This window comes from Pelodiscus sinensis, chromosome 3, assembly GCF_049634645.1.
Source record: "Pelodiscus sinensis isolate JC-2024 chromosome 3, ASM4963464v1, whole genome shotgun sequence".
Classification (NCBI taxonomy): domain Eukaryota; kingdom Metazoa; phylum Chordata; order Testudines; family Trionychidae; genus Pelodiscus; species Pelodiscus sinensis.
The window spans coordinates 83,139,376-83,259,850 of NC_134713.1; the positions used below are offsets into that span (position 1 = coordinate 83,139,376).

The window sequence follows — 120,475 nt, forward strand, 5'->3', positions numbered from 1 at the left end:
TTCATCTGCCTGGGCAGTACCTTACTATGTGACAGAGACTTCAAGAATAAAGTGACATTGTGGATAGGAAAGTAGGAAGCCACAGTGTGACACATAGAATCACAAAGATCCCCTTGGGGCTGTCCCCTGGCATGCCGATCGTACCATGGAGCCTGACTACCTGCCCTCTGGTGCTCCCACCACTATGTCCGGCCAGTCCAGAAGCTCTGAATTCCCCCAGCAAAGGCAAAGAGCTGGGCTTAACAGTGTCACCAATAGAGCAACAAAGAAACAGACCAAGTTAGCTCTGGGAGGGCTCAGCTAAAGGGCCTTGACATTATTCAGGTGCACAGCCCGCAAAAGGGACCAAAACCCCAAATAAATCTGTCTTCTTTGGTATAAAATCTTACACGGATAAATCTCACAAGTCTTTTTATCAATGAGAGAGAGAGAGAGAGACAGCCACAGCTGTGCCACCTCCTCCCCACTTAACAATTATTTATTCTGGCCTTGATGATAAACAAAGGTGTTATTATAAGTATAAAAAGTAAAAGTTAAGTGATGTCAAGTGAAAATGGACAGACCAAAAAGAGTTGCTAAACTGGAGTAAACAAAACATGCTAATTAAGCATAACACACTAAGAAACTTGCTACATGCAAATTCTTATCCCAACAAGAGTTCTACTCATCTTTTTCACAAACCAGGCAGTCTCCTAGCTTGAGCCCAATCCTTCCCGCTGTGCACCAATGATGGCCTGGAAAGGTTGGATATAAATAAAATAAAAAATAAATTGGATTGATAAACTAAATCTAGAAAACCAAAACCATTGTGCTACTCTTGTGTTCATTGTCAAACTTGATTCAATAAAATTCTCCCATCTTGTGGAAGTTGCTGAAGGAAACTGGTTTCCCACATGGGAATTCTGAAGAAGCCATAAAGATACTCACTGTGATATTTACAGCAGGTTGCCACAAATTACATGGGAATTTGGATGCTGCTAGCTCATGGGCGATCATGTCAGAAGCTGATACACGCACATAGATAACTTCACTATTCTCTTCCTTATCTCTAGGGGTATGTCTACACTGTCACCCCAGTTCGAACTAGGGTGGCTAATGTAGTCATTCGAACTTGCAAATGAAGCCCGGGATTAAAATATCCCGGGCTTTATTTGCATGTTCCCGGGTGCCGCCATTTTTAAATACCCGGTAGTTCGGACTCCCTGCCCGCGGCTACACACAGCATGGGCTAGGTAGTTTGAATTAAAGCTCCTAATTCGAACTACCGTTACTCCTCCTACAATGAGGAGTAACGGTAGTTCGAATTAGGAGCTTTAATTCGAACTACCTATCCCATGTCACGTGTAGCACGGCAGGGAGTCCGAACTACCGGGCATTTAAAAATGTTGGCACCCAGGAACATGCAAATAAAGCCCGGGATATCTTAATCCCAGGCTTCATTTGCAAGTTCAAATGACTACATTAGCCACCCTAGTTCGAACTGGGGTGACAGTGTAGACATACCCTAGGAGATGCAGGTGAGGCCAGCTCTTCTGCCTTTTGACACCTTACCAACTCATGCTGAGGTGTCAACACAGGCATTTGTCCTGTTGAGCTTCTACTTTGTTTTAACATTTGAACAGAGAGGCTACGTCTACACTGGCCCCTTTTCCGGAAGGGGCATGTAAATTTCATGAGTCGTAGTAGGGAAATGCGCGGGGGATTTAAATATCCCCCGCGGCATTTAAATAAAAATGTCCGCCGCTTTTTTCCGGCTTTTAAAAAAGCCGGAAAAGAGCGTCTACACTGGCCCCGATCCTCCGGAAAAAGTGCCCTTTTCTGGAGGATCTTATTCCTACTTCGAAGTAGGAATAAGATCCTCCGGAAAAGGTCACTTTTTCCGGAGGATCGGGGCCAGTGTAGACGCTCTTTTCCTGCTTTTTTAAAAGCCGGAAAAAAGCGGCGGACATTTTTATTTAAATGCCGCGGGGGATATTTAAATCCCCCGCGCATTTCCCTACTACGACTCATGAAATTTACATGCCCCTTCCGGAAAAGGGGCCAGTGTAGACGTAGCCATAGAGTATCTAAGAGCAGTTCTTGGGTAAACATGAAAAGAAGCAGAAACAGAGTCTCCAGAGATATTGGGCGAGCAGAAGCAAGTTGAGAAGAACACCATCAAGGCTGATAAATACAGTTCCTGTTGCTAAAATGTAGCCCTAAGACAGACAGATCCCTTAATCAAAGTATCTGCCCTGTGCAGAATGCCAGAAAACTGTGTTTGAAATGCTAATGGAAATGTCCCCACTCACAGAAATGCTCTTTGGTCTGCCAGGTGGAAGGGGAACTAAAAGGGTTTGGAATGGCTTTCCCCAGCTGCTCAGATGGACAATAATGGGTATATTATCTCTAGTATGGATGTAAACTCTCATTTAATTGGTTAACTGATTGAAGGATGGTGAGGAGAGGGCTGCATCCCCTTGACTTGCCTGGAGCACCCCCCACCCTTCACTTACTGCGGCCTACTCTCAGGACTTGGAGTGTGTTTCGGTCAGTGTGTACGAGATAAGAGGGTGACCAAGACTTGAATGGGGCTCTTGTGTTAGCTGGAGTCAGAGTGCTGACATAGGACAGCGTAGCACACAGATATTCAGGACTCTACATGTCTTTCTGCAGGTTGTTGGTATCCAGGCTGTCAGCCACAGCCTCAGGGCAGATCAGGGGCTGAGGTTTGCAGGACAGCTGGGACAGAACAGGGCACCTTTCCTTAGAACTGGGTTATCACTATGATGTGCAAATACATATGAGAGGTACAAAATTTTGCAGGTTTCAAATCTTTAATTGCGCAGAACAATGGATTTTTATGAACACCCATGACAAAGAGATGTTTTCATTCCCTGTGGCATACTGTCACCTGTCTCCAACTGGAGCCCACACTAGAGATCTTCATTAATATCCCAGATGAACTTGAAAGGCAGCTCTTTCATTTTTTCCTTAAAAACGCTGTCAAATCTTTCACTCTGCGCCACAGTCATTGTGTTCTTCCAGTCTCCAATGGTCCCTGGGGCAGGAGACACAGACTTTGAATTGGGAATTAGAGGCCACTTGCAGATTTTATTATAATCTGATATCGTTTGTGCAGGTTAGAGGCTGTGACTGCTGCTGGTTGGGTTCAATCCCTTTTCTCCCCAGATAGGTCCTTCCTCTCTCATCTCCCCAGAACGTAGCTCCCTGGGGTTTTGGAGGTACATTTCCAAACCTGGAGGGCTGGATAAATACAGTAAAAACACCCCCTAGAGTATTTTTTCAAGTGGAGTCATACTTCTATCTTTCATGGCATTAAAAATATACCAGTTAGTGTCCATTTGATGTGCTGGGCATGCCTAGTATGTTACAGGTGTCAGCAGCCTTATCAGAGAATGCTTCCCCTCTGATGAAACACATGACTCTGGCAAAAACTGTGACTCTGTTCTTTGTGAAATCCAGCAGTGCTCATGGAGAAATCTATAATGGGCCAAATTCATTCTTGGTTTAACCTTGACTGCAGTGTAACTACAGGCAGTCCCCGGGTTACGTACAAGATAGGGACTATAGGTTTGTTCTTAAGTTGAATCTGTATGTAAGTCGGAACTGGCGTCCAGATTCAGCCGCTGCTGAAACTGACCGCCAGTTCTGACTTACATACAGATTCAACTTAAGAACCCCAAGCTTCCCCAAGCCAGCTGCTGCTGAAACTGATCAGCGGCTGATTCCAGGAAGCCTGGGGCAGAGCAACTCTGCCTCCGGCTTCCTGTAGTCAGCGCTGGTCAGTTTCAGCCGCGGCTGACTTGGGGACGCCTGGGGCAGAGCAGCTGGGGTGCTGCTGGGTTGCTCCAGTAGCGTGGCCGCTCCTCGGCGCTACTGGACCAACCCAGCAGCACCCCAGCTGCTCTGCCCCAGGCGTCCTGATTCAGCCACTGCTGAAACTGACCAGCAGCGGCTGAATCAGGACCTGGGGCAGAGCAGCTGGGGTGCTGCCGGGTTGGTCCAGTAGTGCCCAGAGCGGTGCTGCAGGACCAATCGGCAGCGCCCCAGCTGCTCTGCTCCAGGGTCCAAAACAAAAGCCTGGTATGCGGGGGGGGGGGGCACACTAGCCGCGCCCCCGCCCCCAGCAGACCAGGGACACGGAGAGCAGAGCCGCAGCGGCAGCGGGGTGCCGCGCCTCTGAGGCTTTGCTCTAGCAAAGCCTCAGAAGCGCGGGAACCCGCCCGCTGCTGCCGCTTCAGTCGCGGTGCCTGTGGTCTGCTGGGGACCGTCCCCAGCAGACCACAGGTACCGCGACTGAAGCGGCAGCAGCGGGCGGGTTCCCGCGCTTCTGAGGCTTTGCTCTGGCAAAGCCTCAGAAGCGCGGGAACCCGCCCGGTGCCCCTGGTCTGCTGGAGACGGTCTCCAACAGACCAGGGGCACCGGAGCAGCTTACGAACGGGGCTTTCTTGCCCCGGAGCTCGCAGGTAGAAATCCGCTACCTCAACCTCCGGGGCGAGAAAGCCCCGTTCGTAAGTGCGGATCCGCGTAAGTCGGGGACTGCCTGTAGTTTGACCTGCTCTTTCTAGATAAATTCACTAATTCTGCTTTATGCGCCAGTAGTTTTATACATTTTAGTTCCTATCTCCTTGTACTGATTTATGTCACTGCAAATTTTAGAAGAAAAATTGAAACAGGAAGTCATTATTTGTTAAAGGAAATATGAGCGTCCCTGAACGTCCTTTTAATGAGTATTAGGTGGCAGGCAGTAGTTCTCTACCATTTCCAAACCACTGTGCCCACTCCTATTTAGCTGCATCCCCCTCTTGTTCAGCAGTATCAGAAGAGAGGGGGGACCACAAACTCCGGACTCCATTCATGCCTCTCCCATATAAGGGGCACAGCATACAAATACCCATCCCCAAGGGTATATCTACACAGCATGTCTCTTTTTGGGATACTGAAGATATCCCAAAATAACTACCCTGTGTCTTAACAAGCCACTCATTATTCCAAAATATTTTAGAAATAATGGACATGCTACTTTGGCATCCGGGTAACCCTCTTTGCACAAGTGTTAAGGGATGTATTGGAATAGCACGTTATTTCAAAATTTGGCGCTGTGTAGATTCACCAAATTTCAAAATAAACTGTTTCAAAATAGATTCAAAATAAGAGATGCAATTGTGTATCTTATTTTGAGATCAGGGTGCTGTGTAGATGCGCCCTTAGATTTTCTCTGTGTGGTTAATTCTGTGCTCTAAATTATTACTAGAAACTGCAGAGTCAACTCAGTTCCAATACCCCGTATCTGAAGTTTCACAGACGCACTACACAGAACTGCTTTCCATTTTCTTCTAATGTTCACATATTATTAATATCTTGAAGAAGACCTTTCCCTTTTACATGTGGCACAAAATGAATTTTACCTTCCAAAAGAGCTTATTGACAATTTTCATTTATTGAAATACTGACACTTTTCTCATTAAACCTTTTCACCAGTTTTTGTCCAGCTCTTTCTCAGCAAACACTTAGACTGTGTCCAGACTCAGGGGTTTTTTCAAAAAAAGTAGCCTTTTTTCGAAAAAACCTCACCTGCGTCTAGACTGCAGCCACGTTCTTTCGAAATTAAATCGAAAGAACGCGGCTTTTCTTTCGATGGCGGTAAACCTCATTTCACGAGGAAGAACGCCTTCTTTTGAAAGTTCCTCTTTCAAAAGAAGGCGTTCTTCAATGTAAATAGGGCTTCTTCAAAAGAGAGCATCGAGACTCACTGGATGCTTTCTTTCGAAAAAGCAAGCCGCTTTTTCGAAAGTTCAACGTGCAGTCTAGACTCTCTCTTTTGAAAGAGGCTCTTTCGAAAGTATCTTTCGAAAGAGCCTCTTTCGAAAGACGCTTGCAGTCTAGACATAGCCTTAGGAAATAACATTCTTAGTGCCTTAAAGCCAGTTATTTCCCAAGTACAGAAAGTTGTGTTTGAAAGTCCTCGGTGGCTAGCCTCAACACGACCTAACCAGGATTAGGAAGATTAAATAATGATTAGGCTTGGCTGCGCATGCTTTACCTTTGCGAAGAAAATGTCCTTTGCCTCGTTCCAGGAGACTTTCTGGCATGTTTTCATAATTTGCCCTGGCATCCCGTTTCATGTTATCAAATGAAGCCTTTTCCACAACTGTGTCCAGCTCTTTTTCTGTTAGCTGCTTTCCTAAGAATTTGCAGATTTTCAGCACAGCGCCTCTGAGATCCTGAAATGAACATTATTTTAAAGCAAGTTTCCTAACTTGGGTAAATAAAAGAACTAACTAAATAAAATGATTGAGTAAAGGCTAGTGGGATACTTAAATAAACTATGTGAAATAAAGCATAAGGCTAGAGCACTGAAGAATAAAGCTGACTTCTTTGTTGGTACTTTCAGTCTTACCACACAATTTCATAAGTAAGATTTTAATTCACTACGCCGGAAAATATGGTAATTCACTACGGGCATGTCTGCACTACACAGGAGATCGAAGCTGCTGCTGTTGATCTTCCAGTGTTCTAATTAGGGGGTCTAGAGAAGACCCGCTAATTTGAACTGAGAGGGGCACTCCCATCCATGCCGGTAGTCCTGCTTGCACAAGGAGCAACGGAAGACAAAAGGAGAGTATTCTCTCTTCGGTTTCTGCAGTGTGGACAACACCAAAAGCTGAGTTAAAGTACTTCAACTTCAGCCATGCAATTAAAGTAGCTGAAGTTGTGTATCTTAATTTGACCTCATCCCGTAGTGCAGACATAAGTGTCTAAAGCAGCATTAAAAATTTGATAGGTGAATAGCAAGGCAAACCATAGTAAATTGGAAGTAGGTGAGACCTGTTATGATACAGTGAACAGCACATTTATGTGCTATTGAATGTCAAACTGAGTTAAACATCTCACCCAATTATTCTGATTCTTCCCCCCCTTGCACTGAGACATACTTTTACAATGACACTCAATGAAATCACTGAGATCAACGTACCTTCCTCTGTGAAATCAATGAAACGCCTCACAGAGGAAAGTGCAAATCAGCACATGTAAAGGTGGTAAAATCAGAGGGAACAATGGAGGCATTTCTTCACTGTTTATCTGAGCTCTAAAGTGATTGACTGGTTGTCACGTTACTGGATTTTAAGGGGTTCAGACAGGTTACTGCTGCACCTATGGCGGGTGGGGAGTTTGCCCCAAAGTCTGTACAAAGGGGATCATGTGAGGTGTCAAATGAAAGTTTACGATCTACTGATTCTGCATATGCTATTCATGTACTTGTATGATATATATAAGAGTTATAAATATGTACCTGTGCTTATGCTGGAAGATTCTCTGTCTGAGGCAGAGCAATGGGCAAGTAATGTTCAGTCAGTGACTATGCTAATTAGCAAGGTTCCAGGGACAAGACTCTCAGAGAAATAAATACACACCTAAGGAATGTGTCTGGGACCTGCAAACCAGTCAGTATCTGATGACTGCTGACTTGGGACACAGGGATAGGTCACTGGGCCATGTGACCTGCTCCAGCATGGAAGATATCAGGGATGGATTTAAAATGCCATGAGGCGGACTCGATCTTGCCTTCAATTCTGCTACTGATTCCAGATGCAGCCTTGCAAGGAACAGTGAACCGGGAAGAATCGTTGGCCCATCCTGACATAGGATGTACACCAGAGACTTTTAAGGTAGCAGTTTGTAACATCTCTGCTCAGAGCCTGCATCAGGAACTTGGTGATTCGATGCATGTAGTGTATTCTCCTTAACAACCTTACTCTCCACATTTTCTTTCTTTTATTAATAAACCTTTAGATTTTAGATTCTAAAGGATTGGCTCAGCGTGACCTTGTGAGTAAGATCCAGAGTGTAAATTGATTGGGAACTGTGGCTGGTTTTTTGGGAAAGACCCATTTGGGGTAGATGAGACTGGGTTCTAAAACTTCTCAGCTGTGTGCAGGACCTGTGCTATTGTGGCACAGGGAGAGCTGGGATGTCAGAGGGGTTTTTCTTGGTATGGCTGGTTTGTGACCTGTTTGGGAAGGTCTCTCGTCAGGGGCTGTAAGGATCCCTGAGTTTGAGCAATTCATCCTGAGAGGATGACCTCAGCAGTGCCCAGACCCAGTCTGGTCCATCACATGGTCTCACCTTCTTCATCTCCTCAAAGGTAAAGAAGAGAATGTTGAAGTCATCCCTGTGGGTGAACCAGCCTCCGATGTGATCCAACCATGAGCCAGAAACCACTTAGGAAGGAGAATATGTATAGAAATAAATGTTAATGATCTCAAAGAGAAAAGCCATTCAATTATTGGCATGTTTGCATCCCAGAATGCTCATCAGCAGAGCTGACCATGCAGAATCTAGGGAGCATAGGTCCTTCTTTCAGATTTTTTCCCCTTCTGCTGCTGCGGGGATATTTGGGCTCATTGAGATATTATTCCCGGTCTGTTATTATTCACAACCTTTTCCTAGTTTACATTCACCTTAAACATGAGATACAGACCATGCCACATCCATCTTCTAATCTGGGTGTATAAGAGCAGCTTTTATTTTTTTCAAACTGACAGTTACATGTTAACCAATAGAGGTTGCACTTTTACCTCTAGAACCCACTGGCACAACAGAATTGTACTGTCACCTGGCACAACATATTTGCATGTTCATGTTCTGAATAATTACTTATAGATTTTATTGGTCATCGCTTTTGATGGATGAATGATCCCAAGCCCAGAACCAAATTGATAGAATTTATTAATCTGTGAACATAGGACCAGCAGGGACCATTGTGGTCATATAGCCTGATGACCTCTATAATGCAGGCCATCGAATTTCCCCCAACTAATTCCTAAACACATCTTTTAGAATAACATCCATTCTTGATTTAAACATTGTCAATGATGGAGAATCCATCACGAGTCTTGGGAAATTGTTCTAGTAGTTAATTACACTCTCATTTAATAGTTTTGCCTTATTTTCAGTCTAAATTAGTCAAGCTTCAACGTCCAGTCACTGAGGGCATGTCTACACGAGCTTGTTAATTCAAGCTAGGTAGGCAAATCAGGCAACCGGAGTTGCAAATGAAGCCCAGGATTTAAATATCCCAGGCTTTATTTGCATGTTCCCGTCTGGCCGCCGTTTTTAAATCCCCTTAGTTCGAACGAACTGCCCGCGGCGACACGCGACAGTTTAAAGTTAATCCGAACTAAGTCCTTAGTTCGGATTAACTGTTACTCCTTGTGGAATGAGGACAAAAGGGTAGAGGCTGTCCATCATCCCAATGAGGGTGGTGAAGTGTGACGGGAGTGTCGGGGGCCTAGGAGAGGAATCCCGCACTGCACTGATGCAGCACTCTGCCTGAATGCTCGAGTGGCCGAGCCGGGAGTGTTCGGCAGCCACTGCACACGCTTGCACAGTAGCACCCTGCACCACCAAGCCGAACGGCGGGACAGCACCTGCACCAGCATCCCAGGCAGAGGGCGCCGGCCTTGAAAAGCGGACCTCCCCATCAGGCTGGGGATGAACAAGGGAAAGGAGGGAGCGGCCCTGGCAAAGGGGCATGGGCGAGGCAGCCCCAGAAACAGACCCCACCGGAACAGGTCAGCATGAGGCCCTGAAGGAGGGCAGCGCATCGGAGCACACCAGGAGGGGAGGAAGGAGCCCAGGACGGGGCGGAGAAGTTGCCTGCGGATAGGTGAATTATGGCACTCTCCCACTGACTGAACAGGAGGCTGTTGTCCTTGTTCTCAGGTTACTGGGCTGAGACCTGGAGAGAGGGTGGGCCCACGTCTCCCTTCCATCCCTGCTCATGGCAGGCATGGGGCCCCCGTGGGGGGTGGAGAAGGGCTGGCAGGTACAGCTCAATTGCTGATAAGACTAACAGAGATGGGACCTCTAGCTGACCCCGAGGCCTACCTAGTGATATTCGAGAGGGTGGCCATGGCAGGACGGTGTCCTGAGGAGCATTGGGCCACCCTCCTCGCACCCTATTTAACAGGACTGGCCCAGCTAGCCTACCACAGCTTGACTGCCCGAGATACGCTGAATTATTATAAAGTTAAGGAGGCTATACTGAACCAGGCAGGGGTAAACCCGGAGACATATAGACAAAAATATAGGCAAGAATGATACCCCCAGGGGCCGGCCTCTGATGGTGGCCCAGAAACTACATGAGGGTATGTCTACACTACCACCCTAGTTCGAACTAGGGTGGTTAATGTAGTCAATCGAAGTAGGTAGTTCGAATTAGTGGAACGAGGTGTAATGGTAGTTCGAATTAGAAAGCCTAATTCTAGCTACCTACTCCGTGCCGCGTGTAGCCGCAGGCACGGAGTCCGAACTACCGGGGATTTAAAAATGGCGGCGCCCAGCAAGATGCAAATAAAGCCTGGGATATTTAAATCGCATATTTAAATCATATTTAAATCCCGGGCTTCATTTGCAACTTCAATTGACTACATTAACCACCCTAGTTAGAACTAGGGTGGTAGTGTAGACATACTCTGAATGAGGCTGGAGGTGGCTAGAGCCTGAACGGCAGGATAGTTCACAGCTGGTGGATACGTTAATTTTGGAGCAGTTCCTCCAATCCTACCAGCGGGAGCGCAGCAATAGGTGCAAGCACAGGGAGAGGTTGAACCCACTCAGCAGAAAGGCCAAAGACCTTATTTTGGGATACTAGGGGATCGCTTGTATAGAGTAACCCAGGAAATGGAGGGGCGGGGCTGTATAAGCCAACTGTTAGTGCCTACATGCTATCGGAGCAGAATCCTGACGCTAGAGCACACTAACCCCTGGGCTGGCCATTTGGGGAGGGAAAAAACCTTCCAGCGCCTTACTCAGCGGGTTTTTTTGGCCTGGGATATATAAGGCTGTGATGTAGTGGGGCATCATGCTGGTTGCTAGGCTTTGGCTGTCCCCTACTGGCCCTCTCTGTGAGCACGGCCCAGCAGGAGGGCAGGACACTGACCTGACCGGTTCTGACTTGGGAGAGGGAAAAAGGTTGGAACAAAGGAAATACGTGGGGGGAAGAAGAGTTAGTCTGGGGCTGAAAACTTGATGGAGACAGCTGAAGGACCAGGGAACCAACGTCTCCTCCCGATTAATGAGGGAGTTATATAAACTGTTAAACATCAAAGCATTACGAACATCCGTGTATCATCTGCAAACAGACGGATTAGTAGAACGGTTCAACCGAACCCTTAAGAACATGCTCCGACGGTTTATGGAGGTTTGTGGTTAGGGAAGTGCCTCAATCCTCAACAGGGTTCTCCCCGTTTGAGCTCCTGTATGGTAGGTAGACTCGGCAGATCTTAGTCAAGGAAACATGGGAAGACCAAGAGACGCGGGTACAGGGATCGGTAGCCTATGTCCTACACTTGCAGGAGAAGTTGCAGAGGTTAAGGGAGCTCGCAAAAGCAAATGTATTGCAAGCCCAGGATCGACAGGCTCATTACTACAATAGGGAAGCTAAATTGAGGGAATTCAAACCAGGAGATAAAGTACTCCTGTTGTTACCCATAAGGAAGTCAAAGTTATTAACGAAGTGGCAGGGCCCCTTCGAAATAATCCGGAGAGTGGGGAACGTAGATTACGAGGTACGTCTGGCAGGCAAAAGGAAGGGATTGCAGATTTATCATGTAAATTTATTTTAAAATGGAAACGCCGGGAAACCCTTATGATAGCACCAGCATTAGAGGAAACAGAACAGAGGAAGCATTAGTGGGGCCCCGGGCAGGGGATATAGGTAAAGACACACCGATACAGTTGGGAGAGGAGCTGATACCAGTTCAATGTGAAGATATTGCAAGGGTCGCCAGAGCATACACCACAGTCCTGGATATGGACCAGGACCACGAGTCACCACATCGCCACCACCCCAGGATGCAAGGTATGTGATCCAATGCATCACTTGCCCTGCAAAATGTGGGAGACAGTTAGGATGGAGGTACAAGACATGTTGCAGTTACATGTGATCGAAGAATCCTGCAGTGACTGGAGAAGCTCAATAGTACAGATGCCTAAGTTGGATGGGTCAGTCCAGTTCTGTGTGGGCTTTAGAAAAGTTAACACAATCTCCCGTTTTGATGCCGACCCTATGCCCTGGGTGGATGAGTTATTGGAGAGACTTGGGTGGGCCCAATATATATCAACCTTGGACTTAAAAAAGGGGTACTGGAAAATCCCCTCGATGCTGGCCTCCAAAGAAAAGACAGCGTTTTCCACCCCCTTTGGATTGTTTCAATTTAAGACCATGTCCCTTGGGTTACATGGGGCAGCAGCAACCTTCCAGAGGTTAATGGATCAGGTGCTCTGTGAACATTGTTGCTATGCAGCAGCCTATATCGATGATATTGCAGTATATAGTGGCAGCTGGAAAGAGCATTTACAGCATCTGAAGGTGGTATCGCAGTAATTAAAAGAGGCCAGCCTAATAGCAAAACCCTCAAAATGCCATATAGGACAGTGGGAAGTTACGTATTTTGGGTTTTCTGTGGGAAGGGGGAAGTTGAGACCCTTGGTTAGCAAGGTACAGGCCCTAGCACAATCCAAAGCTCCTATGACCAAAAAAACAGGTTCGGTAGTTTTTAGGACTAGCCAAACCTCTGTCATACCAGCTCCAAATAAGAAAGGTCACAGAACAGGCTGCCAGTAGGCAGCTGGAAAGCAACAAGCTCAAGGAGATTAAATCACAGCAGAAATGCTAAAGGAACTGGACCCCGTGACCCTCATAAAACTGACAGACCTGTTCCAAGGTGTGTGGAAAAGAGACCTCTCTGAGAGGTCAAAACCTGGACTCATTGGCAGGGTGCTGAAGAAGGGTGATCTCACTGACTGTAACAGCTGGAGAGGAGTCACACTGCTCTCTCCTGCCTGGCAAATTGTCCGTAGTAAGGTGCTACGCTGGACAAAAGAGACAGAGGGTTCAAAGCTTAGGGAGAAACAGGCTGGATTCTGGTCTGAAAGATCCTGTTCAGAGCAAATAGTCGCACTAAGGAACATCACAGAAAAATGTGTAACATTTATTTTACTATGAACTTAATTTTTCAGTGTGGCACGAACAGCACTGGTGAGAACTCTGCATTGTCAGCGACATCATGAGAGAACTCAGCAGCTAGATGGGCAACAGCTGAGTCTTTCAACTCTTTGGAAGTATAAGTACGGGTTGTACCTCCAACATCTGGCACTCTCTAGTCCAGCAACATCTCTGGTCCAGTAGTCTGGGAGACTGAGGGCAGGAGGACCAGCCGGCAGGGCATCAGAGGTGGGGGCAACCCAGGGGCAGTGCGGGACTGGGACTGGAGCCCCAGACCAGCATCCAGCAAGCCACAGCAGCATGGGGCTGAGGCCAGAGCACCTACAACAACCACCAGGAGCACAGGGTAGGAGCTTCTTGGCTGTATGGTGCTGGGGTTCGAGCCCAGTGGTTTCCCACGGCTACATGAGGTTGGGGCCGGGACTGCATGTGGCCAGGATTGAAGCCTCAGGCCCCTGCAGCAGGAGCCTGTAGTGCCCAGAGAGCCAGCAGTAGCTGAGGAAGCAGCCCAGACAAGTTGCAGGGCGAGTGCGAGGCAGGGTTGGCTGCTGAGATGGACTTGGGGGTTGGTGGTAGGGGACCTCCCCTGGTTTGCAGATTTTCTCATTTGGGACTGGTCAGGTCCCAGTGATGCTGGACCACAGAAGTCCAACCTGCAGTGGTTTGGGATTGAGGAGTAGGCAAAATAGATATGGAAATCTATGAAACTAGAAAGAGAATGGTAGGAAAACACTTCTGTGTGGTTCAGACTGAACTCTCAATTGAAATACATGATGTGACTTGACTTAATTGATGCAGTGCACATGACTATGCTGTTTCCCTGCCATTCTTAACACATAAAACCTTTATTGTGAACTGTGGGTGTCATTGCATTCACTGCAGCCTTTGACCCCCAGCTGTGAGTGGGCACCAGGACTTTGACAAGCTCCACCTTCTATGTAATTTATCCACAGAGATAGCTTATATGGGCTGTGGTTGAGGAGGAGGTCATGGCTCTTTAGCTATAAATGATGCCTTACCTTTCCCAGCTAAAAACCTCTCCAGTAAAATGTTAAAATCTGATATTGTCTCGAGGTTGAGAGAAAGCTTGGAAAAATGAAAATAGGAAACCACGACATCCTTAGGGTTTCTGGCAACATAAATAACCTGCAAGGTAAAAAGAGTGACAATCTCAGATGTATTACATGGACACAATGAACCTAAAAATCTGTATGTTTTATACAATTGCTATTTCTGCAAAGAACCCTTAAAATCCCTGCATTTGAAGAGGATTAAAATGCTAAAATGCATTGTTGCCCACCTTAACTAATTTTACCAACAATTTGGATCTGAGAATATCTGAGAGCTAAGCAGAGGGCAATGCTGTCACGTTACTGGATTTTAAGGGGAGCAATCAAGATCACTGCTGCACCCATGGGGTGGGTGTCCCAATCAGCTGAACCCGTGGGGGGGGGCACCGAAAGTGTACAAAGGGGGCCATGTGAGGTGTCAAACAAAAGCTTTCCTTCTACTGATTCTGTATATGCTGTTCATGTAAATGTATAATGTCTGTATGTGGAGTTATATACATGTTCTCTGTATGGATGCTGGAAACCTCTCTGTCTGTGGTTGAGCAATGGGCGAGGAACGCTCAGCAGTTCCAGTAAAAATGGGATCTCCACGGAAACTGGGCACTGGTGTCCTGAGGTCTAGCTTGTACTTAATTCCCCCTTCCCCTTTTGCAGGCTCTCAGGACATAGAATAAGGCTTTGGAGGAATGTGAACCCCAACCGTATCCAGGGGAGATATGCTTCTGCAAGGGTTGTTGTAGGAATAGCAGACAGTCTGGCCCTGAGAATTCAGGCTGTTTTACTGTGGAAAGCCAAAAGTTTTCCTGGATAATCTTAATTAAATTGTGAAAATAGGATCACCTACTTTTCCTCTTCTGTTCCTGAGATCTCTTGGAACTAAATTGTGAGGCAGGTGAGTAGCAAAGAGACGAGGTGATGGACAATTGACATAATCAATGTTATATATGTTATACTCCAGCCATGGAACTCTGTCTATTACATTTATATTTTCTGTTCCATCCCGATGGCCTTCATGATAAATCAGGCTCAAAATATTCTGACTCCACACAGTTCCTGGGAAAGGAAATAACCTTATTTAAAAGAGTTCTCATGCTAATTTTGTTTTAATGTCATGTAATAATCTGTCATGATCATGATCTCATCAAAACTGTGTTTCGTCTTGCATTATAAAAGAAATATAAAATGTGTATGAAAGGGACATTAGTGCTGCCGGGATGGGAATCCAAACAGAATTATAGCTTGTTTCTAACACTAAAAAGTACAAAAGTTATCAATCTATTGATCAATCTAGCTTCTAGTCAATAACCAAATTTTCAAATATATTTTACCTAGGGTATTTGCGTTCCCCATTGAAAGAGCAATTATTACAGATTTTTTTTCTCCCTCCTATAGTGCCTAAATGATGCAACAGTGTAGCTCAGATGTATTAAAGCCACTTATGTAGAATAAGAAATAATGAAAAATGATGAATTAGAATTATAATATTAAGTTCAGTTTAGTGGTGATAGTATCATTGTATTTCCTGTGTTTTACCCTGTAGGCGCCCTTCATAATTAACTGTTGCAAAATATGCATCCAGGGAGCTTTCAGTGCGTACCCCAATGCTGTGGCAGGAAAAGGCCAGAGAAATCTCTGAGGGTATGTCTACACTACCCCCCTAGTTCGAACTGGGGGGGGGGGGTAATGTAGTCATATGGAGTTGCAAATGAAGCCCGGGATTTGAATTTCCCGAGATTCATTTGCATGAAGCCGGCCAGTGCCATTTTTAAATGCTGGCTAGGTTGGACCCCGTGCTGCGCAGCTACACGCGGCACGGACTAGCTAGTTCGGATTAGAAATGGCGCCGTCCGGCTTCATGCAAATGAAGCCCAGGAAATTCAAATCCCGGGCTTCATTTGCAACTCCGTATGACTACATTACCCGCCCTAGTTCGAACTAGGGGGGTAGTGTAGACATACCCTCACATATTAAGGTCACTATGGCTACATCTAGACTGTACGCCTTTTACGACAGAGGCTTTGTTGACAGTATCTGTCAACAAAGCCTCTGTCGAAAAAGAGCAACTAGATTTCATTGTGTGGATCGAAAAATCGATCAGCTTTTTCGAAAAAGAGCATCCAGCTGCCGGACGCTTTGTTGACAAAAGAAGGCACTGGAAGTGCTTCTGGCAGTGCATGGGGGCAGCCTTTATTTCCAGGTGCTGCTACCTGCCCTTTGCAGAGACGCGTGCTTAAAGGGATCGCCCTGGACAGCCGTTGCTCTGCTCATGCTTCTGGCTTGTCTACCTCCTAGAGGGAAAGCAAAGCTGCTGCAGTGCTTGCTCTGGTTGCCCTGCTTCCTTGGAGACCACAGCAGTTTATTTTCTGCGGGGGGGGTTCTGCTTTTTACCTTTTATTTGGCCATGGAGCCTGAGATGCCCCATGGCAGGCAATGGCCCTACGCTGCCATACTACAGCTTCTGCTGCATCTGCATGATTCTGTCATGAATCTCCTGCCCCATATGGACCCAGACTGCACCGAGGAGACCCTCCTCTGGGATACAGGAGCTCTGTCCTTGCCCCCAAACTTTTTTGGGGACAGGCAGATTTGGAGACACAAGACAAGTTTGGACTGGTGGGACTGGCTGGTCATGAAGCTCTGGGACGATGACCACAGCTCTGCAATTTCCGGATGTGGAAGGCCACATTCCTGGATCTGTGTGCCTGGCTCGGCCCTGCTCTGGAACACCAGCACACCCACCTGTGGCCCGCCATCCCTCTGCAGAAGCAGGTCACAATTACCCTGTGGAAGCTGGCCACCCCCGACAACTACAGCTCTGGGGGACACCAGTTTGGTGTGTGGATGTCTTCCATCATGGCCGTCTTGATGGCGGTAAATCACTGTCAGGGGACAGGCCCTGCTGAGTGGGAGGGTTGAGAAAGGGGGACTGCCAGGCAAGGGCAAGAAGGTGTGGGGGATGGAGTGGCACTTGGAGGCCGCTTCTCGGCCACCCCTGCACTGATGCAGGGGAGGAGGGCGTCCTGACAAAGGAAGGGGTGAGTTGGTGGGGGAGGATTCTCCTCCCAAGCGCTTAGGTAACCTGTCTAACTCCCTGGTTTCTGTCTGTCTATTTGTCTCGTGCTGCACGTGGTGAGGGCCATCAATGCGGAACTGCTGAGGAGACTCATCTGTCTCGGGGACCTGGACAACATCCTTGCTGGGTTTGCCCCCCTTGGATTCCTGAACTGAGGAGGAGCCTTCAATGAGACACACATCGCAATCCATGCACCTCCCCATCGAGTAGCACAATTTATAAACCGGAAAGGCTACGATTCCATGGTGCTGCAGGCCCTGCTTGACCACCAGGGACACTTTAAGGACATTTGTGTCAGGTGGTCGGGGCGGGCACATGATGCTCACATATTCCGGAACTCCTACCTGCACTGCAGGTTTCAGGCAGGAACATTTTTCCCCCAGCGGCACCTTGCGCTCGGGGACGTGCAGCTGCCGGTGTGTATAGTGAGTGATTGGGCAACAAAATGGCAAATGAAATTTAATGTGGATAAGTGTAAAGTAATGCACATCGGGAAAAATAACCCCAACTATACGTACAGTATGATGGGGGCTAATTTGGCTACGACAAATCAGGAAAGAGATCTTGGAGTTATCGTGGACAGTTCTCTGAAAACGTCCACGCAGTGTGCAGTGGCGGTTAAAAAGGCAAATAGGATGCTGGGAATTATTAAGAAAGGGATAGAAAATAAGACCCAGAATATCTTACTGCCCCTGTATAAAACTATGGTACGCCCACATCTTGAATACTGTGTACAGATGTGGTCTCCTCACCTCAAAAAAGATATTTTGGCCTTGGAAAGGGTTCAGAAAAAGGCAACGAAAATGATTAGGGGTTTGGAACGGGTCCCATATGAGGAGAGGTTAAAGCGACTGGGACTTTTCAGTTTAGAAAAGAGGAGACTGAGGGGGGATATGATAGAGGTCTATAAAATCATGAGTGGTGTGGAAAGGGCCGATAAAGAAAAGTTATTTATTAGTTCCCTAAATAGAAGAACTAGAGGACACCAAATGAAATTAATGGGTAGCAGGTTTAAAACTAATAAAAGAAAGTTCTTCTTCACACAGCGTGTAGTCAACCTGTGGAACTCCTTGCCAGAGGAGGCTGTGAAGGCTAGGACTATAGTAGAGTTCAAAGAGAAACTAGATAATTTCATGGAGGTTAGTCCATAAAAGGCTATTAGCCAGGGGATAAAATGGTGTCCTTGGCCTCTGTTTGTCAGAGACTGGAGAGGGATGGCAGGAGACAAATCGCTTGATCATTGTCTTCGGTCCACCTTCTCTGGGGCACCTGGTGTTCGCCACTGTCGGTAGACAGGATACTGGGCTAGATGGACCTTTGGTCTGATCCAGTATGGCCGTTCTTTTGTTCTTATGTTCTTATGCTTAATTATAACTCTAAAGCTCTAAATAGTTCTCATTTCTTATAGACTGGCATTGGTATTATTCGTATTTTAAGAAAATATATCACTGTAATATCTGAGAATAAAAATTGGATAACTGGAGTAAACATAGTTGGTAGTTCATCTTGAATAATGTATGACAGGATGGGGATCAAATTTGAATGGTTGGGAGACTGTGTTTAATTAATTTCAAGTCGATATGGGTCTCCCGGTTGAATCTGAATTTTTGTGTTCATATGCAAATTCATTAGTATAAGCAGTCACACCATCCTCCCTTTCCATCAGCTTATTGTTCCCAAAATATTGCTGACATAAATGGTTACACAAAGGAGAATAAAAATAGTTGTCTATTACAAAAACAAATAGACATGCTGAATTATAATACAAAGTTGTAAATAGCTTTTAACAATATTTGCCAAGTTCTAATACACTTTGCAAATTATCTCTGAAGTGTTCAACTTTTGCCACTGCTTAAACATGGGGATGAACTCAGACAATGTATCTAATAAATTGGTGGCAGTTAAAAGATTTTACACTTCTACCACCAAACATGGACCATAATGGTGATCCATAAGGAGAAGGGCCCAATAAAGGATTAAGACAAAAGTGAGATATGAGTTTCCTACAGAGAAACAAGCAATCAGGCTCACCTGATTTTGGATAAGAAACCACAAATACATCACTGTCTCTGATTTCAAAATCCTCCAGTGAATCTATGTATTCAGCTGTGGTAACGTCTTCTGCAAAATAAGTTCCTTTATGTTTGAACATATATTTATTTGATGGCTCCATTGTTCGTTCAGTTTCTCTCGTGTCAAGAATCTGCAAAGTAGGTAACATAATTTTATATCATTTTTACTTTGGTGTTATCTATCCTTCAGGACAAAATTTTTTATCCAATATACAAAACCAGATCCCATTAGCAAATTGAACAATAGTATATAAATGGCATTTTTAGGGACTGACATGAGAATTAAATATCTCTTGCAAGTAAAAGTGCGGTGTAACGTGTTGTCTTTGAATTATTTGCTTGTAAGAATTGTTAGGCACCACTATTGCGTTAATGAATTAGGGACACTTGAAATCAGAGCTATACAAGGAACACTCTACAAATTCCAATGCTTTCTTTGAGCTATGACTTACTCCTTAAATACAACCAGAATAATGAATCATTTTGTAGCTGGAATTTTGTTTACACCATCTTATTTCTGTTTTCCTATCACTTCCAGGGAATGTCTAGACTGCAGGCTTCTTTCAGAAGAAGCTTTTCCAGAAGAGATTTCTGAAAAAACTTCTTCCGAAAGAGAATGTCCTCCCAGCTCAACCTGTCGGTGGAAACCCCATTAACCCTTCCCCTGTACCTAGACCTTCTGATGCAGCATCAGGGGTTTCTCAGGCACCCAGAACTGCGCTCCCTCCATCTAACAAAATGGAAGCTGGATGGCTCAATTAATTAAAGCTTCAGTGCTCAATCCAGGTACAGGTCTTACTGGGCAGTAGAAAGCCATCTGCCAGAGTGTCATATTTAGCAAAATGGAAAAGGTTTTCTAACTGGTGCAATGGGTGGGATATGTCCCCATGGGTATGTCTACACTACCACCCTAGTTCAAACTAGGGTGGTTAATATAGTCAATCGAAGTTGCAAATGAAGCCCGGGATTTAAATATTTCTCGAACCTTTCTCAAACCTAATTCGAACTACCTACTCCGTGCCGTGTGTAGTCGTGGGCACGGAGTCCGAACTACCGGGGATTTAAAAATGGCGGCGCCCGGCAAGATGCAAATGAAGCCCTGGATATTTAAATCCCGGGCTTCATTTGCAACTTCAATTGACTACATTAACCACCCTAGTTCGAACTAGGGTGGTAGTGTAGACATACCCCAAGACAGGCACCCATCCCAGTGTTGGAATACTTGTTGGAATACACCTAGGCTGTGTCTACACTGGCATGAATTTCTGGAAATGCTTAAAATGGAATACTATTCCGTTTTCAGTTTTTCCGGAAAAGGAGCATCTACATTGGCAGGCTGCTATTCCGGAAAAGCTCTTTTTCCGGAAAAGCGTCTTTGGCCAATGTAGACACTCTTTTACACTGTCTACACTGGCCCTTTTCCGGAACAGTGTTCCGGAATAAGGACTTATGCCCGAGCGGGAGCAGAATAGTTTTTCCGAAATAGCGGCTGATTTTGTACAGTAGAGCATCGTTGATTTCCGGAAATTCAAGGGCCAGTGTAGACAGCTTGCAGCTTATTCCAGAAAATTGGCTGATTTTCTGGAATAAGTGGCCCTACAATCTCAGGGGCTGGCAACCTCCTCAGTCAAGGTACACTTGGCAGCACTATCCACTTTCTACCCAGGTTGCTCCCAGCACTCCCTATTTAGCGACCTCATGGTGACCCAAATCAGGAAAGGGTTGGACAGGTTGTATCCATACTGTTGTCCACCTGTACCTGCTTGGGACTTGAATCTGGTTCTCAATAAACATTTGGGTCTGTCTTTTGAACCAATGGCTCAGTGTTCTTTGCTACATCTGTCTATGAAGGTAGCTCTCCTGGTGGTGGTCATGTCAGCAAGATGGGTGTCTGAGCTAAGGGCCCTTTCCTCAGACCCACCATACACAGTCTTCCACAAAGACAAAGTGCAGCTTAAGCTGCACCCAGCTTTTCTGCCAAAAGTAGGCTCTCACTTCCATCTGTCGCAAGAGGTCTTCCTCCCAGTCTTCCACCCTAAGCCTCACATTAGTGATAGGCAGAGGGTTTTGCATACACTGGATGCAAGGAGGGCTTTAGCCTTCTACATAGGCCCTGTAGGAAATCCACACAGCTGTCCATGGTTATAACAGAACTGATGAGGGGTGATCTGGTTTCTGCTTAGTGCATCTCATCATGGATAGTGCGTTGCATAAGCATCTGCTATGACCTAGCTGGGGTCCCACCCTCTCCAGTCACAGGCTACTCAACCAGGCCCCAAGTTTCGTCTGTGGCTTTTCTAGCGCAGGTCCCCTTGCAGGAAATATGTAGGGCAGCTACATGGTCTTCCATTCACACATTCATGGCCCATTACGCAATCACTAAGTCCTCCAGAGAGGATGCAGTAGTTGTCAGAGTGGTCCAGCTGTCTGTGATTCCACCACCAGGGGGGTAACAGCTTGGAAGTCATCTGAACTGGAATCAACGTGAAGAAGCACTCAAAGAAGAAAAGACAGTTACCTGTTCTGGTAACTAGTATTCTTTGAGATGTATCGTTCACATCCATTCCAATACCCACCCTCCTTCCCCTCTGATGGAGTAGCTGGCAAGAAGGAATTGAGGGAGCACAGCTCTTTAATGAGCCCCACCCAGAGGCTCAGAGCTCCTGTGGAAGGGGGGGTCAGCTGATCGGAATCAGGGAGGGACCCTCTTGTTGAGCAGCAGGAGCAGCAGCTACCTACTACAAATGGAGGAGCTCAGAGCGCAGGTAGAGAGGGGAGATAAGGAGGGTGAAGGAGGAAGTAATTGACCAGAGGGAACTGATTTGGAAACAACAAAAGGAAAAGTATTTCAAAATTCTCACACTGCACATTGGTAGCATGGTATTTGATATTAAGAGTCAGATTCTACTCTTATTTATACCTTTATAAAACAGGAGCCTACAGATGTAACTGAGAATTTGACCCTAGTCAGGTGTTTTCTTCCAGTTGCATGTGTGTGCATAAGGAACTAGAGGAGTAGAGCACTACAAAAAACATAACCATATTTTTTCGGTATGTTTAGCTGCATTTTTAATCCCCTATGTATAGGGAAACATGAATTAATTTTAAATCAATGGGCCAAATTGACTCCATTATACTGTAGTAATTTGGTTTTTCAAGAGTGTAAATTAGTCAAAGTTAAACTCAAATTTTTGTTAGGCCAAATAATTCCTTGATTGGCACATACTTCATATTTATCTTGTGGAATAAGAGTTAATCACAGACTGAAAAACAGACATACAAATTCTGGAGGAGCATGTGGACAGGTATCATTGTTATGGAAACATGTAGTTTTGAAGTCAATTACAGATGAGTACACAGGACATGGTGTGGCTTCAGCAACACTATATCTCTCAATTGACACTGTATATGAATACTGGAAGAATTGTAAAGGCAGATGAGAAAGGGTTCATCATGTTGACCAGCAGCAAGTAACTGCCCCATCGTCTAGTCTGGCAGGGTCAACTAGTGTCTATGGGTATGTCTAGCCTACATGCCTCTGCCGACAGAAGCATGTAAAATAGGCTACCGGAAATAGTCAATGAAGTGGGGATTTAAATATCCAGGGCGTCATTAAAATAAAAATGGCCACCGCGTTGTGCCAGCTCAGCTGATCATCGGCGCAGTGCATCAGTCGAGACGTGGATTGGTCAACAAGGGAGCCTTTGTCGACTGCTTCCTTATGCTAATGAAACAAGGTGAACAAGACAAAACTTGTTCCACTCACAAATGGAAAATCTTAGGGTATGTTTACACTAGCTCATTAATTCGAGCAAGGTAGGCAAATGAGGTGACCGGAATTGCAAATGTAGCTGCATGGCAGTGAGTTCGGGTTAGTGAAATTTCAAAATGGCATAACATTTAAGGGCAGCTGAAACTGGTTCCAGCAGGGCATCAGGTCAGTAGGTACTTTGTATGGCTGCTGCCTGAGGCTATCTGAGGCTTGTGCTTAAAGGGACCCCCCTGGACAGCCGGTTCTCAGCTTTCCCTGCTTGCTTGCCTACCTCACTGAAGGACAGCAAAGCATTTTTGTCTCTGTCTGTTTTGGTTGCCATTACTTGGGACACCACAGCACTCGGCACCATGGAGCCAGAGCTGCCACTGGGCACTCTGGTGCTCATTTTGGATGTCTTGCTGCAAGCCTGGCAGCAATTGCTGGAGGCTGCCTCCCAGCATCTGCTGCAGCCCGACCCCCAGACCCTTTTATGGACCCTCCTGGGGGATGAGAAGGAACAGCAGCGGCGCCTGGATGCCGGCACACCCCGCTGCATCTGGCATCTGGACACCAGCAGTGACTGGTAGGACCACATCATCCTGGAGCACTGGGGAGACCAATAGTGGACCCGGAACTTCAGGATGAAGACGGACACCTTCCTTGAGCTCTGTGAGTGGCTCATCCCTGCTCTGCAGTGATAGGACACGCACATGAGGCCCATCATCCCCCTCCAGAACGTGTGGCCATTGCTCTCTGGAAGCTCTCCACACCGGATAGCTACCGATCCGTGGGGAACCAGTTCGGCGTGGAGAGATCCACCATTGGAACAGTGCTCATGGAGGTATGGCAGTCTCCAGACACTGTGCCTGTTTGGGGGGGGGGGGCAAGGAGGGGATGGGCTGCCCCAGGGAAAAGCAGGGGAGGTGGTGCAAGTCCCCTCCCCAGGAGGGTTTGTTCTGTTCCAGTTGCACTACAGACTGCCCGTGGTGGCCAGGATTGCAGGGGGGTTGCTCCTGGGGAGGGGGTGTGGGGCAGTGGTGGGGAAGGAGCACTGTCAGCCACCCTGGCACCCCAGTGACTCTTGGTTTTGTGTGTCCCTCTGCAGGTGGTCAAGGCCATCAATAGAGTGCTGATCCACAGAGTCATCCACCTCCCTGATGTGGATGCGGTCATCGAGGGGTTTGGCACCCTGGGCTTCCCCAACTCTGGGGGGAAGGGGACAATTTTCGGGACGCACATCCCCATCCGTGCCCCGGACCACCAGGCCTCTCTCTACATCAACCAGAAGGGATACTTCTTGGTCATCCAGCAGACGGTGTCTGACCACCAGGGCCACTTCCTGGACATTAACGTGGGCTGGTCTGACAAAGCACACGACACGCAAGGTTACTGCAACTCCTCCATGTGCCAGAGGCTGCATGCTGGGACTTTCTTCCTTGACCACCACATCAGGGTTGGGGACGTGGACATGCCTGTGTGCCTGGTGGGGGATGTGGCCTACCCACTACAGGCCTGGCTCATGAAGCCCTGCACCGGACACTTCAACCCCTCCTGGCAGGCCTTTAATGCCAGGCTCAGCAGGGCCCGCATCGTGGTCGAGGGGGCCTTCAGCTGGCCGAATTAGATGCCTCCTCACCCGCCTGGACCGCTCTGAGAGGAATATTCCGCACGGGGTGGCAGCTTGCTGTGTGCTGCATATCTTGTGCAAAAGAAAGGGGGGGGAGAGGAATGAGGGAGGGACAGGGGAGGCGAGAGGGTGGGAGAAGGGAGGGGGAAACCTAGGAGGAGGGAGCTGGAAGGGGAAGGAGAAGCTCAGGGTTGGGGGTCTTGCTGGTCCACCTGTCTCCTAGCACTGTGGGTGCGAGGGCCTCAGCGTCCCGGGGGGGAGTGGGTATGGAGGGTAGAGCGGGTGGAGAGGGGGGGGAGGAAGAGGTGGGAGGGGGAGCAGGAGTGGGAGGAGGAGCAATAGATGGGGCGGCAGCAGGAGCTGGAGCAGCAGGAAGCACCAATCTCTGCACCAGGGTCTGCAGGTGGTAGCAGATGGCATGGCCCTGAGCAAGCAGCTCCCCTGCCACAACTGTAGGTCTTCATGCACCCAGTGCTCCAGGATGCAGACCAGCCTTCACAGGAGCCCCAGGTGCTGCTGCTGATACTCCTCCTGGTTCTGGGTGAGCCTGCTGAGTGCCTGGGGGCAGTGGTGGGGTAGTGCGCCCTGCACACGCAGCTGCTGTGGCTGTGCAGAAACAAAGATAAGTGGTCAGTTATCCCTGGGGACACAGTGGGTGAAGCCAAGCTCCTCGCTGCAAGGTGAGGACGGCAGGTCTCCACACCATCAGAGCCAATGTGCTTGCACACAGGCCATGTTTGACATGCCCTGCTATCCCCGGGAGTGTGAGCTGGCACGGGACTGCTCCCATGCCCCTGTGCAGTACAGGCAGTCCCCGGGTTACGTACAAGATAGGGACTGTAGGTTTGTTCTTAAGTTGAATTTGTATGCAAGTCGGAACTGGTACATATTGTAGGGGAAACTCTAGGCAAACATTTCTCCAGAGCTCAGTTTTATTCTCCCACACCTCACTTCCCTCAGTTCTTTATTCTCAAGCTGAGGAGTCTGCTGAGAAAAGGCGCTCCGCGTCTCTCTGGTCCGCTGGGGGGGGAGGGCGCTAGCTTCGCGTCTCCCTGGTCTGCTGGGGGGAAGCAGCTAGTGCGGGGTTGCCTCACCCCGTTTGTAAGTAGGGATCCGATGTAAGTCGGATCCATGTAACCCGGGGACTGCCTGTATATATAGTGTGAGGGTGGAGGGGGAGGGGAGATGTGCCCTGCCTCTGCGTAGAGGGGGCTTGTGGAGGGAGGGCATCGTGCAGGGTCCCTCTCCGGGGTCAGGAGCATGTCATGTGCCTTCATACATACACATGTGTGGGTAACAGGCCAGGGCCCCTGTGTGGTAGCAAGCTGGGGCCACGTGCCCAGGGTGGCAAGGCACATGCACAGGTTGCTGCGTGCTTCATGGTCAGCAAGGCCCACAGGCGCATTCCTTGGTCTTCCTCTCCCCCCCTCCTCGCCCTGCATAAGGGTATAGTGATGGCACTCACATGTTGAGACCTCCCTGGCCTCGGACGACACCGGTGACATGGCTGCTGTGACGCCTTGGGGATCCTGGGTGAGTGCTACGCTTCCTCCAGGCTCCTGCGACTCCTGGCCATTGTCCTCCTCCTCCTCCTCTTCCTCCACCATGCCCTGGTCAGGACCCTCTGCCCCCGGGGTTGATGACCACCTGGGAGGCACGGACCGTTTGACCCCCCCCCCCCAGGATTTGGTCCAGGGCATCATAATAGGGGCAGGGGTCTGGGTCAGCCCCTGTTTGGGAGCTGCCCCCTGTGGCCCTGGCATAGGCCTGCCTCAGCTCCTTTATCTTCATGTGCACCTGGTCCTGGGTGCGCATGTGGACTTTGGTGAGCAGGCTGGCAGCCATCTGCCTGGAGACGGCTAGGTTCCTGTGTCCAGTGCAGAGATCATGGACATTGGAGGTCTCCCCCCAAACCTCATTCAGGTCCATGATCTCCACACTGAACCAGGAAGGCGCCTGTCTTTTGCAGCCCCTGGCTGGCTCCTGGGAGTTACCAGCCTGCTCCTGGGGTGGGTGGGTGGGGTCTCGGTGCCAGTGGGTTGCTGGATCATGCTGGGCCAGGGGCAGTGACTGCTGGCTCTGTGCTGGCAGGCTTGCAGCTGGTAAAGGCACTGTGGCCAGAGTCTACCCCTTTAAGGGCTCCGGGGCTGGGGAGGAGCAGAAGAGTTTTCCTGGTTTGGCTCAGAGTAGCCAACAGGGTAACCTGGGAAGGGCTGGAGGCCTCCTATTTCGAAATAAGCATCTACACAGCTTATTCCTCATGGAATGAGGTTTACCAAATTCGAAATAAGTGCTCCACTATTTCGATTTAATTTTGAAATAGCAGTTTGGCTGTGTAGACACTGCTAAAGTTATTTTGAAATAATGGCTGTTATTTTGAAATAACTTTGCTGTGTAAACATACCCTATGAAACTGAGTGACTGCATTTTACTCTCCTTCACAGTGTCAGTAAATATTGTACTAATATTTGCGAGGAGAGCATGACTATTTCTAGTATCAGAGGGGTAGCCGTGTTAGTCTGAATCTGACGAAGTGGGTCTTTGCCCTTGAAATCTTATGCTCCAATAAATCTGTTAGTCTATAAGGTGCCACAGGACTTCTCATTGTTTTGACTATTTCTAGTTGACTCAGATTTGTTTAGCATCTTAAAGCTGAGCTATGTGTGGATAATAGGCATTTTGGTGTGTTTACTAGCTTGAGTTGCTAGAAAGGATGATAATACATGTACTCCAAGGGTAGTGTTAATTTTCTTTTTATTTGATTTCATATTAAATAAATAAATATACATACTGCTTCATATTAACTATCCCTTCTTTTAATATATTTCCTTCCACACATATATTATTTACAATATATATTTATATATGGAATCCTTGTTTGTGCAAGTTGTGCACATTCATATACTACGTCAATATTTGTGTTGCAGATAAGACATTTTAATCCACCCAAAAGAAAACTGAACCCACCCAAGCATGAAAAATATTAGAGGGAAAATTGTCCTCTAACACTGCCCCGGGTATTTAATTTACTCGCAGACGTACTCATGAAGATGTTTTAATTTTATATTATACAACAAAATAATATTTACCTTCTATGTTCAGTTTCTGCTGCTCCAATACACACGTTCAGGCTCCTACCTTCCACTTGGATAAAGAAAATGGTAAATCACTCCTATAAGAGGCAAATATTTATAGCTGGTGTGCAATCTGGTTGAGGTTTTATGGCTCTATTTACTTTTTCCTTTTATCTCTTCCAAACTTTGAACTGAACTTTAATCTTTGGGGAGGATTACAAAATAAGTGGTTCTTAGAAATGTGAGAATAGTTCAAAATATATGAATCTAAACATGGCAATATGAGAATTTCCCTGGATACATCTGAATGAAATAACTCAGCAAGAAAACTATTAAAATAATACAACAACATCCACTTTCTTTCAAGTATGTTCTTTGACAAAAGAAAAAATCCTTTGGTATACCGTATTGACAAAACACAGTCCCTTTTGTAAAAAGGTAATTATGAAATTGAGATCATAATTAAACAGTTTAAATGTTACCAAGCAGACACGAGGAATTAGCATTTACATGCATTAAACCAAGAATATTTGGTACAGAGCACACAGACCTTTAGACTCATGGCGGACCAAATAAGCCCCACAGGAAGGATCCAGCTCACGAAACATTTGGATCCATTTTGCCACCCACCTCTGGGACACTAATCTGCAATGCAGTGAGACTCTTGGGCAGGCCTCCTGCCAGCTACGGGCCCACAAGCAGCTACCGCTGGGGAGAACATCTGTCTGTAGCATCAGGCTGCCTAACACCACGGCTCAGCTTCAAGGGCAGCAGCCAAATGAGCTGTACGATCCCACCCTCTAGCATGGTGAGAGACTGACCCTGTTCCCAAAAGCTGAGCCCTGCAGGGAACACACACACACCCAGCCAGGCTCTCTCACAGGCAGTGACTGGAAGTGGCTCTCTTCTGCTCTTCATCCAGGCCTGACTGCAGGGAGGGCAGCCAAATGTGCCATGGAAGAGGTTGGAGTTTTGGACAGGAACATCCAGTCAGAAAGGAATCCCGGCTGCTCCTGCCAGCAATGCCAACCTGGCCTACTAGCTGCTGCACGGCCTGTGGGGAAGCAGCAGCCCTGGCATGTCTGGCTCCTAGCCGGAGGGCCTGCTGGATGGGAATGTGCTGTCCTACCGCCTGCCAATAGGCGCAGCTCCATTGGCTGGCTGCCGACAGGGGGGCAGCACCACTCCAGCGTGCAGCAGGCGTCTGTAGAGGAGTCCCGTGGCAGCTGTGGCGCACTCCTCTCCTGCTGCTGCCCGGCGGCGACCCTCTTCTCACGCTCCTCGTCTGGCGGGCTCAAGCTGTGGCACAGGTGTTCTGTCACCCCATTGCCTTCACTCAGAACTTCAAGGTATGTGTATCCCCGTCTGAGTGCTGGGAATGGGGCTGTACTTCCTCCCCCCTCACTGCACCGTCCCCATCCCAACTCCCTTTAACCCCACGCGCTGTCATTGCATTTCTCCCCATCCCACCTCCTGCCCTCCAAGTCCCACAGTGCCTCCCGCCATATTCCAACCCTCATTCCCCCATCATGGCATCCCTCCCTATCCCACCTCTACCCTTCACTGCCTCCCTCCCCCATCCTCTCCTGCCTCCACTCCTACCTGTTCCAATCTTGTTCCCCTTAGAGCTCTCTCCCACCCATCTTTTCCACCTTCCAGAGTCACGATCCCTATGTCCCCACATCCATCACCCTCAACAGCCCTGCACCGCATTCATTTCCATGGACCCCTATTAGCTCTGCTCATATTATATCTCCATACACCTGTGTCCTCCCCCACATCCTCATGCATCTGTGGTCTTCAGCTTCCCATTGCAGCCCTGCTCAGCCCACACTCCTTCTTTTCTTCTTCACTGTCATCTCTCCACCCTATCCTGGTGACCTTCGCCTCTTTTACTTCCCATCATCTTCCTCCTCCCGATCTTTTCCCCCGAAGCACACCCTCCTCTCACCTGGTTTTGGTAACTCCTCCTAAAATGTATGAAACAGTGTCTCTGTATAGGCAAGTATGTGCACGCATTGTATGTGTGTAATTGTCTATGTGCCTTTGTGTAGGGAGGTGGGTGAATTGCTGCATGTGTGTGTATCTGTATGAATAAAATTTGCAGCCTTGACTCTTTCACTTTTATTCCTTTTGCTGCCTTGTGCACAAACAATTAAAGACACAAAATATGTGTATTCCTTTCATAAAAAGCTTTAGAAGAGAAAGGAACTCTAAAATAAATCTATTAGGGTATGTCTAGACTGTCACCGTAGTTCGAACTAGAGAGGCTAACGTAGGCATTCGAATTTGCAAATGAAACCCGGGATTAAAATATCCCGGGCTTTATTTGCATGTTCCTGGGTGCCGCCATTTTTAAATGCCTGGTAGTTCGAACTTCCTGCCTGCGGCTACACACGGCACAGGCTAAGTAGTTCGAATTAAAGCTCCTAATTCGAACTACCGTTACTCCTCCTGCAATCTCACTCTCAAACTTTTCTTTCTATTAATAAACCTTTAGATTTTAGTTTCTAAAGGATTGGCCCAGCACGCTCTTTTGGGTAAGATCTGAGGTATAAATTGATCTGGGACTGTGGCTGGTCCTTTCGGACGGGGAGACTCTGTTCAGAGTTGGTGAGATTGCTTTTATAGTCTCTCACCTGTGTCAGGTGTGGGTCTGGCTGTGGCACAGGAAACGCTTGCGTGTTTAAGGGGTTTTGCTTGCGAGACTTCTTGCTGATAGCGCGGCAGCTGAAGTGCTCTGTGTGACTGGATTGGTGCCTTATACGGAAGAACTCCAGGCTTGGGCAATAAGTAGCCCTGGTTTTGACATATTCACCCTGATATGACCCTCTCAGTGGTGCCCAGACCAACCTGGTATATTACAGATGTTTTGTAAGATATCAGTGAAAAGTTAATCACATCCTGCCAGATAGTATCAGGCCGCCAGGGGAGAGAAAAGCAGGAAAATGCCCCTTTCTGTCAGTGTGGCTCCTTATCTTTGGAGCAGCAGGGCATAATGCTTCAGCCTGGAGCCCATCCAGTGGGGGTGAAGGAGCTTGGCCTTCTGGGCCCAAAGTGAGTGGTTAGGCTTGGCTGGGCCATTGTGGCATCATCACGCCCCATTGCTCAGACTGATCATTAATAAGATTAGTCTGGAGGATATCATTTATTGCGGGAGGGGCAGGTATGGAGGAATAATTAAAAATTGGAAATAATATTCTTAAAATCTTTCAGCCAGGCATGGCAGAAGTTACCCGACCTTTAGAAAAAAGAATGTGTTTCTGCCACCCTGCAGATTTTTACAAGGTCCATTAAGAGAGAACTGGAATGCAACTTACATAGAAGTGAAATAACACAATGAAACCCACAAGAGAAGAAGGTAACTACAGCAGGGGGAAATTGCAGGAAATAAATCAATTTCCATGTCTGCAAACACCAGCAGGGGACATCCTTCACTAGGGTCATCTAAAGACATGAGCTGTACCCATGAAAGGTTATGATATCATCTGCATGTTTTGCTAGTCTTTAAGGTGCTGCTAGACTATTTGCTGTTTTTTAAGATTTTTTTTAAGGATCCATGTTACCTTCCTTGCAGCTTAGAAAAGATTTACATAAAGGAAACCTTCCAAAAAGTCCATGTTAAAGGCACACAAGGCTATAAAAGAAAGGTGCAAGATACCTCACCCCAAAGCTTATATTTAATGTAAGAAAACAAAGAAATCTGGGAACCACTTGAACTTTGTGGAAGGTCCTGACCTGGAGGGTGAGACACTGGAAAATAAGCAGTGTTGGCAAACACGAGGACTGGGAGTGTGTTTTTAGTCAGTGCTGCATGAGGTAAGTGGGTGACTGACACTAGAGTGAGGCTCTTGTATTAGCTGGAGTCAGAGCGCTGACCTAGGGCAGCATAGCACACAGACACTCGGGACGCTGCTGGTTTATCTGCAGGCTATTAGTGTTTGGGCCTTCAGCCACAGTCTCAGGGCAGGTCCGGTGCCCAGGTTTATAGGACAGGTGGGGACACAGTCCCTTATGAGTCTGGATTGCACCTTAGAACATGGCAGCATGAATCAGAATCATAGGGCTGGAAGAGACCTCAGGAGATCATCAAGTCCAGCCCCTGCCCAAAGCAGGAGCAACCCCAACGAAATCATCCCAGCCAGGACTTTCTCAAGTCAGGTTTTAAAAACCTCTAGGGATGGAGATTCCACCCCTTTCCTAGGGAACCCATTCCAGTGCTTTACCACCCTCCTACAGAAATAGTTTTTCCTAACATCCAACCTAGACCTTCCCCACTGCAACTTGAGACCATTGTGCCTCTTTTGCCATCCGTCACTGCTGAGAAAAAGCCTCACTCCATCTTCTCTGGAACCTATCTTCAGGTAATTGAAGGCTGCTACCAAATCCCTCCCTCACTATTCTCTTCTGCAGAGCGGGCATCTCACACACAGGCCTTCTGTGGTGGGGGCTGGGAAAATTGCGCTCCCGTGCTCCCCTCAGACATGGAGACCAGAGGCTTCTGCCTTAGAGGGAAAAGCCCTGAGCCACACTGAGGTGTCCACACAGAACAGTGCAATCAAAAGCTGAGAAGCCAGCTCTATCGGCTCCGGCTGGTTGGGCTGGGGCTGGAGCACAGGCTCTGGGACCCGCCCCTGCGGTCTGAGCCTCATGAGCATGTAACAGGTAACCCAGTCCAGGCGTGGCCGGGAAGCAGGTCCCATTGCCCTGTAGATGTCTCCGCTGTGGCCAGCTTAATGGATTTAGTAGCCAAGGGCTGCCCCCTCCAGGCAGGAGGCTCCGGAGGTGGATAGAGAACAAGCGAGCCCTTCATTTCCCGGTTTGGTAGGGACTGAAAATCTTCCATGTTCGTGGCCCATATAGTTGCCACGGGCAGGCCTCTGTCTTATTTCTAGCAGACAGGAGCCCACATCTCTAAGCTACTGTCTGGGGTGGCAGCGGTTGCAGAGGCCTACTTGCCTTATGTGGCCCCCAGCTTGCCTGGATCCAGGTCCCCCCAGCATTGGGGAGCCCCCACTGGCACACCAGCCTCCCCCCCACAGACCCTCCTGTGGGGCTGGAGCACACAAAATCTACTAGGCTGGGTCCCCCTAGGCTGTAGTGTGCAAGGGGAATGTGGGGAGTGTCTCTCCTCAGTTGGGGGCCACTTTGTTGTTTTGGGGGTCAGGCTTTGGGGTTCTTTAGTGCTTCACAATTGTGTGCAGCTCCCCCTCCTTTCTTGACTGATTTTTCTGTGGGTCAGCAGCCCCCGACTCCAGAAAGGTTCCCTGTTAGAGGCTCCATGTTAGCGTGGTGTGGAAGAGAGTGCAGGTGGTGCTGGGTTGCTTGAAGGCTACGTTTACACTGGCATGATTTTCCGAAAATGCTTTTAATGGAAAAGTTTTCCGTTAAAAGCATTTTCGGAAAAGCGCATCTAGATTGGCAGGATGCTTTTCCGCAAAAGCACTTTTTGCAGTAAAGCATGCGTGGCCAATCTAGACGTGGTTTTCCGCAAAAGAGCCCTGATCGCCATTTTCGCAATCGGGGCTTTTTTGCGGAAAACACTACTGTGCTGTTTACACTGGCCCTTTTGCGGCAAAGTCTTTTGGAAAAAGACTTTTGCCCGAACGGGAGCAGCATAGCATTTCTAGAAAAGCACTGACAATCTTACATGAGATCGTCAGTGCTTTTCCGGAAATTCAAGCGGCCAGTGTAGACAGCTGGCAAGTTTTTCCGGAAAAGCTGCTGATTTTCCGGAAAAACTTGCCAGTCTAGACACAGCCGATGTGAGTAAAGGGAGCTCTCCCCTCTTCATCCACCCAATGCCTTTGCATTCACTCCCTCTGCCAAAGGGTTCCTGTGGAAATAGAAATCATAGAATCATAGAGCTGGAAGAGATCTCAGGAGGTCATCAAGTCCATTCCCTGACCAAGGCAGGACCAATCCCAACTAAATCAACCCAGCCAGGGCTTTGTCAAGCCGAGACTTAAAGCCTCTAGCGATGGAGATTCTATCACCTGCCTAGGTAACCCATTCCAGTGCTTCACCACCCTCCTAGTGAAATAGTTTTTCCTAATATCCAACCTAGACCTCTCCCACTATAACTTGAGACCATTGCTCCTTGTTCTGCCGTCTGTCACTACTGTGAACAGCCTGTCTCCATCCTCTTCGGAACCTCCCTTCAGGAAGTTGAAAGCTGTTATCAAATCCCCCCTCACTCTTCTCTTCTGCAGACTAAACAACCCAATATAGGGTAAACTGAGGCAGTCCATGGTATTTTGCAAAGAACCCCTATTCAACCCTAAAATCTGAAACAGGGACAGCCTGTAAACTTAACAGACACTGTCTGGTTCCAAAACAACCAATGTTAATGTTAGTGAGTGTGATCTGTTCTTACTGTTTTCCTTTAATCCTAGATAATGGGACCACAACCCAAGGATCATGCCAGTGCGAGGTGACACCATCCTTTTGTAGATGAATCATAATTTAAATAGTCAAAAGTTGTCATTAAATTGTCTGTTTTGTTTATGTTGGCTACTTAGCTTGTTAGAAATAACTACCTGTATTAGAGATAAGATGTTTAATTGATGATGGGCAGATATGCTATGTAATCTTTCTTAGCTTATTGGCTTATGTGCTCATTTCGTCTTGCTGCTAGAACCTATCAAATTGCTTGAACAAAACTGGTCCAAGGATAGATCTTTGGGGCACTCCGCTAGAAACCAATCGCCAGCCTGACATCAAGCCGCTGATCACTACTCGTTGAGCCCAACAATCTAGCCAGCTTTCTATCCACCTTACAGTCCATTTATCCAATCCATATTTCCTTAACTTGCTGGCAAGAATATTGTGGGAGACCGTATCAAAAGCTTTGCTACAGTCAAGGTATATCACATCCACTGACTTTCCCATGTCCACAGAGCCAGTAACCTCTTCATAAAAGCTAATCAGATTGGTCAGGCATGACTTGCTCTTCGTAAATCCATGTAGACTGTTCCTGATCACATTTCCCTCTTCCAAGAGCTTCAAAACGGATTCCTTGAGGATCTCCTCCATGATTTTTCTGGGGACTGAGGTAAGGCTAACTGGTATGTTGTTCCCTGGATTGTCCTTCTCTTTTTTAAAGATGGGCACAACATTTTCCCTTTTCCAGTCATCCGGGATTTCTTCCGATCTCCACAAGTTTTCAAAGAAAGGCTCTGCAATGACATTTGCCAACTCCCTCAGTAACCTCAGATGCATTAAATCCAGGCCCATGGATTTGTGTATGTTTAACTTTTCTAAATAGTTCCTAACTTGTTCTTTCCCTGCCAAAGGCTGTCTACCTCCTTCCCATATTGTGTTGCCTAGTGCACTTGTCTGGGAGCTAACATGCCGCCCCTGCCTTCCCCTAGCCTGAAGGAACATGCTTACTTGGGAGACTCTGGAGGGTGCTTTAGCATGCTTCACACACACCCCTGTACATGAGGCCTGAAATAAATGAGAGAAGTAGAAAATTTCAAAAGTTTCAAATCTTTAATTACACAGCACAATGGATTTTTATGAACACCCGTGACAAAGGTGTGTTTTCATTCCCTGTGGTGCCCTGTCACCTGTCTGCAACTGGAGCCCAGTCTAGAGATCTTCATTAATATCCCAGATGAACTTGAAAGGCAGCTCTTTCATTTTTTCCTTAAAAACGCTGTCAAACCTTTCACTCTGCGCCACAGTCATTGTGTTCTTCCAGTCTCCAATGGTCCCTGGGGCAAGAGACACAGATGGAAAATTGATGGTTAGAGGCCACTTGCAGATTTTATTATACTCTGAATATCACTTGTGCAGATTAGAGGCTGGTTGGGTTCCATTCCTTTTCTCCCCAGACAGGCCCTTCCTCTCTCATCTCCTCAGAATGTAACTTCCTTGGGTTTTGGAGGTACATTTCCAAACCTGGAGGGCTGGATAAATACAGTAAAAACATCCTTCTGGATTTTTTTTTCAACTGGAGTCATACTTCTATCTTTCATAGCATTTAAAATATACCAGTCAGTGTCCATTTGATGGGCTGGGGAAATGTTTTATTGGCGTGCCTTGTATGTTACAGATGTCAGCAGCCTTATCAGAGAATGCTTCCCCTCTGATGAAACACATGACTCTGGCAAAAACTGTGACTCTGTTCTTTGTGAAATCCAGCAGTGCTCTTGGAGAAATCTATAATGGGCCAAATTCATTCTTGGTTTAACCTTGACTGCAGTGTAACTAGTTTGACCTGCTCTTTCTCGATAATTTCACTAATTCTGCTTTATGCGGCAGTAGTTTTATACATTTCAGTTCCTATCTCCTTGTACTGATTTATGTCACTGCAAATTTTAGAAGAAAAATTGAAACAGGAAGTCGTTATTTGTTAAAGAAAATATGAGCGTCCCTGAACATCCTTTTAATGAGTATTAGGTGGCAGGCAGTAGTTCTCTACCATTTCCATACCACTGTGCCCTCTCCTATTTAGCTGCATCCCTCTCTCGTTCAGCAGTATCAGAAGAGAGGGGGGACCACAAACTCCTGACTCTATTCATGCCTCTCCCATATAAGGGGCACAGCATACAAATACCCATCCCCAAGGGTATATCTACACAGCATGTCTCTTTTTGGGATACTGAAGATATCCCAAAATAACTACCCTGTGTCTTAACAAGCCACTCATTATTCCAAAATATTTTAGAAATAATGGACATGCTACTTTGGCATCCGGGTAACCCTCTTTGCACAAGAGTTAAGGGATGTATTGGAATAGAACGTTATTTCAAAATTTGGCGCTGTGTAGATTCACCAAATTTCAAAATAAACTGTTTCAAAATAGATTCAAAATAAGAGATGCAATTTGCATAGTGCAAATTGTGTATCTTATTTTGAGATCAGGGTGCTGTGTAGATGTGCCCTTAGATTTTCTCTGTGTGGTTAATTCTGTGCTCTAAATTATTACTAGAAACTGCAGAGTCAACTCAGTTCCAATACCCCGTATCTGAAGTTTCACAGACGCACTACACAGAACTGCTTTCCATTTTCTTCTAATGTTCACATATTATTAATATCTTGAAGAAGACCTTTCCCTTTTACATGTGGCACAAAATGAATTTTATCTTCCAAAAGAGCTTATTGACAATTTTCATTTATTGAAATACTGACACTTTTCTCATTAAACCTTTTCACCAGTTTTTGTCCAGCTCTTTCTCAGCAAACACTTAGGAAATAACATTCTTAGTGCCTTAAAGCCAGTTATTTCCCAAGTACAGAAAGTTGTGTTTGAAAGTCCTCGGTGGCTAGCCTCAACACGACCTAACCAGGATTAGGAAGATTAAATATTGATTAGGCTTGGCTGCGCATGCTTTACCTTTGCGAAGAAAATGTCCTTTGCCTGGTTCCAGGACACTTTCTGGCATGTTTTCATAATTTGCCCTGGCATCCCATTTCATGTTATCAAATGAAGCCTTTTCCACAACTGTGTCCAGCTCTTTTTCTGTTAGCTGCTTTCCTAAGAATTTGCAGATTTTCAGCACAGCGCCTCTGAGATCCTGAAATGAACATTATTTTAAAGCAAGTTTCCTAACTTGGATAAATAAAAGAACTAACTAAATAAAATGATTGAGTAAAGGCTAGTGGGATACTTAAACAAACTATGTGAAATAAAGCATAAGGCTAGAGCACTGAAGAATAAAGCTGACTTCTTTGTTGGTACTTTCAGTCTTACCACACAATTTCATAAGTAAGATTTTACCGTATTTTCCAGCGTATAAGACGACTTTTGAGGTTAAAAAACATCCCCCAAAGATCGGGTGTCGTCTTATACGCCGGGTATACAGCTTTGCTGCTTTGCAAAGCCTCGGGGGAAGCCGGCGGCGGGGCATTCCAGGTGCGCCTGGGCTTCCCTGCCACCGGAGCCCCTCCATGGCTTTGCAAAGCCTCGGGGAAGCCGGCGGCGGGGCATCCCAGATGCGCCTCGGCTTCCCCGCCGCCGGAGCCCCTCCGCGGCTTTGCAAAGCCTCGGGGAAGCTGGCGGGGCATCCCAGGTGCGCCTGGGCTGCCCCGCCGCCGGAGCCCCCCCACGGCTGCGGCTTTGCTCCCGGTGCCTCTGGTCTACTGGGGACCGTCTCCAGAAGACCAGGGACACCGGGAGCAAAGCCGGGGAGGCGAGGGGCGCTGGGGTATAAGACGAAACCCTATCTTTTAACTAAAAAATTAGGGGGTTGTCTTATACGCCCAGTAGCCTTATACGCTGGAAAATATGGTAATTCACTACGGGCATGTCTGCACTACAGAGGAGATCGAAGCTGCTGCTGTTGATCTTCCAGTGTTCTAATTAGGGGGTCTAGAGAAGACCGGCTAATTTGAAGTGAGAGGGGCACTCCCATCCATGCTGGTAGTCCTGCTTGAACAAGGAGCAACGGAAGACAAAAGGAGAGTATTCTCTCTTCGGTTTCTGCAGTGTGGACAGTACCAAAAGCTGAGTTAAAGTACTTCAACTTCAGCCATGCAATTAAAGTAGCTGAAGTTGTGTATCTTAATTTGACCTCATCCCATAGTGCAGACATACCCTTTAAGTGTCTAAAGCAGCATTAAAAATTTGATAGGTGAATAGCAAGGCAAACCATAGTAAATTGGAAGTAGGTGAGACCTGTTATGATACAGTGAACAGCACATTTATGTGCTATTGAATGTCAAACTGAGTTAAACATCTCACCCAATTATTCTGATTCTCTCCCCCCACCTTGCACTGAGACATACTTTTACAATGACACTCACTGAAATCACTGAGATCAACGCACCTTCCTCTGTGAAATCAATGAAACGCCTCACAGAGGAAAGTGCAAATCAGCACATGTAAAGGTGGTAAAATCAGAGGGAACAATGGAGGCATTTCTTTACTGTTTATTTGAGCTCTAAAGTGATTGACTGGTTGTCACGTTACTGGATTTTAAGGGGTTCAGACAGGTTACTGCTGCACCTATGGCGGGTGGGGAGTTTGCCCCAAAGTCTGTACAAAGGGGATCATGTGAGGTGTCAAATGAAAGTTTACGATCTACTGATTCTGCATATGCTATTCAAGTACTTGTATGATATACAGGCAGTCCCCGGGTTACGTACAAGATAGGGACTGTAGGTTTGTTCTTAAGTTGAATCTGTATGTAAGTCAGAACTGGCGTCCAGATTCAGCTGCTGCTGAAACCAATCAGTTTCAACAGCAGCTGAATCTGGACGCCAGTTCTGACTTACATACAGATTCAACTTAAAAACCCCAGGCATCCCCAAGTCAGCTGCTGCTGAAACTGATCAGCGGCTGATTCCAGGAAGCCCGGGGCAGGGGCTTCCTGTAGTCAGCCACTGGTCAGTTTCAGCAGCGGCTGACTTGGGGACGCCTGGGGCAGAGCAGCTGGGGTGCTGCTGGGTTGGTCCAGTAGCGCCGCCGCTCCTCGGCGCTACTGGACCAACCCAGCAGCACCCAAGCTGCTCTGCCCCAGGCGTCCTGATTCAGCCGCTGCTGAAACTGACCAGCAGTGGCTGAATCAGGATGCCTGGGGCAGAGCAGCTAGGGTGCTGCTGGGTTGGTCCAGTAGCACCCAGAGCGGCGCTACGGGACCAACCGGCAGCACCCCAGCTGCTGTACCACAGGCGTCCGGAGCAAAGCTGCAGAGCACTGGGGCAGCGGGACAGCCTAGACGCGCCGTGGCTGTCCTGATGCCCTCGGGCTCCATGGCTTTGCTCTGCTTTGCTCCCCCTCTCCCTGGTCTGCAGACTAAGGGGACGGGGAGCAAAGCAGAGCAAAGCCGCGGAGCACGCAGGCAGCAGACAGCCCAGATGCTCTGGGCTGTCTGCTGCCCGCGTGTTCTGCCGCTTTGCTCCCCGTCCCCCTGGTCTGCAGACCAGGGAGACGGGGAGCAAAGCAGAGCAAAGCCAAGGAGCACGCGGGCAGCGGACAGCCCAGACGCGTCTGGGCTGTCCGCTGCCCGCGTGCTCCGCCGCTTTGCTTCTTCTCCCTGGTCTGCTGGAGACCAGAGAGATGGGCCCCGTTCGTAACTGCGGATCTGACGTAAGTCGGATCCGCGTAACTCGGGGACTGCCTGTATGTAAGAGTTATAAATATGTACCTGTGCTTATGCTGGAAGATTCTCTGTCTGAGGCAGAGCAATGGGCAAGGAATGTTCAGTCAGTGACTATGCTAATTAGCAAGGTTCCAGGGACAAGGCTCTCAGAGAAGTAAATACACACCTGAGGAATGTGTCTGGGACCTGCAAACCAGTCAGTATCTGATGACTGCTGACTTAGGACACAGGGATAGGTCACTGGGCCATGTGACCTGCTCCAGCTTGGAAGATACCAGGGATGGATATAAAATGCCCCGAGGTGGACTGGATCTTGCCTTCAATTCTGTTACTGATTCCAGATGCAGCCTTGCAAGGAACAATGAGCCGGGAAGAATCGTTGGCCCATCCTGACATAGGATGTACACCAGAGACTTTTAAGATAGCAGTTTGTAACATCTCTGCTCAAAGCCTGCATCAGGAACTTGGTGATTCAATGCATGTAATGTATTCTCCTTAACAACCTTACTCTCCACATTTTCTTTCTTTTATTAATAAACCTTTAGATTTTAGATTCTAAAGGATTGGCTCAGCGTGACCTTGTGAGTAAGATCCAGAGTGTAAATTGATTGGGAACTGTGGCTGGTTTTTTGGGAAAGACCCATTTGGGGTAGATGAGACTGGGTTCTAAAGCTTCTCAGCTGTGTGCAGGACCTGTGCTATTGTGGCACAGGGAGAGCTGGGATGTCAGAGGGGTTTTTCTTGGTATGACTGGTTTGTGACCTGTTTGGGAAGGTCTCTCGTCCGGGGCTGTAAGGATCCCTGAGTTTGAGCAATTCACCCTGAGAGGATGACCTCAGCAGTGCCCAGACCCAGTCTGGTCCATCACATGGTCTCACCTTCTTCATCTCCTCAAAGGTAAGGAAGAGAATGTTGAAGTCATCCCTGTGGGTGAACCAGCCTCCGATGTGATCCAACCATAAGCCAGAAACCACTTAGGAAGGAGAATATGTATAGAAATAAATGTTAATGATCTCAAAGAGAAAAGCCATTCAATTATTGGCATGTTTGCATCCCAGAATGCTCATCAGCAGAGCTGACCATGCAGAATCTAGGGAGCATAGGTCCTTCTTTCTGCTTTTTTCCCCTTCTGCTGCTGGGGGGATATTTGGGCTCATTGAGATATTATTCCCGGTCTGTTATTATTCACAATATTTTCCTAGTTTACATTCACCTTAAACATGAGATACAGACCATGCCACGTCCATCTTCTAATCTGGGTATATGAGAGCAGCTTTTATTTTTTTCAAACTGACAGTTACATGTTAACCAATAGAGGTTGCACTTTTACCTCTAGAACCCACTGGCACAACAGAATTGTACTGTCACCTGGCACAACATATTTGCATGTTCATGTTCTGAATAATTACTCATAGATTGTATTGGTCATCGCTTTTGATGGATGAATGATCCCAAGCCCAGAACCAAATTGATAGAATTTATTAATCTGTGAACGTAGGACCAGCAGGGACCATTGTGGTCATATAGCCTGATGTCCTCTATAATGCAGGCCATCGAATTTCCCCCAAATAATTCCTAAACACATCTTTTAGAATAACATCCATTCTTGATTTAAACATTGTCAATGAGGGAGAATCCATCACGAGTCTTGGGAAATTGTTCTAGTAGTTAATTACACTCTCATTTAATAGTTTTGCCTTATTTTCAGTCTAAATTAGTCAAGCTTCAACGTCCAGTCACTGAGGGCATGTCTACACGAGCTCGTTAATTCAAGCTAGGTAGGCAAATCAGGCAACCGGAGTTGCAAATGAAGCCCAGGATTTAAATATCCCAGGCTTTATTTGCATGTTCCCGTCCGGCCGCCGTTTTTAAAACCCCTTAGTTCGAACGAACTGCCCGCGGCGACACGCGACAGTTTAAAGTTAATCCGAACTAAGTTCTTAGTTCAGATTAACTGTTACTCCTTGTGGAATGAGGTGTAACAGTTAATCCGAACTAAGGACTTGGTTTAGATTAACTTTAAAGTGCTGCATGTAATCCCGGGCTTCATTAGCAAGTTCGGTATGCATACATTACCCCGCTAGTTCGAACTAGCGGGGTAGTGTAGACATACCCTGAGAGGTTAAAACCTGGACTCATTGGCAGGGTGCTGAAGAAGGGTGATCTCACTGACTAACAGCTGGAGAGGAGTCACACTGCTCTCTCCTGCCTGGCAAATTGTCCGTAGTAAGGTGCTACGCTGGACAAAAGAGACAGAGGATTCAAAGCTTAGGGAGAAACAGGCTGGATTCTGCTCTGAAAGATCCTGTTCAGAGCAAATAGTCGCACTAAGGAACATCACAGAAAAATGTGTAACATTTATTTTACTATGAACTTAATTTTTCAGTGTGGCACAAACAGCACTGGTGAGAACTCTGCATCGTCAGCGACATCATGAGAGAACTCATGAGCTAGATGGGCAACAGCTGAGTCTTTCAACTCTTTGGAAGTATAAGTACGGGTTGTACCTCCAACATCTGGCACTCTCTAGTCCAGCAACATCTCTGGTCCAGCAGGACCACAAATGCTCCTGGCCCAGTGAGTCTGGGAGACTGAGGACAGGAGGACCAGCCGGCAGGGCATCAGAGGTGGGGGCAACCCAGGGGCAGTGCGGGACTGGGACTGGAGCCCCAGACCAGCATCCAGCAAGCCACAGCAGCGTGGGGCTGAGGCCAGAGCACCTACAACAACCACCAGGAGCACAGGGTAGGAGCTTCTTGGCTGTATGGTGCTGGGGTTCGAGCCCAGTGGTTTCCCATGGCTACATGAGGTTGGGGCCGGGACTGCATGTGGCCAGGAGTGAAGCCTCAGGCCCCTGCAGCAGGAGCCTGTAGTGCCCAGAGAGCCAGCAGTAGCTGAGGAAGCAGCCCAGCCAAGTTGCAGGGTGAGTGCGAGGCAGGGTTGGCTGCTGAGATGGACTTGGGGGTTGGTGGTAGGGGACCTCCCCTGGTTTGCAGATTTTCTCATTTGGGACTGGTCAGGTCCCAGTGATGCTGGACCACAGAAGTCCAACCTGCAGTGGTTTGGGATTGAGGAGTAGGCAAAATAGATATGGAAATCTATGAAACTAGAAAGAGAATGGTAGGAAACTAGAAAGAGAATGGTAGGAAAACACTTCTGTGTGGTTCAGACTGAACTCTCAGTTGAAATACATGATGTGACTTGACTTAATTGATGCAGTGCACATGACTATGCTGTTTCCCTGCCATTCTTATCACATAAAACCTTTATTGTGAACTGTGGGTGTCATTGCATTCACTGCAGCCTTTGACCCCCAGCTGTGAGTGGGCACCAGGACTTTGACAAGCTCCACCTTCTATGTAATTTATCCACAGAGATAGCTTATATGGGCTGTGGTTGAGGAGGAGGTCATGGCTCTTTAGCTATAAATGATGCCTTACCTTTCCCAGCTAAAAACCTCTCCAGTAAAATGTTAAAATCTGATATTGTCTCTAGTTTGGCAGCAAGCCTGGAATAATGAAAATAGGAAACCACGACATCCTTAGGGTTTCTGGCAACATAAATAACCTGCAAGGTAAAAAGAGTGACAATCTCAGATGTATTACATGGACACAATGAACCTAAAAATCTGTACGTTTTATACAATTGCTATTTCTGCAAAGAACCCTTAAAATCCCTGCATTTGAAGAGGATTAAAATGCTAAAATGCATTGTTGCCCACCTTAACTAATTTTACCAGCAATTTGGATCTGAGAATATCTGAGAGCTAAGCAGAGGGCAATGCTGTCACGTTACTGGATTTTAAGGGGAGCAATCAAGATCACTGCTGCACCCATGAGGTGGGTGCCCCAATCAGCTGACCCCGTGGGGGAGGGGTGTGCCCCGAAAGTGTACAAAGGGGGCCATGTGAGGTGTCAAACAAAAGCTTTCCTTCTACTGATTCTGTATATGCTGTTCATGTAATTGTATAATGTCTGTATGTGGAGTTATATACATGTACTCCATATGGATGCTGGAAACCTCTCTGTCTGTGGTTGAGCAATGGGCGAGGAACGCTCAGCAGTTCCAGTAAAAATGGGATCTCCACGGAAACTGGGCACTGGTGTCCTGAGGTCTAGCTTGTACTTAATTCCCCCTTCCCCTTTTGCAGGCTCTCAGGACATAGAATAAGGCTTTGGAAGAATGTGAACCCCAACCGTATCCAGGGGAGATATGCTTCTGCAAGGGTTGTTGTAGGAATAGCAGACAGTCTGGCCCTGAGAATGCAGGCTGTTTTACTGTGGAAAGCCAAAAGTTTTCCTGGATAATCTTAATTAAATTGTGAAAATAGGATCACCTACTTTTCCTCTTCTGTTCCTGAGATCTCTTGGAACTAAATTGTGAGGCAGGTGAGTAACAAAGAGACGAGGTGATGGACGATTGACATAATCCATGTTATTTATGTTATACTCCAGCCATGGAACTCTGTCTATTACATTTATATTTTCTGTTCCATCCCGATGGCCTTCATGATAAATCAGGCTCAAAATATTCTGACTCCACACAGTTCCTGGGAAAGGAAATAACCTTATTTAAAAGAGTTTTCATGCTAAATTTGTTTTAATGTCATGTAATAATCTGTCATGATCATGATCTCATCAAAACTGTGTTTCGTCTTGCATTATAAAAGAAATATAAAATGTGTATGAAAGGGACATTAGTGCTGCCGGGATGGGAATCCAAACAGAATTATAGCTTGTTTCTAACACTAAAAAGTACAAAAGTTATCAATCTATTGATCAATCTAGCTTCTAGTCAATAACCAAATTTTCAGATATATTTTACCTAGGGTATTTGCGTTCCCCATTGAAAGAGCAATTATTACAGATTTTTTTTCTCCCTCCTATAGTGCCTAAATGATGCAACAGTGTAGCTCAGATGTATTAAAGCCACTTACGTAGAATAAGAAATAATGAAAAATGATGAATTAGAATTATAATATTAAGTTCATTTTAGTGGTGATAGTATCATTGTATTTCCTGTGTTTTACCCTGTAGGCACCCTTCATAATTAACTGTTGCAAAATATGCATCCAGGGAACTATCAGTGCCTACCCCAATGCTGTGGCAGGAAAAGGCCAGAGAAATCTCTGAGGGTATGTCTACACTACCCCCCTAGTTCGAACTAGGGGGGGTAATGTAGTCATACGGAGTTGCAAATGAAGCCCAGGATTTGAATTTCCCGGGCTTCATTTGCATGAAGCCGGCCGGCGCCATTTTAAAATGCCAGCTAGGTCGGTCCCCATGCCGCGCGGCTACACGCGGCACGGACTAGCTAGTTCGGATTAGGCTTCCTATCCGAACTAGCTGTACGTGGAATGAGGCAGCAGTTTATTTTCTGCAGGGGGGTTTCTGCTTTTTACCTTTTATTTGGCCATGGAGCCTGAGATGCCCCATGGCAGGCAATGGCCCTACGCTGCCATACTACAGCTTCTGCTGCATCTGCATGATTCTGTCATGAATCTCCTGCCCCATATGGATCCAGACTGCACCGAGGAGACCCTCCTCTGGGATACAGGAACTCTGTCCTTCCCCCCAAACTTTTTTGGGGACAGGCAGATTTGGAGGCACAAGACAAGTTTGGACTGGTGGGACCGGATGGTCATGATACTCTGGGACGATGACCACAGCTCTGCAACTTCCGGATGTGGAAGGCCACATTCCTGGCTCGGCCCTGCTCTGGAACACCAGGACACCCACCTGTGGCCTGCCATCCCTCTGCAGAAGCGGGTCACAATTGCCCTGTGGAAGCTGGCCACCCCCGACAACTACAGCTGTGGGGGACACCAGTTTGGCGTGTGGATGTCTTCCATCATGGCCGTCTTGATGGCGGTAAATCACTGTCAGGGGACAGGCCCTGCTGAGTGGGAGGGTTGAGAAAGGGGGACTGCCAGGCAAGGGCAAGAGGGAGTGGGGGATGGAGTGGCACTCGAAGGCCGCTTCTCGGCCACCCCTGCACTGATGCAGGGGAGGAGGGCGTCCTGACAAAGGAAGGGGTGAGTTGGTGGGGGAGGATTCTCCTCCCAAGCACTTAGGTAACCTGTCTAACTCCCTGATTTCTGTCTGTCTATTTGTCTCGTGCTGCATGTGGTGAGGGCCATCAATGTGGAACTGCTGAGGAGACTCATCTGTCTCGGGGACCTGGACAACATCCTTGCTAGGTTTGCCCCCCTTGGATTCCTGAACTGCGGAGGAGCCTTCAATGAGACACACATCGCAATCCATGCACCTCCCCATCGAGTAGCCCAATTTATAAACCGGAAAGGCTACGATTCCATGGTGCTGCAGGCGCTGGTCGACCACCAGGGACACTTTAAGGACATTTGTGTCGGGTGGTCGGGGCGGGCACATGATGCTCACATATTCCAGAACTCCTACCTGCACTGCAGGTTTCAGGCAGGAACATTTTTCCCCCAGCGGCACCTTGCGCTCGGGGACGTGCAGCTGCCGGTGTGTATAGTGAGTGATTGGGCAACAAAATGGCAAATGAAATTTAATGTGGATGAGTGCAAAGTAATGCACATCGGGAAAAATAACCCCAACTATACGTACAGTATGATGGGGGCTAATTTGGCTACGACAAATCAGGAAAGAGATCTTGGAGTTATCGTGGACAGTTCTCTGAAAACGTCCACGCAGTGTGCAGCGGTGGTCAAAAAGGCAAATAGGATGCTGGGAATTATTAAGAAAGGGATAGAAAATAAGACCCAGAATATCTTACTGCCCCTGTATAAAACTATGGTACGCCCACATCTTGAATACTGTGTACAGATGTGGTCTCCTCACCTCAAAAAAGATATTTTGGCCTTGGAAAGGGTTCAGAAAAGGGCAACTAAAATGATTAGGGGTTTGGAACGGGTCCCATATGAGGGGAGGTTAAAGTGACTGGGACTTTTCAGTTTAGAAAAGAGGAGACTGAGGGGGGATATGATAGAGGTCTATAAAATCATGAGTGGTGTGGAGAGGGCCGATAAAGAAAAGTTATTTATTAGTTCCCTAAATAGAAGAACTAGAGGACACCAAATGAAATAATGGGTAGCAGGTTTAAAACTAATAAAAGAAAGTTCTTCTTCACACAGCGTGTAGTCATCCTGTGGAACTCCTTGCCAGAGGAGGCTGTGAAGGCTAGGACTATAATGGAGTTTAAAGAGAAGCTAGATAATTTCATGGAGGTTAGTCCATAAAAGGCTATTAGCCAGGGGATAAAATGGTGTCCTTGGCCTCTGTTTGTCACAGGCTGGAGAGGGATGGCAGGAGACAAATCGCTTGATCATTGTCTTCGGTCCACCCTCTCTGAGGCACCTGGTGCTGGCCACTGTCGGTAGACAGGATACTGGGCTAGATGGACCTTTGGTCTGACCCAGTACGGCCGTTTTTATGTTCTTATGTTCTTATGCCTAATTATAACTCTAAAGCTCTAAATAGTTCGCAGTTCTCATAGACTGGAATTGGTATTATTCATATTTTAAGAAAATATATCACTGTCATATCTGAGAATAAAAATTGGATAACCGGAGTACACATAGTTGGTAGTTCATCTTGAATAATGTATGACAGGATGGGGATCAAATTTGAATGGTTGGGAGACTGTGTTTAATTAATTTCAAGTCGATATGGGTCTCCCGGTTGAATCTGAATTTTTGTGTTCATATGCAAATTCATTAGTATAAGCAGTCACACCATCCTCCCTTTCCATCAGCTTAGTGTTCCCAAAATATTGCTGACATAAATGGTTACACAAAGGAGAATAAAAATAGTTGTCTATTACAAAAACAAATAGACATGCTGAATTATAATACAAAGTTGTAAATAGCTTTTAACAATATTTGCCAAGTTCTAATACACTTTGCAAATTATCTCTGAAGTGTTCAACTTTTGCCACTGCTTAAACATGGGGATGAACTGAGACAATGTCTCTAATAAATTGGTGGCAGTTAAAAGATTTTACACTTCTACCACCAAACATAGACCATAATGGTGATCCATAAGGAGAAGGGCCCAATAAAGGAGCCATAAAAAAGTCAGAAATGAGTTTCCTATAGAGAAACAAGCAATCAGGCTCACCTGATTTTGGAAAAGTAGCCACAAATACATCACTGTCTCTGATTTCAAAATCCTCCAGTGAATCTATGTATTCAGCTGTGGTAACGTCTTCTGCAAAATAAGTTCCTTTATGTTTGAACATATATTTATTTGATGGCTCCATTGTTCATTCAGTTTCTCTCGTGTCAAGAATCTGCAGAGTAGGTAACATAATTTTATATCATTTTTACTTTGGTGTTATCTATTCTTCAGGACAAAATTTTTTTATCCAATATACAAAACCAGATCCCATTAGCAAATTGAACAATAGTATGTAAATGGCTTTTTAGGGACTGACATGAGAATTAAATATCTCTTGCAAGTAAAAGTGCGGTGTAATGTGTTGTCTTTGAATTATTTGCTTGTAAGAATTGTTAGGCACCACTATTGCGTTAATGAATTAGGGACACTTGAAATCAGAGCTATACAAGGAACACTCTACAAATTCCAATGCTTTCTTTGAGCTATGACTTACTCCTTAAATACAACCAGAATAATGAATCATTTTGTAGCTGGAATTTTGTTTACACCATCTTATTTCTGTTTTCCTATAACTTCCAGGCAACGTCTAGACTGCAGGCTTCTTTCAGAAGAAGCTTTTCCAGAAGAGATCTTCTGAAAAAACTTCTTCCAAAAGAGAATGTCCTCCCAGCTCAACCTGTTGGTGGAAACCCCATTAACCCTTCCCCTGTACCTAGACCTTCTGATGCAGCATCAGGGGTTTCTCAGGCACCCAGATCTGCGCTCCCTCCATCTAACAAAATGGAAGCTGGATGGCTCAATTAATTAGAGCTTCAGTGCTCAATCCAGGTACAGGTCTTACTGGGCAGTAGAAAGCCATCTGCCAGAGTGGCATATTTAGGCAAATGGAAAAGGTTTTCTAACTGGTGCAATGGGTGGGATATGTCCCCATGGGTATGTCTACACTACCACCCTAGTTCAAACTAGGGTGGTTAATATAGTCAATCGAAGTTGCAAATGAAGCCCAGGATTTAAATATTTCTCGAACCTTTCTCAAACCTAATTCGAACTACCTACTCCGTGCCGTGTGTAGTCGTGGGCACGGAGTCCGAACTACCGGGGATTTAAAAATGGCGGCACCCGGCAAGATGCAAATGAAGCCCGGAATATTTAAATCCCGGGCTTCATTTGCAACTTCAATTGACTACATTAACCACCCTAGTTCGAAATAGGGTGGTAGTGTAGACATACCCCAAGACAGACACCCATCCCAGTGTTGGAATACTTGTTGGAATACACCTAAAATCTCAGGGGCTGGCAACCTCCTCAGTCAAGGTACACTTGGCAGCACTATCCACTTTCCACCCAGGTTGCTCCCAGCACTCCCTATTTAGCGACCTCATGGTGACCCAAATCAGGAAAGGGTTGGACAGGTTGTATCCATACTGTTGTCCACCTGTACCTGCTTGGGACTTGAATCTGGTTCTCAATAAACATTTGGGTCTGTCTTTTGAACCAATGGCTCAGTGTTCTTTGCTACATCTGTCTATGAAGGTAGCTCTCCTGGTGGTGGTCATGTCAGCAAGATGGGTGTCTGAGCTAAGGGCCCTTTCCTCAGACCCACCATACACAGTCTTCCACAAAGACAAAGTGCAGCTTAAGCTGCACCCAGCTTTTCTGCCAAAAGTAGTCTCCCACTTCCATCTGTCGCAAGAGGTCTTCCTCCCAGTCTTCCACCCTAAGCCTCACATTAGTGATAGGCAGAGGGTATTGCATACACTGGATGCAAGGAGGGCTTTAGCCTTCTACATAGGCCCTGTAGGAAATCCACACAGCTGTCCATGGTTATAACAGAACTGATGAGGGGTGATCTGATTTCTGCTTAGTGCATCTCATCATGGATCGTGCGTTGCATAAGCATCTGCTATGACCTAGCTGGGGTCCCACCCCCTCCAGTCACAGGCTACTCAACCAGGCCCCAAGTTTCATCTGTGGCTTTTCTAGCGCACGTCCCCTTGCAGGAAATATGTAGGGCAGCTACATGGTCTTCCATTCACACATTCATGGCCCATTACACAATCAATAAGTCCTCCAGAGAGGATGCTGTAGTTGTCAGAGTGGTCCAGCTGTCTGTGATTCCACCACCAGGAGGGTAACAGCTTGGGAGTCATCTGAACTGGAATCAACGTGAAGAAGCACTCAAAGAAGAAAAGACAGTTACCTGTTCTGGTAACTGGTATTCTTTGAGATGTATCGTTCACATCCATTCCAATACCCACCCTCCTTCCCCTCTGATGGAGTAGCTAGCAAGAAGGAATTGAGGGAGCACAGCTCTTTAATGAGCCCCACCCAGAGGCTCAGAGCTCCTGTGGAAGGGGGGGTCAGCTGATCGGAATCAGGGAGGGACCCTCTTGTTGAGCAGCAGGAGCAGCAGCTACCTACTACAAATGGAGGAGCTCAGAGCGCAGGTAGAGAGGGGAGATAAGGAGGGTGAAGGAGGGAGTAATTGACCAGAGGGGACAAAACTCTCACACTGCACATTGGTAGCATGGTATTTGATATTAAGAGTCAGATTCTACTCTCATTTATACCTTTATAAAACAGGAGCCTACAGATGTAACTGAGAATTTGACCCTAGTCAGGTGTTTTCTTCCAGTTGCATGTGTGTGCATAAGGAACTAGAGGAGTAGAGCACTACAAAAAACATAACCATATTTTTTCGGTATGTTTAGCTGCATTTTTAATCCCCTATGTATAGGGAAACATGAATTAATTTTAAATCAATGGGCCAAATTGACTCCATTATACTGTAGTAATTTGGTTTTTCAAGAGTGTAAATTAGTCAAAGTTAAACTCAAATTTTTTTTAGGCCATATAATTCCTTGATTGGCACATACTTCATATTTATCTTGTGGAATAAGAGTTAATCACAGACTGAAAAACAGACATACAAATTCTGGAGGAGCATGTGGACAGGTATCATTGTTATGGAAACATGTAGTTTTGAAGTCAATTACAGATGAGTACACAGGACATGGTGTGGCTTCAGCAACACTATATCTCTCAATTGACACTGTATATGAATACTGGAAGAATTGTAAAGGCAGATGAGAAAGGGTTCATCATGTTGACCAGCAGCAAGTAACTGTCCCATCGTCTAGTCTGGCAGGGTCAACTAGTGTCTATGGGTATGTCTAGACTACATGCCTCTGCCAACAGAGGCATGTAAAATAGGCTACCCGATATAGTCAATGAAGTGGGGATTTAAATATCCAGGGCGTCATTAAAATAAAAATGGCCACCGTGTTGTGCCAGCTCAGCTGATCATCGGTGCAGCTCATGAGTCGAGACGTGGGTTGGTCAACAAGTGAGCCTTTGTTGACTGCTTCCTTATGCTAATGAAACAAGGTGAACAAGACAAAACTTGTTCCACTCACAAATGGAAAATCTTAGGGTATGTTTACACTAGCTCATTAATTCGAGCAAGGTAGGCAAATGAGGTGACCGGAATTGCAAATGTAGCTGCATGGCAGTGAGTTCGGGCTAGTGAAATTTCAAAATGGCGACCGGATGGGAACATGCAAATAAAAACCCGGGATATTTAAATCCTGGGCTTCATTTGCAATTCCAGTCGCCTCATTTGCCTACCTTGCTCGAATTAAAGAGCTAGTGTAGACATACACTTAGAGGGAACACTGAGTGTGGACAGACTGTCTCCCATCTTGACTCCCAGCTAGGCTGCAGGTGCCTGCCAATCTGAGAAGCAGGATTTTAGGAGCAGATTGCACAGAGGCAGGTGGGATAAAGAGGTGGGAGGTGTGTTTTGGCAAGTGTGCAGTATGGTAGAGGCGGGAGGCAGTTTGTTTGGGGTGTCCTGAATCACTTGTTGCTGTCCAGATGGGAGAGTGAGACCCTCTCTGTCTGTCTGCATTGGAAGAGGGGAAAGCAGGCTGCATGGAGAGGGTGTGTACCAGATTTGCATGATTACATTTCAAACAAAATTGGCATAGGTGTTAATGGCTTAAGGTAAGAAGGAAAAAGATTCTTTTAACAGAATTTTTTGGAGTGATAGAGATATTGAAAACTCTAATCAATTATTTTTAAAATGCCTCAAGATTATCTCATCTGACAAAGTGAGTTTTGCCCACAAAAGCTCATGATATTATAGATATGTTTTTGTTAGTGTCTAAGGCTACGTCTAGACTACAGGTTTCTTTCACAAGAAACTTTTTTTGCAAGAGATCTTCTGAAAAAACGTCTTTGCAAAAGAGTGTCCAGACTGCAAAAGCACATTGAAAAAGCAACACGCTTTTTTCGAAAGATAGTGTCTAGCCTGCCTGGACGCTATCTCACATGCAAGCAGTCATTGCTATAGACAGAATTGCCACCAGGGCACCTGTGCTTTTTCCTCTTCCCTCTTCTTCCAGAAAAACTCTGTCTTCTCCGTCCACAGGGGAAAGAGCTCTTTTGCAAAAAGGCTTCTTTCTCATAGAATGAGGATTACAAATTGCACAAAAAGCCCTCTCTTTTTTCGATTTACTGTCAAAAGAACGTGCTTGCATTGTGGATGTAACTCAAGTTTTGTCAGAAAAATGGCAATTTTTCTGACAAAACTCTGTAGTTTGGACATAGCCTAAGATGCCACCAGACTACTTGATGTTTTTTTTAAAAAGTTGTTTTTAAAGTTACAGACTAACATGGCTACCCCTCTGAAACAATTAATACATGATAAATTGTATTGCATTAATACATCTTGCTATTTAGTAGAGTACTGGCCCTTACGAGTCAGAAGTAGGAAATAGTAGGGGTGCATCTAGACTGGCAAGATTTTGGGCTAAAGCGGCCGCTTTGGTGCAAAAACTTGCCAGCAGTCTACACTGCCGCTTGAATTTGTGCAAGAGCACTGACTTTGTAATGTACTCCTAGCACTGTGGGTGCGAGGGCCTCAGCGTCCCAGGGGGGGAGTGGGTATGGAGGGTGGAGCGGGTGGAGAGGCGGGGAGGAAGAGGTGGGAGGGGGAGCAGGAGTCGGAGGAGGAGCAATAGATGGGGCCACAGCAGGAGCTGGAGCAGCAGGAAGCACCAATCTCTGCACCAGGGTCTGCAGGTGGTAGCAGATGGCATGGCTCTGAGCAAGCAGTTCCCACCAGCTCTTCCACCACAACTGTAGGTCTTCATGCACCCAGTGCTCCAAGATGCAGCTCAGTTTTATTCTCCCACACCTCACTTCCCTCAGTCCTTTATTCTCAAGCTGAGGAGTCTGCTGAGAAAAGGCGCTCCGCGTCTCTCTGGTCCGCTGGGGGGGGGGGGGCGCTACCTTCGCATCTCCCTGGTCTGCTGGGGGGAAGCAGCTAGTGCAGGGTTGCCTCACCCCGTTTGTAAGTAGGGATCCGATGTAAGTCGGATCCATGTAACCCGGGGACTGCCTGTATATATAGTGTGAGGGTGGAGGGGGAGGGGAGATGTGCCCTGCCTCTGCGTAGAGGGAGCTTGTGGAGGGAGGGCATCGTGCAGGGTCCCTCTCCGGGGTCAGGAGCATGTCATGTGCCTTCATACATACACATGTGTGGGTAACTGGCCAGGGCCCCTGTGTGGCAGCAAGCTGGGGCCACGTGCCCAGGGTGGCAAGGCACATGCACAGGTTGCTGCGTGCTTCATGGTCAGCAAGGCCCACAGGCGCATTCCTTGGTCTTCCTCTCCCCCCCTCCTTGCCCCGCATAAGGGTATAGTGATGGCACTCACATGTTGAGACCTCCCTGGCCTCGGACGATACCGGTGACATGGCTGCTGTGACGCCTTGGGGATCCTGGGTGAGTGCTACGCTTCCTCCAGGCTCCTGCGACTCCTGGCCATTGTCCTCCTCCTCCTCCACTTCCTCCTCCATGCCCTGGTCAAGACCCTCTGCCCCCGGGATTGATGACCACCTGGGGGGCACGGACCGTTTGACCCCTCCCCCCCCAGGATGTGGTCCAGGGCATCATAATAGGGGCAGGGGTCTGGGTCAGCCCCTGTTTGGGAGCTGCCCCCTGTGGCCCTGGCATAGGCCTGCCTCAGCTCCTTTATCTTCATGTGCACCTGGTCCTGGGTGCGCATGTGGACTTTGGTGGCCAGGCTGGCAGCCATCTGCCTGGAGATGGCTAGGTTCCTGTGTCCAGTGCAGAGATCATGGACATTGGAGGCCTCCCCCCCAAGCCTTAATCAGGGCCATGATCTCCACACTGAACCAGGAAGGCGCCTGTCTTTTGTGGCCCCTGGCAGGCTCCTGGGGGCTACCAGCCTGCTCCTGGGGTGGGTGGGTGGGGTCTGGGTGCCAGTGGGTTGCTGGCTCATGCTGGGCCAGGGGCAGTGACTGCTGGCTCTGGGCTGGCAGGCTTGCAGCTGGCAAAGGCACTGTGGCCAGAGTCTACCCCTTTAAGGGCTCCGGGGCTGGGGAGGCGCAGAAGAGTTTTCCTGGTTTGGCCCAGAGTAGCCAACAGGGTAACCTGGGAAGGGCTGGAGGCCTCCTATTTCGAAATAAGCATCTACACAGCTTATTCCTCATGGAATGAGGTTTACCAAATTCGAAATAAGTGCTCCACTATTTCGATTTAATTTTGAAATAGCAGTTTGGCTGTGTAGACACTGCTAACGTTATTTTGAAATAATGGCTGTTATTTTGAAATAACTTTGCTGTGTAAACATAACCTATAAAACTGAGTGACTGCATTTTACTCTCCTTCACAGTGTCAGTAAATATTGTACTAATATTTGCGAGGAGAGCATGACTATTTCTAGTATCAGAGGGGTAGCCGTGTTAGTCTGCATCTGACGAAGTGGGTCTTTGCCCTTGAAATCTTATGCTCCAATAAATCTGTTAGTCTATAAGGTGCCACAGGACTTCTCATTGTTTTGACTATTTCTAGTTGACTCAGATTTGTTTAGCATCTTAAAGCTGAGCTATGTGTGGATAATAGGCATTTTGGTGTGTTTACTAGCTTGAGTTGTTAGAAAGAATGATAATACATGTACACCAAGGGTAGTGTTAATTTTCTTTTTATTTGATTTCATATTAAATAAATATACATACTGCTTCATATTAACTATCCCTTCTTTTAATATATTTCCTTCCACACTTATAGATGATTTACAATATATATTTATATATCATAGAATCATAGAATAATAGGACTGGAAGGGACCTCAAGAGGTCATCGAGTCCAGTCCCCCACCCTCAAGGCAGGACCAAGCTCCGTCTACACCATCCCTGACAGATGTCTATCTAACCTGTTCTTAAATATCTCCAGAGAGGGAGATTCCACCACCTCCCTTGGCAATTTATTCCAATATTTGACCACCCTGACAGTTAGGAATTTTTTCCTAATGTCCAATCTAAACCTCCCCTGCTTCACTTTAAGCCCATTACTCCTTGTCCTGTCCTCAGAAACCAAGAGGAACAAATTTTCTCCTTCCTCCTTGTGACACCCTTTTAGATATTTGAAAACCGCTATCATGTCCCCCCTTAATCTTCTTTTTTCCAAACTAAACAAGCCCAGTTCATGAAGCCTGGCTTCATAGGTCATGTTCTCTAAACCTTTAATCATTCTTGTCGCTCTTCTCTGTACCCTTTCCAATTTCTCCACATCTTTCTTGAAATGTGGTGCCCAGAACTGGACACAGTACTCCAGCTGAGGCCTAACTAGAGCAGAGTAGAGCGGCAGAATGACTTCACGAGTTTTGCTTACAACACACCTGTTGATACAACCTAGAATCATATTTGCTTTTTTTGCAACAGCATCACACTGTTGACTCATATTCAACTTGTGGTCCACTATGACCCCTAGATATGGAATCCTTGTTTGTGCAAGTTGTACACATTCATATACTACGTCAATATTTGTGTTGCAGATAAGACATTTTAACCCACCAAAAAGAAAATTGAACCCATCCAAGCATGAAAAATATTAGAGGGAAAATTGTCCTCTAACACTGCCCTGGGTTTTTAATTTACTCGCAGACGTACTCATGAAGATGTTTTAATTTTATATTATACAACAAAATAATATTTACCTTCTATGTTCAGTTTCTGCTGCTCCAATACACACGTTCAGGCTCCTACCTTCCACTTGGATAAAGAAAATGGTAAATCACTCCTATAAGAGGCAAATATTTATAGCTGGTGTGCAATCTGGTTGAGGTTTTATGGCTCTATTTACTTTTTCCTTTTATCTCTTCCAAACTTTGAACTGAACTTTAATCTTTGGGAGGATTACAAAATAAGAGGTTCTTAGAAATGTGAGAATAGTTCAAAATATATGAATCTAAACATGGCAATATGAGAATTTCCCTGGATACATCTGAATGAAATATCTCAGCAAGAAAACTATTAAAATAATACAATAACATCCATTTTCTTTCAAGTATGTTCTTTGACAAAAGAAAAAATCCTTTGGTATACCGTATTGACAAAACACAGTCCCCTTTGTAAAAAGGTAATTATGAAATTGAGATCATAATTAAACAGTTTAAATGTTACCAAGCAGACACGAGTAATTAGCATTTACATGCATTAAACCAAGAATATTTGGTACAGAGCACACAGACCTTTAGACTCATGGCGGACCAAATAAGCCCCACAGGAAGGATCCAGCTCACAAAACATTTGGATCCATTTTGCCACCCACCTCTGGGACACTAATCTGCAATGCAGTGAGACTCTTGGGCAGGCCTCCTGCCAGCTACGGGCCCACAAGCAGCTACCGCTGGGGAGAACATCTGTCTGTAGCATCAGGCTGCCTAACACCACGGCTCAGCTTCAAGGGCAGCAGCCAAATGAGCTGTACGATCCCACCCTCTAGCATGGTGAGAGACTGACCCTGTTCCCAAAAGCTGAGCCCTGCAGGGAACACACACACACCCAGCCAGGCTCTCTCACAGGCAGTGACTGGAAGTGGCTCTCTTCTGCTCTTCATCCAGGCCTGACTGCAGGGAGGGCAGCCAAATGTGCCATGGAAGAGGTTGGAGTTTTGGACAGGAACATCCAGTCAGAAAGGAATCCTGGCTGCTCCTGCCAGCAATGCCAACCTGGCCTACTAGCTGCTGCACGGCCTGTGGGGAAGCAGCAGCCCTGGCATGTCTGGCTCCTAGCCGGAGGGCCTGCTGGATGGGAATGTGCTGTCCTACCGCCTGCCAATAGGCGCAGCTCCATTGGCTGGCTGCGGACAGGGGGGCAGCACTACTCCAGCGTGCAGCAGGCATCTGTAGAGGAGTCCCGTGGCAGCTGTGGCGCACTCCTCTCCTGCTGCTGCCCGGCGGCGACCCTCTTCTCACGCTCCTCGTCTGGCGGGCTCAAGCTGTGGCACAGGTGTTCTGTCACCCCATTGCCTTCACTCAGAACTTCAAGGTATGTGTATCCCCGTCTGAGTGCTGGGAATGGGGCTGTACTTCCTCCCTCCTCACTGCACCGTCCCCATCCAACTCCTTTTAACCCCACCCGCTGTCATTGCATTTCTCCCCATCCCACCTCCTGCCCTCCAAGTCCCACAGTGCCTCCCGCCATATTCCAACCCTCATTCCCCCATCATGGCATCCCTCCCTATCCCACCTCTACTCTTCACTGCCTCCCTCCCCCATCCTCTCCTGCCTCCACTCCTACCCGTTCCAATCTTGTTCCCCTTAGAGCTCTCTCCCACCCATCTTTTCCACCTTCCAGAGTCACGATCCCTATGTCCCCACATCCATCACCCTCAACAGCCCTGCACCGCATTCATTTCCATGGACCCCTATTGGCTTTGCTCATATTATATTTCCATACACCTGTGTCCTCCCCCACGTCCTCATGCATCTGTGGTCTTCAGCTTCCCATTGCAGCCCTGCTCAGTCCACACTCCTTCTTTTCTTCTTCACTGTCATCTCTCTGCCCTATCCTGGTGTCCTTCGCCTCTTTTACTTCCCATCATCTTCCTCCTCCCGATCTTTTCCCCCGAAGCACACCCTCCTCTCACCTGGTTTTGGTAACTCCTCCTAAAATGTATGAAACAGTGTCTCTGTATAGGCAAGTATGTGCACTCATTGTATGTGTGTAATTGTCTATGTGCCTTTGTGTAGGGAGATGGGTGAATTGCTGCATGTGTGTGTATCTGTATGAATAAGAATACAAAGAAATCTGGCAACCACTTGAACTTTGTGGAAGGTCCTGACCTGGAGGGTGAGACACTGGAAAATAAGCAGTGTTGGCAAACACGAGGACTGGGAGTGTGTTTTTAGTCAGTGCTGCATGAGGTAAGTGGGTGACTGACACTAGAGTGAGGCTCTTGTATTAGCTGGAGTCAGAGCGCTGACCTAGGGCAGCATAGCACACAGACACTCGGGACGCTGCTGGTTTATCTGCAGGCTATTAGTGTTTGGGCCTTCAGCCACAGTCTCAGGGCAGGTCCGGTGCCCAGGTTTATAGGACAGGTGGGGACACAGTTCCTTATGAGTCTGGATTGCACCTTAGAACATGGCAGCATGAATCAGAATCATAGGGCTGGAAGAGACCTCAGGAGATCAAGTCCAGCCCCTGCCCAAAGCAGGAGCAACCCCAACGAAATCATCCCAGCCAGGACTTTCTCAAGTCAGGTTTTAAAAACCTCTAGGGATGGAGATTCCACCCCTTTCCTAGGGAACCCATTCCAGTGCTTTACCACCCTCCTACAGAAATAGTTTTTCCTAACATCCAACCTAGACCTTCCCCACTGCAACTTGAGACCATTGTGCCTCTTTTGCCATCCGTCACTGCTGAGAAAAAGCCTCACTCCATCTTCTCTGGAACCTATCTTCAGGTAATTGAAGGCTGCTACCAAATCCCTCCCTCACTCTTCTCTTCTGCAGACTAAACAAGCTCAAGTCCCTCAGCCTCTCCTCGTAGGTCATGTGCTCCAACCTTTTAATCATTTTGGTTGCCCTCCACTGGAACCTCTCCAGTGTGTCCACATCCTTTTCTAAACTGGGGGGCTCAGAACCGGACGTAATACTTCAGATCTGGCCTCACCAGTGCCGAATAAAGGGGAATAATCACTTCTCTAGATCCACTGGCAATGCTCCTCCTAAGGCACCCTAATATGCCATTCACCTTCTTGGCTACAAGGACCGATCTTTTGTAGTTGGGGCCCTGAACAGCAAGAAACAAAGTATCTGGAAGCATATAGGAAGCTTGCATCTGGCAAGCTTCATTACTGTGCCATGCCACAAGCCAGAACAGACAACACTATATTGCAGGGGGATATAACATCTGGCCCCACCCACCCATATGTCAGTGTGTCCATTCACCTGGAACGCACGCAGGGGACATTTTTCACTCCTGGGTCTAATCCAGTACTGGCATGAAGGGCCTAATCCAAAGCCCAGTGCGGCCAATGGAGAGACTGGGCTTTGAATCGGGCAGTCAGTAGAGGCAGCCTCATGAGTTTCAGCAGAGCTGCTGCAGCCCAGATCAAAGTACAATGGGCCACCACCTCCAGAATTAAATCCAACAGGGGGGACAGGACACTGGTAGTGCAGCAACCCCTCCTGCCCCCCATGGTCTCTACCTGCTGCCCCTTTGGGGGTACCGGATGCAGGAGGAAGGGGTGCCACAGTCCAGGCAGAAAGGAGAAGTGATGTGCAGGAAGAGGAGCAGAGTGAAAGTAAGGAGAAGGAAACTGAAGTGTACACATAACAGAAGCACAACTCAGCTAGCACCAGGCAGGGATTGCACAGGGAGAGGCCCTGGGCAGGGGTGAGGGGATAAGAGCAGAGGAGTCAGGCATTAGAGTCGCTCCAGGAACTTAGCAAGGGTGGGCAGGGGAAGGAAGCTCAATTGGGTTAAAAAATTAAGAAAAGCTGCAGGAACGGCTCAAATCAGATTCACCTCACCCGGCCCCTGCACACTGTCACCCACCAAGCAGCGTAATTGGAGGCAGCGCTGGTCAGTGCACAACCCCCCAGCTGACTCAGCCTGCAATCACTGGAGCACGACGGTGTGTGCCGGGGCTGCGCTGCGCTTCGTTAGTTTAATTTTATTTGCTTAGCAGGTGAGCGGGAGTGGAGAGAGCAGGACTCAAGTCCACGCCCCGCCCTCCCGCAGGCCACACCACTGGGGTCACGGTGCAGGGACAGGCACGGAAGGGCAGGCAGGCACGGACTGACAGCAGATCTGCAGCCGTTTCTCTGAGCCTGGCTCCTCTTCTGCTCTCTTGTTTGTAATGGAAGCGGGGCAGGGAGGGTGAGTTGGGGGCCTTTGTGTCTATGCTGGGCACTGTTCAGAGGGGCGCTGATCATGGTGAGGCACTTCTTGGCTCTTCTGTAAGAGCGGGCATCTCACACACAGGCCTTCTGTGGTGGGGGCTGGGAAAATTGCGCTCCCGTGCTCCCCTCAGACACGGAGACCAGAGGCTTCTGCCTTAGAGGGGAAAGCCCTGAGCCACACTGAGGTGTCCACACAGAACAGTGCAATCAAAAGCTGAGAAGCCAGCTCTATCCGCTCCAGCTGGTTGGGCTGGGGCTGGAGCACAGGCTCTGGGACCCGCCCCTGCGGTCTGAGCCTCATGATCATGTAACAGGTAACCCGGTCCAGGCGTGGCCGTGCAGCAGGTCCCATTGCCCTGTAGATGTCTCCGCTGTGGCCAGCTTAATGGATTTAGTAGCCAAGGGCTGCCCCCTCCAGGCAGGAGGCTCCGGAGGTGGAAAGAGAACAAGCGAGCCCTTCATTTCCCGGTTTGGTAGGGACTGAAAATCTTCCATGTTCGTGGCCCATATAGTTGCCACGGGCAGGCCTCCGTCTTATTTCTAGCAGACAGGAGCCCACATCTCTAAGCTACTGTCTGGGGTGGCAGCTGTTGCAGAGGCCTCGTTGCCTTATGTGGCCCCCAGCTTGCATTTTTTGCGGTAAAGAATGCATGGCCAAGCTAGACGTGGTTTTCCGCAAAAGAGCCCTGATCGCCATTTTCGCAATCGGGGCTTTTTTGCGGAAAACACTACTGTGCTGTCTACATTGGCCCTTTTGCGCAAAAGTCTTTTGGAAAAAGACTTTTGCCCAAACGGGAGCAGCATAGTATTTCTGGAAAAGCACTGACGATCTTACATGAGATCGTCAGTGCTTTTCCGGAAATTCAAGCGGCCAGTGTAGACAGCTGGCAAGTTTTTCCGGAAAAGCTGCTGATTTTCTGGAAAAACTTGCCAGTCTAGACACAGCCAATGTGAGTAAAGGGAGCTCTCCCCTCTTCATCCACCCAATGCCTTTGCATTCACTCCCTCTGCCAAAGGGTTCCTCTGGAAATAGAAATCATAGAATCATAGAGCTGGAAGAGATCTCAGGAGGTCATCAAGTCCATTCCCTTGCCCAAGGCAGGACCAATCCCAACTAAATCAACCCAGCCAGGGCTTTGTCAAGCCGAGACTTAAAGCCTCTAGCGATGGAGATTCTATCACCTGCCTAGGTAACCCATTCCAGTGCTTCACCACCCTCCTAGTGAAATCGTTTTTCCTAATATCCAACCTAGACCTCTCCCACTATAACTTGAGACCATTGCTCCTTGTTCTGCCGTCTGTCACTATTGTGAACAGCCTGTCTCCATCCTCTTCGGAACCTCCCTTCAGGAAGTTGAAAGCTGCTATCAAATCCCCCGTCACTCTTCTCTTCTGCAGACTAAACAACCCAATATAGGGTAAACTGAGGCAGTCCATGATATTTTGCTAAGAACCCCTATTCAACCCTAATATCTGAGACAGGGACAGCCTGTAAACTTAACAGACACTGTCTGGTACCAAAACAACCAATGTTAAAGTTAGTGAGTGTGATCTGTTCTTACTGTTTTCCTTTAATCCTAGATAATGGGACCACAACCCAAGGATCATGCCAGTGCGAGGTGACACCATCCTTTTGTAGATGAATCATAATTTAAATAGTCAAAAGTTGTCATTAAATTGTCTGTTTTGTTTATGTTGGCTACTTAGCTTGTTAGAAATAACTACCTGTATTAGAGATAAGATGTTTAATTGATGATGGGCAGATATGCTATGTAATCTTTCTTAGCTTATTGGCTTATGTGCTCATTTCGTCTTGCTGCTAGAACCTATCAAATTGCTTGAACAAAACTGGTCCAAGGATAGATCTTTGGGGCACTCCGCTAGAAACCAATCGCCAAACTGACATCAAGCCGCTGATCACTACCCGTTGAGCCCAAAAATATAGCCAGCTTACTATCCATCTTACAGTCCATTTATCCAATCCATATTCCTTAACTTGCTGGCAAGAATATTGTGGGAGACCGTATCAAAAGCTTTGCTACAGTCAAGGTATATCACATCCACTGACTTTCCCATGTCCACAGAGCCAGTAACCTCTTCATAAAAGCTAATCAGATTGGTCAGGCATGACTTGCTCTTCGTAAATCCATGTTGACTATTCCTGATCACTTTCCCCTCTTCCAAGTGCTTCAAAATGGATTCCTTGAGGATCTCCTCCATGATTTTTCTGGGGACTGAGGTAAGGATAACTGGTATGTTGTTCCCTGGATTGTCCTTCTCTTTTTTAAAGATGGGCACAACATTTTCCTTTTTCCAGTCATCCGGGATTTCTTCCGATCTCCACAAGTTTTCAAAGAAAGGCTCTGCAATGACATTTGCCAACTCCCTCAGTAACCTCGGATGCATTAAATCCAGGCCCATGGATTTGTGTATGTTTAACTTTTCTAAATAGTTCCTAACTTGTTCTTTCCCTGCCAAAGGCTGTCTACCTCCTTCCCATATTGTGTTGCCTAGTGCACTTGTCTGGGAGCTAACATGCCGCCCCTGCCTTCCCCTAGCCTGAAGGAACATGCTTACTTGGGAGACTCTGGAGGGTGCTTTAGCATGCTTCACACCCCCTTCCCCCGTACATGAGGCCTGAAATAAATGAGAGAAGTAGAAAATTTCAAAAGTTTCAAATCTTTAATTACACAGCACAATGGATTTTTATGAACACCCGTGACAAAGGTGTGTTTTCATTCCCTGTGGTGCCCTGTCACCTCTCTGCAACTGGAGCCCAGTCTAGAGATCTTCATTAATATCCCAGATGAACTTGAAAGGCAGCTCTTTCATTTTTTCCTTAAAAACGCTGTCAAATCTTTCACTCTGCACCACAGTCATTGTGTTCTTCCAGTCTCCAATGGTCCCTGGGGCAGGAGACACAGACGGAGAATTGGGAATTAGAGGCCACTTGCAGAGTTTATTATAATCTGAATATCACTTGTGCAGATTAGAGGCTGTGACTGCTGCTGGTTGGGTTCAATCCCTTTTCTCCCCAGATAGGTCCTTCCTCTCTCATCTCCCCAGAATGTAACTTCCTGGGGTTTTGGAGGTACATTTCCAAACCTGGAGGGCTGGATAAATACAGTAAAAACACCCCCTAGAGTATTTTTTCAAGTGGAGTCATACTTCTATCTTTCATGGCATTTAAAATATACCAGTCAGTGTCCATTTGATGGGCTGGGCAAATGTTTTATTGGCGTGCCTTGTATGTTACAGATGTCAGCAGCCTTATCAGAGAATGCTTCCCCTCTGATGAAACACATGACTCTGGCAAAAACTGTGACTCTGTTCTTTGTGAAATCCAGCAGTGCTCTTGGAGAAATCTATAATGGGCCAAATTCATTCTTGGTTTAACCTTGACTGCAGTGTAACTAGTTTGACCTGCTCTTTCTAGATAATTTCACTAATTCGGCTTTATGCACCAGTAGTTTTAAACTCATATTTGTGAAGTTTTACAGAAGCACTACACAGAACTGCTTTCCATTTTCTTCTAATGTTCACATATTATTAATTTCTTCATGAAGACCTTTCCCTTTTACAGGTGGCACCTTCCAAAAGATCTTATTGACAATTTTCATTTTTGAAATACCGACACTTTTCTCATTAAACCTTTTCACCAGTTTTTGTCCAGCTCTTTCTCAGCAAACTCTTAGGAAATAACAGTCTCAGTGCCCTAAAGCCACTTATTTCCCAAGCACAGAAAATTGTGTTTGGAAGTCCTTGATTGCTAGCCTCAACACAACCTAACCAGGAGGAGGAAGATTAAATATTGAGTAGACTCGGCTGCTCCTGCCTTACCTTTGCGAAGAAAATGTCCTTTGCCTCGTTCCTGGAGACTTTCTGGCATGTTTTCATAATTTGCCCTGGCATCCCGTTTCATGTTATCAAATGAAGCCTTTTCCACAACTGTGTCCAGCTCTTTTTCTGTTAGCTGCTTTCCTAAGAATTTGCAGATTTTCAGCACAGCGCCTCTGAGATCCTGAAATGAACATTATTTTAAAGTAAGTTCTCTAACTTGGACAAATAAAAGAACTAACTAAATAAAATGATTGAGTAAAGGCTAGTGGGATACTTAAACAAACGGTGTGAAATGAAGCATAGGGTTAGAGCACTGAAGAAAAGGTGACTTTTGTTGGGACCTTCAATCTTACTACACAATTTCAAAAATAAAATTGTAATTCATTATGGGCATGTATACACTACAGAGAACACTGAAGCTGCTGATGTTGATTTCCAGTGTTCGAATCAGTGGGTCTAGTGAAGACCCGGTAATTCGAACTGAGGGGGCACTCCCATCCATGCCGGTAGTCCTGCTTCCATGAGAAGCTATTGTATGTCTACAATACAGCGTATCTAATTTCAAAATAACACGTCTAAACACAAAATGTATTTTAAAATAGCTTTTTGTTATTTTGAAATAGAGCGTCCACATTGTTTGGACTCTGAATCATATTTAAGGCCAGCTGGAACTGGTTCCAGCAGGGCATCAATTCTGAAGTTACCTTGTCACCAGGGTGACCAGCAGGGCACCCTGGAAAGGTCTGGAGGGCCCTATTTCAAAATAAGCGCTATTCCTCGTGGAATGAGGTTTGCCAATTTCAAAATAAGCCCTCCACTATTTCGAATTAATTTCAAAATAGCATTTGGCTTGTATATATGCTAGGAAATGTATTGCCAAATAACAGCTGTTATTTCGAAATAACTTTGCTGTGTAGACATACCCAGGGGCAGTGTCTACACTGGCACGATCTTGCGCAAAAGCAGCCGCTCTTGCACAAAAACTTGCTGCCTGTCTACACTGGCCGCATGTTCTTGTGCAAGTAAACTGATGTTCTAATGTATGAAATCAGGGCTTCTTGCACCAGAACTCTGATGCTCCCTCTCAGGAATAAGCCCTTTTGTGCAACTGTTCTTGCGCAAGAGGCCAGTGTAGACAGGCAACATGAATTTCTTGAGCAAAAGAGCATCTACACTGGCACAGATGCTCTTGCGCAAAAGCACATCTCTTGTGCAAAAGCATATGCCAGTGTAGACGCTCTCTTCTGGAAGAGTTTTTGCACAAGAACTTTTCCGCAAAAGAGTTCTTGCGCAAGATCATGCCAGTGTAGACGTAGCCTTAGAGAAATCAAAAGGAGAGTATTCTCCCTTTGGTTTCTGTGGTGTGGACAGCACCAAAAGCTGAGTTAAGGTACTTCAACTTCAGCCATGCAATTAAAGTAGTGGAAGTTGCGTATCTTAATTTGACCTCATCCCATAATGTAGGCATACCCTGTAAGTGTCTATAGTGACATTAAAAATTTGACAAGTGAATAACAAGGCAAACCATTGCTAATTGAAAGTAGATGAGACCTGCATCTGACGAAGTGGGTCTTTGCCCACGAAAGCTTATGCTCCTACACTTCAGTTAGTCTATAAGGTGCCACAGGACTCCTCGTCGCTTTTGTAGATGAGACCTGTTATTATACAGTGAACTAGGCATTTACGTACTATTGAATGTCAAACTGAGTTAAACATCTCATACAATTACTGTTTCTTCCCCCCTTGCACTAAGACATACGTTTACAGTGACACTCACTTAAACCACTGAAGCAAAATGCAGGACAATGTACTACCCCAGACTAACACGGCTACATTTCTATCACTATTAAACCACTGAGATCAGCGTACCTTCCTCTGTGAAATCAATGAAATGCCTCACACAGAAAAGTACAGCTCAATGTGAGCAAGGGTGATAAAATCAGAGGGAATAAAGGAGGCATTTTTTTATCGTTTATCTGAGCTTTAAAGTGATTGAGTGGTCTCACCTTCTTCATCTCCTCAAAGGTAAGGAAGAGAATGTTGAAGTCATCCCTGTGGGTGAACCAGCCTCCGATGTGATCCAGCCATGAGCCAGGAATCACTTAGGAAGGAGAATATATATAGAAATAAATGTTAATGATCTCAAAGAGAAAAGCCATTCAATTATTGGCATGTTTGCATCCCAGAATGCTCATCAGCACAGCTGACCATGCAGAATCGAGGGAGCAGAGGTCCTTCTTTCTGCTTTTTCTCTCTTCTGTTGCAGGGGGGATATTTGGGCTCATTGAGATATTATTCCAGGTCTGTTCTTATTCACAATCTTTTCCTAGTTTACGTTCACGTTAAACATGAGATACAGATTATGCCACATCCATCTTCTAATCTGGGAATATCAGACCAGCTTTTGTTTATTCAAATGCAGAGATGGACAGTTACGTGTACTTCCAGCTGGCACAACATATTTGCATGTTCGTATTCTGATTACTTATAGATCATGTTTTAATTGTTTTGATAGATTAATGACCCCAAACGCAGAACCAAATTCATAGAATCTATTAATCTCTGAACAAATTACCACCAGGAACCATTGTGGACATAAGCCTGACTTCCTGTGCAATTCAGGCCATCAAATTTCCCCCAACTAATTCCTAAATATATCTCAGAATAACATCCTATCTTGATTTAAATATTGCCAATAATGGAGAATCCATCACGAGCCTTGGTAAATTGTTCCAGTGGTTAATTATGATCTCAATTAATAGCTTTGCCTTATTTCCAGTCTAAAGGGGTTATACTGGAGCATAAACTGAATATGAGTGTCACGCATCGACCTGGCTTGCCTGCGTGGGGCTCTCCCCCGGGGGATGGGGAAACCCGTATCCGCCAGTCGTAACAGCACTATCGGCCCTTATAGAGGCTCTCTGAGGTGAAGGGGGACCTGGGCCCTCCCCCTCTCCAGGTCCCAGCCCAGGACCCTAAGGGTAGGCGTCCTAGACGCGCTGCCCGACCGGGGGGGGGGGGGCATGGCCACAACTCACCAGTCCCTGGGTCTCCTTGACCCTGTCCTGAGCTGCTTGCTCCATCTCGGCTAGTCCTTGTCCATCCTCCCCTTCTCGGGGGGGGGGGGGAGGGCTTCCCGCTGCGCTGATCCGCTGTTGGCGCCTCCGGCACCCTGTCGGTTCTGGTCCGGGTCTCGGCTGGCTCGGTCCACCTCAGCCGTGCCCCCCTCCGCTCTCCTGCTCCCGGTCGGGAGTCCTCTTTTGAAGTCGGCGCCCCTTGCCGGGGACGCCGGCGCCTGCGCGCTGAGCTGTTGGCTCCCCCGCCCCCGGGCGGCTCGCTCGGGGGACAACAGCGCCTGTGCAGGCAGCCGCCGCTGAACAGGCTTGGTAGAGCTGCCACGTCTCCCCGGCGGCTAGGCCGCCCGGCGCTTGAGTGTGGGGCGTGGGGCTAGCGTCCGCGGCCCCTGCCGCCCCATCACCTCCCCCCCCCCACCACCACTTAGGTTTCTTGCCTTTTTCCCTTCTGTGATGCTTTCCGGCTCATCCGTTCTTGAAAAAAAGTCCTTGTTGTGTTTCCAGCCGGGGCCGTGTGTCACTTCAAACCTCTAAGGTTGTAAGGCCAGATACCATCTTGTTATTCGGGGGGTTGTCTCTTTTATAGACTGCAGCCATTTTAGTGGGGCATGGTCAGTTATTAGCTTGAAAGGGTTTCCGAGTAAGTAATACCGGAGGGCCTCAATCGCCCATTTTACTGCTAGTGCCTCTTTTTCTATCGTGGCGTATGCCCTTTCCCTGGGGAACAGCTTCCAGCTGTTAGGATTGGGTGTTCTTCCCCGTCTACCTCCTGAGCTAAGACTGCCCCTAATCCTACCGCCAAGGCATCCATCTGTACTATAAACTCCTTCGAGAAGTCCGGTTGCCTCAGCACCGGGGCTCGCATTAAAGCCATCTTTAACTCGTTAAAGGCCCTTTCTGCCTGCCCCGAGGGTATCACCATTTTTGGTTGCTCTGCCCTCGTCAGGTCCGTGAGGGGGGCTGCTATTGTCACAAATTGCAGGATAAATCTTCTGTAATACCCCGCCAGGCCTAAGAATTGCTGCACCTGCTTCTTGGTCGTTGGAAACCTATACTCGGCTAGGGCTTTCACTTTGTCCATCAGCGGCCGCAGTCTCCCCCTCCCCACAGTGTATCCTAGATAGGTTACCTCCGGTTGGCCTATATGGCATTTGGTGGGGTTTGCCGTGAAACCAGCATCCCTTAACATCCTCAACACTGCTCGCAGGTGTCGCGTATGGTCCTGCCAGTTCTGGCTGTAGATGACTATGTCATCAATATAGGCTGCTGCGTAGTCCTGGTGGTCCTGCAAGATTCGGTCCATCAACCTTTGGAATGTCGCGGCAGACCCATGCAGGCCGAACGGCATTGCCTTGAACTGGAATAACCCGAACGGGGTTGAAAAGGCTGTTTTCTCTTTTGAGGCTGGGGTAAGCGGGATCTGCCAGTACCCTTTCGTCAAATCTAGGGTTGGTATGTATCTGGCATGCCCTAGTCTATCTAGCAGTTCGTCCACGTGGGGCATGGGGTACGCGTCGAATCGGGCTATCACATTCACCTCCCGGAAATCCACGCAAAATCGGAGGGTCCCATCTGGCTTCGGTACTAGTACAATGGCACTCCTCCAGCCGCTGCGGGACTCTTCGATCACTCCCAGCCGTAACATCTCCTGGACTTCTTCTCAGACGGGGTCCCACATTTTCTGGGGTAGGGGTCTTATCACGTCACATACCCTTTTCCCCGGGGTCATCGAGATGTGGTGATAAATTGCTGATGTTCTCCCGGGTGTCCTAGTGGAGGTAATGGCCTCCACTTCTTGGTGTTGGGCTGTCATGATGTCCTCTCCCATAGCTGGGGCTGTGTCGTCCTCCATCTCCCTGGCCCAGGGGCCCACTTCCAGCTCCTCTAACTCTGTTGTGATCAGAAGAGCCTCGCAGGGTTTCCATTTCTTCAAAAGGTTGACATGATATATCTGTGACTTCGCCCGCTTCCCATCTAGCCGTACTTCATAATCCATTGGCCCGACTCTCCGTACCACCTCAAAGGGCCCCTGCCACCGGGCTAACAACTTCGATTCCTTTATCAGCAACAGGAGGAGGACTCAATCCCCTGCTTCGAATTCCCTCATTTTAGTGCCCCGGTTGTATGCTAGCTCTTGGCGGTCCTGGGCCTGTCGCAAATTTCTTTTCGCAAACTCGCCGAGCCGCTTCAGCCGCTCCCTCAACTTTAGGACGTAGTTTATGGTCCCCTGGACTCTGGACTCCTGCTCTTCCCAGGTTTCCTTGACCAGGTCTAGAATGCCTCGCGGCTGCCATCCATACAGCAGTTCGAATGGAGAGAACCCGGTCAAAGCGTGCAGCACTTCTCTGATGGTGAATAGCAGGGCCGGCAAGGCCTTATCCCAGTCTCGGGGTTCCTCGTCCAGAAATCGCCTCAGCATTTCTTTCAGGGTCCGGTTAAACCTCTCTATCATCCCGTCCATCTGGGGGTGGTAGACCGAGGTCCGCAAAGCTTTTACTCGTAGCAACCTGCACAACTCTTGGATCAATCGGGATGTCACGTTAGTCCCTTGATCCGTTAGGATCTCTTTGGGGATTCCCACCCGGGCAAATATTTTGATTAGCTCCCCTGATATCATTGCCGTGGTGGTGTTTCTCAGTGGCACTGCCTCAGGGTAACGGGTTGCATAGTCCAGGACCATGATATATTGGAACCCGGTCGAGGATTTTTCCTCTGGTCCTACCAGGTCCAGGCCCACCCTATCGAAGGGGATGCCTACTACCAATAGGGGCACCAGTGGAGCCTTGGGGCATAGCTGTAGCCGCGTGTGCTGGTAGGTGGGGCACGAATCACAGAAGTCCCGAATGGCTCTGTATATCCCCAGCCAGAAAAACTGTTGTGTGAGCTGCTGTAGGGTCTTTTCCCAGCCCAGGTGCCCGGACCAGGGGTTTGCATGGGCCAGCTCCAGCACCTTATTCTGGCAGCGGCGTGGTACTAGCAACTGCCAGACCACCTCCAACCCCTCGGTTTCTCGGGCCACGCGGTATAGGCGATCCCCCCGTACCTCGAAGTATGTCTCCTGTTGGTTCAGAGCGCCACCTTCCTCCTCTCCTCGGGCCTGCTCCCAGGCTTGTACCAGTGTCAGGTCGTTCCTTTGCTCGTCGAGGAAGTCGTGCTCTGTGACCCAGTCTGGCTCGGTTTCTGTTGCCTCCAGCCCCTCTCTCTGCGGGTCTGGGTCTGGTTGGTTCCATGCCTGCAAAATCCGGCGGAAGCCCGGCCAATCCCATCCCAGGACCACTGGGTAGGCGAGCTGAGGAGCCAACGCCACCTTGCAGATGCCTTCTTCTCCCTCGCACTGCAGCCATACCCAAGCCGTGGTGTAGGGCCATACGTCACCATGGATACACCGCACCCAAACTGTGGTCCCAGCAGGCTCGGGACCAAGTCCTCATGGACCATCGTCTGCCCTCAGGCCAAGTCCACCAATGCCTGAACCGGGACCCCCTCCACCAATACTTGGGTGGTTACTGTAGCTCCTCGATTGGGGCGAGGGGACACCCCAGGGGTACCCCTTGCCCAAAGGAGCAGTCCATGAAGGGGCACTCCCGCTTAAAGTGCCCCTCCTGTCTGCACTCATAGCAGTGGTTACGGGAGGACCCTCCCTCGGCCACTTCCTCCCCTGCTGTCTCTTCCTGGGTCCCTCCTATTCCCGGGTTCTCGGGAAGGCCTTCCTTTTCGGCCTCCGGTTGTCTCCTCGCCCATCCTCGCCCCAGGCCCCAGCGGGCCTCGGCTCCTTTGCCTCCCCTCTCTGGCTTTCCTCTGCCCCTTAAGGGTCACTCCCCTCGGGCCTCTCTCTCGCCTCTCACAGGTCCTCCCAGGGGCTCGGCAGCCATATAATTTTCCATCAAGATGACCACATCAGCCAGCATTTGGGGGCAATGTCGGCGTACCCATTGCTGGGCCCCGGGGGGAGGATTTGCAGGAATTGTTCCAGGACCACAACGTCCGTTACCTGGGGGCTATCCCGCTTGTCGGGTTCCAGCCATCGCCAGGCCAGTTCTCTTAATTTCTGGGCCACGGATCTCGGTTGTGCACTGTGGGGATATTGTTCACTCTGGAACCTCTGCCTATAGGTCTCTGGAGTCACCCATATCTGATCTAGTATCGCTTCTTTGACTTTGTAATATTTTAAGGCGTCCTGGGCTGCCAAGCTCCTATATGTGAGCTGCGTGGGCCCTGTGAGATAAGGAGCCAAGAGGGTGGCCCAATGTTCCTCGGGCCAGCATGTGGCTTGCACTACCCTCTCAAAAGTGACCAGGTACGCTTCCGGGTCATCCAGGGGCCCCATCTTTGTTAGCCGAATAGGCAACTGGGGGGGGGGCTACCGGTCCCTCGCTTCCATCCCCCAGCAGTCCAACACTTGCCCCTCGTCCTATCCCGTGCTGCACCCATCTTTCTTGCTGCTGCGTTATCTCTCTAACCAGCTGCTGTTGCTGTTCCTGGCCTTGCGCAGCCAGCTGCTGCAACAACTGTACTTGATGTTGTTGCTGTTGTTTTTGTTGCTCCGTGAGCCGTTTGAATATTTGGGTGGGGTCCATGGTCCTGGATTTCCTTCCCTTCACCCCGGGGAGGCACCCTCCGCCCCTCTTGGGATTTACCGCCGTCTTGTGCGGGGTTTTTTTTCGCACACCCCCTTTTAGTCTAGAGGTTCAGAGTCATGCTCACATTCTCCACCATTTGTCACGCACCAACCTGGCTTGCCCGCATGGGGCTCTCCCCTGGGGGATGGGGAAACCCTTATCCGCCAGTTGTAATATCACTGTCGGCCCTTATAGGGGCTCTCTGAGGCGGAGGGGGACCTGGGCCCTCCCCCTCTCCAGGTCCCAGTCCAGGACCCTAAGGGTAGGCGTCCTAGACACGCTGCCCGACCGGGGGGGCCATGGCCGCAACTCGCCGGTCCCCAGGTCTCCCTGACCCTGTCCTGGGCTGCTTCCTCCGCTCAGCTAGTCCTTGTCCATCCTCCCCCTCTCGGGGGGGGGGGGTTCACCTCTTCCCGCTGCGCTGATCCGCTGTTGGCGCCTCCGGCACCCCATCGGTTCTGGTCCGGGTCTCGGCTGACTCGGTCCACCTCGGCCGTGCCCCCCTCCACTCTCCTGCTCCCGGTTGGGAGTCCTCTTTCTAAGTCGGCACCCCTTGTCGGGGACGCCGGCGCCTGCGCGCTGAGCCGTTGGCTTCCCCACTCCCAGGCAGCTCGCTCGGGGGACGACAGCGCCTGCGCAGGCAGCCACTGCTGAACAGGCTCGGCAGAGACGCCCCGTCTCCACGACAGCTACGCCGCCCAGCACTTGAGTGCGGGGCACAGGGCTAGTGTCCGCGGCCCCTGCTGCCCCTTCACAATGAGTCAGAAGTGTGATGCTGTTGCAAAGAAAGCAAACCTGATTCTGGGATGCATTAACAGGTGTGTTGTGAGCAAGACACGAGAAGTCATTCTTCTGCTCTATTCTGCGCTGGTTGGGCCTCAGTTGGAGTATTGTTTCCATTTCTGGACACTGCATTTCAAGAAAGATGTGGAGAAATTGGAGAGGGTCCATAGAAGAGCAACAAGAATGATTAAAGATCTAGAGAACATGACCTATGAAGGAAGGCTGAAAGAATTGGGTTTGTTTAGTTTAGAAAAGAGAAGATTGAGGGGAGACATGATAGCAGTTTTCAGATATCTAAAAGGGTGTCATAAGGAGGAGGGAGAAAACTTGTTCATCTTGGCCTCTGAGGATAGATCAAGAAGCAATGGGCTTAAACTGCTGCAAGGGAGGTTTAGGTTGGACATTAGGAAAAAGTTCCTAACTGCCAGGGTAGTCAAACACTGGAATAAATTGCCTAGGGAGGTTGTGGAATCTCCATCTCTGGAGATACTTAAGAGTAGGTTAGATAAATGTCTATCAGGGATGGTCTAGACAGTATTTGGTCCTGCCATGAGTGCAGGGGACTGGACTCGATGACCTCTCGAGGTCCCTTCCAGTCCTAATTTTCTATGATAATATGATTCTGTGATTCTAAATTAGTCAAGCTTCAACTGCCCGTCACTGACTCTGTAAAATGGGCACAGCAGATGATCCAGATGCCTTCAGTGGTACATTTGAGCAGGGCCATGGCGCCAGACAAAGGTAACTCATGGTAGCACCCAGAAGGTGCACTGCCCCCATGATCCTGACATAATTATTATTGCTAAATGGGGTGCTCCCTCCTATCCCCTGCCTCTTTCTCTCAGTGACCCTCCCTGAATCTCTCCCCCTTCAGGCACCAGTTGCCTATAGCACCAGATGGGAAAGAGCAACTCTGTCCCTAAGGCTGTCTCCACTCTTGGCAGAAGAAGATCAAGTGGCAGTAAATATCATTGAGTGAGGAGCAGTGTTACCTCTAAGCTGCTCAGCAGCACAGATTCACAGGTGATTAATCAGCCCCACCCAGTAAGGGACTCAGGGCTCCTTGCACCCAGCTGATTCACTAGCAGCGCTGATTAATCACATGTGAAGTTGTGCTGTGCAGCTTAGAGGGAACACTGGTGAGGATCATGCCCAGAACTATGAGATGGTGAAGGCAGCCATCCTCAACCAGGTGGGACTGTGGGTGGAAAAATGTTGCCAGAAGTTCAGATTGGCCTGAAACTGTGCAGTCCTGGACAGTCACCTAAAGCCTCATGGATTGTGCCAGCTGCTGGATGAGGCCCAAGATGTGATCAGTGGGGGAAATAATGGACACAGTCATCCCAGAACAATTGCTATAGGATCTCTCCAAGAATATCTGAGTCTGGGTCAGATGCTACCAGCCCACTATGGTCAAGGCAGAGAAATTGACCAAGAAATACATGTTCTCCAGAGAAAGGGGGCTGACCCTATGAAGACAATCACTTTGGAAGGAAGAAAGAGGAATTCATTCCTAGAAAAGGTCTGGACAGGAAGGAGGAACCCTGATGAACACTCAGGAGACCCAGCATGATAGTTTGTTGGCAGTGTCAGCAGCTAGGACACAAAAACACAAGTGCCTGGACATGGAATGCAAGAGGGCCAAATCTTATTGCCAGTTTCATGCTAGAGGGTGGACAAAGGGTAGAGGCTGTCCACCAGCCCAATGAGGGTGAGGATGATACTGCTGACAGGGTCTAGAAGACACTGCATCAGCCTGCTCACTCATTCATAGGGGACAGGGAAAACCTCATGGTGATTCCGGATGTACGGTGTATGCATACTGATAAGAGGTCATGCCCAGTGACCGAAATGATCCCAGAAGAATAGGGCAGCTTTAAGTGGAAACAGTTCAGAGTAGTAGAGGGGTTACCATATCTAGTGGCAATAAATAAGGACTAGGGCCCACCAACTAGAGGAAAAATAATGATCCCCGAAGGAGGGAGTGGGGACCTTTAGCCCAGGAAGCCCCGGGGGAAAGGGGACCAAAGCCCAGGCAGTAGTGAATCAGCGCATACTAGGTGACAGAGCCCAGAAAGAGCAGACAGAGGGGAAGGATTCATGGTGGACATGGCCACCCAAAGCCCTTTAGAAGGAGAAAAGGGAAAGTTGGAACTCAGCAGCTTTCTCGATAGAAGACTCAAACTCCTCTCAGCAGCTTAGGAAAACTGAGGCCCAGAGGGTCGAGCAGAATGTTAACACTGACCTTGACTCCCAGTCAGAAGAGAAGGGGATACAGGAAAAAGGGACACTCACAGGGGTACGATTACTATGGTGACCTGTGGGTGGTGGCAGAGTTATGGGGGTATCCACCCCCACCCAATCTTCTTTTGGATGGTGGGGATACAGGCAGGAACCACAAGGAGATGACGCCAGGGAATTCCTGAAAAAGAGGCGAGGGATTTCTGTAGAGGACCCCCACTGATGGAGAGCAGAGGGGCTGAGAAAGGCCAAACCAGGCAGTTCATAAAGGGGGAGGCATGCCACAGGACTCTGGCTGGGAAGCCCTGAGCCAAACCTCTGTCATACCAGCTCCAAGTAAGAAAGGTCACAGAACAGGCTGCCAGTAGGCAGCTGGAAAACAACAAACACAAGGGCTACGTCTAGACTACATCCCTTTTTTGGAAAAGGGATGTAGTCTAGACGTAGCCAAGGAGATTAAACCACAGCAGAAATGCTAAAAGAACTGGACCTCATGACCCTCATAAAACTGACAGACCTGTTCCAAGGTGCAGGGAAAAGAGACTCCTATTGAGAGAATAAAACCTGGACTCATTGGCAGGGTGCTGAAGAAGGGTGATCTCACTGACTAACAGCTGGAGAGAAGTCACACTGCTCTCTCCTGCTGGGCAAATTGTCTGTAGTGAGGTGCTATGCTGGACTGGTCAGGTCCCAGTGATGCAGCCCCAGGGAGGTCCAACCTGTAGTGGTTTGAGACTGGGGAATAGGCAATACAGATATAGAAATCTATGAAACTAGAAAGAGAACGGTAGAAAAGTACTTGTGTATGTTCTCTGTACAAGGCTCATCCTCATCTCCTCACCTCTGTTATCTGAGTGCAGAAGTGTAGTTGAAATGCACTGAAATCATCTTGGTAGGTTCAGACTGAATTCCCAGTTGAGATACATGAAATGACTTGACTTGATTGATGCGGTGCATGTGACTGTGCAGCTTCCCTGCAATTCTTTTCACATAATACCTCTATTTTGAACCATGGGTGTCATTGCATTTACTGCAGCCTTCGACCCCCAGCTGTGAGTGGGCACCTGGATTTTGACAAACTCCACATTCTATGTAATTTATCCACAGAGATAGCTTTCATGGCCTCTGTCAGTGAGGAGGTCATGGCTCTTTAGCAGGAAATGATGCCTTACCTTTCCCAGCTAAAAACTTCTCCAGAAAAATGTTAAAATCTGATACTGTCTCAAGGGTGACTGAAATCTTGGAAAAATGAAAATAGGAAACCACCACATCCTTAGGGTTTCTGGCAACATAAATAACCTGCAAGATAAAAAGAGTGACAATCTGCAATGTATTACATGGACACGATAAACCTAAAAATTTGTAGGTTTTATACAATTTCTATTCTTGCAAAGAACCCTTAAAATCTCTGCGTATGAGGAGGATTAAAATACATGCTTGATACTATTATTTATCCTGCTTTTAAATAAATGGTTCTTATGTGCCTTGCCAGCACTTTCTGCACAGTCAGGGTCAATACTGCACTTCTTTAATTCCAAATCCTCTCCTGCCCGTGTGTAGCTGTCTGCAGCTAATAGTACCATTAACCTCAGTGGGATTCATCACTTTTGTAAGCACAGCAGTAAGTTTTGTTAGAAGTGGGTCTTCAACTTTTGTAATTGTTTGGGTCTTTTGCACAGCAAGAAGGTATTGAAAATGTTTAAGAATAATGGAAAATGTAATAATACAAAATCACAAATATTAACATGGATTGCAGTTACAGGTGTACTACCTTAAAAGAACTGAAACTTATCAGTAAATGGATTAGATTTTGTTTTCCTTTTTATAAACAACCACTATCAACAGAGTAACAGATGTGTATTTGTGTGTCTTGTGTTCGATAAAGTATTTCAGCAAAAAATTTATTGTCAAACTAGAATCCCAGTAAACATTAATTTACCCCTTTGTCATAAAATTGTTGATAGAGCTATTTATAGACAAGTAATGGCTATTGTTTTTAATAAGTCGTCTTAAAATGCTTTGCTGCCCACATTATTTAATTTTCCCAACAATTTGGATCTGAGAATTTCTGAGAGCTAAGCCAGAGGGTCCTGCACACTAAAAACAGCCAGCCAGGAAGAGAAATCATTCCCTTGCCTTCTAAATGTTCTGAACAGTGCAAAAATTTGCATGAGCCTAGTAAAATACACATAAGGAAGATTTTCCTCTGTCTCTAGTTAAAACTGTGCTTTGTGCAGCATAAGAGATGTTGTTCCACTGATTTTTACTGTAGACATAGTGAGTCTTTCTGCTCGGGAGACAGGGGGCTGAACAATAAAGCAATTTAGGAGGAAGGTACCTATGCATTGAGAGGTTCACTAATGGAGCTCATGCACAGTAGGGTTCTGTTCTGTGCATCTGCTCCCCTTACTGGAGTATTATTGCAACCGAGATAAAGAAGCTGCTAAGAGGGTGTCTCACATGGAAGTGGGTGCACAGAAGCCACATGGACTATGTAGATGGAAATGTAAGACTTTGGCATTTCCTCCATGAGGCAATTCTCCCACTTCCTCAACCTTATGGCAGAGCGGCACTGCGCACCTTCAGTGGGAAAGAGCTCAGTGTGAATTAATGACCCTGGTGTAGTCTTCCTCATGAGCTGCATCTGGCCCAGGCCAGCTCCCTTTCATTGGCAAGGAGTCTCATGATATTTCAAGATGCCGGAGACATAAAACATGGATAAGAGCAGAACTTACACTTACATAGCTGCAAACACCACCACCACAAGAACCCTGCAATTTACATAGAAGAAGCAGACTATAATGATCATACCCATTGATGATTCTCCCTTGGGGTGAGCTATCATCATGCAGAAGGAGCTCTGTTTCTTGGCCCAAGCACCAAGCACAGAACTTCCATTAAAAATGAGATCCCCATGGAAACTGGGCACTGACGTCCGGAGGTCTAGATTGAACTTCATTTCCCCCTTCCCTTTGGCAGGCTCCCAGGACATAGAATAGGGTTTTGGAGGAATGTGAACCCCAACCTTATCCAGGAGAGATATGCTACTGCAAGGGTTGTTGTGGGAAGGGCAGACAGTCTGGCTATGAGAATTCAAGCTGATTTACTGGGGAAAACCAGAACTTTTCCTAGATAATATTAATTGAATTGTGAAAATAGGATCACCTACTTTTCCTTTCCTGTTCCTGAGATCTCTTGGAACTAAATTGTAAAACATGTGAGTAGTAAAGAGACGAGGTGATGGTCGACTGACAAAATCAACTTTATATAAGTTATACTCCAGCCATGGAACTCTGTCTATTACATTTATATTTTCTGTTCCATCCCGATGGCCTTCATGATAGATCAGGCTCAAAATATTCTGACTCCACACAGTTCCTGGAAAGGAAATAACCTGATTTAAAAGAGCTTTGATGCTAAGTTTGTTTGAATTTCATGTCATAATTTCCATGATCAAGATCTCATCAAAACTGTGTCTCATTTTACATAATACACGAAATACAAAATTTGTATGGAAGGGACATTGGTGAAGCAGGGATGGGAATCCAAACAGCATTATAGCTTCTTTTTAACATTAAAACATACAAAAGTTATCGATCTATCGATCGGATCTATCTGCTGCTCAATAAGAAATCTTCAAATATGTTTTACCTAGGGTATTCAGGTTCCCCATTGGAAGAGCAATTATTAGAGATTTTTTTCTCCCTCCTACATTGCCTAAATAATGCAACAGTGTAACTTGAATGTATTAAATCCCCTTATGCAGAACAAGAAATAATGAAAAATGATGTAGTGGAATTACAATATTAAGTTTAGTTTAGTGGTGATCATATAATTTTGTTTCTTGTGTTTTACCCTGCCAGCCACCCTTCCTAATTAATTGTTGCAAAATATGCATCCAAGGAGCTCTCGGTGCCTACCCCAATGCTTTGGCAGGAAAAGTCCAGAGAAATCTCTGAGGGTATGTCTACACTACCCCGCTAGTTCGAACTAGCGGGGTAATGTATGCATACCGAACGTGCAAATGAAGCCCGGGATTTGAATTTCCCGGGCTTTATTTGCATAAGCTGGCCGGCGCCATTTTTAAATGCCGGCTTGTTCGGACCCCGTGCCGCGCGGCTACACGCGGTATGGGCTAGATAGTTCGAACTAGCTAGCCATTCCGAACTATCTGTATGCCTCGTGGAATGGCTAGCTAGTTCGGAATGGCTAGCTAGTTCGAACTATCTAGCCCGTGCCGCGTGTAGCCGAGCGGCACGGGGTTCGAACAAGCCGGCATTTAAAAATGGCGCCGGCCGGCTTATGCAAATAAAGCCCGGAAAATTCAAATCCCGGGCTTCATTTGCACGTTCGGTATGCATACATTACCCCACTAGTTCGAACTAGCGGGGTAGTGTAGACATACCCTGACACATTAAGGTCACTATGAATCTAGGTAAAATGTTCTATTCTTTATTCTTTGTACTTTACAATAATGGCCTGATTCTAATGAAGAAATAGGCTTTTGCTCTTCAAGAGGAACAGATTGATGATTCCCAAGTAGAGGTGGGGAATCCTTTTTGGATCGGGGGACACTGACTCACACAAAAATCATTCGGGAGTCATACACAAATGAAAAAAAAAACCCTTGCTGATGTCGCCTCTGACTGAGAAGAAGAAAGACACTCCCCATTTTTCTCTTCAATAGCAAAGCCTACAGGATGCCCAGCTTGGTAGATGTTGTGTTCTCCAGACCCATGGTTGGGCGTGGGAAGGGATCTGGAGTGCCTAATCTCCCTAACCTTATGAGGGGGAGGCAGGCAGATGATGATCTTTGGGGTCCAGATCCTGGCAACCTATGGGCTGGATGTGGGCCCCGGGCCTGAGGTTCCCCACCTCTGTTGTTAATCACAACCATTCACTCAAAGGCAAAATAATATATAAAGGCAAAACCAGATTGCAGGCTCCCAGTGACACCCATTCAAAGTGCTGATGAAGGACAATGACAGAAGCAACCTTGGGATAAACACCACTTAAGGATTAATAGTCGTCGAATGACAATGCAAAAGCCATAGACTTGAATGAGAATTGATAAGCATGCATGTATGGAGTATTGCCATGGTTCTTTGGCTTCATCCTCTATAACTTTGGAGCATCGGATTGCAGCCAACAACACCACACTGATGATCAATATCCTTGGTTATTAGATTGACTCAAGCCGCAACAGACTGGTAACAATAAAACCATCTGTATGATCTGTGTGTGTGTATGTGTGTGTGTCTCTGTGTATAATAAACGCTTATACTGATTTTTAATGTTGTATTTTCAATAAACATGCTGTATTGCCTTTTCCCCTCAAAATATCCTCTATGCTTCTTATAAGCATAACAGCATGACTGGCTATTGCAGTGGATTTATTGATACTATCCGAAAGCACCCTATTTGGTGGTGTTCCATGTTACAATGTTCAGTATACAATGGGGTACAGAATCCATCTTTCTGAGTTTCTCTCAGAGGAGTTAGTTCCACTTTATTATAACTCTAAAGATGTAAATAGTTTTCAATCCTCATAGGCTACAACTGGTATTCTTCTTCTTTTAAGAATATATATTACAGTGAAATCTGAGAACAAAAATTGAATAATCTGAGTACATGAAGTTGGCACTTCATCTTGAATACTGTATGACAGGATGGGGATCAAATTTGAATGGTTGGGAGATTGTGTTTAATTAAGTTCAAGTCAAGATGGCTGTCTTCATGGAATCTGAGGTTTTGTGTTCATGTGCAAATTCATTATTATAAGGAGTCACACCATCCTCCCTTTCCATCAGATTAGTGTTCCCAAAATATTGATGACAATGGTGAATAAAAACAGTTGTCAACTACAAAAACAAATAGACAAGCTGCAATATAACACAAAGTTGTAAATAGCTTTTAACAATATTTTCCAGGTTCTAATACACTTTGCAGATTATCTCTGAAGTGTTAAACTTCTGCCACTGCTTAATCATGGGGATGAACTCAATGTCTCTAATAAATTGGTGGCAGTTAAAAGATATTACACTGCTACCACCAAACATAGATCATAATGGTGATAAGTAAGGAGCAGGGCCCAATAAAGGTTTCAGACAAAGTCAGAAATGAGTTTCCTACAGAGAAAGAAGCAATCAGTCTCACCTGATTTTGGATAAGTAACCACAAATACATCACTGTCTCTGATTTCAAAATCCTCCAATGAATCTATGTATTCAGCTGTGGTAACGTTTTGTACAAAATAAGCTCCCTTATGTTTGAACATATATTTATTTGATGGCTCCATTGTTTATTCGGTTTCTCTCATGTCAAGAATCTGCAGGTTAGGAAACATAATTTTATACCATTTTTACTTTGATGTTATCTGTCTTTCAGGACAAAAATTTGTATCCAATATACAAAACCAGATCCCATTAGCAAATTGAATGAAAGTTTATAAATGGCATTTTTAGGGCCTGGCATGAGAATTAAATATCTCTTGCAAGTAAAATTGCTGTGTAATGTGTTGTTTTTGAACTATTTGCTTGAAAGAAGCATCTGGTATTGTTAGGAACCACTACTGCCTTAACAAATTATGTAACTTCACAGAATACATGTAAATGGGCACTTAAAGTCAGAGGTATACAAGGAACTCCATATAAAGTCCAATGCTTTCTTATTTCCATTTTCCTATCACAAAGCCAAAGCATATCGAAAAAAGCTATCTGTTTTTTGAAAGAGAGCGTCCATGCTGAATGTCTCATTTAAGTGTGATTTTTGTGGATGTAGGGGCCACTAGGGCACCTGTGCTTTGTCCTCTTTCCTCCTCTTTTTAAGAACTCCTTCTTCCCCAGCCACACACATCTTTTTCTGAAAGAGCTCTTTTGGGAAAAGGATTCCTCCTCATAGAAGAAGGTTTACCATTGTTGGAAAACCCCTGCACTCTTTCAATTTTTTTCCAAAAGAACGCGATTGTGGTGTGCATGTAAGTGAAGTTTTTTTTGAAAAAATATCTGTGTTTCTGAATAAACTCTGTAGTGTAGACATAGTCTCAGTCTCTCTCTCAATCTCTCTCAGGGTATGTCTACACTACCCTCCTAGTTCGAACTAGGAGGGTAATGTAGGCATACCGCACTTGCAAATGAAGCCCGGGATTTGAATTTCCCGGGCTTCATTTGCATAAGCGGGGCTCCGCCATTTTTAAATCCCCGCTTGTTCGAACCCTGTGCCACGCGGCTACACGCGGCACGAACTAGGTAGTTCGAACTAGGCTTCCTAGTCCGAACTACCGTTACGCCTCATTCCACGAGGAGTAATGGTAGTTCGAACTAGGAAGCCTAGTTCGAACTACCTAGTTCGTGCCGCGTGTAGCCGCGTGGCACAAGGTTCGAACAAGCGGGGATTTAAAAATGGCGGAGCCCCGCTTATGCAAATGAAGCCCAGGAAATTCAAATCCCGGGCTTCATTTGTAAGTGCGGTATGCCTACATTACCCCGTTAGTTCGAACTAGTGGGGTAGTGTAGACATACCCTCACTTATTTCCCTGTTTAATATGTTTCTCTTTCATGTCTAGTAACGAGATCAACAACATACGAGGGAGTCAGAGGAAGTTTATTTTCACTTGAGCATTTTCTTTGATCATTTTATTTTAACCATGTGATGATGTAGTTGTTCTGCACTGGTCATAGAAAGTTAAGACAGCCTTGGTTGAAGGCTGGGGCTGAGACCCAATCAGAAGAGGGCTAGCCAAAATGAATGAGGGCCTCACTAAGCCCTAGAAGAAGGGCTCCGGGAAAGAAGGAACATGTTCCTGCTCCAGCTGTGGAGCAGGAAGTATCTGGCTGCCTAGTAAGCTGGAGAAGGCACCCGAGACAGAGCAATGCTGAGGAAGGACAGGCAGAGCTGTGAAGCTCTGGCCTGACATACTTGCAGGGTGAGGCTTTGCTTTCAAGACCTGGTTTGTAACCTGTGTGAAGTCTCATGGATCTATTTGGTTTTTTTCTTTTAATCTCTTTCAACCTTTGAACTCAAGGTTAACTACTAGGGGAAGATTACAAAACAGATAGTTCTAGAAATGTGAAAAGAGTTCAAAATGTATGAATTACAAACATGGCAATATAACTCATATTCCCTAGACACGTATTAATTACATAACAGGAAAACTATTAAAATAATAGCATAGTTATTTGCCCTTGGACACTACATTTTTCATGCCAGAAGCTCTGTCAGACAACACAAGAGAAATGGAGAGGATAAACTGTATGTCCTTTTTTGGTTCCTGACAAACTTTAGGTTAAAATGATCTAACCACAAGTCCTATGGCTTTTAAAATATATCCACTTTATTTCAGGTAGTTTCTTTGTGAAAGGAGAAAACCTCTTGCTGTACCATATTGACATCATATTGGCTACAAGGAAGGAGTCTGCAGTCAGGCTCTGAGAGCACAAGTGTGTCTTGGGGGGGAGGGGGCTGCAGAGATGAGCGGCCTAAAGTTTCTTGCTGAGACAGGAGAGTGAAGAGATTGGGGGGAAAAAACAGCCTTGGGGAAAATGACACCCTGGGAAAACTTGTATTTTCCTCCTCACTGGGCATGGTGCCCCCCATTTCCTTTGGCTGCATTGGGCTTCCCCACCCATGGATCCCCATTCTCTGTCCAGTTTGCATTAATTCTCACCCACTAATTCCTACACGGTGCCCCTAACCCCAACATTTTGCAACCTTCACTCCAACTTCTGCACTTCCTCCCACCTGCACCTCCAGCTCCTGCCCTGAGTTGCCAGTGTGCTTACCACACCACCTCCTGCCCCGTTTCACCCAACACCTTATGCCCAGAAATCCCCATTCCCAAGAGATCACCACAAATCTCTATGCCCAGTGCCTTCCAACCCACAATGTACACCATTCCCAAAACCGCCTAGCATCTCCTATTCCTGAGGGCATTTGGCACCAAAAAATTAAACATTCTCTGCACAGTATTTTAAAATTCTGCTAATTTTATTGTCAGGAGGTAAATGTGGAGAATCCAGCATGGGAGCGGCAAGCGAGGCCACTGGCAGCATGATGGTGAGAAATCACACTGCAGCCTCATGTCCTATACACTCCTCTCCTAAGAAAGGGAGATGGCCCTGAGGTACCTCTGGGAAGTATTTTACATGGTAAAAGGCCACAGGGATGCATTTTACATAATTGAGATCAGCCATGGCCCATGACACAAAATCTATTGGAATGAAAAAAAAAGAAATAAACAAGAAAAACAACAAATAGTCTGGTAGCATTTTAAAGACTGAGGATGTGTCTAGACTACTGAGTTTTGTTGACAAAAGTGGACTTTTGTTGACAAAACTATACCTGCGTCTACACTACCGCTGAGTTCTGTCGACATAACGTCGACAGAACTCAGCAGTTTTGTCGACGCTGGTAAACCTCATTTTACGAGGCATAACACCTTCTGTCGACAGAAGGTGTTATTGCCTGTAGGGTTGCGTCTAGACTACAGGGTTTTGTCAACAAAGCAGCTTGCTTTGTCGACAGAACTGAATGTGTCTAGACGCTCTATGTCGACCTGGTGTTCACTGCCAGGCCACTGCCTGAATGGGTGGAGTGTTGGCCAGGGGTGTCTCCACCCACTCGGCCAAATTGACTCCATTATACTGCAATAATTGGGATTTACAAGGGTGTAAATTAGTCAAAGTTAAACTCAAGTTTTTGTTAGGCCAAATCATTCCTTGATTGGCCCATACTTCACATATATGTTGCGGGATAAGAGTTAATCACAGATTTAAAAAACAGACATACAAATTCTGGATGAGCATGTAGATAGGTATCATTGCTATGGAAATAAGTAGCTTTGAAGTCAATTACAAATGAGCACACAGCCCATGGTGTGGCTTCAGCAACACTATATCTCTCAATTGACACTGTGTATGAGCACTGGAAGAACTGTAAAGACAGAAGAGAAAAGGTTCATCGTGGTAACCAGCAGCAAGTAACTGCCCCATTGTCTAGCCTGGCAGTGTCCACTAGTGGCTATGGGTCTCATTCCAGTAACTATGATTAGCGGTCTCCAAAATAAAGAAATATAAATGAAGTAATTTTTCGTGAAGCATAAAGTGAAAAAATTTGTTTTGACACAAGTCACAACAAGAAAAAAAGACCATATATATACTTTTGACACATAAGGATGATGACTTTTTTTTACGTGTGTCAAACCAATAGACATAATCTTTAATTTCAAGCATAAGCTGTAACAAATATTTCAGTTCGTGTATCAATAATAATGATAAAATATTTTGTTTGTTATGTCAAGAAAACAAACAATTTTGTTTTATGCCTCAAAGGAACAGACACGTGCAAGATTAGAAATTGCTACTGAAAAATGTTTGTCTTATCAATTATCCTTCATTTTAGTTTTTATATGTATAGAGAGAGAGAGGGAGGAAGGGAGAGAGAGAGAGAGAGAGAGCAGTAGTTTGTTAATACCTTGGGTGGCAGACAACCTCAATATTGGTGCACAAGACAAAACTCGCTCTATTCACGGAAGAAAAATTTTAGAGGGAAGACTGATCAGGAGCAGAATGGTTAAGAGTTAGATTTTGCTGTGTCCAGTCTTGACTCCCAGGTAGGCTGCCGGTGTCTGCAAATGTGAGAAGCAGGATTTTAGGAGCAGATTGCATAGAAGCAGGTGGGAGAAAGAGGTGGGAGGTCTGTGCTGGCATGTGTGCAATGTGGTGGAGGCGGGGGGCAGTCTGTTTGTGGTGTCCTGACTCACTTACTGCCATCCAGAAGGGAGAGTGAAACCCTCTCTGTCTGTCTGCATTGGAAGAGGCGAAAGCAGGCTGCATGGAGGGGCTGTGTGCCAGGAGATTTGCATAATTACATTTCAAACAAAATTAACATAGCAGTTTAGGAGTTAAGGCTTAAGATAAGAAGGAAAAAGGTTCTTTTAACAGAATTTTTTGGCATGAGAGAGATATCGAAAACTCTAATCTTAATGATTTTTAAAATGCCTCAAGATCATCTCATCTGACAAAGTGAGTTTTGCCCACAAAAGCTCATGATGTTCTAGATATGTTTTTGTTAGTCTCTAAGGCTACAACTAGACTACAGGCTTCTTGTGGAAGAAACTTTTTTTGATAGAGATCTTCTGCAAAAGAGCGGCCACATTGCAAAAGTGCATTGAAAAAGCAATGCACTTATTCAAAAGATAGCGTCCAGCCTGCCTGGATGCTATCTCGCATGTAAACAGTCATTGCTATAGAGAGAATGGCTACCAGGGCACCTGTGCTTTTTCCTCTTCCCTCTTCTTCCGAAAAAACTCCCTCTTCCCTGTCCACAGATGCCTTTTTGAGAAAGACATCTTTCGCAAAATGGATTGAGGATTACAAATTGCGCAAAAAGCCCTCTCTTCTTTTGATTTACTGTCGAAAGAACGTGCTTGCATTGTGGATGTAACTCAAGTTTTGTCAGAAACATGACCGTTTTTCCAACAAACCTCTGTAGTCTGGACATAGCCTAAGATGCCGCCAGAGTACTTGCTGGTTTTTTTTAAAGTTGTTTTTGAAGTTACAGATTAACATGGCTACCCCTCTGAAACAATTAATACATGATAAATTGTATTGCATTAAAGCCACATCTTTGTATCTAGTACAGTACTGGCTCTTATGAGTCAGAAGTAGGAAATGGTAGGTGTGATGCTAGTTGTTTTGTAAGATGATACCTTATCTGGAAGCACTTTGAATCATGGATTTGTCTACAAACCCTGAAGCCAAGTGTTAATTTGCTCTGGGGTGTCTACTCTTTGAGTTAGTGACATCCACTAAGTGAAAGTTTCAAAGTAGGAGAGCTTTTATCTGTTTTTACAGTCTCTGTTTCACTTCCATTTGCATAGCATGGATCCTAAACATTCCCCAGATAAACTGTATAAGACTGAGTGACAACATTTTACTCTTGTTCACAGTGTCAATAAATATTGTATTAATATTTGCGAGGAGAGCATGACTATTTCTAGTATCAGAGGGGTAGCCGTGTTAGTCTGAATCTGACAAACTGAGTCTTTGCCCACGAAAGCTTATGCTCCAATAAATCTGTTAGTTTATAAGGTGCCACAGGACTTCTTGTTGTTTTGACTATTTCTAGTTGACTCAGATTTGTTTAGCATCTCAAAACTGAGCTATGTGTGGATAATACGCATTTTGGTGTGTTTACTAACTTGAATTTTTAGAAAGGATGATAATACATGCACTCCAAGGCTGTGTCTACACTGAGCCACTTATTCCGGAAAAGCAGCCGCTTTCCCCGAATAACTTGCCAGCTGTCTACACTGGCCACTTGCTTTTCCGGAAAAGCAATGACGATCTATTGTAAAATTGTCAGTTTTTTTCCGGAAAAACTATGCTGCTCCCATTCGGGCAAAAGTCCTTTTCCGGAAAAACTGTTCCGGAAAAGGGCCAGTGTAGATAGCACAGTAGTCTATTCCGCAAAAAAGCCCCGATCGCAAAAATGATGATCGGGACATTTTTCTGGAAAAGCATCCTGCCAATGTAGACGCGCTTTTCCAGAAAAATGTCCCGATCATCATTTTTGCGATTGGGGCTTTTTTGCAGAATAGACTACTGTGCTATCTATTCCGTTTTAAGCATTTCCGGAAAAGGGTGCCAGTGTAGACGTAGCTCAAGGGTAGTGTTATTTCTTTTAAATTTGATTTCATATTAAATAAATATCATACATATTGCTTCATATTAACTATCCCTTCTTTTAATATATTTCCTCCCACACTTATAGATTATTTACAATATATATTTATATATTGAATCCTTGTTTGTACGGCTTGTGCACATTCTCACACTACACAATACTGGTGTTGCAGATAAGTCATTTTAACCCACCCAAAAGAAAGCTGAACCTACCCAAGCATGAAAAATGTTAGAGGGAACATTGCCCTCTAACACTGCCCAGGGTATTCAATTTACTCATAGATATACTCATGAAGATGCTTTAGTTTTATAGTACACAACAAAAAAGTATTTACCTTCTCTGCTCAGTTTCTACTGCTCCAAGATGCACGTTCAGGCTCCTACCTTCCACTTGGATAAAGAAGATGCTAAATCACTCCTATAAGAGGAGAGTATTTGTAGCTGGTGTGCAATCTGGTTGAGATTTCATGGAACTATTTGCTTTTTCCTTTTACTCCCTTCCAACCTTTGAACTGAAGTTTAACCGTTAGGGGAGGATTACAAAATAGGTGGTTCTTAGAAATGTGTAAAGAGTTCAAAATGTATTAATTAAAACATGTGTGAAAGTAGAAAGAATTATACTGTAAGAGAAAGATTAATTGTGCTGTAATAATTGAATACGTTGAAGGAATTCTGTTTGTCTTTTAAGAGATCAACGTGCTAGCCAGGTGGGTCTGAGTTAACAGGAAAAGAAACATTATGTGTTAGGCAGAAAGCAATTTGAGATAACCAAGTAGATATGGACAGGAGATTGCTGTGTGCTTGATGTGGAAATGAAGATACTTGACTAAATCTCACACTAATCACGTGAAGTTTTGCCCCTTCTTTTAATCCTGTTAACTTGACTTTCTTTTGACTGTTTAAATCAAGGGGTTTGAACCTTGTATGGTGCTCACATTTTCTGGATGCATTTTAGCAGAGCTTTGCTAAAATAAACAGAGCAGTCTGACAAATCTGAGAGTCCTGTCTGACTTTGACACATGGCAATATGACAAATTCCCTGGGTACATCTGAATTAAATAACTCAGCAAGAAAACTATTAAAATAATAGAATAACTTCCACTTTCTTTCAAGTATTTTCTTTGTCAAAAGAGAAAACCCTTTGGTATATTGTATTGACAAAACACAATCCCTTTTGTAAAACAGTGATTGTGAAATTGAGGCCATAATTAAACAGTTTAAATGTTACCAAGCAGACATGAGTAATTAGCATTTACAGTAAAACTCCAATAGTCCGGCATCCAATAGTCTGGCACTCCTGATAGTCTGGCATCAAAATGGCAAGAGCCTACTGAGTGAGCTTCGGCAAAAAATGAGTCACAAAGTAACAGCGGCAGCAGCTGAACTGAGCAAAAAGGGTAAAAAAGGCTTAAAAAAATGAAAACATTACAGTATACTGTATACAGTATGTACAATAAAAAGGGTTAAGAACACTTTATATACAGTATTTAATGTATACAGTATATATATATCCAGTTTATTGTCCGGCATATCTGATAATCCAGCACCACCTAGGTCCCACAGGTTCCGGATTATCGGAAGTCTACGGTACATGGATTAAACCAAGGATATTTGATACAGAGCACACAGACCCCCCCGAGAAAGGGGGCTGACACAACAAAGGCAATGACTTGAAGAGGGAGCCAGAGGTATCTGTTCCAAGGAAAGGCCTGGAGTGGGAGGAGGAACCCTGATGAACACCCAGTAGGACCCAGCATGATAGTTTGCTGACAATGTGGGTAGCTAGGACACAAAAACACGATTGCCTGGATAGGGAATGCAAGAGGGCCAAATCTTATTGCTAGTTTCATGCTGGAGAGTGAACAATGAGGGTGGAGATGAAACCACTGAGGAGTCTAGTAGACACTATGTCAGCCTGCTCATTTATACATAGTGGACTGGTAAATCCTCCTCATTGGCCACACAGTGTATGCATATTGATAATAGGTCATGCCCAGTGACCCAAGTGATCAAGAGAGTAGTAGAGGGGTTACCATATCTAATGGCAATAAATAAGGACTAGGGCCCACCTAGAGAAAAAAGAATGATCCCCCGAAGGTAGGAGTGGGGACCCTTAGCCTAGGAAGCCCCAGGGGAGAAAGGACCAAAGCCCAGGCAGTAGTGAATCACAGCATGCTATGCAAGAGAGCCCAGAAAGAACAGACAGAGGGGAAGGATTCATGGTGGACATGGCCACCCCAAGCCTCTTAGAAGGACAAAAGGGGAAGTTGGAGCTCAGCAGCTATCTCAATAGAAGACTCAAACTGCACTGAGCAGCTTGGGGAAACTGAGGCCCAGACGATCTAGCAGGACATTAGGATTGACCCTAACCACCAGACAGGTGAGAAGGGGGTACAGGAAAAGGGACACCTACAGGGGTGTGATTAGCACGAGGATCTGTGGGTGGTGGCAGAGATAATGGGGTATCTACCCCACACCAAGTCTTGTTTTGGAAGGTGGGTATGGGGGAATCCTCAGGAGATGACACCGGGGATCTCCTGAAAGGGGTGAAGGACTTCCCTAGAGAAACCCTACTACTGGGGAACAGAGGGGCTGAGAATAGCCAAACCAGGCAGTTCATGAGAGGGGAGGTGTGTCACAGGACTGGCTGAGAAGCCCTAAGCCAGACCTCTGTCATAGCAGCTGCAACTAAGAAAGGTCACAGTGCAGGCTGCCAATAGGCAGCTGGAAAACAACAAACACAAGGAGATTAAATCACAGCAGAAATGCTCAAAGAACTGGACCCCATGACCCTCATAAAACTGAAAGACCTGTTTGAAGGTATGGGGAATAGAGACCCCTGAGAGGCTAAAACCTGGACTCCTGGGCAGAGTGCTGAAAAGGGGTGATCTCACTGACTGTAACAGCTGGAGAGGAGTCACACTGCTCTCTCCTGCTGGGCAAATAGTCTGTAGTAAGATGCTTCACAGGACAAAAGAGACAGAGGGTTCAAAGCTTAGGGAAGATCAGGCTGGAGTCTGGTCTGAAAGATCCTGTGCAGAGAAAATAGATGCACTAAGGACCATCACAGAAGAACGTGTAAAATTTATTTGATTATTAATTTAATTTTTCAGTGTGCCACAAACAGCACTGGTTAGAACTCTGCATTGTCAGCGACATCATGAGAGAATTCAGGCAACAGCTGGGTCTTTCAAAGTATAAGTACAGGTTGTACCACCAACATCTGGCACTCTCTAGTCCGGCAACGTCTCTGGTCTAGCAGAACCACAAATGCTTCTGGTCCAGAGAGCCTGGATGACCAAGGGCAAGAGGAACAGCTGGCAGGACAGCAGAGCTGCGGGCAGCGCAGGACTGGGGCCGGAGACCCAACACCAAACACCAGGAGCACAGGTTCAGAGCTCTTTGGCTTCCCTTGGCTACATGGAGCTGGGGTGAAAGCCTGCTGGTTTCCCACGCCTGCGTTGCGTTGTGGCCGGGAATGCGTGGGGCCAGGACTGAAGCCCCAGCCACCCGAAGGTGCAGGTCAGGCACTCCAGAGCAAGAGTAAGAGCCTGTGCTGCCGAGGGAGTTAGCAGTAGCTGGGCAAGCAGCCGAGCCAAGTTGCAGGTGCAGGGAAAGGCAATTTACATATAAAAAGCAGACTGTAATGATCATACCCATTGATGATGCTCTTTTGGGGTGAGTTATCATAAAGCAGAAAGAGCTGTGTTTCCTGGTCCAGGCACCAAGTCCAGCAGTTCAGAAAAAATGAAATCTCCACGGAAACTGGGCACTGACATCCTGAGGTCTAGATTGGACTTCGTCTCCCCTTACTTCTTTGGAAGGCTCCCAGGACATAGAATAGGGTTTTGGAGGAATGTGAACCCCAACCATATCCAGGGGAGATATGCTACTGCAAGGGTTGTTGTGGGAAGGACAGACATTCTGGCTTGGAGAATTCAGGCTGGTTTACTGCAGAAAGCCAGTGATTTGATTAACTATTGCAAAATATGCATCCCGGGAGCCGTCAGTGTCTACCCCAATCTTGTGGCAGGAAAAGGCAAGAGAAATCTCTGACATATTAAGGTCACTGTTATTCTAGGTAAAATCTTTTTTCTTTAGTCTTTGGACTTTACAATAATGGCCTGACTCTAATGAAGAAATAGGCTTTTGCTCTTTCATGAGTTTAGTGGTTTATGTGTGTGAGTGCAGAATATATACACAGCAATTGGTAAGGAGTGAGAAACACCTGACCCACATGGTGAAGAAGGGAGTGAAAGACTCAAAGATGCCAGTGAAGCTATCAGGACACACTGATAAGATAACTGAGTATGACTGAAGAGAGACAGATTGATGATTGCAAAGCAGAGATTGAGAAACTTTTTTGGATCGGGGGCCGTTGACCCACACAAAAATCAATCAGGGGTCATACACAAATGAAAAAAATAACCCTCGCTGATGTGGCCTCCAACTGAGAAGGAGAAAGTCACTCCCCATTTTCCTCTTCCATACCAGAGCCGAAGGGGAGCCCAGCCTAGTAAATTTTGTGTGCTCCGGTCCCATGGTGAGGCGTTGGCGAGGGGGCTGGTGTGCCAGCATGGCTCCCTAATGTTGGGGGTGGACCCTAAGTCTTGGGGACCAGATCCAGGCAAGCTAGGGGCTGAATGCCCCCTCCCCCACCGGCCTGAAGTTCCCCATCTCTGTTGTTAATCACAGGCATACACTCAAAGGCAAAATAATATATAAAGGTAAAACCAGATCGCAGACTCCCAGTGACACCCATTCAAAGTGCTGATGAAGGACAATGACAGAAGCAACCTTGGGATAAACACCACTTAAGGATTAATAATTACTAAATGACAATGCAAAAGCCATAGACTTGAATTGGAATGTATAGCTATGAGTGTAGGGAGTATTGCCATGGTTCTTCATCCCCTACAACTTCAGAGCATCGGATCGCAACTAACAGATCCCCACTCGTGGTCAATATCCCTGGCCATTAGATTGACTCAAGCTGCAACAGACTGGTGACTGTAAGACCATCTGTATGACCTCTCTCTCTCTCTCTCTCTCTCTGTTTCTATGAATGAAGGTATATACTGATTTTTAAAGTTGGATTTTCAATAAACATACTGTATTGCCTTTTCCCCTCAAAATATCCTCTGTGATTCTTATAAGTGTAACAGCATGAAAGGCTATTGCAGAATAATCAGTGGATTTACTGATTCTATCCAAAAGCACAGTGTGTGCTGGTGTTTCATGTTACAATGTTCTGTATACAATGGGATACAGAATCCATCTGTCTGAGCTTCTCTCAGAGGAGTTGGTTCTGCTTTATTATAACTCTTAAGCTGTAAATAGATCTCAATCTGCATAGGCTGGAATTGGTATTCTTCATGTTTTAAGAGAATATATCTCTGTCATATTCAAGAACAAAAACTTGATAATCTCAGTACACATAGTTAGTAGTTCATCTTGAATACTGAATGACAGGATGGGAATTAAATTTGAATGGTTGGGAGACTGTGTTTAATTAATTTTAAGTCGAGACGGATCTCTAGTTGGAATCTGAGGTTTAGTGTTCTTAGGTAAATTCATTAGTACAGGCAGTCCCCGGGTTACGTACAAGATAGGGACTATAGGTTTGTTCTTAAGTTTAATTTGTATGTAAGTCGGAACTGGCTCCAGATTCAGCCACTGCTGAAACTGATCAGCTGCTGACTACAGGAAGCCCTAGGCAGAGTTGCTCTGCCCCCGGCTTCCTGGAATCAGCCGCTGATCAGTTTCAACAGCAGCTGAATCTGGACTCCTCGGACAGAACAGCTGGGGCACTGCTGGGTAGGTCCCCGCAGGACCAACCCAGAAGCACCACAGCTGCTCTACCCCAGGCGTCCCGCAACAAAAGCCTGGTCTGCTCGGGGGGGGGGGGGCGCACTAGCTGCGCCCCCTCCCTCCCCAGCAGACCAGGGAGACCCGAGCAAAGCCGCACAGGCAGCGGGACCCCGCTGCCCGTGCGACTTTGCTCCTTTGCTCCTTTGCCCAACGAGACCCCCACCCCTGAGTGCTGAGCTTCCCCTCCCCCTTCCTCCCTTTGCTTCCCCCTTCCAGCTCCCTCCTCCCAGTTTTCAAAATAGGTTTTGTGTATAGATGCGTTATTTCGAATTAGCTTAATTCGAATTAACTATTTTGAATTAAGTTGACTTGAATTAATGCTGTAGTGTAGACATACCCTTACAGAAGACAGGTACCTGAGGGTATGTCTGCACTACAGTGCTATTTTGAATTAACTTAATTCGAAATAGTGAATTCGAATTAATCTAAGAGGAGGGAGCTGGAAGGAGGAAGCAAGGGGAAGAAGGGGGAGAGGAAGCTCAGGACTCAGGGTTGGGGGTCTCACCGGACCAACTTGATTTTCATGCAAACCTGTTCCTGGGTTTGCATGTGGCCTTTGGTGGCCAGGCTGGCAGCTATCCTGCCATAGACGGCCACTTTCCTCCTTCTAGTGCAGAGATCATGGATGTTGGGGGCATCCCTCCCAAACCTGAATAAGGTCCCTGATCTCCACCCTAGACCAGGAAGGTGCCCACCTGCTCCAGACCCTGGCAGGCTCCTGGGAGCTGGCAGACTGCTCCTGGGGAGTGGTGGAGGGCTGGCAGCCAGTGGCTTGCTGGCTCATGCTTTGGGGCCACTGGGTCAGGAGCAGTGACTGCTGGCTCTGGGCTGGCAGGCTTGGAGCTGGAACAGACACTGTGGCCAGAGTCTACCCCTTTAAGGGCTCCGGGGAGCAGGGTGGGAGAGAAGTGTTCTTTGTTGAGGCCGGAACGCACCCTGGGAAGGCTGGAGGCCCCCTATTTCGAAATAAATGTCTACACAGCGCTTATCTCAAAATAGCTATTTCGAATTTGGCATAATTCCTCATAGAATGAGATTTACCAAGTTCAAACTAAGCACGTCGCTGTTTCAAATTAATTTTGAAATAGCGGTTTGGCTGTGTATGCACTAGGAAAGTTATTTCGAAATAAGGGCTGTTATTTCAAAATAACTTTGCTTTGTAGACATATCCTTTGAAAACTATTAAAATAATACAATAACATCCACTTTCTTTCAAGTATTTTATTTGTCAAAAGAGAAAACCCTTTGGTGTATTGACAAAACACAGACCTTATTGTAAAATACTCAGTTATTATGAAATTGAGGTAATAATTAAACAGTTTAAATGTTACCGAGCAGATCTGTGTATTAGCATTTACCTAGTTTAAATGAAGGAAATTTGATTTGGTACAGAGCACATAGACCTTTACTCTCAGAGCAGTGGTGGACCAAAAAGACCCCACAGGAAGGATCTAGCACAGGAAACATTCAGATCAATTTTGCCACCAACCTCTGGGACAATAAACTCCTGCGGCCCAGTGAGACTACTGGGCAGGCTCCCTGCCAGCTACGGCCCCAGAAGCAGCTGTGACAGACTGGGCCGTGTCTGGGCACAGCTGAGGGCGTCTGCTAAGGGCGAATTGCTCAACTTCGGGGCTCCTTACAGCCCCCAGACTGGTGACCAAACAGGCCACAAACCAGTCCCACAGAGCGCTTCAGCAGCCTGCCTGAAGCCTCACGAGCAAAACCCCTCTGACACCCCAGCAATATCCGTGCCCCAGAAGGCCCCGGGCCTATACACAGGTGGGCGGTCCTAGCACCTAATCCCACCTACCCCAAACAAGTTCTGTCCAGTTCCAAGAAACCAGCCACAGATCCCTGGTCAATTTACCCTCTGGACCTTACCCACAAATCACGCTGAGCCAGTCCTTTAGCATCTAACAGCTAAAGGTTTATTGCTACCATAAAGAAAACCAGGAGAGTAAGGTTTTTAAAGGATAATATATTACATGCATCGAATCTCCCAGTTCTCGATGCAGGCTCTAGCAGAGATGTTACAGCTGCTGGCTTAAGAGTCCTTGTTGCACATCCTAGGTTAGGATTTGTCAACAGGTCTTTCCGGCTCTTCAATCCCTGCACTGATGCCTCTGGGATGAAGTGCTGAGTTGAATACCAAGATGGAGTCCATCTCATGGCCTATTTATCCCTCCTTCCTGGTCTCTTCTTGGCTACAGCAGGTCACCTGGGCAACGGTTTATTCCTGCTTGTTCCCTGCTACTAGCCTTTAGGTATGAGTCACCACTCATTCTTTAGGTGTGTCCTTGGCCCATTGAGTCCCATTGTCCCACAGGGCCTCTCTGTCCATAGGCCGGGCTCTGCCCACTGCTCAACCACATGCAGAGAAATATTCAGTATCTACACAGATTACAGATTTCTAACAACACACAGAGACATTATACAATCACATGACTAGCGTACATAGGATTAGCAGACAGTAAGCTTCTATTCAACACCCCACATGGCCCCCTTTTATACCATTTTTGTGGCATGTGCTGTGCCACCCCTGGGCAGGAGGCTCCAGCTGGCTGCCACACAGGGGCCTTGGCCTGATAGCCACTTGCATGTGTGAAGAGACATGACACGCTCCTGACCCCAGGGCGGGACACATCAGGACACCCTCCCTTCACTAGCCCCCTCTACACAGAGGCAGGGGATATCTCCCCCCTCCTGGCACAGCCACACTATACACAGCACAGGGGCATGGGTGCGGTCTGAGGGCACCTCCCAGTCCCGGGGATAGCCAAACATTCCGAACCTGGCCTCTGTGCAAGCACAGCGGCTCTGATGGTGCAGGGCACGGTCATCCTCACCTCGCAGAGGGGGGCTGGGCTTCACCCACAGTGTCCCCACAGAGAACTGACCACTCCTCTTCTTTCTCCACAGCCACACCCGATGCGTGTGTAGGATGCACCACCCCACCCAGGACATGTTCCTGCACCCAAGTTTTCCACAGCACCAACCAAACACTGCGGGGGTACCGAAAGCAGCATCTGGAGGCCCTGCGAGCTGTGCACTGCACAGTGGAGTACTGGGTGCAAGAAGATCAGTAGTTCTAGGGGGAGCTGCTTGCCCAGGCTCATGCCATCTGCCAACACCCACAGACACTGGTGCAGAGCGTGCTGCCTCCTGCAGCTCCAGCGCCTGCTGCCTCCCCACCTACCGCTCCTCCTCCCACTCCTTCCCCACTACCACTTCTCCCTCCACACCCTCCTCACCCTCCAACCCCCCTCCTCTCCATCCCCCCCGGGGATACCAAGGCCCCCGCACCCTCTGTGCTGGAAGACAGTTGGTCCAGCAAAACCCCCACCCCTGAACCCCTCCTTCCCCTTCTTCCCCTTGCTTCCCCCTTCCAGCTCCCTTCTCCCAAATTTCTCCCTCCCCTCTCCCACCCACTCTTCTCTCCTCTACCGCCTCCTTTCCCTAGTCTCCCCAGAGTTTCATCCCCCCCGCTCAGTTTTGTTAAATAAAGAGACTTTGTATTTATGGAAAAACGGGTTTTTTATTTGACATCAGGAAGGAGTTTGGGGGAAGGGTGGGTAAGTGGAAGAACGTGAGGGAGGAATAAGGCACAGTTCCCCAGTGGGGCAGACCAGGGAGGCTCTAAGTGTTCCTCAGGGTGGAAGCTCTCCCACAGGGCCTCCTGGATACTGACAGCCCCCCGATGGACCTCCTGGATGGCAGCCTGCAGAAGTGTAACCAGGGTCGCAGCAACGCATCCATGAGAAGCACCAGAGTGCACAGGGGCAGCTCTGGCTCCATGTTGTAGAGTGCTGTGGTGTCCTGAGTGAGGGCAACCAGAGCATACAGAAACACAAATGCTTTCCTGTCCCTCATTGAGGTAGGAAAGCAAGCAGGGCAACCTAAGAACCGGCTGCCCAGGGCAATAGGGGGTGTTCCTTTAAGCACAGGCCTCAGATAGCCTCAGGCAGCAGCCCCACACAGTAAGTCCACACCTGATGTCCTGCTCGATTAGGTTCCGAATGGTCTTAAATACAAATCAGAGTCCACTCAGTGTGGAAACGGTATTTCAAAATAGCAAAACGCTATTTCGAACTGCATTTTGTGTGTAGACGCGTTATTTTGAAATATCTTATTTCTAATTAACTATTTTGAATTAAGTTATTTTGAAATAACGCTGTAGTGTAGACATACCCACTTGTATTTAGTGCAGGTTACTACAAATTACATGGGAATTTGGAAGATACTAGCTCATGGGCGATCATGTCAGAGGCCGATACACCCACACAGATAACTACACTATCTCTTTCTTACCTCTAGGAGATGCAGGTGAGGCCAGCTCTTCTGCCTTTTGACACGTTACCATCTCATGCTGAGGTGTCAACACAGGCATTTGTGCTGTTGAGCTTCTACTTGTTTTAACAGTTGAATAGATAGCGTATCTAAGAGCATCTCTTGGGTAAACATGAAAAAAAGCAGAAACAGAGACTCCAGAGATACCAGGCGGGAGGAAGCAAGTTGAAAAGCAGAAGAACACTATCAAGGCTGATAAATAAAGCAAGGAAAGTCCCTTGCCATGAAAAGTTCCTGTTGCCAAAATGTAGCCCAAAGACAGACACATCCCTTAATCAAAGTAGCTGCCCTGTGCAGAATGCCAGAAAACTGTGGCAGCCTTTGTTTGAAATGCTCATGGAAATGTCACCACTCATGGAAATGCTCTTTTAGTCTACCAAGAGGAAGGGTCACTAAAAAGATTTGGAATGGCTTTCTCCAGCTGCTCAGATGGACAATAATAGGTAGATATATCTCTAGTAGGGATGTAAAATCTCATTTATTTGGTTAACTGATTGAAGGATGGTGAGGAGAGGGCTGCCCCTTGTCTGGCCTGGAGCGTCCCCACCCTCCATCTACTATGGCCTACTCTCAGGACTGGGAGTGTGTTTCGGTCAGTGTGTATGAGATAAGAGGGTGACCAACACTTGAGTGGGGCTCTTGTGTTAGCTGGAGACAGAGCGCTGACCTAGAGCAGTGCAGCACAGACACTCGGGACACTTCGGGTATGTCTAGACTACATGGCTCTGTCGCCAGAGCCATGTAGATTAGTTTACTAGACATACTCAAATGAAGCGGCGATTTAAATAATCACCGCTTCATTTAAATTAAAATGGCTGCTGCGCGGAGCTGAGCCAAGCCGATCAGCTGTTTGTCGGCTCAGCATGCTAGTCCGGATGCTCCACGGTCGACATCAAAGGCATTTGTCGACCGCCCCGTTATGCCTCGTGGGATGAGGTTTACCGGGAAAGTCAACAAATGCCTTTGATGTCGACTGCGGAGCGTCCAGACTAGTGCGCCTAGCTGACAAACAGCTCAGCGCGGCAGCCATTTTAAAGTAAATGAAGCAGCGATTATTTAAATCGCCGCTTCATTTGGGTATGTATAGTAAACTAATCCACATGGCTCTAGCGACAGAGCCATGTAGTCTAGACTTACCCTTCATGTCTGTCTGCAGGCTGTTGGTATCCAGGCTGTCAAACACAGCCTCAGGGCAGATCAGGTGCTGAGGTTTGCAGGACAGTTGGGACAGAACAGGGCACCTTTCCTTAGAACTGGGTTTTCACCATAATGTGCAAACACATATGAGAGGTACAAAATTTTGCAGATTTCAAATCTTTAATTGCACAGCACAATGGATTTTTCTGAACACCCGTGACAGAGATATTTTCATTCCCTGTGGTGTACTGTCACCTGTCTCCAACTGGAGCCCACACTAGAGATCTTCATGAATATCCCAGATGAACTGGAAAGGCAGCTCTTTCATTTTTCCCTTAAAAACGCTGTCAAACCTTTCACTCTGCGCCACAGTCATTGTGTTCTTCCAGTCTCCAATGGTCCCTGGGGCAGGAGACACAGACGGAGAATTGGGGATTAGAGGCCACTTGCGGATTTTATTATAATCTCAATATCACTTGTGCAGGTAAGAAGCTGTGACTGCTTCTGGTTGGGTTCAATTCCTTTTCTCCCCAGACAGGCCCTTCCTCTCTCAACCCCCCAGAACTTAGCTCCCTAGCTCTTTGGAGGTATATTTCCAAACCTGGAGGGCTGGACAAATACAGTAAACCACTCCCCCCCCCCCCCCTCGGATGTTTTTTCCACTGGAGCATACATCTCCTCTCTGACCTGCTCTTTCTAGATACTTTCACTCAATCTGCTTTATATACCGGTAGTTTTATATAGCTCAGTTCTTATCTCCTTGTACTGATTTATGTCACTGCAAATATTAGAAGAACAATTTCTAAATACTGTAAGCTGTTTCAACATAGATTCAAAATAAGACATGCAGTTTTATTTTGAGTTCAGGGTGTTGTGCAAACACACCCTTAGATCTTATCTATGTGGTTAATTCCATGCTCTAAACTATTCTTAGAAACAGCAGAGACAAATCAGTTCCTATATCTCTGTCACATTATTGGATTATGAGGGGAGCAGCCAGGTCACTGCTGCACCTATGGGGGGGTCTTCACTTCAAAAGTAATACAAAGGGGGCCATGTAAGGGGTCAAACAAAAGCTTACTTTCTTCTGATTCTGTATCTGCTCTTTATATATCTGTATAATGTCTGTGTGTGGAGTTAGGGATCTGTACTTTGTATGGGGACTGAAGTCTCTCTGTATGGGCTTTACTAATGGGCTAGGAATGTTTGCCTATGGACATGCTAATGAGCGAAGCACCAGGGAACAATGGGCCTATGAAGGCCAAAGACACACCTGGCCACTGGCCTTGTGGCTCTCTAGCCAGCCTGGAAGAAACCAGGAAGGAGGTATAAATTTGCCACATGGCCATCTCCATCTTGTACTCAGCTCAGCACTTCATCCCAGAGGCATCAGTGTAGGGATCGAAGAGCCGGAAAGACCTGTGGACCCATCCTAACCTAGGATGTTCAACAAGGACTTTTAATCCAGCAGCTATAACATCTCTGCTAGAGCCTGCATCGAGAACTGGGAGATTCGATGCATGTAATGTATTATCCTTTAAAAACCTTACTCTCCTGGTTTTCTTTATTGTAGCAATAAACCTTTAGCTGTTAGATGCTAAAGGATTGGCTCAGCGTGATTTGTGGGTAAGGTCCAGAAGGTAAATTGACCTGGGATCTGTGGCTGGTTTCTTGGAACTGGACAGAACTTGTTCGGGGGAGGTGAGATTGGGTTCTAGACCCCTCACCTGTGTGAGAGGCCCAGGGCCATCTGGGGCATGGATATTGCTAGGGTGTCGGAGGGGTTTTGCTCGTGAGGCTTCAGGCAGGCAGCTAAAGCGCTCTGGGACTGATTTGTGGCCTGTTTGGAAAGGTCTCCAGTCTGGGGGCTGTAAGGAGCCCCGAATTTGAGCAATTCGCCCTGAGCGGATATCCTCAGCTGTGCCCAGACCAGGCCCAGTCCATCACAACCCCCATTTGTGAAGTTTCACAGAAGCACTACACAGAACTGCTTTCCGTTTTCTTTTAATGTTCACGTATTATTAATTTCTTGAAGAAGACCTTTCCTTTTACAGGTAGCATAAAATGAATTTTACCTTCTAAGGGTATGTCTACACTACAAAGTTAACTTGAATAACAGCCGTTATTTTGAATTAACTTTAATAGCGTCTATACATGCAAACCGCTATTTCAAATTTAATTTGAAAGATCAGAGCACTGAATTTGAACTTTGTAAACCTCATTCTCTGAGGAGTTAGGCCAACTTCAAAATAGCTATTCCCAATTAAGTGCTGTGTAGACACTTAATTTGAATTAGCTGACCTCCAACCCTTCCCAATTTCCCCTGGTAGCCACTCTGGGCACAATCAAGAAAACTCCTCTCCCTCTGCCCCAGCCCCAGGACCCTTAAGGGGTAGAGTCTGGCCACTGGGCACCTGCCAGAGCCAGGTTTGCCAGCAGCCTCAGCCCTTCACCCACTGGCCGCACAATAGCAGCCAGTAGCAGCCAGCCATCCTGCACCCAGTCCCCCTGGACCCAGGGGCAAGCCAGGAGCCATGGATGGTGCGCGCCCTCATGGACCAGTGCAGAGATCATGGACCTCCTTGAGGTTTGGGGGGAGGCCCCCAATGTCCATGATCTCCTCACTAGGCAGAGGAATGCGGCCGTCTACGTGACCACCATGGCCAGAAAGGGCCACAGGTGCATGCAGGAGCAGGTGCGCCTCAAAGTGAAGAAGCTGCGGCAGGCATACACCAGGATCACCAGGGGCGGTGCCGCAGCAGGGGCTGACACCTGCCCCTACTTCCCCACCCTAGAACGCATCCTGGGGGGCGGGACAGCCCACACCACCACGGGGGACAGTGATCCTGGACTGGAGGGCCTGACCAGTGTGCGGCAGAAGGGATATCGCTGAGGGTGCCACGCTGGCAGGACCCCCAAACTGTCCCAGCACCGGAGTCAGCAGGGTCATCCGGGGAGGCCACACAAAGTAAGTGTCATCACCATCCCCTACTCAGGGGAGGGAGAACAGAGACCCCGCACGTGGCCCTTGCCTACCATACATCACGCAGCAACCTGTGCACGTGAGGGCACATGCCGTGCCACCCTTAGGAAGGTGGCTCCAGCTGAGTGACACCCAGGGGCTGTGGCCTGATAGGCACAGGTGTCTGTGAAGAAACCTGACACGGTCCGGACCCTGGGGCAGGACACAGCAGGACACCCTCCCTTCACACACCCCCTCTACACAGAGGCAGGTGGCATCTCCCCCCACCTCAGTCAAACTATACACAGCACAGGGACATGGGTGCAGTCTCAGGGCACCTCCCAATCCCAGGGATAGCTGGACATTCCGAACATGACCTCTGGGCAAGCACAATGGTTCTGACGGTGCAGGACACGGTCATCCTTTCCTCACAGAGCGGGGGCTGGGCTTCACCCACTGTGTCCCCAGGGAGAACTGACCACTTCTCTTCTTTCTCCACAGCCGCACCACCTGCACGTGCAGGGCGCACCACCCCACATGGGACATTCTCCCACACCCAAGGGCTCCGCAGGAACACCACAACACTGCAGGGGTACCACGAGCAGCAGCTGGCGGACCTGTGAGACCAGACCCGCATCACAGAGCAGCAGGCGCAGGAAGAACAGGAGTTCCAGCGGGAGCTGCTTGCTCAGGGTTGTGCCATCTCTGCCCATCTGCACACCCTGGTGCAGAGCGTGCTGTCTCGTGATGCTCCTGCGCCTCTTGCCTCCCCAGTTCCCGCTCCTCCTCCCACTCCCTTCTCCCCCTCCCGCCTCTCCATCCTAAACCTCCTCGTTTGATAGCCTCAACACGACCTAACCAGGATTAGGAAGATTATATATTGATTAGACTTGGCTGCCGCTGCCTTACCTGTGTAGATGTGTTAATTCGAATTATTTTAATTCGAATAAACTATTTTGAATAAAGTTAACTCGAATTAACACTGTAGTGTAGACATACCCTAAAAGAGCTTATTGACAATTTTCATTTGTTGAAATACTGATAGTTTTATCATTGAACCCTTTCACCAGTTTTTGTCCAGCTCTTTCTAATCAAACTCTTTGGAAATAACAGTAGTAATTCCCTAAATCCAGTTATTTCCCAAGCACAGAAAGTTGTGTTTGGAAGTCCTTGGTTGATAGCCTCAACATGACCTAACCAGGATTAGGAAGAATAAATATTGATTAGACTTCGCAGCCGCTGTGTTACCTTTGCGAAGGAAATGTCCTTTGCCTCGTTCCAGGACACTTTCTGGCATGTTTTCATAATTTGCTCTGGCATCCCTTTTCATGTTATCAAATGAAGCCATTTCCACGACTGTGTCCAGTTCCTTTCCTGTTAGCTGCTTTCCTAAGAATTTGCAGATTTTCAGCACGGCGCCTCTGAGATCCTGAAATGAACATTATTTTAAAGTGAGTTTCCTAGCTTTAAGAAATAAAAAAACTAAATAAAGAGACTGAGCAAAGGCTAATGGGATCCTTAAACAAATGGTGTAAAATGAAGCATAGGGTTAGAGCACTGAAGAATAAAGGTGACTTCTTCGTTGGGACCTTCAACTTTACTACATAATTTCATAAGTAAGATTTTCATTCACTATGGGCATATCTAGACTACAGAGAAGATCGAACTGCTACTGTTGACCTTCCAGTGTTAGAATTAGGGGGGTCTAATGAAGACCCATTAATTTAAACTGAAAGGGGCACTCCAATCCATGCCAGTAGCCGTACTTCCATGAGGAATAAGGGAAGTCAAAAGGAGAGTATTATCCCTTAGGTTTCTGAGGTGTGGGCAGCACCAAAAGCTGAGTTAAGGTACTTCATCTTCAATCATGCAATTATAATAGATGAAGTTGTGTATCTTAATTTAACCTCATCCCATAGTGTAGACATACCCTATCAGTGTGTAAAGTAGCATGAAAATCTGACAGAGGAATAGCAAGGCAAACCATTACAAATTGGAAGTAGGTGAGATCTGTTATGATATAGTGAACTAGGCATTTACATGCTATTGAATGTCAAACTGAATTAAGCATCTTACCCAATTACTCTGATTCTTCCCCCTTTGCACATACTTTTACAATGACACTCACTGAAATCACTGAGATCAATGTACCTTCCTCTGTGAAATCAATGAAACGTCTCACAGACTAAAGCACAACTCAGCATAAGTAAGGGTGGTAAAAACAGGGAACAAGGGAGGCATTAGTTTACTGTTTATCTGAGCTATAAAGTGATCGACTGGTCTCACGTTCTTCATCTCCTCAAAGGTAAGGAAGAGAATGTTGAAGTCATCCCTGTGAGTGAACCAGCCTCCGATGTGATCTAACCATGAGCCAGGAGACGCTTGGGAAGGAGAATATAGAAATAAAAGTTAATGATCTCAAAGAGAAAAGCCATTCAATTATTGGCATGTTTGCATCCCAGAATGCTCATCAGCAGACCTGACCATGTAGAATCGAGGGAGCATAGGTCCTTATTTCAGATTTTTTCCCCTTCTCCTGCTGGGGGGATATTTGGGCCCTTGAAATATTATTCCAGGTATGTTCTTATTCATAACCTTTTCCTAGTTTACTTTCATATTAAACATGAGATACAGATCATGCCACATCAATCTTCTAATCTCGGTATATGACACCAGATTTTTTTTTTCTTAAGACAGACAGACAGTTACATGTTGACTAATAAAGGTTATACTTTTACCTCTAGAACCCACTGGCACCACAGAATTGTGTTCTCACCTGGCACAACATATTTCAATGTTTATGTTCGGATTAATTACTTATAGAACATTGTGACGGGCCAGAGACGGCCCGCATGGAGGAACACCAAGGGGGGCTGGGGGAGGCAGCACTTACGGCCGCGGTGCCTGGCTGCGGGAAGCCGGCACGCGGCAGATGCCAGCCGCGGGAGCTTCCCCCGCAGCTGGGAAATAGAGCAGCGGTCTGTCTGGCTCCCGGCGCGTGTCCGCCGGGGGAGGCACAGAGGCCAATGAGCCGGGCAGGGCAGGAGCGTGCACACTGACGCAGGAAAGGCGGCGCGCTGGCGTGACGTCCTCTCCGGTGAGCCATTTAAAACAGGCCTGCCAGCAGCGCGGGGGGGGGGGGTACGTCCTTGGTGGCCGGCTCCCGCAGGGTTTGGGGCTGGGCTCGGGGAGACGCCACCCCGGGGGACTCGGATTCCCAGTGAGGACCCCCTGAGGCGAGGGGTCGAAGACATCCTCGGCGGCTGTTCGCTGACGAGGCCGGATCCCACGGCGAAGGACGGACTATGCCCTCATTGAGCAACCGAGCCACGGTAGGCTACGGGGACCCCATGGGGAGGCCGACGGGTTCGCAGTGGGGAGGAAGCAGCCCGGGGCAGGGCCCTTTTGGCGTCCGTGGGTGGACGCGTTTCGGGAAGGAATCCCATGTCCGCCGCACAGAGAGCTAGTTGACCCCTGCGCTTAGGGCCCCGGGCTGGGACCTGGTGGAGACGGTGGGCCCGGGTCCCCCTCCCATCCTGCCATCGTCGGGAGCTGCAGGGCGCACCAGCGCCAACGAGCTGGAGCCACCGGCAGAGACCGCGGGGAAGAACCCCGCTTAAAGGGACGGGCAACCTCAGGGCTCGCAGATCCCCCGGACTCGGCTGAGTGGGGTGATCGCACCCAAAGGCATTAAATTGAACTAGACTCCAGGACCAACGGGCCGGAGGCCAGCGACGGGGTCCGCCGAACCCCTCTCCCGGGGCGGGAGAGGGTGATCGCACACCGCGGCAGTCACAACCATATTTTAATTGCTTTTGTAGATGAATGACCCCAAACCCAGAACCAAATTGATAGAATCCAACAATCTCTGAACATGTGGCCAGTAGGGACCTTTGTGATCATCTAGCCTGACTTCCTGTGCAATGCAGGCCATCGAATTTCTCCCAACTAATTCCTAAATTCATCTTTAAGAATAACATCCAACCTTGATTTAAACATTGCCAATGATGAAGAATCCAACACAAGACTTGGTAAATTTTTCCAGTAGTTAATTATGCTCTCAGTTAATAGTTTTGCCTTATTTCCAGTATAAAATAGTCAAGCTTCAACTGCTGGTTATTGACTCTGAAAAATGGGGGCAGAAGATAATCCAGTTGCCTTCCTTGGTACATTTGAGTAGGACCACAGTGCCAGACAAAGGTAACTCATAGTAGCACCCAGGAGGTGCACTGCCCCTATGATCCTGACAAAATTTTGTTTGCTAAATGCTCACTCATACCCCTTGCCTCTTCCTCATAGTAGCCCTCCCTGAATCTCTCTCCCTTCAGGCACCAGTTGCCTATAGGACGATGGAAGAGGGCAACTTGGGCCCTAAGGCAGCCCTGGACATTCACCGAAAGCCTTGGATGAGCCACTGGATGAGGCCCAAGATGTGATCGGTGGGAGAAATAATGGACACACTCATCCTAGAATAATTGTTATGGGGCCTCTCCAAGAATATCTGAGTCTGGGTCAGATGCCACCACCCCCAACGGTCAATGCAGAGAAGCTGACCAAGAAATATATGCCCCCCAGACAGAGGGGGCTGACCCTATGAAGACAATGACTTGGGGGGAAGCCAGAGGAATCTGTTCCATGGAAAGGCCTGGACAGGAAGGAGGAACCCTGATGAACACCCAGTAGACCCAGCATGATAGTTTGCTGGCACTGTAGGCAGCTAGGACACAAAAGCAGGATTGCCTGGATATGGAATGCAAAGGTCCGAATCTTATGGCTAGTTTCATGCTGGTGTGTGGACAAAGGGATAGAGGCTGTCCACCATCCCAATAAGGGTGGGGAAGAAACCCCTGAGGGGTCTAGTGCACACTGCATCCGCCTGCTCACTCAGCCATAGGGGACAGGTAAAACCTCATGGGATGATTCCAGACGTACAGTGTATGCATACTGATAAGATGTCATTGATGCGGTGCACATGACCGTGCAGCTTCCCTGCAATTCTTTTTACATAAAACCTCTATTGTGAACCGTGGGTGTTAGTGCATTACTTGAAGCCTTTGACCCCCAGCTGTGAGTGGACACCAGGATTTTGAAAAGCTCCACCTTCTATGTAATTTATGCCAACAGTTAGCTTATATAGACTGTGGTCAGTGATGAGGTCATTGCTCTTTACCAAGAAATGATGCCTTACCTTTCCCGGCTAAAAACTTTTCCAGAAAACTGTTAAAATCTGGTACTTTCTCAAGACTGACAACAAGGTTGGAAAAATGAAAATAGGAAACCACGACATCCTTAGGGTTTCTGGCAACATAAATAACCTGCAAGGTAAAAACAGTGACAATCTCAGACGTATTACATGGACACGATAAACCTAAAAATCTGTAGGTTTAATACTATTGCTATTTCTGCAAAGAACCCTTAAAATCTCTGCGTATGAGGAGGATTAAAAAACGTTCTTGATACTATAGTTTAACCTGCTTTTAAATAAATGATTCTTATGTGCCTTGCCAGCACTTTCTGCACAGTCAGGGTCACTACTGCACTTCTTTAATTCCAAATCCTCTCCTGCCCATGTGCAGCTGTCTGTAGCTGATAGTACCATTGGCCTCATTGGGATTCATCACTTTTGTAAGCACAGCAGTAAGTTTTCTTAGAAGTGGTTCTTCAACTGTTTTAATTGTTTGTGTGGGTCTTTTGCAGAGCAGGAAGGCAACAAAAATATTTAAAAATCATGGAAGATGTAACATTAAATAATCACTAATAATAACATGGGCTACAGTTACAGGTGTACTACCTTAAAAGAATGGTAACTTTTTAATAAATGGATTAGCTTTTGTTTTCCTTTTTATAAACAACCACTATCAAGTGAATAACAGATGTGTATTGTGTTTGATACATTATTTCAGTGAAAAAAGTATCCTCAGACTAGAATCCCAGTAAGCATGAATTTGCCCCTTTTTCATAAAATTGTGGATAGAGCTATTTGCAGACAATTGCAATGTCTATCATGTTTAATAAGTCATGCTAAAATGCTTTGCTGCCCACCTTGACTATTTTTTCCAACAATATTTTACCAAATACACATAAGCAAGATTTTCCTATGTCTATAGTTAAAACTGTGCTTTGTGCATCATAAGAGATGTTGTTCCACTGATTTTTACTGTAGTCTTTCTGCTTGGGAGTCAGGGATTGAGCAATAAAGCAATTCAGGAGGAAGGTACCTATGGGTATGTCTACACTAGCCCCCTAGTTCGAACTAGGGGGCTAGTGTAGACATACCTTTTGGGATTGAGAGGTTCACTGATGGAGCTCATGCAGAATAGGGTTCTTGTTCTGAGCATCTGTTCCCCTTACTGGAATGTTTCTGCAACTGAGATAAAGAAGCTGCAAAGAGGGTCTCTCACGGAGAAGTGGGTGCACTGCAGCCCCTGTCATGGAATATGTAGATGGAAACTTAAGAGATTGGCATTGCTCTCATGAGGCAATTCTCCCTCTTCCTCTGCCTTATGGCAGAGTGGCACTGCGCACCTTCAGTGGGAAAAAGCTCAGTGTGAAATCCTGTCTCCGGGGTAGCCTTCCTCTTGACCTGCATCTGGCCCAGGAGAGCTCCTGTTCATTGGCAAGGAGTCTCATGATATTTCAAGATGCAGGAGACATAAAATATGGTTAAGAGCAGAGCTGACACTTACATAGCTACAAACACCACCACAACAAGAACACTGCAATTTACATATAAGAAGCAGACTATAAAGATCATACCCATCAATATTGCTCTTTTCAGGTAATCTATCATTATGCAGAAGGAACTCTGTTTCCTGGCCCAGACACCAAGCACAGCAGTTCTAATACAAATGGGATATCCATGGAAATTGGGCACTGACGTCCTGAGGTCTAGATTGAACTTTGTTTCCCCCTTCTCCCTTGGCAGGCTTTAGGACATAGAATAGGCCTTTGGAGGAACATGAACCCCATCCGTATTCACGGGAGATATACTTCTGCAAAGGTTGTTGTGGGAAAGGCAGACAGTCTGGCTCTGAGAATTCAGGCTGATTTACTGCTGAAAGCCAGAACTTTTCCTGGATAATATTTTCACCTACCTTTCCTCTCCTGTTCCTGAGATCTCTTGGAACTAAATTGTAAGGCAGGTGAGTAGCAAAGAGCCGAGGTGATGGACGATTGACATAATCAACATTACGTAAGTTATACTCCAGCCATGGAACTCTGTGTATTAGATTTATATTTTCTGTTCCATCCCGATGGCCTTCATGATAAATCAGGCTCAAAATATTCTGACTCCACACAGTTCCTGGGAAAAGAAATACCCTTATTTAAAAGAGCTTTGATGCTAAGTTTGTTTTAATATCATGTAATAATCTTCCATGGTCACGATCTCATCCAAACATTGTCACATTTTGCATTATACATGAAATACAAAGTTTGTATGAAAGGGACACTATGATATAGTCCTAATTTAAATGTATACCCCAAATTATAAAACATAGTAAGATTCCATAAAAATAGCCACCAGGGCTTAACAACCATGTAAAAGAAGTAGTGAGAGAAAAAGGGCATCTTTTAAAAAGTGGAAGTCCAATCCTAGTGAGGTAAATAGAAAGGAACATAACACAGCCAAATTAAGTGTCAGAATGTAACAAGAAAAGCAAAAAAAAAAAGATTTTGAGGAACAGCATGCCAAAAACTCAAAAAGTAATAGCAAAATGTTTTTTAAGAACATTAGAAGCAGGAAGTCTGCTAAAAAACCAGTGGGGCCCGTGGACGATCGAGATACAAAAGGAGTAATCAAGGACGATAAAGCCATTGTGGAGAGACTAAATGATTTCTTTATTTCAGTCTTCACAGCTGGGATGTTCGGGAGATTCCTAAACCTGCACCATCCTTTGTGGGTGATGAATCTGAGGAACTGTTCCGGATTGAAGTGTTATTAAAGGAGGTATTGTAACAAACAGAAAAATGTAACAGTAACAAATCACCGGGTCCAGATGGCATTCAACCAAGGGTTCTGAAAGAACTCAAATGTGAAATTGCGGGACTATTAACTGTGGTTTGTAACCTATCCTTTGAATCAGCTTCTGTACCCAAGGACTGGAAGATAACTAACATAACGCTAATATTTAAAAAGGGCCCTAGAGGAGACCCTGGCAGTTACAGAATGGTAAGTCTAACGTCAGTACTGGGCAAATTAGTTGAAACAATAATAAAGCATAACATTGTCAGACATGTAAAAGAACATAATTTGTTGGGCAAAAGTCAACATGGTTCCTGTAAAGGGAAATCATGTCTTTCTAATCTATTAGGGTATGTCTACACTACTACCCTAGTTCGAACTAGGGTGGTTAATGTAGTCATACGAACTTGCAAATGAAGCCCGGGATTTGAATTTCCCGGGCTTCATTTGCATGTTGCCGGGCACCGCCATTTTTAAATGTCCGCTAGTGCGGACTCCGTGCCTGCGGCTACACGCGGCACGAACTAGATAGTTCGGATTAGGCTTCTGTGGAATGAGGTGTACAGCTAGTTCGGAATAGGAAGCCTAATCCGAACTATCTAATTCGTGCCGCGTGTAGCTGCGGGCACGGAGTCCGCACTAGCGGACATTTAAAAATGGTGGCGCCCGGCAACATGCAAATGAAGCCCAGGAAATTCAAATCCCGGGCTTCATTTGCAAGTTCATATGACTACATTAACCACCCTAGTTCGAACTAGGGTGGTAGTGTAGATATACCCTTAGAGTTCTCTGAAGGGGTTTACAAACTTGCGGACAAGGGGGATCCAGTAGATTTCCAGAAAGGCTTTGACAAGGTCCCTCACCAAAGCCTCTTGTGTAAATTAGGTTGTCATAGGATAAGAGGGAAGATCCTTTCATGGACTTAGAACTGCTTAAAAGACAGCAAAAAAAGGGTAGGAATAAATGGTAGATTTTCAGAATGGAGAGGGGTAACTAGTGGTGTTCCCCAAGGATCAGTCCTAGGACCAATCCTATTCAACCTTTTCATAAATGATCTAGAGAAAGGGGTAAGCAGTGAGGTGACAAAGTTTGCGGACAATACTAAACTGATCAAGATACTCAAGACGAAAGCAGACTGTGAAGAACTTCAAAAAGATCTCACCAAATTCAGTGATTGGGTAACAAAATGGCAAATGAAATTTAAGGTGGATAAGTGTAAAGTAATGCACATTGGAAAATATTACCCCAACTATACATACAATATGATGGGGGCTAATTTAGTGACAACTAATCAGGAAAGAGATCTTGGAGTTATCGTGAATAGTTATCTGAAAACATTCACACAGTGTGCAGTGGCAGTCAAAAAAGCAAATACGATGTTAGGAATTATTAAAAAGGGATTGAAAATAAGACAAAGAATATCTGACTGCCGCTATATAAAACTATGGTACACACACATCTTGAATACTGCATACAGATGTGGTCTCCTTACCTCATTAAAAAAGGTTCAGAAAAGGGCAACTAAAATAATGAGCAGTTTGAAACAGGTCCCAAATGTGGAGAAGCTAGAGAGACTGGAACTTTTCAGGTTAGAATAAAGGAGACTGAGAGGGGATACGATGGAGTTCTATAAAATTATGAGAGGTGTGGAGAGGGTGAATAAAGAAAAGTGATTTACTTGTTCCCATAATATACAAACTAGAGGAAGTTTTTCTTTACACAGCGCACAGTCAACATGTGAAACTCCTTGCCAAAGGAGACTGTGAAGGCTAGGACTATAACAGAGTTTTAAAAAGAGCTAGATAAATTCTTAGAGGTTAGGTCCCTAAAAGACTATTAGCCAGGGGGGTAAGGAATGGTGCCCATGGCCTCTGTTAGAGTCTGGACATGGATTGCAGGAGACAAATCATAGAATCATAGAATACTAGGCCTGGAAGGGAGTCCAGTCCCCTGCCCTCATGGCAGGAACAAATACTGTCTAGACCATCCCTGATAGACATTTATCTAACATACTCTTAAATACCTTCAGAGATGGAGATTCTACAAAATCCCTGGGCAATTTATTCCAGTGTCTGACTACCCTGACAGTTAGGAACTTTTTCCTAATGTCCAACCTAAACCTCCCTTGTTGCAGTTTAAGCCCATTGCTTCTTGATCTATCCTCAGAGGCCAAGATGAACAAGTTTTCTCCCTCCTCATTATGACACCCTTTTAAATATCTGAAAACTTCTATCATGTCCCCCATCAATCTTCTCTTTTCTAAACTAAGGGTACGTCTAGACCACATGCCTCTGTCGCCAGAGGCATGTAGATTAGGCTACCAGACATAGGGAAATGAAGCGGCGATTTAAATAATCGCCGCTTCATTTAAATTTACATGGCTCAGCGCGATAATCTGGACGCGGGGGTGTCGACATCAAAGGTATTTGTCGACCACCCAGGTATGCCTCCTGGGCATCAGCTGTTTGTCTGCTCAGCGCGGCAGCCATGTAAATTTAAATGAAGCGGTGATTATTTAAATCGCCGCTTCATTTTCCTATGTCTGGTAGCCTAATTTACATGCCTCTGGCGACAGAGGCATGTAGTCTAGACGTACCCTAAACAAACTCAATTTCTTCAGTCTTCCCTCATAGGTCATGTTCTCTAGACCTTTAATCATTCTCGTTGCTCTTCTCTGGACCTTCTCCAATTTCTCCACATCTTTCTTGAAATGCAGTGCCCAGAACTAGACACAATACTCCAACTGAGGCCTAACCAGCGCACAGTAGAGCAAAAGAATGACTTCTTGTGTCTTCCTCACAACACACCTGTTAATGCATCCCAGAATCATGTTTGTTTTCTTTGCAACAGCGTCACACTGCTGACTCATATTCAACTTGTGGTCCACTATAACCCCTAGATCCCTTTCTGCCGTACTCCTTCCCAGACAGTTGCTTCCCATTCTGTATGCATGAAACTGATTGTTCATTCCTAAGTGGAGCACTTTGCATTTGTCTTTATTAAACTTCATCCTGTTTACCTCAGATCATTTCTCCAATTTGTCCAGGCCATTTTGAATTATGACCCTATCCTCCAGATTAGTCGCAACCCCTCCCAGCTTGGTATAATCTGCAAACTTAATAAGCATACTTTCTATACCAATATCTAAATTGTTGATGAAAATATTGAAGAGAGCCGGTCCCAAAACAGACCCCTGCGGAACCCCACTTGTTATGCCTTTGCAGCAGGATTGTGAACCATTAATAATTACTCTCTGAGTACGGTTATCCAGCCAGTTATGCACCTACCTTATAGTAGCCCCATCTAAGTTGTATTTACCTAGTTTATTGATAAGAATATCATGCACGACCATATCACACACCTTACTAAAGTCTAGGTATACCACATCCACCACTTCTCCCTTATCCACAAGACTCGTTATCCTATGAGAGAAAGCTATCAGATTGGTTTGATATGATTTGTTCTTTACAAATCCATGCTGGCTGTTCCCTATCACCTTGCCACTTTCCAAGTGATTACAGATTATTTCCTTAATTACTTGCTCCATTATCTTCCCTGGCACAGAAATTAAACTAACTGGTCTGTAGTTTCCTGGGTTGTTTTTATTTCCCTTTTTATAAATGGGCCCTATATTTGCCCTTTTCCAGTCTTTTGGAATCTCTCCTGTTTCCCATGATTTTCCAAAGATGATAGCTAGAGGCTCAGATACCTGCTCTATCAGCTCCTTGAGTACTCTAGGATGCATTTCATCAAGCCCTGGTGACTTGCAGGCATCTAACTTTTCTAGGTGATTTTTGACTTGTTCTTTTTTTATTTTACCTTCTAAAACTACCCCCTTCCCACTAGCATTCACTATGTTAGGCATTCCTACCGACTTCTCGGTGAAGACCAAAACAAAGAAGTCATTGAGCATCTCTGCCATTTCCAAGTTTCCTGTTACTGTTTCTCCCTCCTCACTGACCAGTGGGCCTACCCTGTCCTTGGTCCTCTTGCTTCTAATGTATTTATAAAAAATCTTCTTGTTTTCCTTTGTTCCCGTAGCTAGTTTAAGCTCATTCTGTGCCTTTGCCTTTCTAATCTTGCCCCTGCATTCCTGTGCTGTTTACCTATATGCATCCTTTGTAATTTGTCCTACTTTCCATTTTTTATAGGACTCCTTTTTTATTTTTAGATCATGCAAGATCTTGTGGTTAAGCCAAGGCGGTCTTTTGCCATATTTTCTATCTTTCTGACACAGTGGAATAGCTTGCTTTTGGGACCTTAACAATGTCCCTTTGAAAAAGTGCCAACTCTCCTCAGTTGTTTTTCCCCTCAGTCTCGATTCCCATGGGACCTTACCTATCAGCTCTCTGAGCTTATCAACATCCGCCTTCCTGAAATCCATTGTCTCTATTTTGTTGTTCTCCCTTCTACCCTTCCTTAGAATAGTGAACTCTATGATTTCATGATCACTTTCACCCAAGCTGCCTTCCACTTTCAAATTCTCAACCAGTTCCTCCCTATTTGTTAGGATCAAATATGAAACAGCTTCCCCCTCGGTAACTTTTTCAACCTTCTGAAATAAAAAGTTGTCTCCAAAGCAGTCCAAGAACTTATTGGATAGTCTGTGCCCTGCAGTGTTATTTTCCCAACCTATATCAAGATAGTTGAAGTCCCCCATCACCACCAAATCTTGGGCTTTGGATGATTTTGTTAGTTGTTTAAAAAAAGCCTCATCCACTTCTTCCACCTGGGTAGGTGTCCTGTAGTAGACTCCTAGCATGACAACAGCTTTGTTTGTAATCCCTTTTAGCCTAACCCAGAGACTCTCAACACTTCCGTATCCTATGTCCATCTCCACCTCACTCCTAGTTTGTTCATTTTTAATGTATAAGGCAACATCGCCTCCCTTTTTTCCCTGTCTATCCTTCCTGAGCAAGCTGTACCCTTCCGTACAAACATTCCAAACATGTGTATTATCCCACCAAGTTTCTGTGATGCCAACAGTTTCTTAATTGTACTTATTTATTAGTACTTCCAGTTCTTCCTGCTTATTTCCCACACTTCTTGCATTTGTATATAGGCATCTAAGATCCTGATTTGACCTTGCCTCCCAGTTTTACCCTGGCCCTCCTTTCTCTCTGCCATTGTAGCCCATGCTCCCTCCCATTTCCAAACCATCTCCCAGGTCTCCATGTTCTTCACTTACCTGTGGGCTTTGCTCACCTGTCCCCATCGAACCTAGTTTAAAGCCCTCCTCACTAGGTTAGCAATTCTGTATCCAAATAGGGTCTTTCCCCTCCTCAAATATCTTTTACCTAGGGTATTCAGGTTCCCCATTGAAAGATAAATTATTAGATATTTTTTTTCTCCCTCCAATATTGCCTAAATGATGCAACAGTGTAGCTTGGATGTATTAAGGCCACTTATGTAGAATAAGAAATAATGAAAAATCCTGTAGTAGAATTATAATATTAAGTTCAGTTTAGTGGTGATAGTATCATTGTGTTTCCTGTGTTTTACCCTGTCAGCCACCCTTCCTAATTAACTTTTAAAAAATATGCATCCAGGGATCTGTCGGTGTCTTCCACAATGTTATGGTAGAAAAAGTCCAGAGAAATCACTGATGTATTAACGTCACTATTATTCAAGGTAAAATGTTTTATTCTTTATTCTTTGGACTTTACAACAGTGGCCTGTCTCTAATGAAGAAATAGGCTTTTGCTCTTTCATGAGTTTAGTGGCTTATGGGTGTAAGTGCAGAATACATGCATAGCAATTGGTAAGGAGTGAGGAATACCTGACCCAGATGGTGAAAAAGGGAGAGAAAGACTCAGAACTGCCAGTGAGGCTTTCAGGACACACTGATGAGTTAACTGAGTATGATTGAAGAGAGACAGATTGATGATTGCAAAGCAGAGATTGAGAAACTTTTTTGGATAGGGAGCTGCTGACCCACACAAAAATCAATCAGGGGTCATACACAAATGAAAAAAAAAAACCCTCGCTGATGTGGCCTCTGACTGAGAAAGAGAAAGACACTCCCCAATTTCCTCTTCCATACCAGAGCCTAAGGGGGGACCACCCCAGCAGATTTTGTGTGCTCCAGTCCTATGGTGGGCATGCAGGGGTGGGGGTGGGGGCTGGAGTGCTAGAATAGGCTCCCTAATGCTTGGGGGGGGGGGACCCTGAACCTCAGAGACTAGATCCAGGCATGCTAGCGGATGAATGCAGCCCCTGGGCCTGAGGTTCCCCAACCCTGTTGTTAATCACAGCCATACACTCAAAGGCAAAATAATATATAAAGGCATAACCAGATTGCAGACTCCCAGTGACACCCATTCAAAGTGCTGATGAAGGACAATGACAGAAGCAACCTTGGGATAAACACCACTTAAGGATTAATAATTGCTAAATGACAATGCACAAGCCATAGACTTGAATTGGAACGTATAGCTATGTGTGTAGGGAGTATTGCCATGGTTCTTTGGCTTTATCCTCTACAACTTCGGATCGCAACCAACAGATCCCCACTCATGCTCAATATCCCTGGCCATTAGATTGATTCAAGCTGCAACAGACTGGTAACTCTAAAGCCATCTCTATGACCTCTCTCTCTCTCTCTCTTTCTGTGTGTGTGTGTCTTTGTGTATGATAAAGGCATATACTGATTTTTAAAGTTGTATATTCAATAAACATACTGTATTGCCTTTTCCCCTCAAAATTTCCTGTGTGCTTCTTAGAAGGATAACAGCATGACTGGCTATTACAGAATAATCAGTGGATTTACTGATAGTATCTGAAAGCACCTTGTGTGGTGGTGTTTCATATTACTGTACAATGTTCTGTGTACAATGGGATACAGAATCCATCTTCCTAAGCTTCTCTCAAAGGAGTTTGTTCTCTTTTATTACAAATCTAAAGCTGTAAATAGTTCTCAATCCGCAAAGACTAGAATTGGTATTATTCGTGCTTTAAGAAAATATATCACTGTCATATCTGAGAACAAAAATTGGATAATCTGAGTACACGGATATGGTAGTTCATCTTGAATATTGTATGACAAGATAGGGTTCAAATTTGAATGGTTGGGAGATTGTTTAATTTCAAATCAAAACAGCTGTCTCAGTGGAGGAATGTGTTTATACGCAAATTAATTAGTATAAGCAGTCACACCATCCTCCCTTTCCATCAGCTTAGTGTTCCCAAAATATTGATGACATAAATGGTTGCACTAAGGTGAATAAAAATAGTAGTCTATTACAAAAAATGAATAGACATGCTTCATTATAATACAATGTTGTAAATAGCTTTTGACAATATTAGCCAAGTTCTAATACACTTTGCAGATTATCTCTGAAGTGTTAAACTTCTGCCACTGCTTAATCATGGGGATGAACTGAGACAATGTCTCTAATAAATTGGTGGCAGTTAAAAGATTTTACACTGCTACCACCAAACATAGATCATAATGGTGATCACAAAGGAGCAGAGCCCAATGAAGGATTCAGACAAAAGTCAGAAATGAGTTTCCTACAGAGAAAGAAGCAATCAATCTCACCTGATTTTGGAAAAGTAACCACACATACATCATTGTCTCTGATTTCAAAATCCTCCAGTGAATCTATGTATTCAGCTGTGGTAGTGTCTTGTGGAAAATAATATCCTTTATGTTTGAACATATATTTATTTGATGGCTCCATTGTTTGTTCAGTTTCACTCATGTCAAGAATCTGCAGATTAGGAAACACAGTTTTATATCGTTTTTACTTTGGTATTATCTATCTTTCAGGACAAAAATTTGTATCCAATATAGAAAACCAGATCCCGTTAGCAAATTGAACAATAGGATATAAATTGCCTTTTTAGCACCTGGCATGAAAATTAAATATCTCTTGCAACTAAAACTTCTGTGAAATGCATTGTCTTTTAATCATTTGCTTGTAAGAAGCATCTGATATTGTTAGGCATCACTACTGCCTTAATGAATTGTGTAACTTCTCAGAATGCACATAAATGGGCTCTTAAAGTCAGAGCTATCCAAGGAACTCCCTACAAAGTTGAATGCTTTCTTTGAGCTATGACTTACTCCTTAAATACAACTGGAATAATGAATCATTGTTTATCTGGAATTTTGTTTACACCATCTTATTTCTGTTTTCCTCTCACTTCCATGCTATGTCTAGACTGCAGACTTCTTTCGGAAGAAGCTTTTCCAGAAGCGAACTTAAAAATCTTCTTCCAAAAGAGAGTGTACACAAAGACAAAGTGCAATGAAAAAAGCGATCTGCTTTTTTGAAAGATAGCGTCCATGCTGAGTGCACAAACTGTTCTAGGCCACTTTGTTTTATGGGTTTCGTAGCTGTAAAGCAGGGAGCTCGTAACTTTACCTCCCTGGGAGCTGTAGGGCTTGTGTCAATGGACCTTGTTGCCATGCAGTGTGGGAGGAGCCCTGTGCCATGGCTTTGGTGCTGGGGCTGTGAGGTTGAGGAGAAAGGCTGCCAGGCTCCTTGCTGAAGATCCAGCGCCCATCTCACAGCTTTGGCTGTCACCCTGGGCCAGTGTAGGGCTCTAGCTGCCACCTGGCTCCCCACAATGAGCCAGGTTGTTGCCATGGCTACCAGCTCACTGCCAGGCTATTGCCCAGGCTTCTGCCTCCCTTCTGGGAAAACAGCTGCTGCCCAGCCCCTCAGTTCCCCTCTCCCTCTGCTCCCGGATCCCTGAGGAGAGCCCAGCTCCTGCCCTACTGGCTCCCATCTACCAGCCACGTGACCTCCAGTCTCCTGGCTTCCCACAGTTTGGTGTCCAGATGCTACCTGCCAAGAGTCTGGCTGCCACCCTGTCTGCCAGCCCCTGACTCCAAGCCAGGAAGCGGTTCAATGCCCTAAGCAATTGCTTGATTTGCTCACGCCTGGTGCTGGCTCTGCCTCCAAGTTCTTTCTAGCAACACTCTTAGCTGTCTGCAGAGTAACATTATTGTCACTGCGATGGGGCGAGCTCCCCACACTGCCCTGCAGGAGCCAAGTGGGACCAGGTGGCTCAAGGCAGCTACTTAAGGAGAAGCTCGTCTGTGTGGGACAGACAGGGATTCTAAAAGGCAGGAAATGGGAAGTAGAGGGGGCTACAGGAAGGAGTCTGCAGTCGGCCTCTGAAATGACACACGCTGAGATGCTGCCACGCAGCAGGGCTGCTGTCATTGTGAAGATTCTTCTCCCTCCTGTTTTCCCAATGCAATCAGCTTCCTGGCCAATTGTATTTTATTTTACTATTTGCAATAGTGTTGTCAACTTCAATTATTCTTTTAACTTCATTCTGCACCTCAGGCTGCACTGGAAGCTCCAGGGAAGTTTCCAGCTTGAGGGTCCCTGCAAAATGGCTGGTCTAGGGCAGTCACCCATACACAGGCGCACAAGAGTTACAACCTTTCTGCACTGCTCAAATGCCAGCACTGCTGTGTAGAATGGCATCCAACCAGCCAGATGTCACAGCTACTCTTGTGCACAAACCTGTGTCTGCCTTAACTATTCCATCCACTTCTACTGTCACAGCAGAAAATAGCAGTGATCTATTAAAAGCTTCATCACTATGCTGATACAATAAACCAAGTGATGGCATTAATACAATGCACGATGTTGTTGTGATTTCTGTATTAGATAACCACACAAAGCATTTCAGGATCAGATTCCCATGCATCTCAGTTTCTTGCTACAGAACTGTGATGGAAAATATTTACACTGCATACACTCCACTGCAGAACCCTGAAGGATATTTATTTCACTCACAGATTTACTCATGAAGATGTTTTAGTAATCTATTACACAATAAAGAATATTTACCTTGTCTGCTTAGTTTCAGCTGCTCCGAGACACACGCTCAGGCTCCTTCCTTCCACTTGAATAAAGAAGATGGTGAATCACTCCTGTAAAAGGAGAGTAGTTATAGCTGATGTGTAACCTGTTTGAAGTTTCATGGATCTATTTGGTTGTTTTTTCTTTTAATCTCTTTCAACCTTTGAACTCAAGATAAACTTCTAGGGGAAGATTTCAAAACAGATAGTTCTAGAAATGTGAAACATGGCAATATGACGCAAATTCCCTGGACACGTCTGAATTAAAGAACAGGAAAATTATTAAAATAATACCAGCTCCTGCCCTAAGTTGCCAGTGTGCTTACCATGCCGCCTCCCTGTCCAGTATCACCCAGCACCTTATGCCCATAAATCCCTTATGCCCAGAAATCCCAAGACATCACCACAAATCTCTATGCCCAGTACCTTCCCAGCCACACCGGCCACTGCTCCCAAAACTGCAAAGCATCTCCTATTCCTGAGGGCATTTAGCACCAAAAAAATAAATTTTCTCTTCACAGTATTTTAAAATTCTGCTAATTTTATTTTAAGGAAGCAAATGTGAAGAATCCATCATGGGAGTGGCAAGCTCAGGCCACTGGCAGTGTGAATGTGAAAAATCACACTTCAGCTCCCCTCCTCCCCCAACTCACGCCCCATACACTCCTCTCCTAGGAAAGGTATATGGCCCTGAGGCATCTCTGGAAAGTATTTTACATGGGAAAGGCCTCGAGGAAGCATTTTACATAATTGAGATCAGCCATGGCCCATGACACAAAATCTATTTGAATGGCAAAAAAGAACTAAACTAGAAAAACAAGAAATAGTCTGGTAGTACTTTAAAGACTAACAGAACATGAAGATGGTATCATGAGCTTATGTGGGCACAGCCCACTTCTTCAGATGACCAGAGCGTTGGACGTCCAGAAATAAAATAAATAGGGGAGAAAGGAGGGCATGGGGGAAGAAGGGAAAAAATGGCAGGGGGACAAAAAGAGGCAGTGGATATAAAAATATCGAAGGGAAAGCTAAGCTGGAATGTAACAGGGTGTCTCCAACCACTCAGCA

General features: G+C 46.4%; 4 protein-coding genes across 10 annotated transcripts; all 4 read right to left on the reverse strand.

The window, feature by feature from the left end:
• Positions 1–2,797: 2,797 nt before the first annotated feature.
• On the reverse strand, positions 2,798–29,100 carry LOC102447832 (amine sulfotransferase-like). 2 transcript variants are annotated; one of them, XM_075924030.1, is made up of 7 exons: positions 27,701–27,859; positions 19,190–19,361; positions 14,930–15,138; positions 14,035–14,161; positions 8,131–8,225; positions 6,047–6,227; positions 2,798–3,040 (listed from the first exon to the last, which is right to left on the reverse strand). In XM_075924030.1, exons 2-7 carry the CDS (start codon positions 19,329–19,331, stop codon positions 2,916–2,918), a joined length of 879 nt encoding a protein of 292 aa, XP_075780145.1. In that variant the 5' UTR covers positions 19,332–19,361; positions 27,701–27,859; the 3' UTR covers positions 2,798–2,915. The 2 variants fall into 2 exon arrangements, with proteins under 2 accessions (XP_075780145.1, XP_075780146.1); XM_075924031.1 differs by lacking the exon at positions 2,798–3,040 and adding an exon at positions 11,738–11,895 and having other exon boundaries at positions 6,103–6,227; positions 27,701–29,100.
• LOC142827860 (amine sulfotransferase-like) lies at positions 24,700–60,823 on the reverse strand. Of its 2 annotated transcripts, XM_075924025.1 has the most exons (7): positions 55,862–56,019; positions 47,838–48,009; positions 44,076–44,284; positions 43,176–43,302; positions 40,614–40,708; positions 37,029–37,209; positions 35,161–35,403 (listed from the first exon to the last, which is right to left on the reverse strand). In XM_075924025.1, exons 2-7 carry the CDS (start codon positions 47,977–47,979, stop codon positions 35,279–35,281), a joined length of 879 nt encoding a protein of 292 aa, XP_075780140.1. In that variant the 5' UTR covers positions 47,980–48,009; positions 55,862–56,019; the 3' UTR covers positions 35,161–35,278. The 2 variants fall into 2 exon arrangements, with proteins under 2 accessions (XP_075780139.1, XP_075780140.1); XM_075924024.1 differs by lacking the exons at positions 35,161–35,403; positions 37,029–37,209; positions 40,614–40,708; ... (1 more) ...; positions 44,076–44,284; positions 47,838–48,009 and adding exons at positions 24,700–24,852; positions 52,761–53,739 and having other exon boundaries at positions 55,862–60,823.
• Positions 60,824–62,721: 1,898 nt separating this feature from the next.
• On the reverse strand, positions 62,722–87,792 carry LOC142827861 (amine sulfotransferase-like). 4 transcript variants are annotated; one of them, XM_075924027.1, is made up of 8 exons: positions 87,634–87,776; positions 85,086–85,239; positions 80,772–80,943; positions 77,785–77,993; positions 75,788–75,914; positions 65,905–65,999; positions 63,899–64,079; positions 62,722–62,964 (listed from the first exon to the last, which is right to left on the reverse strand). In XM_075924027.1, the coding sequence occupies exons 3-8, from the start codon at positions 80,911–80,913 to the stop codon at positions 62,840–62,842; spliced, it is 879 nt and encodes a 292-aa protein (XP_075780142.1). In that variant the 5' UTR covers positions 80,914–80,943; positions 85,086–85,239; positions 87,634–87,776; the 3' UTR covers positions 62,722–62,839. The 4 variants fall into 4 exon arrangements, with proteins under 4 accessions (XP_075780142.1, XP_075780141.1, XP_075780144.1 ...); XM_075924026.1 differs by lacking the exon at positions 85,086–85,239 and having other exon boundaries at positions 87,634–87,792; XM_075924028.1 differs by lacking the exons at positions 62,722–62,964; positions 85,086–85,239 and adding an exon at positions 62,998–63,171 and having other exon boundaries at positions 87,634–87,792.
• An 11,025-nt stretch (positions 87,793–98,817) lies between these two features.
• On the reverse strand, positions 98,818–119,554 carry LOC102448088 (amine sulfotransferase-like). 2 transcript variants are annotated; one of them, XR_012902646.1, is made up of 7 exons: positions 119,397–119,554; positions 117,122–117,293; positions 108,713–108,921; positions 106,807–106,933; positions 103,868–103,999; positions 102,867–103,047; positions 98,818–99,058 (listed from the first exon to the last, which is right to left on the reverse strand). XR_012902646.1 is itself a non-coding variant. In XM_006123235.4 (7 exons), exons 2-7 carry the CDS (start codon positions 117,282–117,284, stop codon positions 98,934–98,936), a joined length of 900 nt encoding a protein of 299 aa, XP_006123297.1. In that variant the 5' UTR covers positions 117,285–117,293; positions 119,397–119,554; the 3' UTR covers positions 98,818–98,933. The 2 variants fall into 2 exon arrangements, 1 of the variants encoding a protein (XP_006123297.1); XM_006123235.4 differs by having other exon boundaries at positions 103,905–103,999.
• Between the last annotated feature and the right edge of the window lie 921 nt (positions 119,555–120,475).

What these genes read in the sequence shown, in the direction of transcription:
- LOC142827860 (XM_075924024.1), bottom strand. Translation starts at nt 53,699, where the DNA reads ATGGAGGAGGAAGTGGAGGAGGAGGAGGACAATGGCCAGGAGTCGCAG. An exon ending in TCCCCCCCTGGGACGCTGAG is followed by an intron (nt 24,853 to 52,760) that starts GCCCTCGCACCC and finishes CGGGACGCTGAG; the next exon opens with GCCCTCGCACCCACAGTGCT.
- LOC102447832 (XM_075924030.1), bottom strand. Translation starts at nt 19,331, where the DNA reads ATGGAGCCATCAAATAAATATATGTTCAAACATAAAGGAACTTATTTT. An exon ending in CCTTTGAGGAGATGAAGAAG is followed by an intron (nt 6,228 to 8,130) that starts GTGAGACCATGT and finishes TGTTCATTTCAG; the next exon opens with GATCTCAGAGGCGCTGTGCT. An exon ending in AGGACATTTTCTTCGCAAAG is followed by an intron (nt 3,041 to 6,046) that starts GTAAAGCATGCG and finishes CTCCTGCCCCAG; the next exon opens with GGACCATTGGAGACTGGAAG.
- LOC142827861 (XM_075924026.1), bottom strand. Translation starts at nt 80,913, where the DNA reads ATGGAGCCATCAAATAAATATATGTTCAAACATAAGGGAGCTTATTTT. An exon ending in GAAGTTTTTAGCTGGGAAAG is followed by an intron (nt 66,000 to 75,787) that starts GTAAGGCATCAT and finishes CTCCTTCCTAAG; the next exon opens with TGATTCCTGGCTCATGGCTG. An exon ending in AGGACATTTTCTTCGCAAAG is followed by an intron (nt 62,965 to 63,898) that starts GTAAGGCAGGAG and finishes CTCCTGCCCCAG; the next exon opens with GGACCATTGGAGACTGGAAG.
- LOC102448088 (XM_006123235.4), bottom strand. Translation starts at nt 117,284, where the DNA reads ATGAGTGAAACTGAACAAACAATGGAGCCATCAAATAAATATATGTTC. An exon ending in TCAGGAACAGGAGAGGAAAG is followed by an intron (nt 106,934 to 108,712) that starts GTAGGTGAAAAT and finishes TTTACCTTGCAG; the next exon opens with GTTATTTATGTTGCCAGAAA. An exon ending in CCTTTGAGGAGATGAAGAAC is followed by an intron (nt 103,048 to 103,904) that starts GTGAGACCAGTC and finishes TGTTCATTTCAG; the next exon opens with GATCTCAGAGGCGCCGTGCT.